This window comes from Rhinolophus hipposideros (genome assembly GCF_964194185.1).
Source record: "Rhinolophus hipposideros genome assembly, chromosome: 2".
In the NCBI taxonomy this organism is placed as follows: Eukaryota; Metazoa; Chordata; class Mammalia; order Chiroptera; family Rhinolophidae; genus Rhinolophus; species Rhinolophus hipposideros.
Window position 1 is genome coordinate 101500387 of NC_138048.1, and position 144179 is coordinate 101644565.

Genomic DNA, 144179 nt, shown 5'->3' on the forward strand with positions numbered 1-144179 from the left:
CCCTGGGATCCTGGCCTTCACCTGCTTGTCTCCTGTAATTCTCCCCACCCTGCCTCTGCTGTATAGCACTTGAGCAATCAGCGATTCGGGGTGGGGCAGGTGGAGGGGGTGCAGGGCACATAGCATCTGCACGTGGGCAATTCCACATCTAGACACATTACTCACTTTGTTTAGCACTGCTTCCCGTGGAAAGCAGGCATTTCCAGTCACCCCTAGTTCCTCTTCCTACATCCTCTGACCTCTTACCCTGGCCCTGGGGAACTTCTGTTGCAGTTTCTTGGGTACTGAGAACATAGGGTCCTTGCTATTTGGGCCTCAGTTTCCCCTAGTTCTAATTCTAATCTGAGGCCTGCTCTATACTGCCGGTGCTCTCTTTGGAAAAATTGTGGCAATGGACCCAAAGATCTGTAAATGATTCCGGAAATTCTCCTTCGGGAGGTCAACTGAAGGAAGCATTCCTAAATGCAGAAAAACCCAATGCACTAAGATGTTTTAGCTTGGAATTAGTTCTAAGAATGAAGAACGAAAAAATGCGAACTGAAATGTCCAACAGCAGGGGAATGATCAAGTAAACAGCACTTCCTTGGGTGGACTGTGACACAACAGCTTGTAATAATAGTTACAAATATTAGTCAAGCACATGGAAGCGCTGCTGATTAGATATCAAGCAAAAAAATAGAATATAAACTGATATGCACAATACGATTAAAACTATGTAAATAAACACACGCACATAGGAAGTCTAGAAAGAAACCTCTAAATGTCAACAGTAGCTGTGTTTGGATGGTGGGATTATGGGGTGTTTTTTTTTCCTGTTTCCCAAATTTTCTGTAATGAGGTTATGTTGATCTTACAATGGAAAATATATATAATAAAAATAAAACCCTGTGAAAATCCTGAAACCTAATTTGATAGCTGCTTTCTCTTCTCTGTTTTCAAGAACCAGGCTGTCTCTGTCCTCTCTCTGACTCCTTCCATCCTGTGTGGCCTGGGGTTTAGCTACTGATCTGGGGAAGTTCACAGAAGTAGGCTAGGACCTTCTGGGCAGGGTCTCCACTGAAAACCCCCTCCCTGGGGTGGGGTGAGCAAGGCTCTGGGTTGTTGGCATTTAAAATGTACACACACACAAAAAACAACCTATTAAATACAAGTTTTAAAGCTTAGCGCACAATGAGCAGGGGAAGCTACCAGAAAGTTCCTTTGGCCGGTACCTTTAGCCTGCCTGCACCGAACACTAGACATGAAGACCCCAGGGTAGGCTCATGGGGTGGGGCACTCACCTCCTGTGGGCCACCTGGCTGAGCATGGCACACCACGAGTGGACTTCCAGGCCACAAAATAATGTCATCATCAAAGACAGGGGCACAGTATCATGGGGGTGTCCCTTGAGGGAAACTCAGGAGTGGTGAGCTGGCAGATGGCTGGCTCAGGGACGCACACCAGCCATGGCAGCGTGACCTTTCTGACAGAGTTCAGGGACCAGTTTCTGCAATACAAGAGGGGTGCCAAGAAGAGCAGAGAGCGGGGAGTGAGGAAGTACTGGATGGCATAGTAAAGTGGGGGCTCGGCTGTAGGAACAGGACAGCCAGCATGGGTTACACGTGACGGGATGGAGTACTGGGGAGGAAAACACACCAGTGGTGTTGCAATGTTGTTCTTTCACACAGCTGTTGACCCAGGAAAGGAAGATATCACCTTCGTCCACGCAACACCAGCATGCAGAGGCTAGCATTTATCTGACAGTTTGAGCTGTCTTCCCCTTCCCCCAGAATGTTTGTATTTCAGGCCCCTGGAGGTAAACAATGCTGAAGGGACCTCTAGGTGGAGGGTATGTGGGGGCAGACACGGCAGGGACCTGTGTCCCAAATGGAACCCAAGGCCCCAAGTTTGAGGCTCCTCAAGTCTCCAGCTTAGGCCCCTTTTCCTTCTATTCTCTCTCCCTAGGGACTTAGCGTAGCCAAAGTCTTCAGATGCCACCCAGGCAGGGACAGGTTGATATTATTGACCACCCTCTAGACAAAATCCCTACTTTGTCCTGCCAACAAGTGTGTATTGAGCACCCTCTACGTGTCAGGTGTTGTATTAGAGGCTAGGATTCAACAGGGATTAGACCAAGCCCCTTCCCTGGGGAGCTTGCATTCTGCTGCTGCCAAAGGCGTCTCAATTCCTTTATGTGGTGAAGACTGACACTTACGGAGCCAGGCACTGTTTTACATGCTTTACGGGTATAAACGTGTTTCATTTCACAACAGCTCTGTGACCTAGGGTTATTACTTCCCTCCTTCTCCGTTAAAACAACTGATACATAGGTTAAAGGACTTGCCTGACATTGCAGAGTGGGCTGGAACCCAGGCTGCCTGATTCTAAATGCCACACTCTCAACCAGCATGCTACCACACATCCTGTTGTTTGCCCCAAACAAAAATTGTGATTTCCTTCTCTCAGTGTCTCCTTGAATGTCACCAGTGTCCATCCAATGACATAGAACAAGAACTCAGGAGTCACTGTTGATCTCTTCCTCTTTCTTACCCTCCTCGTCCATCCAATCACCAAGCCTTGCTGATTTTACCTTCTAAGCTTTTCCTCAAGAGGCAGAAAGGTGTACGGTTTTGGTCACCATTGAGTCCCCAGCCCCCAGCACATGTGATGACCACTCTATACTGAGTGAATCAATGAACCCCATACTCCTCCTTGGCTTGGAGGGGTGGAATCCCCTACCTTTGGATGCATGATTTCAGTCTGGAGGGAGAATGACAGTCCAGGAGTAAGTCATGACTGAAATGGAATCACTTGTCAGATTGGGTAGGTGGAGCCAAACTAGATGATCTGATTTAGATAGATAGATAGATAGATAGATAGATAGATAGATAGATAGATAGATAGATAGATAGACACATACATACATACATACATGATTTCAGCACCTGACGTGGGGAGCAAATTCATGCAACCTACACCTGTTTACTTGCCCATTTCTCCAATCAGAATACACAGCAAACAGTTATTAAACACTTCCCACATAACAGGCAGGTTTCCCCTTGCTTCCCACGTACTATCACGTAATACTCGCTTATGGCGAGTATACTTATGCTTAAGGCATATCTATGCCTTAGGTATGGTTATGTTACAGGTAGGGAAACTGAAGCCCAGAGAATTCAGTTACTTGGTCAAGTTCACATAGCCATTAAGCTGTGGGACCTGGCTTTGGATCCAGGCAGTCTGGCTTTGGCATGTCCTTAACCACCAAGATCTACTATCCCTAAAGTGCCACCTGTAGTGAGATCTGCCCTGTCTGCAGCTCCCCAGGACAGCTCTTCCCTGAGAACCAAGCATTTGTACTTCATGGTCAGACTCTCTTGGATTCAGTGGGGGATGTCCTTCCCAGGATGGATCTCAAGTGAGATTCCTTCTCTGGACCAGAGATGATGGTCCCAGCATGTGTGTCCTCAGGACACTCAGGTTATGGGTTAGCAGGTTCCACAGTGGGCATGGAGAAGCAGAGAGCACTTGTCTCCAGAGAGACAAGATGGGTGTGGGGACAGAGCCAGGAGTGCAGTTTCCAGGCTCTCGGCCTCATGTGGAAAGGTGCTGGCTGGCTCAGGTAGTAAATGGCCATCAACTGTGATTGGATGGCCATCAGCTGTGGCTAGTTGGCCGTCAGCTGTAACCCTTGAGCCATTGGCCACTAATATAACTGCTGTGGCTACACTAGCAAAAAATGGGGGCTAGCAAGAAGATGGTGGCTGGCAAGTGCAGATTGCAGTTAGCACGGCGGAGTGAAGATTGCGGATTCTGTGGCTCCTGCTTCCTGTGTCTACAACCCAGCCACCAGGGAGACTATAGTGGTATGACTCCCCTACTTATGGCCCCGTGGGTGTTCCTTTTTGGCCTCACCATGTCCTGCGTTCTTATGTGGGGAGCAGGAGCTGAGACCCCGCATGACACCCTGCATGACAGACTTTGTAAATCCCGGAAAATGTAGAGCTCAGAATAGATGAGCTGACTCAAAATAAGAGTATTACTATATTTTGTTGATTTTAACATCTTGGAAATTGGAATGCATTCTACAATCAGTGCACCATACAATTATAAATGGTGGTATTTCTTCCTCCTTGATGACAGTGAAATAACGTCGTATCTTATAATTGAAGAAATCTTAGATCCCGTGAAATTTAGCATTCCTTTTGTTGTAAGGTTAGGGTTAAGTTTTTAATCATCATGATAATATGTGTGTTAAAGAAACTGAAACATTGAAGGAAACCTAACATATTAGAGAACTTAGCATATTAGACTCATGATTTTAATTTGAGATGCTTGAGGATAAAATTAATTAAGTTTGTAGATAATCTCTGAAAGATTATTTACTGGGATACGGTCTAACCCCAAAGTACAGTGGCTCAAAGATTATAGAAGTTTATTTCAGTCTCATGTAACAGTCAAGTATTGAGTGGTTTAGAGCTGCGGGCCAAACAGCTTTGCTATATGAGGTCTCCTAGGTGCTTGGCTCCTTGGGATCTGCTGTGGTCTAGAGTGTCTTCTTCACAGCATGGTAGATGTTGGCTTACCACAACATCCAAGTGGAGTGGGAAGGAAGTGAGTCCAGGACAAGTGTCTTAAGGAGATGATCTGGTTTTGGCACACATCACATGTGTTCATGTCCCATTGGCCAAAGCTGAGTCACATGGCCTCAGCTAGCTGCAAAATATAATCTATTATTGGGTGGACATGAGTCTAGCTGAAACTCAGGAGTCTTACCTAAAGGAAAAAGGGGGAGAACATTTAGCCGCCATCTATCATAAATCTTCGGAAACTTCATTCATTAGATTTATTAAATTTCAATAATTGCTAAAAGTCCTAGAAAAATTTTACTTGTGTTGCACATTTGCCATGTCAGGTGTTTGAAGTGTTCTAAAGAAACAGATGTATTTTAATTTTAAATGCATTTAAAATGTTTTAGAAAATTAAATGTTTATAAATACGATTTATTACTTAGGAGGACTTACTATGTTAAACTTAAGAGTCAATTCAGGGCGGCCAGATGGCTCAGTTGGATGGGGTGCGAGCTCTGGACAACAGGATTGCCGGTTTGATTCCCACATGGGCCAGCCAGTAAGCTGCGCCCTCCACAACTGGATTGAAGGACAACTACTTGGAGCTGATAGGCTCTGGATAAACACACAGTTCCCCAATATTCCACAATAACATTTATTTTTAAAAGAGAGTCAATTCAATATTAATAAGAGAAAAAGTGAAAGTGATTAATATTATTTTTATATAAAGATTGCTAGACATAAGAATAAGCCTTGTGAGTTTAAAACATAAAAGTCTTATGAAAAACCTAGGTTTTAAAATATTACAACTTTTCAGATTGGCTTCTTTTACTAAATAATATACATTTAAATTTCCTCCATGTCTTTTCATGGCTTGATAGGTCATTTCTTTTTAGTGCTGAATATTCCACTGTCTGGATGGACCACCGTTCATTTATCCATTCCCCTACTGAAGGACATCTTGATTGCTTCCTCGGTCTGGCAATTATGAATAAAGCTGCTATAAATATCCTGTGCGGGTTTTTGTGTGGACATATGTTTTCAACTTCTTTGTTTAATAGCAAAGAGCATGGTTGCTGGATCATATGGTTTCAGAGTATTTTTAGTTTTGTAAGAAATCATCAAACTGTCTTTTAAAGGGGCTGTACCATTGTGCATTCCCACCAGCAATGACTGAGAGTTCCTGTTGCTCCACATCCTCACCAGCATTTAGTGTTGTCAGTGTTCTGGATTTTGACCATGCTAATAGGTGTGCAGTGGTGTTTCATTGTTGTTTTAATTTGCATTTCCTTGATGACATATGATGTAGAGCATCTTTTCATGTTTTTTTGCCATGTGTATATCTTCTTTGGTGAGGTGTCTGTGAAGGTCTTTGGCCCATTGTTTCAATCTTTCTTTATTTTTTTTTCTTTCGTGGATGGTGCCTTCGGTGTTGTATCTAAATAGGCTATACACTGTTCCAATTATATGACGTTCTAGAAAAGATAAAGTTATGGAGTAGGTAAATAGATCAGTGCTTGCCAAGGGTTAGGGAGGAGGAAAAGATAAAAAGGTGGAGCACAGAAGATTTTTAGGAAAGTGAAAATACTCTGTATAATACTGTAGCAGTGGATACAGGTCATTATACTTTTGTCCAAACCCATAGAATGTACATACACCACCAGAAATGAACTCTAATGTAAGCTATAGACTCGGAGTGATGATGTATTAATGTAGGTTCATTCATTGTAACAAATGCACCACTGTGGTGGAGATATTGGTAATGATGGAAGCAAACCTGTGTGGGGGCAGAGGGCATATAGGAAATCTCTGTACCCTCTGCTCCATTTTGCTGTGAGCTTAAAACTTCTTTAAAAAAATAAAATCTTTAAAAAATATTGCAACACTCATGCCTTGAGTACTAATTAAAACAAGTAACTGTAGGTGATCCTTTACATATAAAAACCTTTTTTACAGATATTTAAAAAAAAAACCTCAAGTGACATGCTTAAGAGACTTTGGATGGGTTTCTGTTACTTACAACCATGAAGATCTTGAGGAAGAAGGTTTCTTCCCAACCCCACTATATCACGTTTGTAGTCTGTCTCAGTGCCTTAGATCTCACAACTACATTTCTAAATTCCATTCCTCTTATGACAATCCTCCACACATGCATGGGTGGAGGAGACACCTACTAGGATGCCTGTCTAGACTCCCTTTGGCTACAAACAACTTCTCTTCACCCATAACCTCCCAAATCTACAACATGCAGAGGTAGCTACTGCTACCTATGAAGTCATAATAATATGACTTCACTCACCCTTTAGATTTGGCTGATTGGTCCAAGGGTAGAACACTAACCCAAGCAAGGCTAATGAGAATGCTAATTGAAGGAGAGCCTCAGACTATCTCCAGGTGGCTAAAAGGGTTATATGCAGACCAAGGAGCTGGGAATAGCCATTGTCCACTGGATCAGAAAAAAGGGTCCTTTCAGAGAGAGAAGAATTAAGCTGATGAGCAAAGAAACAGAAATAAAAGATGGATAGTATCCTGGTTCTAGGCTGTTCCAGAGGCCAGTCAGCAGCACATTGCCTTGAATCTGGAGAGACATCTGGTCCACTTATAATAATTCATCCCTCCCTTCTATTAATTAAACTAGTCCATTTCTATTATTTGTAACCGAAAGAATGCTATCTAAAATATGTGAAAGTACATGAAACACATTGTGTGAAGCAAACCTGTGGGTTTTGTTTTCAAAAGAAATAGCTGCTTGGTTGTCTCAATTAGAGGAAATTTCCACTGTAGATCTAACCTTTGGGTTATAAGTACAGGGACTGGTCCAAGGTGTGTGTCCTAGTAAGTCTATGAAATTGAATTTACCTAAAACTCAAATCTTAGAGTAACTTTGGCCTGATAGTAGTCATTTGCTAAATATCAAACTTAGAGTATAAGAGAGATACTGCCAATTAACCACTTGTGACTTGTGTAGCCTCTCATTATACTTAGAGTAGTTTATCAGGAGATAATGAAATTGCATTACATGGTCTATGGTAGAAACTGCTGGTTTACCATCCTCTCCCAGTTACACCTACATTTTCTGGGCCCTCAGAAAGGCAATACCCCCATATTCCTTTGGGCACTTCTCATCTCAAGGACACAAGACTAACAAGACTAAGTTCTGACCCATGGAAAATGAGTGGAGGTGATGGGTGCAACTTCCAGAACACTCCTTAAAAGGAATGCGCTAAGACTTTTCTTCCCTTTTCCTTTCCTGCTCCTGGTATGTGAACATGGCGCTGGAAGCAGGAACAGCCACGCGAAAGCAGAAGGTAGAAGCCATGTGCCATAAATGGAAAGCAGCTACCTGGAAAGAGGCTGGGTCCCTAGTCCCACTTACGTTTAGAACTTTTCATGTGAGAGGAGTAAATCATCTTATTTAAGTCGCTGTTAGTTTGTCTTTTGTTTCAGTAGCTGAACGTGAATTCTAATTATAACATAGTCTTTCCATGGAAAAACAAAAACGAATGCCTGTTTCCTACAAAAGGTATTGTAGCCCAAAGCAAAACTTTAAATTGGTGAGATTCACTCATTCAACAAATATCTCCTGAGTCACAAAGGTCTGACTGAACAGCTCTGCACCCTTAGAACTAGTGTTCTCGTGGGTGCAGCAATCCATCTTGGGTAAGATGAGAAGTGCCCAAAGGAACATGAGGGCATTTAGCCTAGGGAAGGAAAGGGATAGGCCAGAGAGCTGTCTTCAGACAAGGGAAGAGCTCACGTAGAAGAGGGGATAGACTTCTTCCATGTGGTCCCAGGGGGCTGAGCTAAGGCCAATAGATCAATGCAGGGAACTACTGCATTAAGAATTCTACTGACCGAAGAATTCTATGTCAGTCAGCGTTCTTGGCTTCAAGCAACCGAAACAGACTTTAGTGTCTTAGGCAAATATGAAATGTATTAGACAGATATTGGGGGAATCACAGAATTGACCAGTGAGCAGAGTACTAGCCAGGAACCACAAGTACTCCAGAGGACTGGTTAGCACGAAGCATAGCCACAGCCAAAAAGCAGGAAGGATCTGGTGAATGTGATAAATTAATGACCTCTAACTATTCCTCTTGTCATGGAGTCATTTACTCTGGATTCAGAATCATGGGAGAGAGTCTGACAGTTGTACCTGCATCGTCTTCTATTCCCTGGCTGAACATGGAGTGGAGTAGGGGAAAATCTATCCATGTTGGCTCTGGAGTGGGAGTCAGGCACCACCTCCAAGAGGAACCAATCTTCTATCAGACAAATATCCAGTGCTACTTCTAATGTTGCTTTCAAAACCCATGAATCTGTGACCAGCATCTTAGGATTTGAAGGGATTTGTCCATACAGGGGTTATCTACTTTGCACATTCCTCTTGCATATGCTCATACACTCTTTGCTGAATGATTACAACGATGAAAGACTCACTGCCTCAAAAGTTCTTCTTTGTGTTAAGGAGGAAATAAAGGCTGGGAGTTTCAACTCTCTACTTGGTACTCAATACCCTCCAATTCTGGTGCCACTTTTGAAAAGTCCTGTGATTCTTTTACGGAAATATTTCTTCCTGTCAAACTTATTTCCTCAATGTTACCATTCTCTGACCTCACCAAAACATCTTGTGTTTATTCTCTTTCCTCCTCCCATTTATCCAAATGTTATCCAGGGTTCACATTCCAGCTCAAATCCCACATTTTACATGAAACCTTCCCAAACCATGCTAGCCCAAAGTAATCTCACTTTGGAAATTTATTTCTGTACTCTTCATTAGGCAGTGCATCACTCTCTTTTTATATATTTTCCATTTTTTACAATTGAACTTAAATCCTATTAGACATTTTAATTTTAAACATATTTACATCTTCTCTCTCTACCTAGATTATAACTTCTTGAAGACTATTTCTTATCCACATTCTTATCCACATCCAAAATTCTTTTCACATAGACTTTTTTTTTTTCCAGCTTAATTGATATGAATACCAGAGGTGGGTATGGGCTCAACCTTCCATCCATGAATTTGAGGAAGGGGAAATAGGGGAAGAAGAGGTTAGAGATACATCAGAACAATGACCTAAAATGACTTTCCTCAGAGCATAATAATGATGTAAATGACATATTTTTACAGCTTTTTTGAGGTATAATTGACACACAATAAATTGTACATATTTGAAGTATACAATTTAAATTTTGACATGTTTACATCTGTGAGACTATTACCTTAACCAAGATAATAAATACATCCATCACTCCTCTCCCAAATTTCCTCATGCCCCATTGTAACCTCTTTCCTTCACTTCTACCTCATACAACCACTGACCTGTTTTCTACCACTATAGTTTAAATTTTCTAGAATTTTATATAAATGGAATCATTCAGTATGTACTTCTTTCCCTTCTTTCACTGAACATAATTGAGATTTATTTATGTTGCTGAATATATCACTAGTTCACTCCTTTTCATTGCTGAGTTGTATTCTAGTATATGGGCATATCACAGTTGTTTATCTGTTGATAGTCATTTGAGTTGTTTTCAGTTTTTGCCTACTACAAATAAAGCTGCTTTGAACATTGTGTACAAGTCTTTGTATGGACACATGTCTTCATTTATCTTAGGTAAATACTTACCTTCTTTCCCCAAAAATAAGACTAGCCAATCAGCTCTAATGTGTCTTTTGAAGCAAAAATTAACATATGTATTATATTATATTGTATTGTATTGTATTGTATTGTATTGTATTATATAAGATCCGGTCTTATTTTGCTATCATATAAGACCCAGTCTTATTTTACTATTATATAAGACCCGGTCTTATTTTACTATGTTATTTTACTATAAGACCGGGTCTTATATAATAGTAAAATAAGACCGGATCTTATATAGTATAATATAATATGATATGATATGATATGATATGATATGATATGATATGATATGATATGACATGATATGATATTATATAATACAATGTAATGTAATATAACACCGGGTCTTATATTAATTTTTTGCTCCAAAAGATGCATTAGACTTGATTGTCCAGCTAGGTCTTATTTTTGGGGAAACACAGTAGGAGTAGAATGGCGGATCATATGGTAGGTCTATCTACAGCATTTTAAGAAATTGTCAAAATGATTGCACCACTTTGCCTTCCCATCTGCAGTGTATGAGAGATTCAGTTGCTCCATCTCCTTACTAATATTTGGTCTTGTCTTTTTGTTGTTGTTTTTTATTTTATTTTATTTATTTATTTATTTATTTATTTATTTATTTTTAAAGATTTTATTGGGGAAGGGGAACAGGACTTTATTGGGGAACAGTATGTACTTCTGGGACTTTTTCCAAGTCAAATTGTTGTCCTTTCAATCTTACTTGTGGAGGGCGCAGTCCAGCTCCAGGTCCAGTTGCCATTGTCAGTTGTGGGGGGCGGAGCCCATCATCCCTTGCGGTAGTTGAGGAGTTCAACTGGCAACCTTGTGATTGAGAGCCCACGCTCCAACCATCCCGACTCCTGGGAGCTGAGCGGCAGTTCATCGACTTCACTATAGATGTGGAGGGTGCAACTTGCAGACCCATGTGGGAATCGAACCGGCAGCCCCATTACCCAGAGCCAGCGCTCCAACCAACTGAACCACCCCTCTGCCCTGGGCTTGTCTTTTTAATTTTAGCCATTCCAGTAGGTATGGCTACCATGTAGTGGTATCTCATTGTGGTTTTTTTTCCACTGTGGTTTTTTTTTATTAGTTTCAGATGTACAAACAACATAGTAATTAGACATTTATATACCTCACAGAGTGATAACACTAATAAATCTATTACCCATCTGACACCATACATAGTTATTACAATATCATTGTTAATATTTCCTATGTTGTACTTTATATCCCCATGACTATATACTTTTTAAATTATAGTTGACATTCAATATTATCTTATATTAGTTTCAGGTGTACAGTGTAGTGGTTAGACATTTATATAATTCAGGAAGTGACCCCTCGATAAGTCTAGGACCCATCTGACAGTATCCATAGTTTTTACAATATTAACTTGCATTATCTTAATAACTAATGATGTTGCACAACTTTTCACGTGCTTATTAGTCATCTTCTTTGATGGAGTGTCTGTTCAGGTACCTGAGCAGCATCTTTTCACTTTTGTCATGTGCATGTAAGAAGGTAGGATTCATGCAATGATGGAGCAAGCACAAGTGCTAAAGGAATACAAAGGAGGTGCATCTGATCCAGACTTCCAAGGTTAAGGTAGGCTTTCTGTGGAGTGGTGGTTACAACTGAGACCTGAACAGAGCATTAGCAAATTCACAGATACGACTGATGGGAGGGCAAACCAGGACCATCACTTTGGAAAACGGTCTGTCATTATGTAGAAAAGTTGAAGTTTTGTGTACTCTGGGAGATAGTTTTGTCCACTCCTAGGTACAGCCCTTAGTGGAACTCTTTGCATGTGTACATATATATGCACTGTACATATATGCACATGTATAAGAATGTTCCCAGTAGTATTATTTATAATAGTCACTCACAGATGAAACAACCCACCTTCAACGGCAGAATAGATAACAATGGTTTAGTTGTACAATGGAATGTTATCAGCAATGAAAATAAACGAACTAGAGCTACACTCAATAACTTGGATGAATCTCAGACAAAATATAGGGAAGGGAAAAAAAGGAAGACACTCATACTACATTCAAAAAGCAGACAGAAATAAGCTACTGCTTAGGGAGTAGATGGTACGACCATGAAGGAAAGTGGGGAGGAGTGGGGTTGTGTTTCTAGAGAGGCATGAAGAGAATTCTGGGATATGAGATTCTGGGATGCTTGTTAAATAATTATTCTTTAAATTCTCCATATGTGTTTCATGCAATCTTTGTCTGTATATCTCATAATTTAAAAATAAGGGGAGAGGGAATAAAAATAGGCTAGGTGAAGGAAGTAGAGTGTTTTCGAGAAAGAGGGCAAAGGGCAGGAGGGAAAGTGCGTGCAGAGCTCAGGGGACTTGCAAACAGAATGGTGTGGCATGCTGAGGAGTGGCTAGAGGGGTGGAGGCAGATAGACGCCCCTACGGGCTCATAAAACCCTGTTGAGGAGGTTGGACTTGACCTTGAGGGCAGTGGGAAGCCCCAGAAGTATTTAGGCTGTGGAGAGACTGAATCCGATTTGCATTTTCAGAAAGATCCTTCAGCCACAGTGGAAGGATGTGAATCACAGTATCTAGGTGAGTGGCGGTGAGGTGGTGAAAAGAAGGGTTCCTGGTCTTAGCATGCTACCTGTGGCTCTTAACCAGGGGCTCCCAGCTGGACTTAAGTTTAGTAGCTCTGCCTTCAAGGTCAGAAGCTGGTCTTCCTCACCATCAGACAAACTGCTTTGCTATGCTGCATCTAGGGACTTTTCTTTCTTTTTTTTTTTTAATGAAAGTTTATTGGGGTGACAATTGTTAGTCAAGTTACATAGATTTCAGGTGTACAATTCTGTATTACATCGTCTATAAATCCCATTGTGTGTTCACCACCCAGAGTCAGTTCTCCTTCCATCACCATATATTTGTTACCCTTTACCCTCATCTACTACCCCCCTCCTGACTTGTCTTTTCTTAATCACTGAATCATTAAAAATAGGAAGAGATACTTCTATCTAGTTGCTCTCTAATGTCAACCAGACATATTATTGATTGACGGGAAAGTGTCATTCTTGGTCCCAAAAGCAGTCTCATTGAGATTCTGAACGTTTTGGAGCAAAAGGGAAAAGAAAAAAACAAAACGATTTTTAAATAATTGATCATTGCAAAAGTTAGTCCTTTGTAGGAATCACTTAATAATAGCATTGTATGTAATAATTCGTTATCACAAAAATGACTTTTTCCATTTGCAATAATATTAGAGAGGAGCATTGGTCAACATAGTTATTTAAAGTTTTCTTAGTGGTTAGGTATTTAATATTAAGGTCAATTGTGGACTTCTTTATTCAAGTTGGGAGCTAAATTCCCAAGATATTTCCTGCATATTCACCTAAGGTCTCAGTAAACAGGCTGAAAGTTCAAGATGGTTTATTGTGGGAGGTATCACTTCCCAAGATAGCTCCCAGTTATCTTGTAATTTTAATTGCATGTGAGGAATGTTCTTTTTTTTCTCTTTTGCAGCACAGATAGCTGCTACTATTATTGCCATTATGTTTATTTTTTAAAATAGGGGCAATTTGAAAAAATAGATACTATCTAATGGTAAAATATTATATCCTGATTTGATGCATTCCAAAGTATAAAATCTTCCTCACAGCTACTTTTGAGAATTTGGCTTCCTACCAGATACCTTCTCTATTGCAAACGATTATTTACTTCCTAAACATGTTCTCTGCTGGAATCCCCTTTGCCTCCCTGTCACCTTCTTCCTTAGTGAAAGGAAGTCCAATGAAGTTCAGATCAAGGGCACAACTCTGTTGTCAAGGCAAACTTATTGCTGAGTCAGTGGGGGCTGCAGAACTGTGGAGTGTAATCTAGCATCTCTGGGCTTTGCTCCTTTTACTAAATGTCTGTTCAACCCTGTCTGATTACAATGAGGGCATTCTTCCCGTGTGGATCAACAGAGCCCTGGGATGATCCTCACAGAGGACTGCACTTGGAGATGATACTTGTATGATGACCTTTCCAACAAGTGTTGACTGGCGGTGTCATGATACCCACTTTTCAACATTCTTTGGGGTGACCTGATCATTTAGATGGTTTAGGACTAAATGTCCGCTTTAGGACTATCACCTTCCGTCTTTCGGTTAAAGCCCTGAATAGGGAGACTATTCAGAGCAATCTTCTTCAGAAGATTATAATCTTGCTGTAAAAATATATGAAGGTAAGACATGTGGAGAAAAAAAATACTAACACATTGAGTGGTAATACAAGCTTTATGAATTAGGAGCTAAGGAAATACCACCTATGGGTGTGACCAGAACAAAGGAAAGTCAGTCCAGAATGTTTCTTGAGAAGAAACCCAGGAGCCACTGCTGACACTTGCCTCACTAGCTGCTCCTCACACATCCAAACAATGGCCAAATCCTACAGACTCTATCCCCTAACACCCCCTCCTTCAAGCCCCACTAGCTTCCACCCCCTCTTTGGCCTTTGCAATGCCCTCCGAGCTTGTCCGGGCTTGCACACTGGCCCCCACTGAATCCATGCGAACCAGACGCTCCCACGGCTCAGGCCTCACCCTGAGTATTTGCCCTTTAGTTTACTTTGCAGGGTGCTCCCCCTGCCTTTATTGAGTGCCTCTGCCCAGGAAGCCTTGGCCCCTGGAGCCTCCTGAGGTGCTGTTTCATCTTCCTGCAACCCCTCTCCAGCTCACGGTCTTTGTACCTTTTACTAAATCTAAAATCCTGCCACATGTGTTCTTCTGGATTTTGCACTTGTGGAGAAAGAACATAAAGCTGTTTAATATTTCCAACACTACTGAGGTTTAACATGAAGAACACTCGTGGTCCTGCAATAGGCCGTGGAGGACACTTTATATTAAGTTTAAAAGAAAACAAAACAAAACAAAAAAAATTTTAATAAGTGAAGATGCAGGAAGTATTTTGTCTTTTTAAAGTTAGAAAGTGATACAACATAGTAAGCATTTCTTTCCTAAAGAAGATATTGTGGTAAGAAGAACATCTCTCACAAACATCCCATCCTTGTTTTTCTTTTGCAGGGGAGAGAAGGCAGAAGTGAAGGTAAGAGAACATCCCATTAAGGCAATGTTTGCTTTACCTTTTATTTTTCTTGTAAGTGGGGCCCAAATATGATCTCCCTCTTCCCCCATTCCCCCAAAACTTACTTATCGACCAAAATTAGAAAAATCATTTGTAAATTGGTGGATTAAAAGAAAAGAAAATGTTTAAAGAGCTCCCAAAATATCTGACCTAGGAATACATGGTACATGCGGTATTTCGTTCTGCAAGACGCAGCCAACAGCACATAGGGACGGACCGAGTGAGGTGGGTCAACACCAGCTCACGTGGTACCTAAGGCTCACTGAGAAGACAAAAAGAACCCAAGGCAAGTTAATATGGCTGACACAGCCTAAAAGGGTAGGTGAGGGTTTTGTAGGGGGGTTAGGAAATACCAGTGGGTTCACTAATAAATCATTTAAAAACAAAATACATTTGAAATGTTGTGACATGGGCCTGGCCCATCGGCTGAGGAACAGAGATACAGCCAAGCAGCGGGAGAATCTTACCCATCCAGCTCCTGGGAGCAGTTAGCTATGGCCCAACCCCAGGTCTCCGTGCAAGGAGGGGGCGTGTATGTTCCCAGCAATGGGGACTCACTCTTACTGGGGAGCAGATGACAGGCTGATAGAACGAGGACTGACAGCTTAAATTATGACTTGGTTTGACAATGAGATTATTTTCTCCATTAATTGGAAATGTTCACATTTCTTCACTTTCTGAAGGTTTGTATTTAGAGACACAAAGTTACATAAGCAGAAATGATGATCTGGGTTTATCTCACCTCTTCCCAATGATATTTAGAACTCAGCTTTTAGAATACTGGAGGATCGCCCTCCCAATGGGTTTATTCATTAGCAACAATAAAACGGGCATCATAGCACAGACCGTGTTTCCCCGAAAATAAGACCTAGCCGGACCATCAGCTTGAATGTGTCTTTTGGAGCAAAAATTAATATAAGACCCTTCCAGTATTATATTATATTATTATATTATATTAAATACTATATCGTATTATAATATAATAATTTAATACCGGGTCTTATGTAAGACTGGGTCTTATATTAATTTTTGCTCCAAAAGACGCATTAGAGCTGATGGTCGGGCTAGGTCTTATTTTAGGACAAACACGGTAGCACATGGCTAGGTCAAAGAATCTGGTAAACAAAGTTGTTTTTTTTCTCTGAGTTGTGCCAGCCCAGGGGTGTATGGCCTGGGATAAATAATTTACCTTGTTTCCTTATCAGATTCCTTATCTACATACTGGGAGATCACTTATTTTACACACTTTCCATTTCCCACCTGTACTCTTACAGTAGACTGGGATCCTGGTAGGAAAGATTAATTCAAAGTTCTTGAGAGCCAAACTCCAATGCACTTTGAAGACAGGAGCTCAGGTGATGTGAAGGTTCCACCTTAAATCCTGCCGCTAGGATCTTTCTTGGCTTTGAAGAACAGCCATGTAAAAGGAAACCCAGGAGACAAAGGAGAACTTCAAGAATGCAGGGTCATGGATGTCAAAGAAGAGTGCAGAGGAGTCCCTGACAACGCTACCTGGGAAACAGCCACCCGATGGGTGAATAGGAGACCAGTGGTGAGGGCATGGGTGAACACAGGTGGCAAAGGCTGGGAGGGGATGCAGTTGGATTGGACACTTGGAGAAATGTGGCTGTAAAAGAAAGAAGAATGACAAGTTGAGAGGGCAACAGCGTTAAGATAAGGTCTTTTCTAGCTAGAAGAGACCCAGGTATGCTTCAAGGCAGTAGGAAGAAGCCTGTGCAAAGGGAGAGTTTGGTTGCTCAAGAGAGGACCACGTATTTGGGTGTTGGGAGTAGGACCTCAATAAAAGTTTGCTGATGAACTGATAGGTACTCAGTTTGCACTGGCTAGTAAACATTGAGGTGCTGTGTGGTATTAGGGTTAAGTGTGAAGGTTCTGAGTTCTGTATGATTTGGGACAATGCATATTTCTTTGAATATATGATTATGAATATTTCTTGTCTCATTTTCCTCATCTGTAAAATGGGGGAAGTGACAATACCTAGCTCTGTGTGAGAATTAAATGTTAATACATGCAAAGCACTTAGAACAGTTCCTGGCTCGTGGTGAGTGCTCAAAACATTGGATTCAGTAAGGAAAAATGACAGCTGTCTTTGAAAATTAATGATTTGCATGAGCCTGAGATCAAGTCTCATTATATAGCAATATAAAATAAGAAGGTAAAGATGATTAAACTGACCCAGGGCATACACACTGAGGTTACTGTTTTGAAATAGGCCTGGGTTTTGACTTCTGTTCTTATCCTTTCCTGTTCCCTGTCCTGAAAACGTACTTGAAAATAAATCAAGATTTCTGGTTAATCAAATCTTAAACATAATCATACTAAACGTTTTGGAGACCCGGTTACAATTATTTTTCTTGTATAACTGAAATTTTGTACTCTTTGACTAATACCTCCCAATCTGCCTTCCCCGCAGCTCTTGACAACCAGCATTCTACCCTCTGCTCCTCTGAGTTTGACTATATTAGATGCCACATCAAAGTGGTTTTATATGTTATATATGTGTCTTTCTGTGTCTGGCTTATTTCACTTACACAGTGTCCTCCAGGTTTATCCATGTTGTCACAAATGGCAATATTTCCTTCTTTTTTAAGGCTGAATAATATTCCATTGTGCCACTTTTAAAAAAATCAATTATCTTTATTCAGTCATGGACAATAACATTCTTCTACGTCTTGGCCATTGTGAATAATGCTGCAATGAACATGGGAGTGCAGATACTTCTTCAAGATCTTGATTTCAATTCTTTCAGATATATAACCAGAAGAGGGATTGCTGGATCATAGTTTCTCTTTTTCTTTTTTTTTTCCGGAGCCTCCACACTGTTTTCCATAATGGCTGCACCAATTTATATTCTCAGCAACAGTGTACAAGATTCCTTTTCTCCACATTTTCTCCAATACTTGTTATCTCCTGACTTTTTGATAATGGCTCCCCAACAGGTGTGAGGTGATATCTCATTGTGGTTTTGATTTTCACTTCTCAGATGATTAGTGATGTTGAGCATCTTTTCATGTACATGTTGGTCATTTATATACTCTTTGGGGAAATTCAGTTCCTTTGCCCATTTTTCAGCCAGGTTATTATTTATTTGCTATTGAGTTGAATTCCTTACATATTTTGGATATTAATCCCTTATCAGATATATGGTTTGCAAATATCTTCTTCCATTCTGTAGGTTGCCTTTTCACTTTGTTGATTGTTTCCTTTGCTGTGCAGAAGTTTTTTAGTTTGATGCAATCCCACTTTTCCATTTTGCTTTTGTTGCCTGTGCTTTTGGTGTCATATCCAAAAAATCATTATCAAGGCCAATGTCGCAAAGATTTTTCCCCTAATTTTTTCTAGGAGTTTTATGGTTTCAGGTCTTATGTATACATCTGCAATTCAATTTGAGTTGATTTTTGTCTGTGGTATAAGGTAGGGGTTCAATGTCACTCCTTTGCATGTGGATATTCAGTTTTCCCAACACCATTTATTGAACAGGTTATCTTTTTCCCATTGTGTATTTGTGGCACCCTTGTCAAAGATCAATTGCCTGTATATGTGTGAGTTTATTTCTGGGCTCTTTATTCTGTTCCATTGGTCTGTATATCTGTTTTTATGCCAGTACTATACTCTTTTGATTACTATAGGTTTGTAATTTGAAATTGGGAAGTGTGCTATCTCCAGCTTTGTTCTTCTTGCTCAAAATTGCTTTGGCTGTTCAGGGTCTTTGCGGTTCCATATGAATTTTATGATTTTTTTCCATTTCTGTAAAAAATATCATTGGGATTTTGATAGGGATTGCATTGAATCTGTAGATGGCTTTGAGTAGTATGGGCATGTTAATAATATTAATTCTTCTAATCCACCAACATGGGATATCTTTCCATTTATTTATGTCTGCTTTAATTTATTTCACCAATGTTTTATAGTTTTCAGTGCACAGATCTTTTACCACCTTGGTTAAATTTATTCCTAAGTATCAGAATAATTTTTTTAAGTAATGCATTATTGCAGTAATGTTTCATATTTTTAAATGCTGACCATATCTAGTATAACATCTTTTTGGTGAAGTTTGTAGTTACAGTAGGAAGATACTAAATTTGGAGTGTTCCTTGTGATTTTATTTTATTACTAATTTTTAATGAATCCACCAGTATTCTGATACTGTGCTTTAAAAAAAAAGGTTGAGGGGGGAAAATCAGGGTAGCTGCCCTCTCTCTCCCTTTCAGAAGAAATGGAATGAGCCAGTGGGTAGCCACCAGATTGGGTGGGTTGTGGGGTGCGATGGTGAGGCATTATGCAATTAGACTAATTTCCTTCTGACACTTGTCAGGTTAGAGGGTGGAGTGGAGGAAGAAGCCAGATCCTCACTCATTACAGGGCATTAGGGAAAAACTGTGGAGCTTCAAGAGGAAATGCTAAAAGTTGAGTCAGCTCATGGTACAGTCCTGCCCTTTGGCTTGGCATATTTCTTCTGGGTCCCTATTGTCTCATTCCCAAACTGGGACATGTGGTTGATAAGTTGAAGTCAGACCATCCAGGAAAACCTGTAACTCACTTATGAAAGTCCAGAAATTCCTTGCTTCCTTCCCTTATACATAGAGGAAAAGCTTCTTGACATTGGCCTTGATAATGATATATATATATATATATATATATATATATATATATGATATATATATATGATAACGAAATATATATATATATATATATATATATATATATATATATATATGACACCAAGGTGCAGGCAACAAAAGCAAAATAGAAAAGTGGGATTGCATCAAACTAAGCTTCTGCATAGCAAAGGATATGATCAACAAAATGAAAAGGCAACGGACAAAATGGGGAAAAAATAGTTGCAAACCATGTATCCAATAAGGGGTAAAGGTATTTATAGTATTCTACTCTTTTAAACTAGGAGTGAAATTAGCCTACACTAACTAGGCAATTTGTATTAATACCTGTATAGTTTTCTTAGGAAGAACACGAGTTAGAGAGACGTCCAAGACTAGAAAATATTAAAAGCCAGATAATACAGAAAAGGTTGTGTTCAAACCATCCTTACCTTTTGCGGGGAATGAAAGATTGGAAATGAGAAATAGTGAAGTCTCTGGATAAGGTGACAAACGGACTCTATTTTTGGAATACATGGTAAATCCACTGAATAACACCAGCACCTTAATCTGTGTGGTAGGAGAACCCCGGGCTGGACTAAGAATATGGGCTCAGCCTTCATGCAGTCTGGATCCAAAGTTTGTTTCTATTAGGATGTTTGGCCTGGGGCTAGTTATAGAACCTTTGCGTGCCTACATTTCTGAATCCCTAAAGTGGGGTTAATATTAGTTACTGGCCTCACACCGCTCTTGAAAATTTTATGAGCTACATATAAAAGCCTCAGCGTATTGCCTGACACACAGTAAGTGCTCAGTAAGTTTTACCTATTATCAATAAGTCACTTTAAAGTTGACAAACATCTCACAGACCCTTTTAATGGGGAAAGCAAAGGGCAGGGGCGATAGTGGCAGGGGCCTCAATCTCTAACGGGTGGAGCTGTTAAGAAGTGTATGGAGCACATTTCCTGACATTGGTGGTGCAGCCCCCGGCTGGAGGAAGAGTCGAGCCCTGTGTGCACATCTGGGGGCTAAGGCGAGTGCAGGCACGCTCAGATCCCAGACGGTGATGGCGGGTCCTCTAAATAAACGCCTCGCATTTAAAGAATATTCGTTTGAGCCGAAGTATTAGCCTGCCTTTGGCAACAACACGCGGGTCAGGCCGGGCTCGCACAAATTGCTGTGTCGCTGTGTCGCTTCTCAGCGGTTCACGTGCATCAACTCACTGCCCTGGGAGTGGGTGCCTTCCACGTCCCCTTTCTGCAGGAGCCTGCCCAAGGTCAGGGAGCCGGCGAGGCGTGGGGCCCGACCCTAACCCGCGGGGGCCCCCAGCCCGCGCTCGGAGCCCACCGCGCCAGGGAGGCGGCCCCGGAAAGCCGCGACTGCGGCCGCGCGACGACGAAGAGCTGTGGGCAGTGGGCGTGAGCGGCCTTGGGGGTCCAGGGCCTTGGGGGTCCAGGGCGGCCTTGGGGGCCCAGGCCTTGGAGGGTCCAGGGCGGACCGGGCGCAGTCCGAAGCAGGAACGTTTCGGAACCTCGCAACGCCGCCGGGGGCCACGAGAGCCCGGGGTCTGGCCGCAGCCCCCCCGGAGGAGCGCAGCCACCGAGAAGGTTCCTCGCGGCCGGGAGTCGGGAGCGAGAAGCGCGCGCACGGACAAGACCGCACAGCGGCGCACGCGCACACGGGAGCGTACGGTTGCCCGCCGCCCTGGAGGAGAGCGAAGGCGTGGAAAGTTCCAGCTGATTCGAGAACCGTAGGTAGCAGGCGCGGCGGCTGCGGCAACATCGGAGGGGGCGTGGGGCCTCCGTGGGCCGTTATTCGGCCGAGCCCACGGCGCTGTTCCAGCGCAACCGGTGCCGGACCCGGGTGGGGGTTCTGGCGAAGGGGGGGCCCGGCTCGCCGCAGGCAGCACGGCTGTCGAGGGGGCGCGGCCGCCTTAAGGAGGGGGCGTGGCCTTGCGCGCAGGGGGCGTGGCGCGCCGGAGGGGCGTGGCGGCCCGTCTGCGCAGCTGCCAGAGCCTTTAAGCCCGGGCTCGCGGGGCCGGATCGTGCTTTCGCCGCCTGGGAGCCTTCCGGCTGAGCAGCTCGTCGGCTCCCCGTTGTCCCCGCCTCTCAGCGTTTCGGGAGCCGGTTCGGTCCAGAGTCGCGCGCCTAGCGTTTGGGCATGCCCCGCTACGAGCTGGCTTTAATCCTGAAAGCCATGCAGCGGGTAAGTGACCTTCCCTTCAGAACCTGCCTTCCCGCGCGGGCGCCCCCACTGCCGCTAGGCCACCGCCCCTCGTCCTCCCCGCATGGCCGGGAGGAGGCCAGGGCCGCGGGCGGCGGGCGGGCGGCGGGCGTCCGCACTGAGGGGGCGCGCTTGGGCTGGCCGGCTCGGCGAGGCCGCGTGCGCGCGGGGGGTGGGGGTGTGCCCGCGCGGGAGCGCGGTCGCGGGTGGGTGTGCCTCGCAAGCCGCCGGCCAGGTGGGCGGGGGTGCAGGGCCGGCAGCGGGAGTCCTGTGGAAGGTCCGCGGGAGGACACGCGCGAGCGCCCGGCCCCGCTCCCGTCGTCGCGAAGCTGCCTTGTCTCCGGCCCCGCCGTCGCCCGCTCCGCCTCCGCCCGCTCCGCCTCCGCCGTCCGCCACCACTCTAGCGCCTGCTGGCCGCCCCGGAACCGTCCGCGTTCAATAAAACGTTCTCCAAAGCGTGTTTGTGCACTTATCTGGACCACGGTCGCATGCAACCGCTCTCACGTTAAAAAAAAAAAAAAAATCTTTGACTTCTCTTTTTCTGACTTCAGCGAAAATCCTGCTCCGGGTGCTCTTAGCCCAGTTTCATTCATCCAAGTTGTGACCTTTTTTGCGCCTCCGGAAGAAACTTTTTCTCCCCCTGCTTTTGATTGATCTTGAGGTAGGGTATTTCAGGTTTGGAGGGATGATAAGCGAACCTGCAGCCCGTTCACTTCAGATGCTGGTGTGGCCGAGGACGGGCCCGCGCGGCCTGGAGGCAGCTCTTCGTCCTCTGTTCTGGGTCGGGTACTCCTCAAGCCGGCGCTGAAATCCCTGTTCTTCCTTGAAGTCGGTAACGTAGAGTGTGGTGTATGCACCCCCTCCCCCCAGGAATTAATAAAAAGTGAAATATACTGTGTCTGAACTTGGAAAGCATAGCTTCCTCCAGCACTAGAGGCCTGTGCACAGTTCTCTGTGTGAATCAATTTCGTGGAACAGCAGTTACAAAGTTTGGTTGAACTTAATTAAGCCTGGATCACGGTCCGGGCTGTACAGAAAAAGTAACAATCACCGAGATAGTTCCATTCTTTGCACCTTATCCAGTGGGAAAGGACACCCGTGCCTCCTGAGCAGGCAGGCTATTGTGTCCCCAAGCTTGTTATCCCAGAATTGGGGAGAAAACAAGATTGTGTTGTCTAGCCCCTGGGGTAGTCCTCCTTTCTTGGCCCTCCGTCCTCCACGGTAAGACACATTGCTTAAAGAGAAGAGGAACAATGAAAAACACATTTTTTAAAAGGAAACATTTTTAATTGTTTGAAATTGTGTAAGCCCTCCTTTAAACTTGTGCTTTTTAGGAGATACCACAGAACCGGGGGAAATGCGGTTATTGAAATTTCTTTTGTTTCACCTTGTTTTAGGGAGGAAATGGGTGATCACTGAGGAGTCAAAAGTCAGTGTATAGGCATAATTGTTTGAAATGAAAACTTTGAACTCTTTGTCTTTAGCATAGCTGCAAAGTACATTGGTTAACATGGCTGCAAGTACATGAAATGTATTTTATTGAGTTACTGTGTTTTGTTTTTGTTTTTGTATCCAGTTTTTTATTTGTATGCTCCTGGATTGTGGAGCATACATCTTTTACCCTAGTTTAGGTAAGCCGCATAGTACAGTTTGGTTAAAATAGTAATTCAGTACTCTCCTTGAAATCCTCACAGGAGGGGGGGTGGGGTAGAAAACCTCAGCAGATAATCAGGGTGAACTCCTCCTTGGAGGAGGAGGCCCTGATGGCTCCCGATAGGACATTGTAACAGTGAAGTTGTGTTGAGCGTTCCTTGACCTAAATAAAGTTAAGATTCAACAACAACAACAAAACTTCTCAATTTTTTTGGTTCACAAAAAATATTTTTAAAGTAGGTTGTAAATGTATAACACAAAGACTTCCTGGTTTTGAACAATTTTGTTTTCAGTTTAGGAAAATTATCGGATTCTAAAATAGGATACTTGGGGGAAAAAATGAATGGAAAAAGTTAACGCTAGGTTTATTTAATGCAAAATCCCATCGTGAGCTTGTACACGTTCGAGTCTCAGTTCTAATCGAGAGCAGTTCCTGGTCCTGCGTAGGAAGCCTATTGTACCTCCTCCATTCTAAGTTGCACATTTTTAGATTCTGAAATGTATACCTTTCATAGTATACCCCTTTAATGTGATGGCATAGTCCTCCCCGAATCATTTATGTGTCTTGGAATTGAGGAAATGTGCTTATACATATTAGCCAATCCAGGGCATTGTAGCGGTCACTAGTGGGAGTCCCCATTGAAAGAATTCAGGGTATAGTATATAGAATGAGCCTTTATTGAACTATACATTTGTGTGTTAATCAGTCACTTAGAAGTTCCCATTATATCTTTCTCAGTTTGCAATTGGGAGTTAATTATAATGAGTCTATGCTTTTGTTGCCCTTAAACCTTTGTGCATTTATGAATGTAGATACCAGTTCCTCCCAAGGAGAAACTTATTTGCAGGTGCTATTTAGCTTGAATTTTGTTTTAATGTGTGTATATATAAGTCATGTCTATTTTCCTCAACTTTTATTTTAATTTAGCATAAAAAGTAAGTAAAAGTGTGGTTAAAGTCTGAAATTGGACATAATAAAGTAATGGATGTCGTGAAACCAGGCCTTTAACGGTAATGACTAAAGCCATTTGAAAGGATAGTTGCCTAGACTGGTCTTTGACCATATTTATAGAAGAGTATCCAAATAAAAAGATTTTCAGAGTATTTTATCTGTATCAGAGATCTCCGAAAAGTTTTATTCTCTTTTGGAAAATACAGTATTCAAGGCTGTAGTGTGGAAGGACATAGCTACACAGAAAAGCACAGGCTGCAGGTTTCCAGAAGTCTCAATCCAGCACGTGAAAGACCTTTTCTAACAACTGAAAAAGAAACGAATTGCCTGCGAGATGGAAAATTCTCCACTTCCACCCTGTCCTCTTGCAGCCAGAACATTCAGGTCGATAGAGGGAGGGGTCTTGCATTTGGTGGTTGAGGTCTGACACTAATTCCTGAGGTCCCTTCTCTGGAGAGGTTGAGAAAATGGCCAGCGTCCTTTGATTTCACTTTGAAATGAGGTTTTAACGATTGGTAGTTAATTTCACATAGGTTAAAGATAGACTGAATTGCCAATACGTGAACCTACAGGGTAGCGAAGCCTAGGAAAAGCTCTGTAAACTGTAGACAATTTTTATGCTGGAAATGGGTTCAGGAAGAGGAATTTTGAGCAGAAAAGAAGATCAATGCAGAGCATTTATTTTCTTTGGTTACTTAATTTAGGAACACTTTAATTATCATGTCTTACTACGTTTGCCCAGAGTAGGCATTATTTGGAGTTGTGAAAGCCCTGGGAAAATATTTTTTCCTGAAGTTTTCTCATTGCTACTAAGGAAATTTTACATGAGGAATTAAAGGTTAATGGTTTAAATAATAACCAGCTTAGTTGCTAAGCGAATGCATGTGTGTATAATAAAATAGCATTTGTATACCCCTTTATATAGATTATTCTAGTAGGAATAAAAGAGCAGGTAGGTGCTTTGGAAATCTTAATTTTTTTTTTCTTTAAAACATTTCCTAAGTTATTTTATGTTTAATACTCATTTATTGTCAATTTTATTGAAAAGTAGGTTATATTTTAAATTTTAAGATAACTCATTGAAATAATGTTTTGTAGGCAAAGAGTTTTATGATGTAATCTGAGTTTATTATACCACCTGGGTTTTATAAGTTTAGAAATCGAAGTGTTGTGTTATTCTTGTTCCTAAAATGTGGGAAGCAGTAGGTTTTTTGATTATGTGGTGAAGAGTCGCTTCTATTTCTCTTCACTCAAGCCTTTTTGCTTAGAAAACCTGGCAAAAGTTTTGTATTTGTTCTAGAGTTGTATCCAAGTTAGGATCTTCTGAAAAGTAGTAACTCCAGAATGTTTTAGTGGCATACGGTGCTAATGAACTCAAGTGTGGGACTGGCCAGCCCTAGTCATTGTAGCTTGGTTTGCTTAGCAACATTTGATGACTAGCAAAGGGTGATATTTCTGCTCTCAGGTGGTGGCTGACAAAAATTCAGATAGAAAGGAAACATCTTTGTTCTAGCTGTCATATGGCTGTTAGTCTTTTCCTTCTCATGGGCCCTTCCTGAGTAGCTTAGCTTGTGTCTTTAATAATCACTCTTTTAGTGTTTTGTCTGCTTGATACCAGACAACTTAAAGTAGTTTTCTCGTAATGAAAGACTTGAGCTTTGTGGACAATGTTATACTTTCATTTGGATTAAAGTGTTCTTGGGTTACAGCTTATTGCCGCAGCAAGTGGTTGAAGAAGGAGCCCTGTTCCTGCCCCTGAGCTACAACTAAGGTACAAGGAGAGGCTTGGGGGTAGGGAAGTCCTTCCTCCCCAGACATGGTTTGTAATCATGAAGAATGCCTGTCAGAAGTTGATATTCTGCACTAAAAATTTTTTTTTTTGAAGATTTTATTGGGGAATATTGAGGAACAGTGTGTTTCTCCAGGGCTGTTCAGCTCCAAGTCCAGTCGCCGTTTTCAAACTTAGTTGCAGCAGGCACAGCCCACCATCCCATGAACCGGCAACCTTGTTGTCAAGAGCCTGGGTTCCAACCAACTGAGCCATCCGGCCGCCCCGAAAATTTTTTTTTTCTTAATTGTTATTCATGACTGACATCCAGTACTGATGTTCATAGGCTTTTAAAGTCTAAGCATTTATATGCAGACTGCTGTTGAATCTTCTAACCTTTAGATTTTAAAATCACTAAAGAAATCTAAGAGTTTGAAAGCAATGAGGGACAAATTCAGAAGTAATATTTTTCATTTAGTGAGCCTTGCTGTATCTGTAGTACAGGTATGATTTTTCTGTTCAAGGTAAGGAATACCTCTTTAGTGGAAGGCTAGTGGAAGTGTTCTTAACCAGTAGGACTTAGCATCAACACAACACATGTAATTATCTCGTAGGGGAGTTGGATTTAAGGAATTAGTCAAATTTAAGGAAATCATTCAAATTTGTGAATGTCTGTTAGGTTATCAAATTATCTAAAGGAAAAATACCCTCAGAAGTTTGGAAACGGACAGTTAATCTGGTTCTCTTATCCTTGTTGCTCTAACATAGAGCAGGAGTTGGCAAAGTGGCTTACAGGCCAAATCTAACTTGCCACCAATATTTTTGTATGGTCTATGAGTCAAGAAAGTATTGTACATTTTTAAATCATTGGGGAAAACAAAATTTTATGACATGAGAATTCAGAAATTCAAATTTCAGAGTCCATAAATACAGGTGTATTGGAACATAACCTTGTTCATTTGTTTATATTTGCTATCAGGTCCTTCATAAAAGAAATTTGCTGACCCCTGATTTAGAGTATGCAGGCATAATTTCCCAGTCCAGTATTTCTATTAGTTTCTTATGGTGCTGTTTTTGACATTGCCTCTTTGATTCCATCCTTTTCCTTCTCTTTATATACTATACCTTTGACCTTCATATGAATGACTTGCCATTTTTAGGCAATAAGCCAAGAATTCTGGCATTTCGTACTTTCCTCTGTGCCGGTTATAGCTTGCTGGATGTCCCCTTAGCACTGCAAACTCAGTGTGCTTCAAACTGAATGCTTTGCCTATGCCAAAACCTGTCTTATTTTCTGTTTATGGGTTCTCTGTCTTCTTTTACCTGGGGCTGAACAAATTCCACTCTTTGTGTTCCTGCAGTCTCAATCCCATATAGTTTCTTCTCTGCCTTGGTCTCGTATGTCTTGCTTGAGTCTTGCAGTTTCTTAGCTGGTCTTTAACATACTGCTGAGGAGTTAATACCTGTATATATGCTTCTTGGAGTGCAAAAATACATGTTCTTGAGAGAACATACTTTGAAAGAATTAAATGGCGATGCATTTTGAACAAGAAAATACAAACCCTTCATTGTACAGTGATGCCTTTCTGCTTATTTCATTGCCTTCACATATTAGTTGCTTGTGTCAGTGCTGTTGTCAAATTAGAGCACACCTCTCTTTTGAAAGAGACATACAGATGAAGTTTGGCATCCAAGGCCGCCTCTGATAGGATTCCAACCTATTTTTTTTTAAAAATAAAGAAACCTCTCAATTTCTTTCATTCTCCATTCCATATACCAAGTAAATGAAGCTGCTGCAGATTCCCATAAATAGCATTCCCTTTTATTTTCTTTGGTACACGTGTCACACTGCTTTTCGTGGAATGCCCTTTCTTTTCACATTGCCCCATCTCCATGAAAATGTGTCTGAAGTTCATTTTAATGCTCTTGGTACATTAAACAACTGTTGAAGACTTGCGCTGTTGGAATAGACACTAATCTTTCCTTTGAACTTGCATGATGTTTTTCTGTGTCTTATCATATGGATCCCTTTTTACTTTGTGTTACAGTTAGTTAATTGGTGTTTCTTACCTCCTTTGCTCAATTATAAATGCTAAGGGTCATATCTGTTTCATTTCTGTCTTCTGCTCTGCTTTGCACATACAGTCAATGGTCACTTAGAAGCCTTACAAGGATGACTACTGTCATCTCTAAAACAGTTCTTAGATATGAGATAGCATGCTGACCTTTTGTGCCAGTAAGATGCTTTTAGTTCTGTGTACTTGGCTTGCACTGGGCAAGTTATGTGCTAGCCAGAAGTCGTGTTGATTTCCAACACTATTTTATGGCAGGTAACCTTGTTTTTATAATAATTTAAATACGTCAACTGATAAAATAAGTGCAAACTTTTTTTCCTCCTGAAAACCGAGCTGGATTCTTTGGAAAGATTTGATAAAGGTGAGTCACTAAAATAATGGCTGTAGAATTAGATTTGGCTGTAATCTCTAGAAGTTTGGGAGGAAGAACAATAACAGTCCAGGAGGATTCTGTATATAGACTGCGTTACAGGGATTTCTTAAAGCTGTCCACTTTAATGAAACAACTGGAAATTGTAGATGACGCATTTATAGATGTGGTTTAGATCAAGCAGAAGGAACTTGACTCAGCAAGAACTCCACATCATCGATCCCTTTCTCCAAGTGCTTTTCCCCTGTATTAAAATTGGCAAATGATGTACATGTATGTGTGAAACTTTAAAAAAAAGGTATGTATGTATGATTTTTTGATTCCTATATTAGCTTTAATCCCTTTTTTTCCCTATTTTGGATATGATTGTTTTGGATACAAAGGCTTCTGCTTCAGTAAGTACTTTGATTATTATCTAAATGAATGGAAGAATATAAGCTTCTAAATGAAGATAGTGGTTATGTTATGTTGGAATGAACAAAGATCTGGCACTGGAATCCTAGAAAGCTTTAGAGAGCGATCACCCTGGTTTTGGTTCCTGGCACCTACCTCCTAGGGATCTTAACCTTTTTGGATTCTCATTTCCTCATCTGTAAAGTGGGAGTGTTCCCTAAGTTGGAGAGTTTTTGAGGAGAAAGTTGTAACATGACTTTGGAGTTTGTAGTGTTCAGTGTGTCCTTAAAGTAGCTTTGTGACCTCAGGCAAGTTATTGAACTTAATTGAACTTTCCATTCACACTTTGTTGATGAAGAGACTCCTAAAGGTAAATTTCTTTTATGTAAGTTATTTTATCAGAATCTGAGACTGAGTCAAACCTGAAATAACAGTACTTGCTCAATAAATATTTGAATTAGTGAACATGAGCCATTCTCCATACTGTGTTTCCCAGAAAATAAGACCTAGCCGGATAATCAGCTCTGATGCGTCTTTTGGAGCAAAAATTAATATAAGACCTGGTCTTACATTATAGTAAAATAAGACCTGATCTTATATAAAACCCGGTCTCATATTATATTATATGAGACCGGGTCTTACATTAATTTTTGCTCCAAAAGACGCATTAGAGCTGATTGTCCGGATAGGTCTTATTTTTGGGAAAACATGGTAATAGCTGGCATGCTAATAAAGCAAGGGCAAGCTTTTGCATCTGTGATTTGTAGAGTGTATGAGGGGTCCCATGAACTCTTACCAACGTAGAATCATGCCTTTGTCAAACAGATGTATATGGTTTATTCAACAGCTACTGGCCTTTGCCAAGCACTGTGTGCGTTGGGACTCCTCATCAAGAGCTAAAAACTATTTGTGTTTGGGCTCTGTGTTCATCTCTTCCGTCTGACCTTATATAACTTGTACTTAGTAAGACTTAAATGTGTTTTTTAGGTGAGAAGGTTGGAAAAAGTGAAGACTAGAGAAAATTAAAGACAAGAATTATGCAGTTTAGATAGGCTAAGTGCTAAGGTGATTTGAGGCAGGTGTGGGGGGAAACTTAGTATTTTAACTTACTCAGTAAATGTTTGATTGCTAATTGCCTGATGGCTAAAGCTATAAGGATGACCACTTTTCAGTAGAATCAGCAGATGGAGCATGAAATAGTAGCCCAATCGATTTCCACTGCTATGTAGTATTTTCGATTAGTATTTTACTTTTAAGTTTTGATGCAGCAATGTATTATAAAACTATGTTTTTCCTTGTAATTGGTGATTTTAAGAGATTTGGTTCATTCCTATTGGCATAGACTTCTTTTAAATAAAGGAATTAAAACTATTTTATATTTAGCACATGTTATAATATAGCACATATTTCATTAACATGCTTACTTGATTTTTTTAGTAATTGTCTTATAAGCCAGCAGTACCTGCCATCCAACAAGACCAAAATAAGACCTTTTATAAGAGAGAATGCATTTTTTGATATGTGTGTATGTCAGCCTTTTAAATCCCACTTTATTTCAGACTTAATTTGTAACTTTTTCTGTACCTGATTATTTTATTTTACTCCGAAGCTGCATAATGGGATATTGGATGGTATAGGGTATTGGGCAACGGATGAAGCAGACTTGAGAAATGTGTGTGTGTGAGTGTATAATGGATGAAGAAACAAGAATGTGACAAAGAAGAATAGTAATGCTGGTAACTTTTAAATTTCATTCTCTTTGGGAGATGGCAACATGAAATATAAATGTATTCATTAATTAATAAATGCTATTTAACAAAGTTGTCTAAGGAATAGACAGGGTGTGTTGTAAATTCTAACTATTGTGTTTTAAAACTGGGTAAGTATGAATGATTGTCATCATCCCTAAATTATTTTGTCATAGTTGGGAGTTTTAATTCAAGATGGAAAGGGTTGGGTGGGCCCGTGGCAAAATGAAGAGCTGCTGGGGGGCGGGCATGGGTGTGTGTGCTCCTGCGCTGGTGCTTATTCTGCTCCAGTCTATTACTGCCATGCGGAGTATGGGCCTGGTTTCTCCGGCTCCTCCTTTCCTATCCTGTTTCTAATCAGAAATCCAGATTTTACAGGAAATCTGATTTTTAAGATGTTGGCAACTAACTCAAAAATATTTATGCACCACGGACCAAAGGAAATGTACTTGTTGGTTAGGTATAGCTACCATCTTATAATTTATGATTTTGATAATTGGCTTTAGATGTTCTTTAAAGATGTCCTTAATTGCCTTTAAATTTCTCTCTTTTAGCATTTATGATTCAGAAATTGCTGCTCACATGTTGACAAAACTCACCTTGTTATTTTTGGTCATTGATTTACAATATGACTAACAGTAAAAGGCAAACATGTTCAGTTCTTAAAAGTAGTATCAGTTTCTAGTTTTGGACTACTAGATTATGCATGCCCATCAAGGCTAATGTGTACATGTAGACTGCAGGGAGTGGCACAGGAATCAAGTATGACTTAGTATAAACTGTCAGAAATTGGTATTCATAGTCCTCTTTTTCTTTAGATGTCTGGGTGATTGTATTAACCTCTTAGGGCTTTGAAATACTGTTTCTGGGCAAAGAAAATGACATTTCAGGGTATGTCTGAGGTCCACATATGACCTATGATCCTTGGAATATAGTGTTACCATGGAAAAAAGCTAGGTACTCCTCTAGTCGGAGTATAGAACAAGGGAATGACGAAATATTATTTTTGACCAGGCTTCATGTTTCTATAGAATGGAAGCCAAATTATTATCTTGACTGACTTTCCCTTTTTGTCTTTCTCACTTTCCCACTCTCACTCCAGATCCATAACAGCAAATCGCAGATAAAAAGTTCAGGTGCAGTTTGTTCTTCCCCTATCTTTCAAGTCCAGGATATAATTGATTTGTTCTGCCCCCAGCCCTTCAATCATTTGTACTATGATTACAGTGCCCTAGGTGAGGAACCCCTACCTACTTTGAGACTACTTCAGTAGAGGCTGGTGTGGATGAGAGCTTAAACATTGAATTCCAAATGAAAGAATGGACCAAAAACCAATGACCTGGACCTGGACCCCCTCAGTGCTCATAAGCTGTCATTTGCTTGCTTCTGCTCCAGAATGAAGATTTTCCACTTTTGTCTTTGTTTAGTCTTAGGTTTTTAAAGCATTTCCCTTGACCCTCTACCCTGGCTGTTAAAATGCTTTAATTTTGTCAGGTGAAGAATCCCAAGTGCATCTGTAACAGCCAGATTGCTGTGGCTGTGGTCCAGTATGAGAAAATTCTCTTTGTGGTGATCAGACCTTAGCTACACTTGGATTTCAGGTGCTGGGCAGATCCTTGTGTGGGAACCCATGTGCAGTCTTAGCTTCTCTTAGAAGGTGGAGAACTAGTTAAAGTCCCAGACATCTGCCCTGTTTTCAGTTTTTGTTCAGATGTCCTTGTGCAAATTATAAATATAAAACATCATTCAGTACTGGTTAGATTCAAATTTAAGGTGAGTTTCTGTTGTTGAACGAAAAGCTAGATTTGGGGATACCATCTTTGTTGGGTATATGTTATTACAGGAGAGATGTCTTTAAGTATCCTTTTTTAAAATCATTTGAACCTGGTAAGTGAATGTGTGACTCAGTAGTAGGTTGTTTTGATTGTCATTCTTTTGCTGGTGTACTACTTGCCTTCTGTTTGCATTTATGTGAGAAAGCAACTGTGTGTAATATACTGTCTTGAAAACCTTAGACCCCAGGTTTCCATGAGGGACAGTCTTAAGTGTGGCAGACTCTGGTAGCACTGTTGGTCTCAGGAATGCCATTCTCAACGTGTGGATTGAGTACCAGAAGTTTTTGCAAATTCAGTTTAAGAGTCAAGTGAAGAAAAGAAATTCTTCCTAATATTTTCTTTATTAAATATTTTATCTGATTAAGATGAAATAATTGGAAGCTATCATTTCAAGATCTCTTACCTTCTGACATCCAGTGAAAGCAATTCTGACACTATTTCTCTGTATTTTTATACCAGTCTATCTACTTGTGCTATCTTTGAAATATAAGAGAAAAATGTAGCTGCATTCGTAATCTATGATGCCATGCCAGTTTTTTATGTTCACTTCTCAGGTTCAATACCAATCTTTCCAAATACTTTTAAAGTTATCCTGTTAATGTGTTATGTTTTACTTCTTGAAAATATATTCCCCAATCCTTGGGGAAAATTAGAAACTTTTAAAATTTTCCAACCAAAGTTATCTGCCTTAGGGGAAACATCCCAATGTCAGGATCTTCTATTCATGACTTGGCCTGCTTGGAGAATTAGAATCTGGTGTACTAGGAAGACTTTTGTGTTTACATTTTCTGGCCTCAGTCACATGGAAAAATGAGAAACTTTGGTATCTGTTCTTCTAGGAACTGTTTTTCTAGGAACATAAAGTTGGAACTAAGTAGGATGAGAACAGAAAACGTGAGGGTGAACCACGAAGTTGACCTGGTTGGGCCATGGGTTATAATCCCTAACTCTTAGTGACTGGTGTAAGCAGGGCTTTTTATATGGAGTATGACATGTTTTTCTTTTGAATACTCAGCCATTTTTAGGGTTGGATAATGTGATCTCCATTTTACAAATGAAAAAACAGAAGCAGAAAGAAGGTGCCCGGGGTCACACTGCAATTCAGTAAGTGGCGGAGCCAGTATTCTAAAGGCAGTCTCAAACTCGAAGCTATACTTTTAATCACTGAATCTGTAAAAGGGGTGTACACTACAGTAGTAGTACAGTTCAAGTCTCGTTAGATTGAAGGAAATACTTCACATCTTTTGAGTGCCTACTAGGTGCCAGCACTACTATGTGTTTGGGGAAGATAGTGGTAAACTATAGGACAAAAGTTCCAGCTTTCATAAGGGAGACAACCTAGCAAATGCTGTTGAGAAACAACGCAGGATAAAGGGACAAAATGTGACAAGTTCCAGTTTCATTAGAGGCCTCAGGCAAGGCAGAGACTTAAACATGAAGCAGGGGAGTGAGCTGTGGCCATTTCCTGGGGACAGGAGAGCAGGCAGGTGCAGAGACCTTGCTTGGAGTCATATTAACTTGCGCTCAGTTCAGCACGCTTGATTGGTTTATATGTTGTCTGCAAGCCTTTCCTGAAAGAAGTGACAGTGCATGACAGTTGTTTAATGTTTAATTTTTTTCCACAGGACTTTATTATCTAGTAATTGGTCTTGATGACGTCGCTTTCAGGTACATGTTTTTCCCATTTTATACAAGTGAGAGTTAAGACACAGACCCAGGCATACATACAAGTAACTTGTATAATGAATCTCTATATTGTACCTACCCATCACCCAGCTTCAAAGGTTAATCAACATTTACCAATGTTGCTTCATCTCCACTCCCTCTCCCCCTTTTTTTCCTGATTATATTTTAACTTTATCTTAAAATTTGAAACCTTTAAAAGAGTTACAAGAACAATTCAATTAATACCTGTAAACTTTTTGCCTGATCACCAATTATTAGAATTATCCATATTTGCTCTTTATTTTTTTTCAGCACCATTTGAAAGTTGCAGGCGCCTTGACATGCCTTTCTTAGGAATGAGGGCCTTCTTCTAGCCGCAACATAAACCTTACGGTCAAATTCGACATTGATAGAATACTGTTATAAAATGTTCAATTCGTGTTCAAATTTACTGTGATTCCAGTGATATTCTTTAGTGTTTTAACCCAGTATTCAGTCAAAGATCATGCAGGTAGTTGTTTAGCCTCCTTGATCTAGAACAGTTCTCAAGCCTTGTCATTAATGACAGTGGCACTTGGAGGACTCCATGCCTGCTAGCCTGCAGACTATCTCAGTGTTTGGAAATGTCTCACTGCTTTCTTACAAGTCAAACAGTGTTGGCAGGAATGCTACATAGGGATGTCGGTGTATCATATAAGGAGGCATGTCAGTTTATCCCGCTTTGATTTTAGGCAGTGATTTGATTTAGGTGATATCCACTAGATTGCTCCATTGTAAATGTATCTTTTTTCTTTTGTAATTATTAAGTGATTTATGGAGTGACAAACTTGAGACTGAATATTCTCCAACAGTCTCCTACTGGTTTTAGCAACTGTTGATGATTCTGAATCAGTTACTACTGGATTACTTTAAAGCAAATGCAGATATAAAATTTGAACTGTAAATATTTAGTATATATTTAAAAGGTAAGGGCTTTTAAAAAGACAACTATGGTGCCTTTGTACATTTCCTTAACATCTAATCCACATTCAGATTCCCTGAGTTGTCTCCATTGTTTATCCACATTTGGTTTGCTTGAATCTGAACCCAAACAAGGTCAACAGGTTACATTTACCTGCTGACCTCTAGTCTTTGGTGCTGTACAGTCATGTGCCACATAGTGAGGCTTTGGTCAGCGACAGGCTGCGTGGACAACAGTGGTAGACCACACAGCCTAGGTGTGTAGTAGGCTGTGCCATCTAGGTTTGTGTCAGTGCTCTCTGTGATGATTGCAAAATGACCAAGTCTTCTAATGATGCATTTCTCCGAAAGTGCTCTCGTCCTTAAGTAGTGCATGACTGTAATAGCTTCCCCACCCTTCCTCCTTTTCTGAGTTTGGTTGATGATTTCCTGGTGTTTTATGTGTTCTGTTCTAGGAATTTTCTGTAACCTGGTAGATGGAAATTTGATTAAATTCAAGTTGTTTTGCAAGAGTACGTAAGTGTTTCCTGGGTCTAGAATCCTCATCAGGAGCTATCTACGTCTGCCTATTAGAGATAAGATTCATTCTTGGTGGGTGCAAGTATTGTCAGCCTCATCCGTCCGTTCTAAAGTACTCCATCAACCTTGCACCTGAGGGTTCTATTACAGCTTCCCTTGTAATCATTGCCTAGATTCATCATTTCATTAGGGGGTGCAAAGAGTGATTTTTCTAACTGCATCATTCCTTCCGTATTGGTTAGCTAGAATTTTTCTGACTTGTGTTTATTTTTACTTTTTTTAATGTGTATCTTCCTGGACAGTGTTGTAAAAGGATACATTCTTTGTCTTTACAGAGGATATTTCTGGGTTCCCTTAATGATCCTTTAATGTGTCCTCGATTTTCTCATCTGTAAATTGGGGATAATTATGCATGCGTCCTTACCTCCAGGGGTTTTTGTATTAGATGAGCTGGTACATGCAGCGTAAAAATGGTGCCTGGCATTAGTGTTGGTAAATTGTAGTTATTAAAGCAACTATTTCCAGTTTGTGGGAACATTTAACTCTAAATATAATGAAGAAGTAAAGAAGGAAGAGGTTCTTCGTGAGTTGACAGGAGTAGAACGCTTCGACTTGGCTAGACTTGGCTAGAGTGAGCTGAAAGGAAGTTCTGCTTGCCCTCACTAACCTGTCCTGACTGCATGGAAATGACCGTGATGCAGAAAGCACTCCTGTGAGGAAGGTCTGTGCACGTCACTGCACACTCTCACGTGGATGTTCACAATTGGAAGGGTGAAATTGGGGTACAGTGACGGGAAGTGGGCCACTCTTATGAGCACTCTTATGGTGGGTAGGTAGGATGAGGTGGTGGCTCCACGTATGGCTGGTTGAGGTTTTTATCTGAATAGGGCATTCTTGCCCAGGTTGATTTGCCTTGTCATTACACACACCCTTGGTTAGAGCTGTTTGAGATCGCTGAGCACTGTGGGGCCGGGGGAGGAAAGCTCTATTCCATCTTGGCCTTTTAATCAGCCATCTCTTATTAGTTAGGAAAAAAAAAAAAAGAAAACACTATTGATTATGTAGGATATTGGAAATTGAACACTCTCGATCAAGTATTTCGTTGTTAATATTTGATTCATTTATTTAACAAACATTTGAGCACCTGCAGTATATAAGACAGTGTTCTAGATACAGACCACACATCAGTGAACAACACAGACAAGAATCTCTACGCTATGGAGTTTCCATTCTAGTAGTGAGGAGACAAACATGTTTCATATTATAGTATGTTAGAAGGTATTGAGAGTTACGGGGAAAAGCAAAGCGGGATAAGGAGAGATTGAGATGGTTAAGGAAGTTACTACTGAGCAAAGACATAAAAGAGAGGAGAGCAAGTCTTGTGAAAATCTGGGAATGTACTTGCATAGGAAACAGCCAGTGTCGAGGCCCTGAGGCGTGTTTGGTTCAGTGAGCGTTGTGAATTGGGCAGTGACTGTGTGCTGTATTAATTAATGCCCTGCAGTGGGCCAAGGGCCAGAGCTCGGAGACAGGCTAAGAGGCTGGGGCAGGTAGTTAATTGGATGAGGTGGGATGGTGATTTGGAGCAGGGTGCCGGCAGTTGAGATGATAAGTGGTCTGATGCTGGACATATTTTTGAGGTAGAACCAATAGGCTAATGGACTGATTGTGTGGGGGGTGAGAGCAAGTGAGCAAGGCGTTCAAGGATGATTGATAATTTTGGCTTGAGCAGTAGTGAGGATGGGGTTGCCGTTCTCTGAGACAAGGAAGACTAAAAGTAGAGCAGGTTTAGGGGTACAAGCCAAATTACTGATACTCGCAGACAAAAGGTTAGGTGGTCGCAATCACTTCGTTCAGTAAGAACATGGTCCATAGATCTTATTATGCGAACTCTTAGACCTGTGGGTCATGTAGCCAGTTCTTTTCATCTAAAGACTTAAAGATGTGGCAGTTAGTAGTGAAGGAAGATTGGCTTGGATAGATTCATATAGCCTGTGGTAACAGTCTATACGGTGTAGGAGAGACTTTGAGACTGAATTTTTTATTCTCTTAGAAGGACTAATTAACACTGAAAAAGAGAATGAAGGCCAAAGCCTTAGATTTGGACGGTGAGAACCTAAATAATAGATGAGCCCTGCTCTTAGAGTTAACTCATCAAGGTCCTTCTGCCCTCTGTGTGTACTTACCTAAGAAGCCTGTATCTGGGACTTCTTTTTGTTCTGAATCTCATTTTCTCCATACATGTATCCATTTATGTATGAATGCTTCAGTTGAATTTTATCCCATGTGCTGTTTGCAGTCTATTTTGTTAATATTTGTATCCATCTCAGGTATTTTCTGTAAGCACAAAGAATTTTCTCTGCAAGCATGGATAATGTTTGCTCTTTTATTTATTTTATGTTTCAATCAATAAAAAAAATTCTTTTTGTTAAAGGTAGTATTATCTAGTGATAATAAGGGCAGCTGTTATTTAGACTGGTGCAAGTGCAAATGCTGTCAGAAACACAGATAACACGTTCAGTTTTCTCATCTGTAAAGTGATCATAATAATTGTACTTATTGCCCCAGGATTGTTTTGAGGACTAAAGTCACGCACACGACTTACTATGCACGGTACCTACGGTGTTAGAACTTAGGTCAGTAAGTGTCAGGTGTTAATTTTTTATGTCCATTATTTATAACTTTAACCAGTCTTTTACAAGCTGATATTGCTGAGCCTCTTGCATTCTTCCATTAAGAGTTAACACAGTGTTTAGACATTGTGATTATATGATACGGTATCATAGGTGCCATTGCTGTTACTTCTTCTCTTAAAAAGCCAGCTCCTTGGAGTTTGCTCCATACACATGACCTAGTGTCATCCACGGAAGAGTTGAAACCAGTGGTAGTTTCAAAGTGGGTCCCATCCCAAAAAGATCTTCATTCTCTGAGACTTTTTTTTTTTTAAAAAGCAAACACTGTAAGCCAGACTTCTAATTGATGGAAGCAAGTTAAACTGAGTATATCTTGGGGAATTTGTATGAGATGATAAATCTGGTGGCTTACGAACTTTTCTAGGTAAATTTTATTTGAAGAAAAGGTTTACTTGTATGGGAGACCATCCCTCCTAGCCCTCCCCTCATATGTGAGGCTTCTGAAAAGACTCTTCTGTTTGGTAGAGGGTTGCTGGACGGGGACCTCATTCCTGCTCAGTCTGCCTTACCTCCCACCCTGGTGGTGGTACACGGGGACTAGAAATCCTCAGAATATGGTCGGACCGTCTTGAGTTCAAGCAGGCCTTCATGCATTTCTTAGGTACTCTTGAAAACTTGAATGACCAAGGTTGTAGGTATAATAGAAATGTTTTGTCAAAGAGATTTAAGGGCAAACGCTTTAAATGTTTGAGAGACAGTTACATCATACGATTACAAATAGTATTGTCTTCAGTTCCACTTGTATTTAAAGTTGGCTGGAATTCATACAGTTGTATTAGGAACACTTGTTTCGCTTGAAAACGTCAGTGGTAAACCACTACCATGTCCGTGCTCTAGTTTTTAAAGTAAGCAAAGGCTGAGGAGGGTCCTGTATGAGCAAATACATACTCTGTACCGGGTGCCATTAACGTGTTCCACTAGTGGGCTTTGCTTCACTGGACCTTCACTCAAGATGACAAAAGTGAAAACGTATATGAAACGTATGTAAGTAGAATTTTATATCAGTTTAATTTTTTTGTATTTTACTTGAATTAAGTGATGTAAATAGGCACTAATAGTTTATGAAGTGGTTGAGAACCTCTTTGAAATATTTGTGAGAGAACTGTATATTTAATACATTTTATCTAGTTCTTTTTTCAACAATGAGGATTCTAATATGCTTGGCATGTAGTTGACAGTTTAATTAGAAGCTGATATCACTTCCAGTCTCTACAAGTTATGAAAGGTAAAGTGACATTTATTGAGCACCTGCGTCTTGCACTGGGCAATGTTACATGCTTTCTATATGTTAGTTACTCCTTATTAAAGCATTAGGAGCTAGGTGGTAGTTTCATTTTTACAAGTGATAGAGTTGAGGCTCAGAGATTCTTTGTCTAAAATCCTGCATTTAGGAAATGACAGAGCTTGGAACCCAGCTCTTCAGAGCTTGTCTGCTTTCTTGACCATGCCACCTGCTCATGTAACTTTTCCGAAGTATCTCTGTGTTCTGTACACCTTAAGTTAACGAGCTTTTACCAGCTAGTTAATATTTTTCATTGGATCAGAATAGGACCAAGACTGGGCAAGCCTATTATTGATAGTGCTGGACGGGGCCTGTTCATATTTGAGAGTGTGGCGCATAAATCAACTCCAAAGCCAAAAATGCTGTTTGGGCACTTTTAGGGTCACTGTGTTTTACCCTTCTTAAGCCCTGTGCCTCAATGCATTTATGATGACTTGGAGCCCTGATGGGGATTGTTTTTCTTGTTCTCTCGTTTCTATGACAAGTGACTTTCTTTGTGGATAGAGTGGCCATATGTCCTGGATTTTACAGATTGTCCCAGAATAATGTCTTAGTTTGGAAGAGAAATTATATGGTTGCCCTAGATATTAGAAGAAAAGCATTGGATTTGGTCATTATAACTAATTGCATTTTGATTATATTACCTGAAGGAGTTTCACTGCAGATTTAAATTTGGTCTTATTTTCCTATTTCTAGTTCAAACACAGCAAATAACTCATGTATACTTCTGTTTGGATTAATTCTTCAGTTGTAATTTAATTCATCCAAGTACCTGAAACAGTATCAAAATTGTATTCTAATTTTGTGGAACACTATCAATAAAACATTACTTTCTGAGAATTGAAGCCCGTTTTGGGGGGAAAGGGGAGTCTGTTTTGTTTCAAAACATTCTTGTGTTTGAGATTTGTCTAAATCTATTCTACTCATTGCCACTAGGGGACCATTTCTTTGTACATTCTACAAATATTACTCTCATTATAGAAACAACTGTTTTCTTAAAAATGTACCAACCCACACACTTAACATTACTGTATCGATTTTATTACTTTTCCCACATTTCTCACTTAAAGAGATTTACCGGAACTGTGAACCAGCTTAGTCCTAGAAATAGAAAAACATAAAAAAGATTCATTATAACTGAAGAAAAACATTTTCCATGTATATTCTTCATAAAAATAAAGGAAATTTGGGTAATATTCATAGCGTAGTCAGCCCTTCTTCCACAGGTTTCTCATGTGCTGATTCAACATGGATCGAAATTATTTTGGGGAAAAAGAATCCCGGAAAGTTCCATAAAGCAAAACTTGAATTTGCCACATGCTGAGTAGTACGCTGAATCCACACAAATGAAGTGATGTGTACGTAGGCGTGCCCTGATATAGCCTGGGTGCCGATACAGGTCCTATGCAGCTTCTATGTCATTGTATGTAAGACACTTGAGCGTCGAGGGATTTTGGTATCTGGGGGGTCCTGGAACCATTTCCCCTGGGGGCACAGAGGGACGACTATTTTTGTTGCAGAAATGTTTGCTGCTTTAAAAGAAAGAGAAAAATATGTAAAACTTAAACGTTGCATATCTTACTTGGGATCATCTTTAAGGAATGCACAGTTCATCTCCTAAAAGACTGAATGAAGTTCAAGGCTGTGACAATCTGTTCTTGATTAGAATGTGTAATGTAGCCACATTGTATTATAGTATTTTATATTTTTTTACAAATTAAATTGACCTCTTTTTGGTTTTATTTTGTTTTTCTTTTTTCAGTGTATACTAGGTGCTGGTCTCTGGATGTTTTTTTGTTTAAACTGGAAAAATCTTAAACCTGCCCACAGACTGGTATGGTATCCAGTGAGATGGGACTGCCGGCAGTGGCTTTTGAGGAGTCTGAGGAGGCGTAGGCAGGAGGACTTACCTCCGTCTTTAGCTAGTGTGTGGCCACTCACTCCTGCTGCTCTCTGTGGGTAGAACATCTTTTCTCTCTAGCTCACCTGCTTTCTAGAGAAGTTAGAGGTTAGACCTAGCATGGGAATTTCAGTTAGTCTGAGCATTCATAGGAGAGCGGGATGTTGACAGTGAAAAACTATTCTTGATACGAGCAGTGCTTCATAGTGATGGAAAAAGGAAGTGCTTGTTTTGTTTCTAAGCATTTTGTTCTCTGAACAGATAAGCTGCTGCAGTGGCTGCTACAACACACACCTCACTCCACCTCGCCTCCAAAAAAAACCCAACTCGGGGTGTTTGTCCCTTCTTGGGGAAACACATGGTCCACTACTGCCATTGAGAAGAGCGACACCTGAAAGGGTCCTCTGACCAGTGGAGCTAGGCTCCTCTGTGAAGTGGAAACAAGTGGCGAGGGTATGGCTTGGATGTTGGATAGCAGGGAGCTTTGCTGAAGGCAGGGCTTCGTAACTGCCAGCAGTTGTTTTCAGTGTAATTAAGGACCTGACCCTTACACTGAAACACTAAAGGTACCCTGTTAAATAATTAATGTTTATTAGACATCTGATTAGATTTTGTTAAAAATGTGGGTGATTCTTCCTAAATAATGTCCACGTTTTGTGTTTTTTTTAAACTAGAAAGCTTTTAGGGTGGGAAAAGTGGTCATAGAACACTGACCACTTTTAGGATTTGGCAAATACGAAGTGATACAAATCTCAACTTTTGGTGTATTTTAGGCTTTTGTCTGGCAGTTTTACTTATGTCAGTCATTATTGACACCGGCTTTTAGGAAGAAGGATGTTGGTCAGTTTTCTTATTATAATTAATTGTAGTACTTTATGCTTAAAAAAGGCATAGAGATGGGATTAAGATGTTTCTATCTAGGAAGCTTTATGAATTAGACCTAATAACCTAATTTGGCAGGGCATTTAACTTTAGGCAGTATTTCCGACTCTTTTCTTAGCCACTAAAAGGTGTGTTTTTTAGTTTTTAATACTATGGTCTATGAATAGTTTTGAAAAGAGTGGCTTTACTGTTATTTATAGAACTTAAGTTTGCTACTGATGTTTAAAGAAAATGCCTAGATTCATCAAAAGCATCTGCTTTGTCAAGCATAGAAAAACATTTCACTGTAAGGTTGCCTTATTACAAAAGTAGAAATCACTGTAGAAGTCAATGTGTGGAAGGCATTAGGTTCAATAGCAAAATGTTTTTCATATTGACCTGTCAGTTACAACTATAATTAACTTTGAAGATTCAGAATTTGTCTCTTTCCCGGGAGAAAAACCATCAAATTCATAAACTCAATTTTGGATAAGTTTAAATGTGTTTTTCAGAGTGATTTTCTTAACCCTGGACTGAAAAATACCTGATTGACTTCTTGAAGATGATTTATTATCTAATGGTTGACAGATGTCTGTTTCGTTGAGGTGTGGAAGATACAATAAAAATCAAATTACTTTTCAGTCTTCCAGGAAACTTTTTCCTTCTCCCTCCTCTCTTTGCTTCCTATACCCTTCAATAAGAAAGCATTAAAAGGAAAAAATATTCAACAAAATCAAACATTGAGTCAGTGCTTTTGTCCTCTCACAGATTCTCTTGGAACTAGTTGCCTGATGAAAAAGGAAGGGAAGGAAATTACCTTTTTGAACTTTTTTTTTTTTTTTTAAATCATCCAATGTCTTATAAGTAGCAGAAAGAATAAAACTTCAGGGTTGTTTTATAAATTTCATGTTCCTAGGTTTTTGTGTGTGGAATGTCTTTTTTTTTCCTTTAGGGCAGGAGTCATCGCACAATTTCTAGGTTCCTGTATGATAACTAGTACAGATGTACATTTTTAGTAGGAATCTAGAAAATTTTATAACAGATTTGCACAGACTAAGCAATACTTGGTTTTCTGTTTGGGGGTTAATGGTAACACATAGTAAACAGCACCTGCCATTTCCATCCAGGAACCTAACTGGCTATAAAGTATGTTACTCTTTAGATTCATAATATTTGAAGATTCATTTTGGTGCTCTTGTGAATAATTAGTGTTTTTCCTCCCCGTTTAAGGTGCTTCTAATCTGAGACTACCACGTTAGGGCAAGAAAGGGCAATGTCAGGGTAGGCAGTTTAGTTGCTAGAGAAGTTAGGCCACTTAGTTATGGGGTCGATGAATTTTTGTTCTTAGTTCAAAATGATAAATATTCTCACTGACTTGTGATAGTATAGATTTGTCTTTTCTGTGGAACTGAAGTATATTTTGAAAGTTTTTTTTCTTTTTATAAATAATGTCTTGTTGCGCCGTTTTGCTAGACTGAAAAGTTTCCTCATCACTTGGTGAGACACTCCTCTAATTCAATCTTTGTCTTTTGTCTTTGCTGCCTTGCAGGGTTGGTTCAGTAGGCTTCACTAGACTTAGCTGCAACTCAGAATTTCTCCTCCAGCACCTGAGTAAATGCTGATGGTCTTGTGGAGAGTGGATTAAGAGTACGAGCTAAGTTCTCAATCCCAATTAAGAAGCGGAGGAAAATTTAAACTGTCTCCTTCAAAGTTTATCACAACCACCACCATCAAGACAGCAAACCAAAGGACAAAGACTTTGACCTGCTCTGTTGCTCTGTGTAGTCCGGTTCACGTATGGTTTACAGACTTGGCTGGGGTACTAATGAGTAAATAAAAAGTCGGACACTCCTGTCATTGGACACTTTTATTCACAAAGTTTCCAAAATGAGGGCTGTACTGGAGACAGCAGACATTGCCATAGTGGCCCTGTATTTTGTCCTGGTCCTGTGCATTGGTTTTTTTGCCATGTGGAAATCTAATAGAAGCACCGTGAGTGGATACTTCCTGGCCGGGCGCTCTATGACCTGGGTAGCGATTGGTGCCTCTCTGTTTGTGAGCAATATTGGGAGTGAGCACTTCATTGGGCTGGCAGGATCTGGAGCTGCAAGTGGATTTGCAGTAGGCGCATGGGAATTCAATGCCTTACTGCTTTTGCAACTTCTGGGATGGGTTTTCATCCCGATTTACATCCGGTCAGGGGTATACACCATGCCTGAATACTTGTCCAAGCGGTTTGGTGGCCATAGGATTCAGGTCTATTTTGCAGCCTTGTCTCTAATTCTCTATATATTCACCAAGCTCTCAGTGGACCTGTATTCGGGCGCCCTTTTTATCCAGGAGTCTTTGGGTTGGAATCTCTATGTGTCTGTCATCCTGCTCATTAGCATGACTGCTTTGCTGACCGTCACCGGAGGCCTCGTGGCGGTGATCTACACAGACACTCTGCAGGCTCTGCTCATGATCATTGGGGCCCTCACGCTTATGGTCATTAGCATGATGGAGGTTGGCGGGTTTGAGGAAGTTAAGAGAAGGTACATGCTGGCCTCACCCAATGTCACTTCCATCTTGTTGACATACAACCTTTCCAACACGAATTCTTGTAATGTCGACCCTAAGAAAGATGCCCTGAAAATGTTGCGGAATCCAACAGATGAAGATGTTCCTTGGCCTGGATTCATTCTTGGGCAGACCCCAGCTTCAGTGTGGTACTGGTGTGCTGACCAAGTCATCGTGCAGAGGGTCCTAGCAGCTAAAAACATTGCACATGCCAAAGGCTCTACTCTAATGGCTGGCTTCTTGAAGCTTCTGCCAATGTTTATCATAGTTGTCCCAGGAATGATTTCTAGGATACTGTTTGCTGATGACATAGCTTGCATCAACCCGGAGCACTGCATGCAAGTGTGTGGCAGCAGAGCTGGCTGCTCGAACATTGCTTACCCGCGCCTGGTGATGAAGCTGGTGCCCGTGGGCCTCCGGGGCCTGATGATGGCCGTGATGATTGCAGCTCTGATGAGTGACTTGGACTCGATCTTTAACAGTGCCAGTACCATATTCACCCTCGATGTGTACAAACTCATCCGCAAGAGTGCAAGCTCCCGGGAGCTGATGATCGTGGGGAGGATTTTCGTGGCTTTCATGGTGGTGATCAGCATTGCCTGGGTGCCAATCATCGTAGAGATGCAAGGAGGCCAGATGTACCTTTACATTCAGGAGGTAGCAGACTACCTGACGCCTCCAGTTGCGGCCCTGTTCCTTCTGGCCATTTTCTGGAAGCGCTGCAACGAACAAGGGGCTTTCTATGGTGGAATGGCTGGCTTTGTTCTTGGAGCAGTTCGTTTGACACTGGCCTTTGCCTACCGTGCCCCAGAATGTGACCAACCTGATAACAGGCCAGAATTCATCAAAGACATTCATTATATGTATGTGGCCACAGCCTTGTTTTGGGTCACAGGATTCATTACTGTAATTGTTAGCCTTCTCACATCACCTCCCACGAAGGAACAGATTCGTACCACCACTTTTTGGTCGAAGAAGAGCCTGGTGGTGAAGGAAAGCTGCTCCCCGAAAGACGAACCGTACAAAATGCAAGAGAAGAGCATCCTGAGATGCAGTGAGAACAGTGAGGCCATCAACCACATCATTCCCAACGGGAAATCTGAGGATAGCATTAAGGGCCTTCAGCCCGAGGATATTAATCTCTTGGTGACCTGCAGAGAAGAGGGCAACCCAGTGGCTTCCTTAGGTCATTCAGAGGCAGAAACACCAGTAGATGCGTATTCCAATGGGCAAGCAGCGCTCATGGGCGAGAAAGAGAGGAAGAAAGAAACAGAGGATGGAAGCCGGTATTGGAAGTTCATAGATTGGTTCTGTGGCTTTAAGAGTAAGAGCCTCAGTAAGAGGAGCCTGAGAGACCTGATGGAAGAGGAGGCTGTCTGCTTACAAATGTTGGAGGAGCCTCCGCAGGTCAAACTCGTACTGAACATTGGACTTGTTGCTGTGTGTTCTCTTGGAATTTTCATGTTTGTTTATTTCTCCTTATGAACTTTTAAGGATGTGATGAGACACTAACTTAAGAAAATACTGGTCTTTGAAAAAACACTTAACTGTTGCATCTCTCAGGCATTGTTTACGCTGTAGGTTTTAGCCAAATTTTACTTAGCAGAAAATCATCTGTTTGCAAGACTTTATTTTCCCAGAGATGGATGAAAGTAAAATTTCAGCCTAAATGAAGCAAAACTTGTTTAACAGACTGAATTGTGCAAATGTGGTTTAAAATTTTTCATACCAAAGTCAGGAGAGACCAATTATTCTCATAGAGCACTTAGAGCAGAATATATGCTAGGATATCATGAATAAGGTAAACTGTCTGCGCTGCCAAATCTTGGTAGACCTTAACCTGAAGTAGAAGACTTGCTCATTTCCAAATTTTTTTGTCTCTGTAATCTCTACTACCATTTAAAAAACCAAACAAACTGAATTTGTAGACATTGTGTAATCAATTATGTACTGAAAATGTAAATGTGCTAGTGGGGTACTTGTTTCAGGAGACGTTAGTTACTTGCCAGGTTCATGTTGTTAGCATGGGCCTATGGATTCCGACTGCCAAAAGAAAGGAAGAAGAATGTCTTCCTGGAGCTGTTCTTGTACCACCAGTATATGGAATGTTGGAAACAAGTTTGTTCCAGTTCCTTTTTTCCCCCTATTTTAACTGACATTTAGTGAATCATACTCAAATGACTACCAAGTCTGTCTTTATAAAGTTAGATGTCGTGATTGTATTGTCAAATGACTGTGGGGGAGAAGATGAAGTAAACATTGCTGATGATCCCCTTTTATTGACCAAATCAAGGTTGTTTATAGAGTTTGGGAATCAGCAGCCCGTAAGCAGTGTTTGATCAATTTACTCTAAACAGGTGGTTGATTACTCATACTCCACTGACTCTCTAGATATGTTCTTATCATTTGGTAACATTTTTTATTAGCCAGATGTCTTCCCAAGTAGATCCAGTTGGAAGATGTATCCAGAAATTTGAAGAAAAATTGACACTGCCTTTGCGTGGGGTTGCCCTTCCTGGGTAGATCACGATATATTGAGGTTGAGTTTTTAGATGGAAAATTTAATTCTGAGATCATATTGTATTCTTGATAAGTTCTTTTTCTTGCTATCCCTTTTTTGTTTTTTTTCAGCAGACTTGCCATCTGTACCCGGCCTCTATATTTTCGCTTAAAAAGTTCCAGTGACTTCGAGCATGAGGATGTTTCAGTGCAAACTAGTCATCAGTAACTGAAGACTCAGAGTGCATGCTTTGCCATGGGTAGATTGTCAGTATAGTCTTTCTATAGAATGGGTAGCATGTTCAAGAGGTGCCACAAATAAGAACTTCTGGGTTTAGTGGGGTGTCTTGTGGAGGATATTACAGGACTTGTGTAATTATAGGACCCTTTATCTTGACATGGCTTTGTACACAGTTGCAACCTTCGTAGATGGGAATCTCTTTTTCACAGGCTAATTCCCCTTCAGAGGACAGGGTACAAAAGCTGTTAGAGCGCAGTGCTCCAGATGATGTAGTTCTGTGTCTGTGTGTACACAACACTGTCCTTTTTCAAAACACCATGACAGATGAAGGAAACTAATTGTGTATCTACTTTCTTTGACTTTTCTGTAATCTGATACTTTTTAAATTGCATGATTTTATTAAGCTTACATTTAGGGAAATTACTACTTTTTTAGGTACTTTTGTAGATTTTGAATCAAAACTCAGTCCCAATGACTTTAAATTTTTTGTATTCTATGAACAAATTTCATTGTGATGGATATGATGAGTCCAAAGTTGATTTTAGAAATTATCAGGTAGCATAATGTCTTCCCATCTCCAGGAGGCTTTCTGATGGACTGAGTCTGTAGATGAAAAAACAATTAATGTATGAATAGCATGATTTCTGAGAGTTTAGAGTGCCTTGTAGAATTTTTTTCTCAATTTCATTCTTAAAGTTTATAAGTTGGGGGCCAAATAAATAGGGACCATTCTTTTCTTGTATGGAGGCTGAGGCTGTGACATTCCGAGGTTACCGAGTCCACTGGGAACAGAGCAGACAGCCAGGCGTCCAATCTGGATTCGTGGTGTGTCTATGGATTGTCCTTTTCTTTTCTCAAAGAACTGTTCTTCCTTTGTGACAACATTTCAGTATTTGGGAAAATAATAGGATCTTAGATTTTCAAATTGGCATTCAAATTGGAATTAATATTTTCTTTGACTGTGAACATTGCTGTGTAACTCAGTAGTGAGGATTTACATATTGGCTGGGAAGCCTTCTTACTCTTTTTATTTACAGCATAATAGGTGGTGTTTATGTAGATTTCCCCCCCTTATTTAATGTTGATTCCTACTACTTTGGATTGTTAGGGTCCCCTTACCTTCTCTCTGCTGTTGTCTTAATATGATCCATAAAATACATCATCGTGTGTCTCTTTGTGTGTATATAGAAGTAAGTCAAGTTTAGAGTACTAATGCCTGTAAATAAGGAATGACTATTAGCATATCCATTAGGATTGTTTATTCTTGCCAGTATAAACATCACTTTATTTAGACTGAAGTCCCTCAAACTTGTCCTTACTGCTTCCCAGTAATAGATAATGTGCTTGAAAGTATGTGAATTCTGATTGCAACTTCATTTCAGGGGACCATTCTTCAGTCTATATTTCATTAGAATGACTGTTCATGGAATGATACATGGTCTATCTTAAGCTAGCAAAATGTTCATATTTTAACTAAATGGGTCCTAAATGATGTCATGGATCTCTAGACATTAACATGTATATATTTTTATATTGGCTTAAGCTAAGGTTCAGAATTGACTAAGTGGTAGTGACTAAAATAGTTAGCTAAGAGTCAAAAATGAAGACCTTTTGGTCTTAAAAGGTGGAGAAAAATAATGTCTTATCTGCTGTTAATGGTATCCCCAGTTCTTAGATTTTTGTCCTCTCAAGCAATCTTAGTCTCAAGATCTAATGAGAAGAGCTTATTACTCTGGTATGCAGAATGATTATATTGATTCCTTCATGGGACCTCTAATTTCTCTGTTCATCTAAGAATTTTTTGTCCTGCAACCCCAAGATAGTAAGTAGCTTTTGAAATCGCTGAGCCAGTCATTTTCCCTGGCTGTTTTTTTCCTGGTGAGGTTAGCACTAGGTTAGAGAAGCATCAAGCAATAGCAGTGGTGCTGAATTTAAGCCTAAATTCAGCAGTTCTGATCGCTCTCCCAAAGCTTCCTTTTCTCTTGGCTCAAAGGAGCCAGTGTCTTTTTGGGTCACGTAGCCATAGCTCTTAGGGATGGCACCTCAAGTAATTAGCAGGGACTCATCACTTTGTGAAACTTCACATTTTAAGAATTGAGTGGAAAGGTTGTTAACTCAGTTCTCTAACCTGAGTCTAAGTGGGGGTGAGGGAAGCTGAAAAATCTCGTCCAGGGCTGTTCGCCTTTAAGTTTCTATATTTCTCAGTCCATCGCTTTCTTCCCTATACTGGGTGCATGGATTTTCCCCTCTCTCTGATTATCATTTAATATGGCCTATGGGTTCTTATTCTCATTCCTTATTACCCTGAAGACTGGCTATATTATTAGCTATTAAAAGGTTAGACCTTCCAGTGATCCCACTTGGCAGTATTCGGCTTACTTGCTTTCCTTATACTTCACTTTCACCTGTCATCACTGTCATTTTCATCTGAGGTATGGTGGCTGGAAAGGACCACTTGGGTATCTAGTAGTGAGACGTCACCATTCCCCAGGTGTGGGTTGAGAGATGTATAAAGACCATTCCTGTTAAATTATGTGACTACAGAGACTTGCCAGGACAAAATTTGCCTAAGAAATACAACTAGTGAGTGAGATGCTGAGAAGCACCTGGGTGATACAGACTGAACAAGTTCGTTAAACGATAAGCATTAGCTTAAAAGTGTGCAGACATAGACTTATATTCATTGAATTCTAGAACTTGAAGCATCTTGGCTATCAGCTAGTTTAAACCCCTCCCCATATAGATTAGGGTACCAGTGAGTAACAGCCAGCCTATTAAACCCTGGTTTGATGTTAAACATTGTAAAGTATGAGTTTATTAACATATTTGAGGTTAAAATGACTGATATTTGAGGTGATACTTTAGAAAAAAAATGCTTTTAGGCTTCAGTATTTGTAAGATTTCTCATTAGCCAGGTGTTAAATTGCTTAAGTCATTTCAATGTTGACATATATATACCCATATATATACCCAAATGGGGTATATTTCTATTTTTGTGTATACCCACCTACCATTCAGAGAGACTGGTCTTTCCCCTTTTTTCTCATTTTCACTTTAATTCTTCACCTATTCTTCCTTTTCAACACTTAACAAATTCTCGTTTTGATCTTTTGTCAGTTTAATGCACTTGCAGGCTTATTGCCATGGTTTGCAAAAGTGCTGCTTTGCCCCAGTTTTGAAAACTCGATCCAAATAATGATTCATTAAATATAGTTGTGTTTAAATAATACCAAATTTCTATTAGCTTAAACTGTTAATTCTCAAGAAATGATTTTCTCAGTTTTATGTTTATTACTAGTAAAAGCCCTATGAATTCATCAGTATTTTATTCTCAAAACTCCTTTTTCGAAAATTAGGGAGGCAGCAATAGTTAAAATTCATGAGTCCCTTTGAAATGATGGTATCACAGTGCTGAGAGGAACAGAGTTTGTTTTGATGCCAAAAAGCTTTGTTGTTGCTGTAATTAAAGGTAAAAAGTTGGAACTAGTCAGTTGGCATATATAGAACCCCCTTTGTACTAGTTAGGTATGAAGATGGATTCTATGAGAAGTAATCTTTTGATTACTCCATCCACTTACTCACTTAGGCTTGGATGACTTAACTCAGGGCTGCAAACTCCTTCTCTTGCAGTAAGGTCATTTCTCCTAAGTTGGTGTGCTTTTTGTCAAACTCGCCCCTCTGTTGGAAGACGAGGTGTTCAGCTACTTTGATTTCCTAGAACAGAATTTAGCTAAGGCTCGAAATAGTTAATAGGCTTTGCCAGTGCTGAATCCCACACCATTATTCACTTAGTCACAGAAGTGTTTTTGTTTCAACTTCCCTTTCCAGTGCTGGGAATAAGGCTTTAAACTACTGATTCACCTTTAAAGGAATGTTGTGAGAATTAATGGAATTTATATTTCTGTTTCCATCTCAAATCCTTTATAAGATAGGATTTAGGTTTTTGTTTTGGGTTGTAAGCACCCCATTTATCTGATAACTAACCACCTTAACCATTGGCATACAGTCTGTTACTCAGAAATAAAAAACATTTGATGTATCTGTATCATTACTCATCTCATGAACTTTCTTTCTAGGGCAGTACTATACATAATCTGAAGCTGTTAACTTAAACTGTTAACCTTATTTTATGTATAACAACTTTTTAAGTTTGGTTTGGTTACCTGGATGCTTCTAGCATGTTTGAAGAGAGGGGTGCTAGAATAAATAAAGCCCCTGAGTGCAAGTCAAGACACAGCACAGTGGTCTCAGACTCCTCTTAGTGGGGGAGCAGTGGCGTTGCTCTCCTCAGTGAAGCTCCATCGTAGTTGTTGCCCAGGATGATAATACCCCCAGCCCTGCCAGTTGAAGACAGTTTGCAGAGAACTCCATCAGTAGGGGAAGTATAGATTTCATTGTTCTGGGCAACAGCACAAGTTGACAACTAGTAGATAACCAGAGCCGTACTGGAGACTTACGTTTATATCTTGGTAAATTCACCTTGCATCCTAGAGCTGTTGGATAAGGGAGTGTTTATTCTTTGTTATGGCCACTGGACTAAACCAGTCTGGATAATTTTCCAATATACCAGTGTAACCTAGACTTAAACTTCAAGTGAAATGTTCTTAATAACTCACTTTTCACTTTTTTTTGTTATAATAGTTGGAAACTGAAATTAAGCTCATCGCTGTTACTGAAATCCCAGATTGGCAAAGGCCAATATATAGGGTATTCCATAATATATAATAAGCTTCTGAAATTTGTGTGTTTTGGTTAGTGCCTTCTGGTTGCCAGTATTGACTCTGCTATTTCATACCTTTCCCTTTCTTGATTGAAAATTCTTGTTACAATTTCTCTTTTTAAATTTTGTTATAATTAGTGAAGGAAGTAAAAAATATATATATATTTACATACTTTATATGCAGCCTGTATTTAGGTTCAAAGAAACCAGGAAGCTCTAATTCATGTTGCCGCTTAAATGTTATTTATTTATCTGTATTTGTTTCTTTTATTTCCTTAATTAAAAAGTACAAGGTTACTTATATTAGTTCTGTGAATATATTTTAACTTTATCGTTTTCCAGTGTAGGTTTGATAGGTATCTGAGAACTTGTGACCACAGTTTCACATTCTGTGATAGGGAAAAAGCTTCAAGTAAAGGTCCATAGAAAGCACAAAATCATGTTCACACGTGTGTGTATCTCCACATGTAGAAAGCACAAGACTAACAGTATTCTCGTACCCACAAGTGCCAGTCGCAAAGCCCACCAGGTGTGTGTGTGTGGGGAGTTGTTAGGATGGCAGACCACAGTATTGAAAGCCCGGGACTGAGGTATCTGCGCTATGGGTCCTACAGGATAAGTAATTCAATGTAGTATTTTGAGTAAGTTGTGTTTCATTGGTGGAGGGAGAGAATCCAAATGTCAAGAATGCTGCAGTTATATTTGGGGGTTACTAGCTAAAATGGGGTCGGTGGGCTCTTTCCTACAATTTGGAAGTAAGGAAACAGGACAGACTTGTAGGTTTTTGGTGGGGGGGGGGGACAGTTTGACACACAGATTCTACTTTAAGCTGTAGAACCACTGGAGTTTTTTTTATCTTAAATCTTTAGGAAATTTAACCTTCCATCAATCAATCGTACACTAAAAACATGGAGAAAGTTCGCATTTTAACAGGGCAAACACTACTTGTCTTTAATGTTTGTATAGGTTTGTATGTAAAAGATGAAGTTACCTGTAGTTTTTCATATGCTTGACTGGCACTTCATATTAGAGCAGAATTTGATCCAGGTGTTCTGAGCACCTAGTTAATTGTGAGACAGATGTGCCAAATGAACCCTTGCGCTTTTCACAGCGCTTGTAAGAGTCCAAAGGATTCTTTGGCCTGTCCCAATACCCGTTTCAGGACTAGAGTAGATGAAAGCTGTGAATGTGTGTGCAAAAGAAAAGGATGTGTCTTGACTCCACTTGGCATTGCCCCATCTCACCCGTCTTCGACTGAATTGACCCTTTTGATCAAGAATGAATAAATATGTCTATGTTTTGCGTTTTGACCATATATCTAATAATATAACACTCAGAATGGGAGAGAACTGACTACCTTTGTTCCCACTCTCCTCTCTTTTGTATATTTCTCTTCTAGGGAAAGACTTGGTCAACTAATATATGGAATTAAGATTAAAGCTGGTGTACACTAATGTGACATGTTTTAGAAGAGTTAATCTGAACACTTTGAGGGAAAGATTCTCCCCTGCAGCAAAAAGTAGGCAGGTGTGTACCTACAGCGTTATTTTAGACTGTAAAACTTCAGGCTTTGGGGGATGAGGGGAGAGGAGACCCAGAAATGCAGGAGAAAGGAGACGTTTGAGGAACATCTTTGGCTTAGCAACATGTGAGAAGGCAAAGTGGTTATAACCTGTTAGTCCTATGTCGTACGTGTTCTGTACCTTTAAATGTTGTTTTTAAAATTTAAAATAGTTTGTAAAAACTTAATGCTTTTCAAGAGTCCTTTGTCAGAATATCTTTTGTTTATAATTCCATGGAAAATTGCTTTAATTAGTTAGGTGAAAGTAGTCCTAGCAGTGTAAATATGTATAATTAGAATTTTCTAATTTCACTGTGAGATCTCTAACTTTTGAGTGGCAAACAGATCAATAAGTCTTTTGCTCATGGATTTTTCTGTGGGGTTGTTAAAATGCAAAAGCTTTATTTTTTTTAATAAGGTCATATTACATTAGTGTCAGATGATGGTATGGAATCTGTTCCCCTGCTCTCCCCACCACGATTGCTTCAGTTTATAGATTGCCAGCAGAGTTGAGGACTAGAGCGGGGACTTACCCATGCTTCGCTTGGACGTTCCTTTTTCTGTTGCCCAGACCTACGCTGGCAGTCACATATGAACTGTGTTACGCTTCTCAGTGCTGTTTTTGTTTGTTTGATAAGGTGGATATCAAAAATAGTTGCTGTGCAAAAGTTAGTAGTCTTCTTCAAGAAGAAAACCAATTCCTTTTCTAATATCCTGTGAAATCCCTTCATTCATTTCTTTATTTTTAAGCCAAATGTCAGCAGAGTATTGCTGCTTTTATCTAGTAATTTTGATATGTAAGTATTAATGCATTTTTAAAAGATGTCTCCATTGAAAAATGTTTTTCAGTGTCCTGCCTGTTATACTTCGTTCACATTTCCTGTAAGAGACCAGTCTGTGCACTGGGGGTGTGTAGTGTGCATTGTGTACATGTAGCATTTCATCAAGTATGCATTGTAAACCAAATGTGATTATAAATGAAGTTGTTGAGTTATTGGTGAGTTTTTTTAATTGAATTGTAAACTGATTTCCAGTGTACCCTTCATTGTCTACAGCTTTTTTTTTTTTTTTTTTTTTAAGGTTTGACTAGTTGGGTCCATGTCATGCAGTGTTTTAGTTGCAAGCAGAAAGTAGAATTCGATATAAACCAGGTTATTTCCATATTGAAAAGAATACAATTGAAATTGTAGATTTAGGATTGTTAACCATACATGACAGTTCTAACTTGACTATTCTAACCTACTGTATACAATCTGATTTTTAAAATTGTAGACATGTATGATCTTGGTTTAATGTGTTTTAAAAGTGTTATTGTTTAAAAAATGAAAAAAAATGAAGCAGATCTGCTAAAGAGCTGTCAGTTTTCATTACTGACTCTGTAAAATACACTGTTCTTTGTGTACTGTGTGTTATTTTGCCAGCTGCTGCATTAGCCTTCAGAAGTATTTGGAAACTTAAGATGAACTACATTTCTTGCAAAGTATATTCCTTTCTGTGGTATTTTGTCCTGTAACTGAAGTATAGTAATTATTTTATGGAAATGTTAGCATTTATGTACCAACTTTGAATAAAATTTAAAATTTACATTTTCTGTGGCTGAGTATTTTCAGTATGAACACATCTGCTGTCAGTTTTCAATGTTCTGTGTCCGAATCGAAAAGGTGGTACTTCAGTTCCTTTTCTCTGGCTCATGAATGGTTCCAGTGGGTTTCCCCCACCAGTTACTGCTGCTGTTTACCTTTGTAAACACGGACTCACAGGTATTGACTGAGAATTGAACATGTAACTCATTGAGTAAAAATACTCTGTTTTTACACTTCTAATTTTGAAATAATTTCAAATTATAGGAAAGTTGTAAGAATAGTATGAAGGACCTAAGAATCATCTTCATCCAGGTTCATCAGTAGTTAGTTAACATCTTGCCACATTAGCTTTGTCATTCTCTCTGATCATACATACTTTTCTGAACTGTATGAGCATAAGTTGCAGACATCATTCCCCTCTACTCCTAAGTACGTGGGGCTATATTTCTTAAGACACGGACAGTCAGTCGTCTGATCACAATATTATCAAAATCTGGAAAGTGACAGTGATACATTTTTTAAAAGTACTCAAATGTTGCTTCTCCATTAATGCCCTTTTATAGCAACTTTTTTTTTTTTTTTAAGTTCAGAAGCCAGTCTAGTTCCTTTAGCTTTTACATGTTTCTCCTTTAATCTGGAACAACAGTTCTTCAGCTTTTCTTTGTCTTTTGTGGTATTGACATTTTTGAAGTTTAGGGATCAGTCATTTTGTGAGTGCCCCTCCTCAATCTGGGTTTATCTGTTTCCTCATGATTAGAGTCACACTATGCATTTTTGGCAGGAATACAACACAAGCACTATGTGCTCAAAGCTTCCCGCTGGGAGGCATGTGATGTTGTGTTGTCATTATTGTTGACATTAACTTTGATACTTGCTTTAGGTGGTATCTACCAGGTTTCTCCACTGTTAAGTTACTCTTTCCTTCTGATAGTAAGTCATTTGTGGGGAGATCATTGGAGACTGTGGAAATAACTCATCCCTCATTAAACTTGAACCCCTACTTTTCGCATCCATAGATAATCCTTGTTTGAGAAAGCTATTACTGTGATGGTGCAAAACTGATTTTTCTAAGGTTTTGGCAGGGGGTGCTGTGCTGAAATCAAGAACCTCCTCTCTCCCATTTATCAGTATGAACTCATGGATTTTATTTAGTGAGCTGTCATTTTGCTCAGATGTTTCCAGGTTTAGCTAGTGGGACCTTCTCAGGCTACTTTCTCTCATTTGTGACACATTTCCATCATTTCTTGAATAAATAGTTTATTTTCCAGCACAATAAGGTGTTCCAGGTTCATCTGATACTGTCCCCGCCCCAGTGGGAATCAGGCCTGATTCAGAGGAATGGTGTTTAGAAACCGAGGTCTGGGTGCTCATTCTTACAGGGCTGGGCATGCTTGTTACGTCCACTGATGCTCCCAGTTCTAAGTCAGTGCCAGGTTTCTCTTCAGCTTTCTGCCAATCTATGCTCGCTTCCTCCCCAACAGCAAGGAATGTAGTAATATTGACACATTGACTCACTTTTTTCTTTCCTACAATTCCTTAGAATTAAAAATTTTGCATGTCTAAAGATGTCTTTACTCATTTGTTTGAAAGTTTGGCTGAATATAGAATTCTGGATTGGAAAGTATTTTACCTCAGAAATTTGTAAGCATAAGATTGTGTGTGTGTATGTGTGTGTGTTCTCAAGTTTCACAATTATGGGCCTTGATGAAAGCTTTTCTTTCTTTGTACTGTCTCTTAGTGGGCTTTTTCAGTTTGGCAACCCAGTGACCTCTTGTTCTGGGATAATTTTTCTCCTATTTACTCTTTTTTAGTTCTTGGACCTCTGAACTAGTCCAGTTAGTTTCATATAGTTGTTTGTATATTAATTTTCATCTCTATTTTTTTGCTCTTTCTAGGGATGTTTCTAAACTTTATCGTCCAACCCTTCTGTTAAAAAAAGAATTTATTTTAAATTTCTATCAGATTTTTAAGTTTTAAAGAGTCTTTGTTTCCCAAATCTTTTTCTTTTATAGCTTCTTGTTGTTTCATGGATGCTGTATCTTCTCATCTCTGAAGATACTGAGGTTTTCTATTCCTGTGTTGTTGTTAGTTTACTCTAGTTTTTTCTGTTTCTGTCGGTCTCTCATGTTAAAGCCTTTTCTCAAATGCTGCCGGATCTCTGTCTGCTTATATTTATTAGGGTGGACTGAAAATGTTCTGAATGTGTGGGTGGAGCTTGTTGGCTTCATTGTTGGACCATTAACCACCTGGCTGTTGCTTGGATGATTCCCTGCAGTGTCTTTAGAACAGGTCAGATTACCCAAAGAAGATTCTTCCAGTTTTTGATTGAAGGATAAATGTCCTCGGGCCAATATTCTGGGAGCTAAGCATGGAAAGAGCCCCGGGGTCTCAGCATTCAGTATGCATTTTTTTGGTCTTAATCCCATTTTGGTATGATAGTCCAACTCAGCTGGCTTTGTCCTCCAGTCTAGAGAATAAACCTCCAAATATTCATCTAGGGATCGAATTACTCCTTAAACTTGCAACTAAAATTTAAACTTTTAAATTTTAGTCTCCCACTTCACTCCCACTTTCGGAGGTACCCAGTATTACCAATTCCCAGATCTTTTGAGGAATTCTATAACTGTGGTTGACTCTTGGTTTTTCCCATTACTGCTTTTCACCATTTACTTCCTTCCATATTTTTATTGCTGTTGTCCCCTTTTCTCTCCCTCATTCTTTAGGCTTGTACCTTAAAAAACAAACAAAAAACCTTTACAGTAGTTGTAGTAGTTTTCAGGAGGGAGCATAATTAGATGTATGTGTTGAATCCTCCAACTTACTGGGAAGTCCTGGTATTCACTGTTGACTTACGTTTGAAGGTTGAAATTGCAGGGTCTCTTGCCCATTTCTGCCCTCCCCTAAAGAACATGTGACCATCAGAAGCACAGTGGGAGTTTTACAATTCTGCTTATTTCTGTAAGTGCAGAACTGATGGTTGTTCACATTTGAATGGGCATCAGAGGGTGTATATTTGATTCTTCTGTACAGGGCAGGAATACTGCCCATCCAGACACTTTCATTGTGAAATTGAACGTACATACTCAAGCCATGAAACATGAACACATGTACAGTGCAGGGAATATGGTTGATTATTGCTATTTGGGGTAGTCATACTCTGTAACGTCATCGTGAACACTGAATTAGTGAATAGCCAGTCCTGGACCCTTGGGGAAATACGTGATTTGGTTCCTGTAAGCCTCTGGCTGGTCACCACATTTTTGTCAATTGATGAGTGCAGAACCTTGTTTGATGTTTCTTTCTTGTAGACGTACATGTTGTTCATTGGTAAACATTGACTTCAAGGCCCGTAACTCGCTCACTCATGCCTGAGTGAAGCTTGTGTAACGCGAGGCGCATCACAGGCTCCTCGCACTCAGAACATTCGCCGGCACATCAGCACTACACTCGGCGGCCATTTCAAACAACGAAGTCACCAATAAAAATACTCACATGCGAAAACTGTGCCACTAAATAGACCACGAAATAAGAAGGCAGAACACCGTTTTCTTGGACCTCAGCTGGGAATTGTGTATTGGGTGACTGAAATTTTCTACAACTCTGCATGCGCATGTTTGCAAACGACTGCAGAGGTGGTGGGAGTATTGATTTTGGATTTACAAACAACTTTTAGTAGGCTACTTGGCCTATGGATTCCACAAGTAAAGAGAATTCACTGAAATTGTGAAGCAAATACTCGTGCAACCACCATCCACAAGAAATTGAACTTTTATCAGCCCCCTCTCCCAGAAAGTTCATTCCACTTTAAGAAAGTTCTGATTTTAAAGGGGTTTCTTCTATTTACCCCAAATCTGCCTCTGACTTTCATTTGACAGTCCGAAGTTCTGCCTCCCAAGTATCTTTTCTTCCCTTTGAGTATTTGAAGATAATTATTCAAGATAAATATATTAAGTCTCAAAATTAGGCTTAACCTTCTCCATTCTCTGGGGTTTCAGACCCTTTGCCATTTGGGTCTTTTGAGTTTTCCTGGACAACTTTGAGGTAATCAGTGTCCCCTTTCATTTGTGGCCTCCAAGTTGAATCCCGTACTGCAGGGTAGACATTGTGGATGTTAGACCGTAGGAATGAGAGGGAGAATGAGGACTGCCGTTTCCTTGGGTTTTACTGGCCTCATTCTAATTTGAAGTTTCACTGCGGTAGCCGATGGCAGAGTCTCTGTAAAGTCCTATTGTCTCTGCATGGGGCTTGCTGACTTTGTTTCCAGAAGTTTTTGTAGCTTTTCAGAGTCTGGGTTTTGTTGTAGTATTCTCTGTACACTCAAGGAGTTGAACGTCCATTGTTTTTTTGATTATAGCCCAAGGATCTTTAGAAGTTTGGAGGTACCTTTATGAGTCTCCCACTGTATCTTTGTTTTTGTTTCTATCTTTCACCTGTTTATTCCTGGTTCCTTGACTGTATATCTCTGTTTTTAAAGCTTTAGCTTTATTATGCATCTCTGCCTGTTCAAAAAAAAAAGTTGCTGTTTTCCTCATTGCAATGAAGATCTTATTTCTCCTTGAATTTTATGCCTTGGTTTAATCCTGTGTTCCTTACTAGCTAAGTACAGTTAGCAGGCTTTCGTCTTTTCATTTATTCTTTGTTCATCAAATATTTATTGAACACACTGCATGCCAGGTTCTTTGCATCTCCAGCATCTAGTAAAGATGAGTCAGATACAACCTTGGAGAGGCTTAGTTAGGGAAAGAGGTGTACTCCTAAATAATTACACTTGCAAGATGTATGTGGAAGGAGGAGAGATACACGTGGGATTCCAGAGGAAAGGCACACTTCCAGGACGTAGCGGAATCTTAAGGGATGGTTTGCTTCCTTTCATTCCTCTGTCTGCATCTTTCTCCTCCGGGCACTTCAGATTAGTGCAGTCCCTTAAGTGCTTTCCTCCACCACTTGAATTAAGAACCACTGCTATGGCCTGGTTGGTGGACCCACTTTTGGTCTGTTGTTCAGCAAGGTATGCAAATCTGACTCTCCAGAGCCCAATTTTCTGATTCTATCAGTGCATATTTAAAAAACTTCTCAATCCAGTCAACTAAGTGATATTTTTGCTAAACTTATACACTTGATGTCTAGAAAATTTCACTGGATCTCAATAGAATTTTCGTACAACCCTTTTGTCTCTACTATCAAAATGCTTTGCTGATTCTTACCTCCTCTGGCCTCCCTGCCGTTCCAGTGCTATCCCCCTTGCATTTTCTGAGGAGGTTGAAATACAAGGCGAAGGCAGGGAACTGAATTGTGCATGAAGGAGCGCAATCAACAAGACTGGTAGCTCCATGACGTCTACCTGATTCCTGCTCTCCCTATCAGTTTCTGGAGCTTTGGCATTTCATTTACTTGCTGCCATAGTAACCAGGACTCCTGCCAATCTTTCTGTTTCCCATCTTCTTTTATTCATCTGGAAGTGCATCTGGAGGGGGGAAGGGAGGACAGAAATGGAAATTTCCCAGTAAAAGGATTGTGTATTTTGGAATGTCCTAAGAATAGCAAGCATGGGTACCGTAATTTTGGCATTGTTTCCAGCTTTTGAAGTGATATTAGCCACAAGTAGTCACCTATTGTGATTGTTGATTCTTCATTTCATATTCAGGGAGGGTTCCATTATTTCTGTGAGCAGAGTGGAGCTTTTCTGATCCTTAAATTAGAGTTGGAGGAGATCATTGCTGAAAATCCTTTATAAACTACAGTTCAGTCAGAATCATTTATCTCTGAAGTGAGGAGAAGCCCAGCAAGTAGGAATATCTGAGGGTGAGACATGGGCATTTCGTTTTTGTCACCTCATTTTTAAAGCTTCCAGATGATTCCAGGGTGCCCTCGAGGAATGCCTTAATGGTTCTGCCTTTTTTCTTTGACTTACGCAAATCATGAATGGAATGGTTGGTTACATGCAACTGAGCCCCCATATTTGACCTCAAATGACATCTGAATGATATTCTTTGACTTGAGACCTCAGAAATAAGTGGTTTAATTAAGGAGCAAAACTGTATTATGGCTGAACTACACAGATTGACTGTTAACCGAGGCGCATAGTAACTGACAACTAGTAAACTCATATAAAGTTGAATCTCATATAATCAAGACTTCCTTCTTGCTCTGTGGGTTAGTTCTTTGCATTTACTTATGGCCTTTTGATACCAATACTGATACTGATTTCTGAGCATACACTGTCTGCAGGGGTCCCTTGGATGCCCTCGCATTTAAGGCAAGTCCAGCTTGTGACTTAAAGGCATTCTGACTCTGTGCAGCTCAAGTTCCTTTACTGGTCATCCATCGCCTTTACGTTTGCAAAATCAGCCATGCTATGAACTTGACTCTATTTTATTGTTTGTACTGTATTATTGCCATGGCATTAGTCTGCTGAACTCAGCGGTCATTGTACTCGTGCTCCTCTGAATTCTTTTTTCTCATTCTTCGCTGGGTTCTTTTTATTTTCATCACTAACCCCAAAGAATATGTTTTCGTGTTAAGATTCTCCGGGTCTCAATCTCTGCCTTGGTCTCGTGGCCTTAGAATGGGCAAGCTCCTCTTATTTTTATGATCCCCTTGTTTCATTGGCCACTGCTTTCTGAGGGCCAGATTTGGCCTTGACCCGTCACATTTCTTTTGTCTGTCCTGCGTCTAGGACAAGTGATTTCTGGGCTCCTGACTCCTAGATTCCGGTTTTCCCTCTGATTCCCAGGAGGCAGGCAGCCAGTTGTAATAGCTCATGGTGCTGGAAGTACAGCTTGCAAGGCCCTTTCAGTGACCACTGACAACCGTCCATCTGCCCCGCTGTGGTCATTATATTATTAAAAATTTACATGGACGTGGAGTCAGTGAGTTCTAAATGTTGAGGCATAGATTCAGGGCTGTAATACAGAATTCACAAATTATGGCATCTATTATAAGATAGCATTTCGCATAAACTAAGGGGAGGAAATTCTTAAAACAAAAATGAATTTGCCCAAAAAGAAGTATTTCTAAAACACCTTTTCATTGCTCATTGTAAATCAGATAACAACAAAGTATTAAAAGAAAAATGGACTACTCCTGTCATCTTATTACCTAGGGAAAACTGAGTAACATTTTGCTGTATGTTCATCCATACTTTTTTTCATGTATGAGTACAGAATTAACATTTTTTCTTTTGGAAAAAACTGTGGATTGACCCTGCATGCTGATTTCTTTCTTTATTATTAAAATATTTCCATGTCAGTATATAAGGATCAACATCCTGTTTTTAATGGCTGCATAGTACTTGTTCAATCAGTGAAAGTAATTTATTGAACCAGTCTTCTGTTAATGAACAACTAACTGTATTTCCATTTGTTCACTTTCCTTATAACTTTGCAGTGTTTTCATAGCTAAATCCCTGTGCCAGGGTTTGGCAGTTTTCTTAGAGTAAATTCCTAGAAGTGACGGGATTGAAGGTGTGCATATTTTAAATCAATATATATTTATATATTTCCCTCCAGAAAGCTGACATTTTTATCATCAATGTAGATGAGTGAAGAAACTGAAATCCTAATGTTCTAGGCAAAAAGTTGCCTTGAGTGGAAGGAAAAAAGCACTGGCTTCTACCTATACCAGACACAGTGTCCACGTTGATTTTGCCCCAAATATAAATTGCATCAAAATCTTCCTGTCCTTCTGTCATAGTGTTAGTCCAGACCCGCTCTGAGATCAGCCTCGCTGACCCTCTCTCCACCTCTCCAAGAGGTGAGGTGTTCAGCGCAGGGTCTGGCTGACGTCGGCCATCTCTAATCCACTAGTCAGAAGCAGTTGCTCTTTCTAAGTTCTTGTAGCATCGTTGCCTTTCGTTTCAATCTTACCTGTGTTTCAGTTTGCTTTTTATTAGTTACTTGCACGTGTCTGTCTTCTATTCTATATCACGAATCTTTAAAGAGTAGGCTTTGTGTTTTACATCCCTGTAGCTACCCTTTTGAAGGTAGATTTGCAGTGAGCAACTTGGAATTACTTGTCTTGAGGAAGACACTTTGAGAGAAATGTTTCCAGGTAAATATTAGGTTGAGCCTTAAGAAATGGTTAATATATGACTTCTTGATTCCCTCAAATGTCAGTTTCATAAGGTTCAACCTATACTTTTGACGTCCACAGAATTTGGTCTTAAGCGATCATTTAATTGTCACTTTCACTCCATAGACCTCCTTGTTTACAACCAATTTGTGCTGTTAAAATTATTTTAGAATCATTCCCTAATAAAGATTTCTATATGTCCCTCCCTAACTTTCTTATAAAGATTATTGTGTAAATTAAATGTTGTGTTCATGAGTACTTTTCACTTAATACATAACATTAGCAACTCTTAAAGCTCTATAGCTTTGACAGTTAAACAACCACTTGGTATGTCTGAACTGCACTTAATATATAACATTTTTAAAATTTGAGGTATTTTTGTTTTTGCAGAGTATACAACAGTTTTCCACTGCATTGCAATGTTCATTACTTTTCTAGTACACTTCATGTATGTTGGTGCCAGTCTCCTCCCATCCTCTACCACACTTTTTAAGCCTGTTAAGTCTTTGTGCAATAGTTCTTCCGTATTTTTGATAAATGGTTTATTAAATGTGATTCGTGGGCAAAGTAATAGAGCGGTTAATTTCTCAAGAGTTTTCTGTCTTTGACCTTCAAAAAAAAAACCTATAAAAGTTAACTTTCCTAGTCACCCACAAATTATGCAGTATATAATAGTACATATAGGGAAGTAATCATGTTTGAGCATGTATTTATGTATCATTACCTTTTTGTAGTGTCCTTACTGAATTTTATTCCAATTTTTAACACAGCTTCTGTGCTTAGTAATTTTTAATCCTTAATTACCTGGAGAACTGTATCTCTTCATTCAACAAATTGTGGGGGCAAAAGGGGTTCTTTTGAATCATTAAAATATTTGGTGAAACACTTCCGTGGAACCATTTTTAGATTTGGGCATTGAGATGTCATTAGCCAGGGCTGGCACTTGCACGTTTTGAGGTAGATGTTCATTCCATTTTTCCAAGGTCTGCTAGTGACAGCTGCCCTTGAAGCCTGTTCCATTGAAAGGTACTCACAGATTTTCTTTTTTCAAGTTGTTTTGAGAATCCCAAGGAAGAATTTCCAGGGACTTTGTCTATTTGGAAATGTATATTTCAAGGAAATGTTTTTAAGGAGATAAATCTTGGAATTAAGATTTAGCAAAGAACGGAAAAGGTTTTACATTTACATTTTTATAGGTCTTGATGGTTTTCTGACCTGGCTCCATTTTCCCTAAATCCTTCTTGTTCCTGGGAGTTGCACAACTCTTTATAAAGTAAGAAAGTTGGGGTGTAGAGAGATGCTGCATGCCATTAATTGGTGTGGATTCTCTGTGAGTTTTATTTCCTGCTGAAATGTGAGGGTGCTGTAGTGATAATTGGGTGCACCGAGAGCCACTGGTTCAAAACTCTTTGCCAGAGAGTCTTATTTACAAGATAATTTGTTGGCAAGTTAATCTTCTGGGGTGAAAATATGTTTAATTAGTTTAAACATTGGTCATTGACCACTGGTGTTTATGATACTTGCATGAATCCGTAGCTTAAATAACCTTACTGAATGGGGATTTTATTTTGGGACAAGTAGAGACGTTCTTTCTTTTTTCCCATCTCTTTGCTCTTATGTTTATTAACTTTGCCAGTTAGAATCTCTAGAACTGTGGTTTTCAAAATGCGGTCTGAGGAGCCTGGGCTTCCCAGGGACCCTCTCAGGACATCATCACAAAAGCGATAGTGAGTAAAACGCTGGAGTCTTAGTATAAATGTAGGCAACAGCACCAGACTTCACTTGTCAGTGTATGCAGTGTGATCGACAAATATGGTGAATGCTTAAAAAAATTTATTACAGTAAAAGACACATTGCCATTAATCCTCCTCAAAATACTCCCATTCGTTTCGAACACACTTATCCCATCGTTCTTGCCACTTTCTGAAGCAGTTCTGGAAGTCCTCTTCTGTGAGTGTCTTTAGTTGCGCTGTGGTGGCTGCCCCGATGCCCTGAACCATTTTGACTTTGGGGAAGAGCCAGAAGTCGCACGGTGCCGGATCCGGTGAATGAGGTGGATGAGGACACACCGTAATGTTTTTATTGGACAGAAATTGCCTTATACCAGAGTGATGTGTGACATGGAACCTTTTCGTTGTGATCACAAAATACAGTGAATGCTGCTACTGAGTGCCATCCAGCGGAAAGGCGGGGACCTTCAATGTGAGAAGCGGCACTTCGAACCTTAGTAACAGTGTGTGACAAGTTTCAACTTGTCCGGTATAGTCAATCGGGTGTGAGCTATGGTTGAGAGAAGGTGTGTTTTAAAATGTGTTGTAAATCATGGATCACGAACAATGCTTTAACATAAAATGGGCAAACGGTTTCATCATCCATCATGACAACACCCTGTGTCACACATAGCTTCTGGTATGAGGCAATTTCTGTCAAATAAAAGCATTATGGTGTGTCCTCATCCACCTTATTCACCGGATCTGGCACCGTGCAACTCCTGGCTCTTCCCCAAAATCAAAATGTTTCAGGAAAGTTCAGCTAAAGACAATCATGAAAGAGGCCTTCCAGAACTGCTTCAGAAGATGGCAAGAATGATGGAATAAGTGTATTCGAAGCAAGGGGGAGTATTTTGAGGGGGGTTAATGGAAATGTGTCTTTTACTGTAATTTTTGTATTTAAACATCACCACGTTTTCTTTTTCTTTATCACACCTCATATTCCTCGCTACCAGGCAATTGAAGTTTTTTTCTTTAATAGCCAATTTCAGTTCCGAATGTCCTTCAGAGTGATGATAGTACCAGAATAGTACTGGAATCTCTTTTTGGCACAGGGGCTTAGAAGTGAGCAAGTCTAACCTTTCACCCAGTACAAAGGTTGACCCACTGGTCATCCTGTATCTGTACTTCTAGTGATGGGAAGGTCAGTGCTTCGCAAAGCAGCCCATGTCACTTTTATATAGCTGGAGCTTGCAGAAATGTGTTTTTGTTTATACATGAAGGCTCCATTTCTCTGTTGTACCCTTTGATTCCAGTCTAATCCTTGGGTTCTAATCTAAATAAAACCTAAGTGTTTTTGCACAGTTACCCTGCAAATAGTTGAACTTAGCTGTTGGGTTTTCCCTAAGTCTTCTTTTATAGCCTGCACACCAGTAGTTTCAGTAATTAATAATAAGATCAAAAGTTGATTTAAATTTTGTCCAGGAGGAGTTTTCATTTTTTAAGTGTTAGTGTAAATTTTTTGGTTAGTACTATATCTTATTAGCAAATAATTAGAACAATCTAAGTTCAACATTTGTATTTATATATTTGAACTTGGCATTTTTGAAATCCATACAATATTTAGTTTCTTCTATTAGATGAACTCTGGGTTCTTTACATCTAAGTATTAGTACTAACAGCATTTTTGGCACTACATGAAATAAGTAGAAAAACATCAGTATTGTAATTTAGCTTCATCATTAACAGTCACGACCCTGATAGTGAGCTGTGTTGGATACGAAAAGTGTCTCCAACTTGTATTAGAGATTCAAGAAAACTTAAGAGTTCCTCGAAGAAGAATGGAAGTAAGTAAGCAAGAGACCCGCTTAGGGAGGTACAAGTGATACCTCATTTATTTAACAACTATTTCCTGTGCCTGCTCCATGTTATGGACTTCATAGACTTGGGGAATATAGCTGTGTCCAAGATAGACAAACGTCCTTGCTCTTCTGAAGCTTATGTTCTCGTGATGAAAGGATATTTATAGATGCCGTAAATGCTGTGGAGAAGTAAAGGGGAGCGGCATAGAGTACCTGTGGCTGGGGGGCGGGCACTTTGGGTGATGAGGGTGTCAAGACGAGGAACATACAAAGAAAGAGACTCAAGCTTTGTACGCCCCCTGGGATATTGAGAACGGTGATATGAATGTGTATGTGAATTTTGTAGAGACAGAAAACCCATTGAGAACCTCTAATTTAGCACGTGAGAAAACGGAGGCATAAATTTAACACTGATAAATTTTAAAAATGTATCCAGGGTTGTATAACTCATTAGTGAATGAGCTGGGACTGGAATCCAGTTTTCCTAGTTCTCATTCACATTCATTTTAGTGTTTCTTTTCCATAGTTTTCAAGTGAATGTTTTCAATCCCCCAGTCTGTGCCTTGCCAAAAGTGTTTCATTGACAATGGTGGATTGGAAGAAAGAGCTGCTTTCAGACGAGGAGGGAGAAGCCTCTCAGAAGCATGCATGCACATGTCTTTTAGAATGAAATAGTTTAATTAAATGGCAATTGTGGCAGCAAGATACTTGCTTTTTGTAGACCATGTGTTTTTACACATTGAACATTATGCTGGATTATTTTTTGGGAAGCCTAAAAATTTTATTTTAATCTGTAGGTTATACTAAATGAGGAAAGTGACAACTTGACAAATGAAGTTGGCAACTTGGGTTGATTAGAATCGGTGATTGGTGGATGGACTGGTGATTTAGTAGAATCTCTTCTGAATCCTGTGGTGATTTGAACAGTCAGTGATGTTCATTAGTTGGTGACCTGTGAGTGTGTCTACTTGATGACCCATCCCACTGTCTGGCCCAGGCTCGCGGTTGTCTTCGGGCATAGTTCAGAATGAGTGGATTGAGGCCTTGCCAGCTTCCCTGAACCCATTACAATATGGAGCAGATGTTGGCCAGATAGTAAATAGTTTAGGCTTTGCGGGCTGTGGAGTCCCTGCTGTAATTTCAGATCTGCCTTTAGCACGAAGGCAACCAGAGACACTGTGTAATTGCCTGAGCTGGCTGTGTTCCTATAAAACTTCATTTACAAAACCAGGTACCCTGTTTCCTCGAAAATAAGACCTAGCCAGACATTCAGCTTTAATGTGTCTTTTGGAGCAAAAATTAATATAAGACCCAGTCTTATTTTACTATAAGACTAGGTATAATATGTAATACAATACAATACAATACAATACAATACAATACAATACAATACAATACAATAAATACAATACAATAAATACAATACAATAAATACAATACAATACAACCAGCTCTTACATTAATTTTTGCTCCAGAAGACACACTAGAGCTGATTGTCCAACTAGGTCTTATTTTGGGAAAAGCATGGTAGTGAGCCAGATTTGGCCCATTTGCTGACTCCTGATTTATAGTGATGAGGTCAGTTATATGGGACAAGTGAAGAAACAAGAAATATTTTTACCCCATCTTCATCTTTCTTTTTAAACTTAGGTAATTTGAAATTACAGTGAAATGAATGTGTCTAGTCAAACAGTATACAATTTGACCTTGACATACTAAAGTCAAACAAGATGTGTTTTGATATTTTCCTAAGTTACATTCTTGTTAGGTAGCTTTACCCTTTTTGAACAGAAGAAAGTCTTTTATTTCACAAGCTGTTATTTCAGAAGAGGGTACTCCAAGTTTCATACTGTAAACACTTGAGTTGGAATTTAAATAAGGCCAGAGGTGTTGAGATATATCCTTTTTAATCAGGCAAAACTGAGATTAAAATGTATGATTTGGGGAGTAATCAGAAGACTAATCAAAGTTTTGCTTTGTTTTGTTTTTTAAATCTTACCCATTCTTTATTTGGATAGATTGTTCACCCTCATTATCATAAGTTAATTGATGTAATACCAGGTCAAGAAATAGTATTTTAATGGAATGAAACACTGCTGCTGTTACCATTATCCTGCTGTTAGTACTGAAGCTTCTGCAAAAATATGGAAGCGTCTGTGAACTAATGAAGTGTGAGAAGAATTTAGTCTCCATGTTGATGAAAACTATATGAAAATGTGTTTGTATAAAGTCGTAAGGAGAAGTTGCCATAGACTTTTTCCTAGTTAGTGTTAATGCAAAGAGATCTTGGCCCCTATTTTTATTGTTTTCAGGAAATTTGTTTTATTATAAGGTTAGTTAAATATATAAACAAACATAATTTTCAGTAGGCATTTTTAAAATCCCTTGTGGGCTACAATATGAAATGAAAATAAAAATTTTATTTCTAAACCTTAAACTAATACTTAGTACATTCATAGCACTTTATCAGTATTCTTCAGAAAGAAAATCTATAGGAATAGTGGTTTTCTTTGGTTACCAGAATACACACTTAAAAATTGTTCTGCAGTTTTCATTTGATCCAAAATGAGCCACTGGAAGGGAGCCGTTCTTTAGTTCCTGCCTGCACCGCAGTCTTTCTTTGCTTGCACCCTCTTCACTTATGTCTCTTAGGAGACATGTCCCTTCTCCTTTGCAAGGTGTCCTCTGAGCTCCTCTCCCTGTCTTTGCTTTGTCACTGTTCCTTTTTCTTGCTCTTTTACATATTAGCTTCCATGTAATCTGAAAGTCATGGCATCACTCAAGAGGCCCAATTTTCAAATGTGTAAACCTTCTTTGCACTTTTTTTTTTGTTTTCTTTTGGTGAAGATTAAATATGTAACGATAAAACTGTAGACCAGCGTTGGGCATATAGCAGTTACACAATAAGTCATAACTGCCATGTTGTTGTTTAAAATATCTTACATTTTATCCTCTTGATTGGTTCATTCCCCTTTACTAACTTGCTCGTGTTTTCTCTCCGCTAAAATACTTTGTTCAAACTTATGTGCCCTTCAAGTCCTGGCACTTTCTCTTTGCCTTCATTGCTGTCCAATCTCTATCATGGAAACCTTTGCAGTCCAGCTTCTGGCTCCATTTTGCTATGACCATGCAGCCACCGTACTGTGGCTTTGCCTTCATCTCCATCCTCTACCCTGTCACTGTGGGGGCTGCCCCTTTTCCTAGTTTCTGTGGCAGGGCAGCCTGATTTTCCTTGTACTGTTTGTGCCTTTCCTATTTGCTTCTCTGACTTTGAGTCCTCCTGTCAGGCCCCAAATGTTTGTGTTTCCCCAAGGTTCTGTTGTTGGTCTCTTCTTGTCACCCTACCCCTTCCTGCAATGGTCTCCTCCTGGGGCTTCAGATAGCCCTTCCATGTGCATTCTAACCCACCCTGTTTAAGCTTAAGGGTTACACCTTGAGAAGTACACCTAGAGGAGTTGTGGGCAGCTCAGGCTCAGCATGTGCTAAGCCAAACTCATCTTTTGTTGTCCTCGACCAGCTTCTTCAGATTTCCCTTCAGCTGTTAATAACAGTACCATTCCCTTGGCCGCCTGTTTGGTGCCCTTGTGTGCCACGCCTCTGCCTCATTCTCCACAGACATTAGTTGCATTTTGCCAGGTTTACCCTTGTAAAGCATCTTCCAAACTTTCTTTTATGTGTACATATGTAAAGAGGTATCTGGAAAGAAATTCACCAAAATGTTGAAAGTCCTTTGTCTCTGGATGATGGGATTTTATGTTTTTGAATTTTGTTTTATGTAACAGGAATTTATTATTTCTCTACTTATACCCCACCTGTGATCTCCCGTCTCAGCCCTCCCTGGTCCTGAGCTTCATCCGGTGGGACTCCTAGCCGTTTCCTCAGTTCACTCACCCTTTCTTGCCTTTGCTCCTTAACTCAGTGCCTGGTTCACTTTTCTTTGCATCTCCCATTGTCATTTTTCAGGGCTTCTCTCAAGGAAGCTTTCATTAATGAAACCAGCTGAGTGTGCTTTCCCCTTTCATGAGCGCTCTGATCTCAGTCACCATCTGTGTTCTGCCTTCTGGTCTTCTTACAGGGGATTTTGTGTTCATTCTGTTATTAGATTGTAAGCTCCCTGAGGGCAGAAATTGGGTCTTACTCATCCCCTCCCCCTTTGGTTACCATCTCCCAGTTTTTGTTTGGGGGATAACCCCTTTTCCTACTGGCTTTGATTTTGGTGGGATGGTCAAAGTGTCCTACGAAGCGGATGCTCTTTCTCTGGAGTTTGAATTTTGAGTCATGGGATTCATGGACTGACAGTGATTGGCGCTGACACATCCTGGCCAAGGAGCTCGAAGAAGCCACTCCTTAGTTCCTGCTTCCCAGATCCCTGGAGCTGCTCTGGTCCCTGAACTCTCTGCAGCCTGGTCTTCAGATTTTCCTTCATATCTGTGAGCTATCTCATATCCTTACAATCAATGTCCATTTCTCTCTCTGTCTCTCCTCTCTCCTTCTCTCTCTTTTTAATTTTAAAATAGCCAAAGACAGTTTCTGTTGCTTTTACTCAAAGATTTCTACCAGTAGAGCTGTAATGATTAGAACTGACCAGACTTAATCATTCTAGTTCTTACATTGATTCTAATGTGTCTTTTTCCTTCTTTTTAAAAACGAAAACAAAAAAACAGCCAGAGACCGCTGCTGCTTTGAAACGGACGATCGAAGCCCTGATGGACAGAGGGGCGGTCGTGAGGAACTTGGAAAACCTGGGTGAACGAGCGCTTCCTTACAAGATGTCCGCGCACAGTCAGCGGCACAACAGAGGAGGGTACGTTTCTTATCACATGAAAAATGTCTTTGATCCGCTCATAAAGAATACTGTTTAATTCATCTTAGAAAGTATTACAATTTCACAGTCAGATCCCTGTTGGGCTGGGTGGTGTCCAGGTACATGCCCTAGCAATGGCGGAGCTGCACCTGGGAGGCGGTTATGCTGGCCCGTAACAAGCTGGAGTCAGTACAAGACCAGGTCACTCTAGGAGCAACAGGTTTATACGCTTTTGATCGTTGGAAACTTTTTTTGTCTAAGCATTGTTTTTCCCGGCATTTCTTTAAAATGCCTTGAGGACACCTCAGTGAGCAATGTGTTGTTCACATACTCAGTGCAGCCTTTGCAGATATGTTGGTTGCAGACAACAAGCAAACTGTGCTTCTTAGGACTAATGTATATAACCGGAGCCTAGCCCACAATAGGAAAATGCCTCTCCCTACTCAACCAATAATCACAATTTTCTGTAATGGAATTTTTTCTCTCATACTATATATAGCAACTTCCTCAAACATATGTCAAGTATTTGATTCTGTTGTAATAACTGTCTTTTGTACAGATTCTTTGACACCAATTTGTTGAATTGATACAAAGCTCCTCTAAGCCCTGGTGGTGTCTTTTGTATGCCCATGGTTTCTGGTTTGGAGGAAGAATCATCTCATAGTGTTGGGTTTCTTGGCAGTAGGCGTAGAGAAGATGGGAGTCAGTTTTTAGCATAGTGGAAAGAGTCCAGGAGTGGAATACTCTATTCCCCCTCTGGTACACACCAGCTGTGTGGCCTCGAGCAAGTAAGTCATTTAGCTTCTCTGGTTCCTGCTTCCTTGGATACTGAACACAGGTGGTGGTTTTCCCGTCTACTGTCACGGCGATCAGACGAGAGAATCTCTGCAGTCAGTCCTGGGTGCTGCTTTTATCACAGGGAGCCAGCGGGCTTGTGCAGGTGCAGTACCTGTGACAGGCCCAGGTGGAGCCTCACAGCAAGGCTTTCTTACGGCGTTTAAACCTTCTGCCAAGATGTGGCACATACTGCAAATTTCATCTTTTGATTGCTTCACCTTGTTTTGTGCTAATGTTCAGCTTCTTGAGAACACCTCTGAAAGAGAGTGCCTGAAGCGTTGCTAGGCAACATGAAATGCACAGTGGCTATTCCTCTTCCGCAATCATAGTAACAGTGAAGGATGAAGATTGTGTGGATAACAAACATTAAAAAAAAACTTAACCACAAAGGGGTTTGGTTTTAACAGCAGGGCTATGAATCCTTTTGTCATTGTGTTTAAAGAGGAGCATATAAAATTTGGCCAAGAATTATTGGCCAGGTTCTCTGATGGAAGGCGCTGAATCAGGGGAGAAGTCAGCTTGCTCACAGATGTGCTTTCAGGGGTGTACAGTGGGAGTCCTTTCTTCTGCCATTTTTCCAAGTAGGGGATCTGACTCGCTTGAGAGTTGGTATGACCAGCATTCTAGAATTTGCACTTTTCACAGGTGCCTGGGTAGTGCTGATGCTTCTGTCTGAGGACCACACTTTGAGAACCACCATACTGACTCATTTAGTTTCTGGGCCTCTGTGTACTACTGGGTTTGGGTGGTGCTGGTTCTCTTTTATGAAGGGAACAAATTCAGATGCTGGAAAAACTCACCTGGAACTAAGCCAGAGCTGCTGACAACACCAGCTTTACATTCCGGGTTCCTGACAGGGTGCCTGTGCCCACCGCCGATTGGGTTGCAATCACTTATTCCATTGATATTCAAGGACTTTTTTTCTGTTCTCCTTTACAGCGACACTCTTAAGGTGTATTGTATATGTGTGTGACGTAGAGACAGAAGGGTGGTGACCAGCGCCAGTGGGGAAGTCCCTGTGTTGAGCTTGTTTTTCATGGACAAATGAATGTCTTGTGTTTATCAGTTTAAGGTAATGTTTTCCAAAGTGTGGTTCTGAAACACTAGGTATACAGGTATGCTCCACCAAAATATGGGGAGTGAGGGGTAATCAGTGAATTGTGGGAAGCCTTGTGTGATCTAGTCCCTTCTAGAGTCACAGCACATTAGCAACATGGTGAGAAGCCCTTCAGTCAGATGCCTTCGTTAATCAGTTGTATTTCACCATGTTACCTTTTATTTCTTTACATTCATTAGTATTCTTCACAGTGACTTTTGGTAAATGAGGAGGAGATGAGGCTAGTGTAGTTTGGAATTACCTGGATGAAGGTTTGCATTTACTTCCATGTCAGGTGTCTGTGGTGTGGGGCTTAAGTCAGTCTGATGTTTTCTTGGCTTCATCCAGTCCTCCCGTGGTCACTCATCTCAGTGACATTTGTCCCAGGCGTTTTGTTCATTTGGCAAGTTCTTTACGTGCACGACACATAGCCACAGAGGAGTTGCGGATGTATATGAAGCAGATTATGTGCCAGGGTGTGTGGGGTGCTGAGATGGTTCGCTTCTATGAAATGATTAAGAAGAAATAGAGTAGACTTGTCTATTTCATGTTTGTTAGCATTCAAAAGTTGTTAGCTCTTTCTGAACAGCCCTGGAGGCCGTGACTCGTTACCTGTACTTTTGGTGCGGCCCTGATTTGAATCCTGAGGCTGGTGTGCGAGAGCCAGTTTTTCAGCTGGCTGATGAGTGAGCCGAGCTGCCCTCTGAGAACCCACATCGCATTGTGGTGCTGCCTGTATTCTATGTTGCCTTTAGGCTTATGGGAAGAATGTCCTAGTGATATTCCAGGTCTCAGGATGGTTCTTGTGATTGTTGTGGTTGCTAATCCCAAGGAGTTTCCAGCTGAATGAGGGACTTGCCTGCCTATGGCTAACCGAGGTACCAGCCAAGGGGGGGAAGGGCAGGGGCCCCGGCGCACAGCAAGCCTCACCTGGCCCAGCCTGACAAGCAGGCGTCTCTGTTGCCATTACGTCTGTCAAGTTGAGTGATTACCTCTACCGTTTTCCCATTCTCACCTCCTTCCCCCAAAGCCATACCTCCGCTCCCCACATGCCTAGTAGTCCTGAGAGAAACGAGGGGAAAAGTGCTTAGGTAGGAGAAATCCTACTTTAGGGTGAATGGAGTCGAAGGAAGAAGACGCGGTACCTTGAAAGTGGTGTCTGTTGTTTATTATTATATTGTCTACTTACGTAGTTCACGCCAAAAAAACACACAAACCAGAAACGTTATAGTACAAACATTACAGTCCAAATATTAATTTGGTCAGTCCCCACTTCAGAAACGGGTTCCATGCCAGAAACTTGTCTGTAGGTCTGTTGTCTGTGACTGGGAACCTGTTTTCCCTTTGGAACAACTCGATGCTTAAGTTCTTAGGCTGCTCCAGAGACTTATTTCGCTCATCATCTCTGAGGCAGAATTGGGCGAGTCACTTATGTATGGCTGCGCGCCCTTTTCAGACTTTAAAAATGCTGCTCTGCGTTCCACCTGGCAACGGAGAGGAGCCTGGCTCAGGTCACCTGTGTCAGGGCTGGGGACAGTATCAGACCCCTGGAATTGATGACTGTTTTTCCAGGGGAAGTCACTTCCCGTGTCACTGTCCCCCCAGGGGATCGGAACTTAGGACCAGGAGGAGCTGACCAGATGCGCCTGTGCTGTGTGGGCCCAGTTGGGGTGGGTGGGAAGTGGGTCTTCTGGACCAGCTTTCCAGATGGACGCTTCTGTCTGCCGTCTCCAGGCGTTGTCTGGAAACTACTGGAGCGTAACTCAGCGCTGGGGGCCTCGTAGGGCCTGGGAGTCATTCTTGGCTCTGGATTTGCTTTGGTCTCTTGGAAGCCCCTAGATTTTTTCTCCTTTGTCCCTTCACATGTCACCTTGATACCTTCATCCAATCTGGGAAAGGAAAGGTTGGTGTGGTGGAACATTCTTACTGTATTCCTCGGAGTCGTAAAGGGACGACGTCACATGCAGAAGGGAGCAGTGAGAGTAGACGCGCAGGGAGACGCTTGCTGAAGAGGCAGGTGTTGTACTGACCTGTAGCCGTCCCCCCTGCCAGAACCGCTGCAGCGTCTTTCTCGGAGCTGCACACACTCGCGTAGGGCTCTTTCCACTAGGTGGGGCTGGACCGAGCCTGCGTGCTGTTTGGTGCAGGAGGGGGAGCTGTGGAAGAAACCCGTCTGTATTTCAGTGTGGGGCGTGCGCTTGTTTGTAAAAGGCACCTCCGGTCTGCTCGGACTGTTTGTACCGGGTCTGACTTGACTGCAGTGAGATGGGGCGGCGGGCTTGGGACGCGTGTGCTGTGTCACCGGCGAAGGAGGTTTCTCCCGCCTGTTGTGTCCTCCTTTGTCCATTCTCATCCACTTTAAAATGTGCATAGGTGCTCCTAGCAAGGACCTGCTGGCCTACATATAAGATGCCCTTCTATTTACGGGTAAGCAGAATGATAAAAATAACTGGTTCTGTGGTGAAACAGTGGAATTTTACTGACTCGTTCCCCAAATGTGTCTGCAGCTTACTCCAAGAGAGCTGGCACCCTCTCTAGAGGAGATTGATTCTCCTCTGTAGTTTTCCCGTTAGCTAACATTTCCATGTTCTCGTGCTTTGCTGCCAGCGTCGCGTCCAGCCAGCATCCTGACTCTGTCTGGTGTGTAGGTACTCCACAATGGACTTTCAGGGCAGGGCTGCAGCGGCCGGGGAGGTTTCTTTTTAGTGGCAGCGTCCCAAGATTTGTAAAGATTCTGCAGCAGCTTTAGTGGCTTTTAAAGTGTATGAGACCCAACGGATACAAAAAGGAATGGGACTTTTCTGTGCAGAGGGTGTCTTGGTTTTAAGATGAGTACTTCACTGCCTCAGTGAAGCCTGAATTCAGCAAGGTTTAACCGATAACAGTCTAGGAACTGGCATTCGAACGGATCTGTTTCCTAGCTTCAAAAAGGCTCCAAGATGCTGCATGGCTTCAAATCCCTCTCGTCCCCATCCCCCACCCCCACCCACTGTGAGCCACTGAGCGCTTCAGTGGAAATTTCCACTTGTCTGCTAAGGGGAAGGGGAGGCTAAGTGAGTGTGTGACTGAAAGAGACAACGAATTTAACTCAAATTCAAGCAAGCGCTTTCTGTGGAAAACTGGTAAATACAGGAATAAGACAAGTGAAATACAACCTTTGCATTTAGGAGCACTGGAAGAAAACATATTTCCTCCCCCAACAACTCCCGGGTGGGGAGCTTGAAGGGGGTGGGGGCTGGCAGTCCCGGGCTGTCTGCAGAGCTTGTGTCAGAAGCTGACTGAGTGGGGAGGGGGAGCGGAAAGGACCCTGAGAGCTGCTGACTCCCTCGTGACACGGGGGAACCGCTGCTGTGAGTGGAGCGACCTTGGTGGCATCCTTTTATGTCCTGGGGAGGCCATTTCTCCGGGTCTTCTCAGATCTCTGGGCTTTCAGTCATGGTGGCGGAGAGTTTGGGATTGTGAGAGTGTCTGAAGAACTAGAAAAGAGGGTAATTAACAGCTTGAAGACGACGTGGGCAGGTTCTACCCGTGACATAGTTCACTGTTTCTCCAGCTGTTGAACATGGGAACGTGTGCTAGAAAGGCATCACCGCAGTGAAGCTTCTGTTGTCCTTTCTCTCCTTGCCTCGGGCACCAGTCATCTCCTTACTTGCACTTCTGCAGAGCTGGTGCTGCATAAAAGTGAAGTGATTTTCTTTAGAAAAGAGAGGTGCTTGGGTAAATCTAATTCCTACGTCATAGATGAAGGGATTCCGTAATGAAAAGCACACGGGGGAAACACACCTGCGCGTGTACACACTGCTGGGCCTTGTGTTGGCGCAGTGGTCATGCTGCCACGGCCCGCCGCCTGCTGTACAGAACCAGCTGAGCACATGGCGGAAGGTGCTGGCATCCATAGCTCCATTTTGGAGCACTGAGCTGGGCATTTCCAAAAATGATCTGTCCATTGATTGATCCCTCATCGATTGTAGTCTAAAGTAGAGAATAGAAAACTGGCCATTTGGAGAACTTGATTATCTTTCTTCTCATCGGGATGTCAGCTTTTGGGTATATGTCAGCAGTTGCAGTTAGAGTCATAATTCTAAACATTTCCCTTGAGGAAGGAGCTTACTGTGAGGATGGAGAAAAGGAGGAGTGCACGTGTGTTACGACCTTTGGTCTTGTGTCGTGATTCTGCCCAGCTTGGTGAGGGGAAGCAGCAGACATTGATATTTCACTGCGGTTATCGTTTCCTCTGGATCCTTCCCCATCTTAGGAGAAGGAAGGCAGGGTGAAAGGGCCCTCAGATTCCTCGGGAGGCACTGAGCCCCTTTTGTGGCCCCTTCCCTTGAACAGCAACCAGCTCATCAGAGTTTCAGAATGGTTTCTCCATGGCAGCCTTCAGCAGGATGTAGGGAGTGGGTATCAAGGAGGTTTCAGGGTCCGTTTTTCACCCTGACTCCCACGTTTACAGGTCTGCGAAGGGTCTGTGCTGTTGTGGGGAAGGGCTCCTTGCAGGCCTCCGAAGCTGCTCACACCCACAACTGCACGTGGGTTGTTTTCAGGCCTCACTTTCTTCATGGGTGAAAATGGAAATGCAAGGCTGCACTCACTGCTCTCTCGTGTCTATAAAAAGTCCCAGCATCGCTGCTCGGGTCCTCTAGTTAGAAAAGCCCCGCAGCCCGGGCTTGGGTTCCGTGACCGCCACGGCATTTCCAGTCTTCTGCAGAGCGGGGCGCTTGGGGAGGGTGTCTGCCTGCACAGCAGCCCTGTGCTTTCTCTGCCCAGCGTCTCCATGTTCCAGGGGGCCAAGGCCACGTGCGCCTCCTGCCGTTTGCCCACAGTAGGTGTTCCCTGACCAGTTACGCTTCCCCGAGATAAATAGGTGAGAAGAAAGAATGTATAGTGGCAGCAACTAGGGAGTGGTCATGGTCCTTTCTGTGTGGGAAGGCCATGGCGGACTGTTGGCCTGTGTGCTTGGACCGCCAAGGCGGGTGGAAGTTGACTTTGTTCTGGACTTCAGCGTGGTTCTCCCGTGGTAGGAAAGACATCTTGGTTCCCTGGGAGGGAAACGGGGAGGTAGGAAGGTCAGCTGTCAACTGGGAGTGTGAACACAGTAAGCTCTGCCCATCTCTGAGCCACTTCTCCCGTCTGTGTTTTGGGGGTGGTTCCTTTTTGTGGAAATTTCCATGGTGTAATAAGGAGCGTGGGAGTAGAAGCAGTCTTTGCCCACATGAGCCCCAGTCACAGATCAGCAGGGTGATAAGCATGAAATGACTGTCACAGCTGTGGTTGTGGGCACAGACTCATTTGCATTTTGGCCATTGCTCTATTTGGGCTTAGAGGAGTGTTGTGACTGCTGGAGGGAAGGCGGCGGAGTAGATAAAAGAGAGTAAAAGCTAGAGGGACTTGGGGTGTAGCAGGAGCCTCCAGAAGCCAAGCTTAGGATTTCCAGGCCTTTTTCTAGGACTTCTCTTTATCTTTGAGAAACCTCCAGAGTGCTGGCTGCTTGGTAGCTGGTAGCAAGAGATGTGGTTGACAGAGTCGGGAGCCGTGGGGTCTGGGGTCGGGCGCCTCGCGCTTTGTGACCTGGAGCAGACCGGTTCCCTCCTCGCTGCATAAGGGGCGGACTGTGTTGGCGTCACGGTCCTGCCAGCATTTCTTCTTTTCAATTAAAGTGTATTGGGGTGACAGTTGTGAGTCAAGTTACATAGATTTCAGGTGTACAGTTCTGTACTATGTCACGTATAAATCCCATTGTGTGCTCACCACCCAGAGTCAGTTCTCCTGCCACCACCATATATTTAATCCTGCCCCATTTCCATTCTAGGATTCTGTAACCCATGGGGCCCAGCGTCATCTGTAGCTTCTTATGCCCTGGAGTCAAAAGACCTGCTCTGTTGGGGTCCTGGCTGTGGCCACTGAGGAGCTGAGTGACCCTGAGCTCATGACGTAACCGTGACAGAATTCAGAGGCAATATGGAGGAAACACTTTGAAAACTACTATTGTGGTTGTTGCCGGGGAGAAGGCTGCCGGACCCACACCAACACCCAGCACCACTTCCTCTTGGGTTTCCTGAATTGCTACATGGAGTGGAGCTTCCGCTTCTTACATGCCATTTTGAAATCAACAGCTTTATAGAAATATAATTGACACACAAACTGCACGTATTAAAGTGTACATTTAATAAAGTTTTTTCACACACACACACACACACACACACACACACACACACACCACGAAATCACCATAATCAAGGAAGGAGCTGGTTACCCTCGAGGTTTCCTCCTGCCTCTTGGGATTCTTCCCTCCACTTTCCCCAGTCTCTAGCAACCACTGATCTGCTTTCTTTCACTATAGGTTCGTTTATATTTTCTAGAATCTCAGACACTATGTACTCTTCGTAGTTTCTTTTACTCTGTAAAATTATTATGAGATTTATCAATAGTATGTATCAGTGTTTCTCTTTATTGCTTAGTATACCAGCTTGCTTATCAGTTTCTGTGTTGATAGATATTTATGTTTCCAGTTTGGAGTCGTTAGAAGTAAAGCTGTTGGGAACATTCAAGAACAAGTTGTCCTATGGACACATGCTTTCGTTCTCTCAGGGGCGATCCCTAGGAGTGGAATGGCTTGATCACAATGGCAGGAGTGTGTTTGATTTTAAAATGCCCGACTGCTTTCCAAAGTGGCTGTAGCATGTTGCATTCCCACCAGTACCGTAGGAGAGCCAGTGAGTTCTCTCCATTCTCACCCACACTGGGCAGGTTAGGCGTGTTAATTTAACCATTCTAATAGGTATCTTTTTGTGGTTTTAATCTGCATTTCTCTCATGACTAGTGGTAGTAAGCATCTTTTCATGTTCTCCTTCACCATTCTATATCTTGGGTGAAATGCTTGTTCAAATCTTATACCCATTCTTTTTTTAATTGGTTTTCTTTAAATTAAAATTTGAGAGTTTTTATATTCTAGAAACAAGTCCTTTATCAGACATGTGATTTACAGATCCTGGTTTGTGGCTTGTCTTTTGATTATATCTTAACAGTATCTTTCAAAGATCAGTGTTTCATTTTGATGAAGTGTAGTGTATGAATTTTTTCTTTTGTGTGTTGTTCTTTTGGTGTCATGTCTAAGGAATCTGCTTAACCCAACATCACAGAAGGTTTCTCTTGTGTTTCTTCTAGTTTTATAGCCTTGTGTTTTATGTTTAGATGCGTGTTCCATTTTGAATTAACTTTGGTATATGGTACAAGTGTGGCTCATAGTTTATTTTTTTGCATGTGGATGCGGAATTTTTCCAGCACCATTTGTTCAGAGGATTGTCCTGTCTCCACTGTACTGCCTTTGCAGCTCCATCTAAAACCAGTTGTGCTTATATGTATGCGTCTGTGAGGTTGCGGCAAAAGCAATTGTGGTGTTTGCAATTATTTTTAACCTTTTAAACTGCAGTTACATTCGCACCAACCTAATATTTATGGACTCTTCCTTCTATCCTATTGATCTTTATATGAACAATATTATATCTTTATATGGACACCATGCTGTCTTGATTACCAGCTTTATAAAAAGTCTTGAAATCAGGTAGTGTTAGTTCTTCCAGCCATATTCTTTATTATTTTGTCTGCTCAGGTCCTTTGAATTTCCATGTGAGCTTTAGAATCAGTTTGTCAATTTCTAACACAAAAGTGTGCTGTGATTTTGATTGGGATTCTTTGAATCTGTAAATCAGTTTGGGAGAATTGACATCTAAATAAATTTGAATGTTCCTACCCATGAATAAGATATACCTCTCCGTTTGTACAGACTTCCTTCAATTTCATTTCAGCAGAAATGAAACTACAAAAACTCTGTAGTTTTTAGTGTACAGGTCTTGCACATCTTTTTTCAGATTTATCCCTCAGTGTTTCATATTTAATTTCAAGGTCTATTTGTTGCTAGTATGTAGAAATATAGTTGATTTTTTTGTATATTAATTATGTATCTTATAATATTGCTAAAGTCACTTACTAGTTGTAGTATCTTTTTTATAAATTTCTTCAGATTCTTTTATATACCCAATCATGACATCTGCAAATAAAGACTTGTTTCTTCCTTACCAGTCTGGATGCTGTTTATTTATTTATTTACTTATTTTTTCTTGCCGTATTGCACTGGCAAGAACCTCCACTAAAATGTTGAAATGGTGACGGCAGACATCCTTGTTTGTACCCAGTCTTAGGGGGAAAGCATTCAGACTTTCACCGGTTAGTGTGATGTTGGTTGTAGGTGTTTCAGAGATACTCTTCATAAGGCTGAAGAAGGCCCCTTCTGTCCCTAGTTTGCTGAGAGTTTTTATCAGGAATGGATATGGGATTTTGTTAAATGCCTTTTTTTTTTAATGTATCTTGGAATGATCACATGGCTTTCTTTTTAGTTTGTTAATATAGTGATTTACGTTAATTGATTTTCAAATGTTAAGCCTATCTTGTGCTTTTTGGGGTAAACGCTACTTGGTCATGATGTATTGTCCTTTTTATATATTATAGTAGTCATTTGCTAAAATTTTGTTTAGGATTTTTTTGTTATTTTCATGAGGATATTGATCTTTTTTTTTTTTTCCTTTCTTTTCCTGCGATATCTTGGGTCTTGGTATCAGGATAACATGGCGTCATAGAACAAGTTGAGAAGTGTTTTCCTATTATCTGAAACAGTTTGTATCAGAATTGGTATTTTTCTCCTTAAATGTTTGGTAGAACTCACCAGTGAAGCCATTTGGGTCTGTAGTTTTTGTGTGGAAATGGTTTTAATTACAAATATAATTGCTTTAATAGATACAGGGTTGTTCAGATTGTTTTTTCTTGAGTGAGGTTTGGTAGTTTGTATTTTTCAAGGAATTTCAACAAAGTTGTCCAACTTATTGCAAAAATTGTTTATGGTCTTCCCTTACCATCGTTTTAATATCTGTAAAATTTGTAGTCATTTTACCTCTCTCATTCCTGAATACTTTGTTTCTTACCTCTTTTTACTGATCAGTATTGACTAGAGGTATATCAATTCTATTTATCTTCTCAGTGAACTAGTATTTGGTTTCATTGATGTTCTTACTGTTTTCTGTTTCCTTGTTCAGGAATTTCTGCTCCGATCTCTCTCCCCCCCTCTCCCCCCCCCTTTCTTTCCCTCCCTCCTTCCTTCCCTTTTCCAGTTTTATAGGTGGGAGCTGAGATCATTGAGGGGAATTCTTTCCTTTTCTCTTACATGGGTGTTTTGTGCTATAAATTTCCTGCTAAGTGCTGCTTTAGTGGATCCCCCAAATTCTGATATGTTGTTTTCATTTTTATTCAATTCAGAGTACTTTGTAATTTCCCTTTTGATTTCTTCTTTGACCCATAGGTTATTTATACATATGTTTTGTTTCCAACTGTTTGGGGATTTTCCCAAGACTTTTATTTCTTTCTTACCTTCTTTTTATTAATTTCAGGTGTACAAAGCAATGTAATAGTTAGACATTTAAACCCCTCATAAAGTGATAACTCACCCCTCAAGTGACTACCCCTATGACATCTTACCATGTTCCCCCGAAAATAAGACCTAGCCGGACAATCAGCTCTAATGCGTCTTTTGGAGCAAAAATTAATATAAGACCTGGTCTTATTTTACTATAAGACCGTGTCTATAATAATATAATATAATATAAAATTATATAATATAATAATATAATTAATATAATATAATATGTACTTAATATAATATGTAATTAATATAATATAATATGTAATTAATATAATATGTATAGTATAATATGCATTAATTTTTGCTCTAAAGGCGCATTAGAGCTGATTGTCTGGCTAGGTCTTATTTTGGGGGAAACAGGGTACCAGTCGGGAGGTGGCTTCTTCTGCACGTCGTTAGGTGAAAGGCTTCAATTCAGCTTGATTTTAGGCAATTCTCAATACTGGTTTTGTAGATCAGTTGTGATTTTGGTGTGGTTGTGAGAGAAGGTAAGCACAGTGTTTACGTACTGCGCCATCTTGGTTGTCTCTCCCAGACTTGCTGTATGGCTCAGCTCTCTTTAGATTTATTGAGACTTGTTTTATGGCCCAGAATATGGTCAATCTTGGTAAAAGTTCTCTGTGCATTTGAGACCAGTGTGTACCCTGCTGTAGTTGGGTGGAGGGTTCTAGAAATGTTAGATCCAGATGGTTGATGGCGATAATTCACTTTTTCTGTGTTTTTGCTGATTTTCTGTGTACTAATTTTATTAATTACTTAGAGAAATGTTAAAAGTCTCCAACTGTAAATTGTGGATTTGTCTTTTTTTAGTTCTGTTAGTTTTTATTTACTGTATGTTTAAGCTCTGTTATCTGCTACATACACATTTAGGACTGTTACGTCCTCTTGATGAATCCATTGTTACATATTCTTTTTTTTTCTCCTGGTAATTTTCTTTGCTCTGAAGTCTACTTTGTCTCATATTACTATGGCCACTTGAGCTTTCTTTTGATTAGGTTTTGACATGATATATGTTTTTCTTTCCTTTTAATTATTGTTTACTTGAATGACTTTCCCATTAGGCTTGGCTAAGAGTGAATGGCCACTCAGGAAGCTTTCTGACGAGTTTTGAACCCTCTTTATAGGGAATTACAAAACATGCCATCCTTTTTCTCATAGCTTCCTTCCTTCCCTCATCTGCCCATTTTCAGTTCAATCTCTGGTGGTTTCTATGAGGATTCTACCTGTCATGTTAACGTCACCACTCTCCAGTGTTTGCTGTGGGGCTGCTGTATGTTACACTCTGTTCAGGGTGCTGGGAGTATAGCAACAAAGTCCTTCTTAAGGCAGTTATGTTTTAGTGGCGTGGGATAGACTGTAAACAAATATATACCACCATGTTTCCCCGAAAATAAGCCCTAACCTAGCACGATGTTGGAGGAGGACATCCCTCAACATAATCCCTAATGCGTCTTTTGGAGCAAAAGTGAACATAAGACCCGGTCTCATTTTCAGGGAAACACAGTATGTCAGTGGTGATCAAGTGCTACGGGGACAATAAAGCATTGGGTAAGGGACTTGGAGGAAGGAGGCTTCGTGGGGGGCAAGGAGGATGTTGCCTTAGGGGAAGTGGTCAATGAAAGCCTCTGTGACGATGTGACACTGGGCAGAGGCAGGTGGAAGGGAGGGGTGAGTAACTGGGAATGTGCTGGGGAGGAGAGTGTGGCTGGGACGAAGTGAGTGAGGTCCGAAGGTCACTGCGGGGTCGTCGGATTCTGACTACTGCGCTGAACGCCGCCGTGGAACAGCGCTGTGCTCCTCTGCGAACAGGAGCCGCGAGGAGGGCAGGTAGGGAGGAAGGACACGTCCTCCTTTGTACTGTTGTCTAGCCGAGCTGAAGATATTGTTGGGGTTTTTGTTTTTTGTGTTTTTTTAAGGAGGGCGCAGCTCCCAGTGGCCCGTGCGGGGATGGAACAGGCAACCCTGGTGTTATAAGCACCCCGCTCTAACCAACCGAGCCAAGCGGCCGCCCCGAAAGTGTTGATCTTTTTGAGCTACAGGAAATGCCCGTCTGTAGTAGTCGGGTCTGAATAGATGAATGTTCAGTTCCTTCTCTCACCCGAGATTCAGAGCATTTCCTTTCCACCCCACCCCCACCCCCCAGTGCACATGGAAGTTCAGGACCCCAGACAGAAATCAGAGGAGAGAGACTCGGGGTATTATTGACTGATAGAGACAGGGACCCCACTGACCTCCCCCGCAGGACTCCCCTTTTCTGCGGAAGGCACAGGTGACTCAATGGCTGCAACTTCAGAAAGGGGCCCTGTTGCTCTGCCAGGGCCTCCCCCTGTAATACTACCCACTCTGCACCCCCACTGCAAGCTCAAATCCCAAAGATTTTGGCGGTTCCAGGGACTGGGATTTTGTCAGCATGGATAAAAGTGTTCATGCATAAAAACAACCAGTAGCTTCATCATGAGAGGTACTTGGCTGTACCTCAATGTACTTTTCCTAAGCGTGGCTGTTCCGAGGCCAGGTTCCCTTTCTCCCTGAGGTTGGCTTTTCCAGGACAGCCTTGGTCTATTGCAGCTGGGTCTGACCTGGGGCATTCTGGGGCATTTCTGCTCAGAGACGAGGTCTCACCAGGAGTAGCTTCAAGGGCTTGCCTTGTCTCAGGCTTGGTCTTGGAGAAAAATAGTTCATTCTCAGCTGCAAATGCACAAAACATAAATTGTTAACATGAAAAATGGCATTCCTTAAAATATGGTTTGTATTCAATGTAAGTTTTCTTGTTATATGGTTAAAGAGGAAAATAATTTGAACTAGAATTGATGATTTGGTTATCTTCCATTCTGCTTTTAGGTTTGTGCATCCAGAAAACAATTGCTTCTCTTTGGTTGTTGTCGGTGCTCAGCAATGTACCATATTTACTTATGTATTTTTCTTTTTACCACTGGACACCCTTCACCCATTTCTCTCACCCTCACCCCAACCTCTGCCCCCTGGCAACCACCAATCTGTTCTTTGTATCTACGAGCTTGTTCTTTTTAGATTCCATGTATAAGAGAGATCATACAGCATTTGTCTTTCTCTGTCTGACTTATTTCACTCAGTATTAGGTTGGTGCAAAAGTAATTGCGGGTTTTGCAATTTTAGCCTTTTAAACCACAATTACTTTTGCACCAGCCTAATATATAGTGCCCTTGAGGTCCATCCATGTTGATGACAACGGCAAGATTTTATTCTTTTTTATGGTTGAATAACATTTGTTCGTGAGTGTGTGTGTGTGTGTGTGTGTGCACCACAATTTCTTTATGCATTCATCCATCGATGGACACTTAGATTACTTTCATATTTTGCTGTTGTAAATAATGCTGCAGTGAACGTGGGGGTGCATATATCTTTTTGAGCTAGTGTTTTCATTTTCTTTGGATAAGTACCCAGAGTAGTTCCATTTTTAATTTTTTGTGAACCCTCCATACTATTTTCCATAGCGGCTGCACCAGTTTACATTCCCACCAACAGTGCACAAGGGTCCCTCCTTCTCCACATTCTCAACACCTCTTGTTATTTCTTCTTCTCCTTTTGATAATAACCATTCTAAGAGGTGTGAGGTGGTATCTCATTGTGTTTTTGCTTTGCTTTCCTTGATGATTAATGATGTTGAGCATCTTTTCATTCACCTCTTGGCCATCTGTTCGTCTTTTGGGGAAATGTCTACTCAGATCTTCTGCCCATTTTTTAATCGGATTATTTTATTACTATTGAGTTGTGTGAGTTCTTTATATATTTTTTAATATTAACCCTTTATCAGATAGGTAATTGGCAAATATTTTCTCCCATTCAGTAGGTTGCCTTTTCATTTTGTTGATGGTTTTCTTTGCTGTGCAGGAGCTTTTTAGTATGATGTAGTCTCACATATTTATTTTTGCTTTTGTTGCTTTTGGTCAGATTCCAAAAATCATCTCTAAGACCTATGTCAAGTCGCTTACTGCCTATGTTTTCTTCTAGGAGTTTTATGGTTTCAGGTCTTATATTCAAATCTTTAATCTATTTTGAGTTAATTTTTGTGTATAGTGTAAGGTAGTGATAGAGTTTTATTCTTTTGCATGTGGCTGTCCTGTTTTCCCATCACCATTTATTGAAAGGACTGTCCTTTCTCCATTGGATATTCTTGGCTCCTTTGGTGTAAATTAATGGACCATATTTGTGTGGGTTTATTTCGGTGCTCTAAATTCTGTTGCATTGATGTATGTGTCTGTTTTTATGCCAATACCATGCTGTTTTAATTGCTATAGCTTTGTAATGTAGTTTGAAATCAGGGAGTGTGATGCTGTCAGCTTTGTTCTTTTTGTAGATTGTTTTAGCTATTAGGGGTCTTTTTGTGTGTGGTTCTGTACAAATTTTAGGATTATTCTATTTCTGTGAAAAATGCCATTGGAATTTTGATAGGTATCGCATTGAATCCAGATTGTTTGGGGTAGTATGGACGTTTTAACAATACTGATTCTTCTAATCCATGAGTATGGAATATCTTTCCATTTATTTGTGTCTTCACCAGTTTCTTTCATTAAAGTGTTACAGTTTTCAATGTATAGGTGTTTTATCTCCTTGGTTAAATTTAGTTTTAGGTATTGTATTTTTTTTGATTCAGTGGTAAATGGGATTAAATCTTTATTTCTCTTTCTGATAATTCATTATTGCTGTATAGAAATGCAACAGATTTTTGTGTATTGATTTTATATTCTGTAACTTGACTGAATTTATTAGTTCTAACAGTTTTTTTGATGGAGTCTTTAGGGTGTTTTATATGTAATATGTCATCTGCAAATAGTGACAGTTTTACTTCTCTCTTTCCGTTTAGATGCCTTTTATTTCTTTTTCTTGCATAATTGTTCTGGTTAGGACTTACAATACCATGCTGAATAAAAGTGTCAACAGTGAGCATACTTGTCTTTTCCTGATCTTAGAGAAAATGCTTTCAGCTTTTCATTGTTATGATGTTAGCTGTGGGCTTGTCATCTATGGCCTTTATTATGTTGAGGTACATTCCTTCTATAACCACTCTGTTGAGTTTTTATCATAAATGTGTGCTGAATTTTGTCATGCTTTTTCTGTATTTATTGAGATGATCCTACAATTTTTATCCTTTATTTTGGTAATGCAGGGTATCTCACTGACTGATTTGGAGATGGTTAACCAATCCTGGCATCACTGAAATAAGTCACTCTTGGTCGTGGTGTCTGATGCTTTTAATGTGCTATAGAATTCAGTTTGCTAACGTTTTGTTGAGGATTTTTGCATCTATGCTAATCAAGGATATTGGCCTATAATTTTTTTTCATGAGACATCCTTGTCGAGTTTTGGTATCAGAAGGCAGGAATTCACAAATTTTTATTTTATTGCAGGTACTTCTTGGTGGATTTTTATGCACCAACAACAACTGTTGAAAGCATGATGGATTACTTGTCTCGAGACATTGATGTGATTAGACCGAATATCATAAAACACCCTCTGACCCAGGAAGTAAAGGAATGTGAAGGAATTGTCCCAGTCCCACTGGAAGAAAAACTATATTCCGCAAAGAAGAGGAAGTGAGAAGATTCACCAGAGTTTAGACTTATACTTAATTCTCTCACTTTCAAGCACCATGGATTAATAACTCACAAGCTTGACTTTATATGAGTGTGTGTTGTGGGTGCCATTGGATTTTCCTAAGGAATTTTTAGCTCCTGGTCCCTTTGCTGTGAGAGGTGGGGGAATGGCTCGCTGAGAGCCACCTTAACCTGTGGTACCAGCACATCATTCTGTATTTTGTCATATTAATGTAGTTTCTTTGTCAATGAGGTCTTTTTGCCCTATAACAATACTAACACCGTTTTGAACAACAGAACTTATAAAATGGCGCTGGATTGTGAGCTAGTCACTCAGACTGTATAACCATGTGAAATAAAATATCATTCATACTGTAAAACCATGCGGTACTATATATCTTGCGATCAGAGCAATAAACATGATTTTAAAAATCTCGGAAGTGTTTTGTCTCATCACCTACCCAGCACAGAGCACTGCCCCAGGCCTTGCAGCTCCAGTCTGCCCAGAACGCTATCCGTGTGGGGGCTGGGCTACCTGGTTACCAGCTCAAGTTCAGAGACTGGAAGAAGGGGTGAGGGAATGTCTCTGCCTCTTGGCTATGCGCATTCTATAAAATCAGTAACTTCTTTTATTTCCCAGTAACTTGTCATTGTGGTGGGTCCTGCTCTTTGTAGAGGGACATGTGTTCTGTGGCAGTTGAGCTCCGGCAGTGCTTCTAGTCATTCCTTTGCCGTTAGCATCTGCCTCCTCTCCTCCACTGTCCCTTAGTCTAGCAGGCCTCTTTGAGGGAGTAAGCCACCTTGGAATTCTGTTTCTCCTGTCTTCTCCCTGCTACCTGATGAGTTAGAAGCCAATTGCTTTTGAGTTGGGGATGCCCAAAGAACTGGCTGGCGTCTGCCTGTGGCCTGCAGCCAATGGCACGCTGAGCTCTTAATTTAGGGGGACTTGTAGGAAAATCTCTCTCTCTCTCTCTCTCTCTCTCTCTCTCTCTCTCTCTCCCTCTCTCTCCCTCTCTCCCTCTCTCCCTCTCCCCTCTCCCCTCTCCCCTCTCCCCTCTCCCCTCTCCCCTCTCCCCTCTCCCCTCTCCCCTCTCCCTCCTCGTAAATTTGAAGCTCATAGGTCTATTTTTAAAAAATATGTCCTGGAAATAAAAAGACAAGTTTTGTTTTGAGAGTTTGTTGTTTTGGCAGGGAAGAGGTTAGGTTTGGGATGTTGTTATATTTTTGAGACTAAGAACCAGCCAGTCTTTGCTTGAAATGGATGTAATTAGGGTTACCATATTTAGCAAATAGACATGCAGGATGCCCAGTTAAATTTGAATTTCAGATAAACAGCGACTCATTTTTTTCACATAAGTAGGCTCCAAATATTGCATGGAACATACTTAGCCAAAAAATGTACATTCTTTGAAATTCAAGTTTTCCTGGGTGTCCTGTATTTTATGTGGTAACCTGAGTGTAACACGTAAAGGCATAAGTAGTGCCAGAGACAGGGTCTGCTCTGCTCAGCCAAGCCCCTTACGAAGGAAATGAAGTCTGCATCCCGTATCCTGCCTTTTCTACTATCATCATCAACAAGGTGAGTTTGAAGAGTGTCGGGAGTTACAGACAAGAACACAGCTGGCGTGCTCCAATTTGCCTCAATCCACGAGAAACCGGATCTAGAAATGAACTGGAATTTACAACACGGTCTTAGAATCAATAAGGGCTACCTGCCTTTAAAAAAAATTTTTTTTAAAGTTCTGTATGTGGTTTCTGCCCCAGTCCTAGGAAGCTAAGGAGCCAGGGTGATGGCGTCCATAGTGGGTGAGGATAAGGCTTTTTCCTGGAACAGCCCTCGGCTACTCCTCAGTCTCCACAAAGCTGGTGAGTGGGAATAAATTGACCAACCCTTTCCACCCAACGATCCCTGCACAGGGTGTCTGTTAGCAGACCAGATGACAAAACTGCATAAAATGTCGGGGGGGGGGGGCAGCCAGTTACAAAGTGGAATGTCTGCTTATATGAATTGATACAATCAGATCATGTTAAAGCAGGAGGGGTGCCGGAGATGTGGCCTCTGCCTCTTTTAAACCAAGGTGAGACAAACGTGCAACACCGAGGCCTCAATGCCGGGAAGAGCCCAGTTCCTCTAATGAGCCAGGGCTTCCTCCCCCGGCGAAGCTGCTGGTCTCTCCGCTGTGATCAGCTTTTGTCACTTTGCTTATTCTCAGAGCCCAGACAGTAGCCAGCTTCAACTTCCTCCAGAGGCAAAACGCTATAAAAAAAAGTCTTTGAAGAGCAATAGCTCAGTCAAGAGGGCCAAAAAGAACTGTAGACAGGAAATAAAAGGGATAATGTGGAGATTATCTGGGAAAATATGCTACTTCCTGTTTTGTTCGGAATTTCCTGAAAGCGCAGCCTCTCGGCCAGGGTTTGCGAGAGCACACTCTTCCACCAAACGGTTTCCATCTTGCACTTGTGCTCGTGCTGCCTGAGGTACGTTTTCCATTTTCCTTCAAGTTTATTACATGCATGCTACGTGCCATATGCTGTGCTGTTACTTCATTTTGTCTGTTTTGTCTGTTGCATTATTTAGTCCTTTCAGCAGTTCTGAGGGACTATTGTCCCTGTTTTTTGGATGAGGAAACAAAGACTCGAAGAGATTTGACCTTAACCCCCCCCCCCCCCCCCGCCCCCTACTACCAAGTGACAGCTGGGATCTTGAACTGGAGACCCCGACGCCATGTGGTCGTTACCATCCAGTAGCAGGGAGCTTGTTTTTGTCCTCTTAGGTTAAACAAGGCACCTGGGTGTCTGGGGTGAGTTACTGTCACGCAGGTAGTAGCATTTGTCCTCCCACCCTGAGTGGTGGTGCTGGCACTTCCCTGGTGCTTGCTAGTTACCCTGCGAAGACGACTGACATCATTGGGCATTCCAGGTCACGAAGTGTTCAGAACCCTGTGGCACAGTTTAGAGTGTGAGGAAGGAGGCTGGCTAAGTAGGACAGCCGTGCGGTGTGCCAGTTCCTCTCATTGGAAGCTCCAGAATGAAGCCACTGTCCCTTCCCCTGAGGCACTGATTCACAAATGGACCCTCAGCCACTGAAGGGGCCCTCGCCCCCTTGCCTCCTATCAGAATGCTGGGCGTTAGAGCAGGGCATGTGCGGGGTCTGACAATTGAGTTCACAAACTTGTTGCAGCGATGTTGTTAACCTTTTTTGATATCACAGGGATTATTCATTATGAACTTGTACCAACTGGACAAACAGTTAACCAAGTTTACTATTTGGAAGTGTTGAAAAGGCTGCGTGAAAAAGTTAGATGAAAATGACCTGAACTTTTCGCCAACAATGCATGGCTCTTGCATCACGACAAGGCACCAGCTCACACGGCACTGTCTGTGAGGGAGTGTTTAGCCAGTAAACAAATAACTGTACTGGAACACCCTTCCTGCTCACCTGATCTGGCCCCAGTGACTTCTTTCTTTACCTGAAGATAAAGGAAATATTGAAAGACATTAGGATGACATTCAGGACATCAAGTGTAATGCAACGACAGCTCTGATGGCCATTCCAGAAAGACGAGTTCCAAAATTGCTTTGCAGGGTGGACTAGGCACTGGCGTCAGTGCATAGCTTCCCAAGGGGCGTCCTTCGGAGGTGACCATAGTGCTACTCAGCAATGATGTGTGTAGCGCTTTTTCTAGCATGAGTTTGCGAACTTAATTGTCCAGCCTTGTATGCAGGTCATTCCCTGTGTATTTGCTGTCAGCGCTGAGAGGACGGGGGCCCTCCTGCCCAGGCTGGGAGTGGTCAGAGGTGCTGTTGGGGGTTCCACTCCTTCAGTGGACGATGAAGAGCAAAGTGCTGAAAGTGGAGCAGTGAACGAAGCCAGTCCCTGTCCTCGTGGGCTGATAGCGGGGAAGGCAGAGAAGTGCGTGGTGCCATATGGGGGACGCTGCAAAGGGGAACAGCAGAGGATGTGGTTGGGAAGTGACAATGAAGCTGAGCCCCCGAGCCTGATGAGCCAGTCATGTGATGTGATATGACAGGGCACAGCACTTGCAGATGCTTTGAGACCCTGAGCTGGAGCACAGAATGGGGGGGGGGGGGTGGGGAGGGGACATGACAAGGACCCAAGGAGCCAGGTCTGGGAGGCGGGAGACCCTCAGGGAATAAATGCAAAGGGATAGGAGTCTGCTGAAGTGAAATGAGCCACAGAAGCACAAGAGGCCGGGTGACAAGGGGAAGAGGCAGTTCCAGAGCGCCCCCCTTTGGGCTCACGCCTCGGATTTGCTGCCTTGACTATTTGTGGTCCCCTTTGGACAGGATCGAGCTTCCAGAAGTGCTTTGTTAGCATGAGGTGGGCTCAGGGAGGTGGACACCGAGATGGAGGCTGTGGGCCCAAGAAGCTAATGTCCGGTGCCCGAGAAGCTGCTTTCTGGAGACATTTACACGTCACAGAAGCGTTTGGCAAGCATCTGAATCAGCGATGATCGAGTCCTGTAACCGTGGAATGTCCACAAGGAAGGATCACGAAGCCAAGTGAGCCTTTTAGATTTTTGCTGAAAGACCAAATTTGTGTTGACTGAGATGAAATATTTGATTTAAGGATTAGAGGGGTATGGGAAGCATGAGCTGTGCTAACATACTTCTGGTTGAGTCTAGAAGACTACTGGTCTACCCCAACAGGCCTGAGGGATACAGCACATGCTTTCAGGAAAAACCCAGTGGGCACGTTATTCCTTTACACTCCTCACAACTCCATGAGGCAAGTTTTATACCCAATTTACAGATGGGGCAGCCGAGGCTCCGAAAATAAGTGACTTGTCCAAGGCTACAAAGGGAGGAGCTGGGATTAGTGATTGGAAAGCTGACTTTTGGAAATTAGTGATTGGAAAGCCCCTGCACCCTTCTGGAGGTGGCCACTGCCATTCTCTGCAGTTCCGGTAGTGCTGAGGGGCCGGCTCTCAGCATCCTACACCCGGCCCTTCCTGTCCCGTTCCCAGACCGAAGCCCGGGCTTCGTTGCTGTTGGAGGGGAGAGAGAAGATCTGGGATTCCTTGGGAGTGTTTTTTTTTTTCTTTTTTTAGTTTCAGGTGTACAAAACAATGTACTAGTTAGACATTTCACCCCTCACAAAGTGATAACTCCCTCCTCAATCTACTACCTCTCTAACATCGTATGTAGCTGTCACAATTCCACTGACTCTATTCCCTGTGCTGTACGTCCCGTGACTGTATATATACATTAAATTACAGTTGACATTTAGTATTATTCTGCTTCAGCTCCAGGTGTACAGTGCAGTGGTCAGGCATCTACACCGTTCATGAAGTGGTCTCCCTAATAAGACAAGTGTCCATCAGATACCCTACAAAATCTTTACAACATTATTGATTGTTGTAAACAATCCCCAAACTGTCTTTCATATCCCATGGCCATCTTGTAGTTACCAACTTGTGCTTTCTAATCCCCTCACCTCCTTCCTCATCCCACCCCCCTCCCATCTAGCAACCCTCAGTTTTTCCTCTGTATCTCTGAAACTGTTTCTGATTAGTTTGCTCATTTATTCTATTCTTTAGATTCCACATATAAGTGAGATCATATGGTATTTGTCTTTCTCTGTCTGACTTATTTCACTCAGCATAATGTTCTCTAGGTATATCCATATTGTTGCAAATGGTAAGATTTCCTTCTTCTTTCTGGCCGAGTAATACTGTTCCTTGGGAGTGTTTTTAATCTCCAGTCTTCAAAGGGGTGTCCTGAGAACAACAGAAGAAAACGTGGAGACCAGGCCTACTTTGGGTACATTTTCCCCTGCCCCATCTTCCCACAGAGCTTTTTCTCTCTACATTACTCCAGGGGTGTATTTGTAGAGCACACACATGGCAGCTGCTGCCCTAGACAGGATACAAAGATGGAATGGGCAGTGTCCTTGCCCTCAAGGCTCTCACAGGTAGGGGAGGAAGAAGTATTCAGCCATCTGAAACAGACCCTAATAAAAATAATTGAGATTCAAATTAAGTGCTATGGAAATGGAGAAGGACTCATTAGGACTTTGATTGGGGGTGGGGCAGTTTCCAGCAGAGATGGTGTTAAAGCAGGCTTGGGAACAGCTAGTGTGGACCATGGGATGGGGGGGGGCGGGGGGATGGGAGGTGGCACAAGCGTGGTGGGATGGTGTGAGGGAGCTTGGAGTGCAGGACAGACTGGGGGTTCAGGGAGGGTCCAAGTTGCCATCAGCTGGTGAGGAGACTTTTCACGGCTGCTCAGGGTTTCTTGAAAGGATCATTTCAAGGAGCCAAGAATGAGCACTGTGCATATTAACTTGCTATGAAATGTGCCTCCTAATTGACCAACCCCCCATGCTGCCCACAGATTTGTGAGGAAGAAAGGATTATAGAAATACACCAAGAAGAAGCATAAAGAGGGCTGAGGCAAAGTTTTCAGATGTCCAGCAGCAGTAGACAGGCCTGAACCTTGTAAGTTCTTGCCCAGTGACCCCTCGCTGAACTGTGTGTGCTCCGAAATGCTGGGGCGGGGGTGGGGGCCATTTGAAAGTGTACCTGTTTCCTCCTTGTCTGGGCTGTTGCTGCTTGCATTGATTGGATGGGCTCAGTGAGGTGACTGCGCCTGGAATCACCTGCAATACCACCTGCCGGTCCCTGCTCTGTCCTCTGCACCTGGGAACAGGCCAGTACGGTGTGGATGGTGGCAGGTTTCCAGGACAATCTTTGGGATTCTTGGTCACCTTGAAAATAATGGAGTAGTAGAATGAGCTGAGAACTTCAGGTCGGAGACCTTCTCCATGGCCCTGCTTTGCCGCCCACCAGCCCCTTGATCTTGGCCAATTTCTTCCCTTCCCTTGGCCTCAGGCCTCAGTGTCTTCATATGGAAAATGGATCTGGTGAACCAGTTGGTCTCAAAGAGCCCTTCCATGTCTCTGAGGCCCTGACTGAGTCCCACTGCCCACCCTTACTGAGGGGTTATCCCCTGAGTGACCTGAGAACTGGTAGTTGGTGGGGTGGGGCAGTGGGGAAGGGTTAAAGGAATTTCACAGAGGCTTATTCGTTGCACACTTCTTTTCATCTGATACGCATGGCTGTTGTTTTCATAGCCCGCCAGTGGGTACTATGGGGCTATTACTCTAATTCTAAACAGAGTAAGTTCTGTGTTTAATCAGAAGAAAACAGCAAAGGGAGTGCCAGAGGCCAGCAGTCATTTGCTGGACTCGCATTGCCAGCACTCTTTTTGCTCCAAGAATGAAGTTTTAAGGGGCATAGACTTAGAGCCACAGTGGGAAAACAGTGTAGCGAATAAGAAGTCCCTAGGAGGTGGCTGGTGTGGAGACAGCCGCCCCACAACCCCCAACACAACCCTCAGGTTTGTAGTAACAGCAGCCATACCTATGAGATGAGCTCATAGATAACCTTGCACACTCTGAGCTCCCCCTAACTCAATGGGGAGATCAGCAAAATGTCAGATTCCTGAAGCCAGACCGTGGCTCCAAAGTGCTCAAGACTTTTGGGTCACTGCAAGGGAGCAGAATTGGTGTCAGTGTATTGCGCAATGAACCCTTTCCCCAGAACACTGGCACTGGCTCTGCCTCTGGAAGGAAATGTGACTTGTCTTACGTCCCAGAGACCTGCGCCCAGATGATTCCATTGTAAGTGGAAAAGACAAGGACGCATTGTCCAGTGGACAGTGCCAGCAGTAAGGATTATACAAAATGCACTCTTGACCTCTCCGTTCCAAATAAGTGGGAGACTCCACTGTTGCCATGAAGCTCGTATCGAGCCAAAGGACTTGGATGGAGCACTGTTGGTACAAATAGATCCCCAAATGGAAGAACCTCTTTGGAAAGACTGGATTTGCTTTTTCTGACAGAGACATCCAACTCTGCTCACTGGTATAGTCAACGCTTATTATTTGAAGATTCTGCAGTTGTGAATTTGCCTGCTTGCCAAAATTGATTTGTGAGCCCCAAATCAATACACATGGTCTTTTCGCCGTCGTTCATGGATAGAGAGGCAAAAATTTGAGTCTGTGGACGAGTCTGTTCCCAGCCAAGGCTGAACAAGGTGACACTGTACCTTCTTGTTTGTTTTTCCCATGCTGTAAATAAGTGTCTTTTTCATGGCCTATTTAATGTCTTTTTCTTTTTTTCGTTTTTTGCATCTGTGTGATTTTTGCTGGTGATTTTGCTGTTTAAAATGACCCCCGAGTGTCGTGCTGACGTGCTGTGTAGTGTCCCTAAGCATGGGAAGGCTGCCATGTGCCTTACGTAGAAAACAGATTAGGTTAGCTTGAACAGGCTTGAGCAATAGTGCTGCTGCCTTTGTTCACGGTTAATAATCAACGCTACACGTACATTAAATAAGGTGTCTTTTAAAAGAAACACATAAAACACATATGTCAACCCACCAATACCAACACATACGTATTGGTGGATTGCCATAAACATTGTGATCAGAGGCTTTTAGGAACCTAACCCTGTATTTCCCCTAGGAGCGATGGTTTAGTATTCTCCAAATCAGGGTTCACAGCGACTTTATATGACATAACTACCGTGGATAATGAGAACGGACTGCATTTGACTCTGCGTCTTTTGCTTTGTTTTTGTGCTGAGGACCTCTTCAACATCTTTCTATTGTTCTCCAGCCTTTTTCTGCAGTAAAGGAGATTTTTATTCCCACCATTGATGTTACTCTGCCTGTCCAGTGTGTCTTCCACCGTCTGGCCTCCCCTTCTCATCCACGCTTACTTTCATTCTCCTCCGCCAGCTCCCATCCTCTAGGGTGCTGTAGTTTACATGACCCAGGGCCTTCTCTTTGAAAGGAACACTTAAAAAGTACTTGGGTGGAAGGGCTTGGTGATGCCACCAGAAAGAGCCAGAATGTAAGAGAAGAGTCAGGACACAGTGCTCCATTTATCTCCCAGCCCTAGGAGCAGGCAGATTCAATGGGGTTTAGCTAAGGGCATGGAAAGGGATAATTAGATAAGTAGCAGAGCAGCCCCACTCTCAAGACTGCATGATATCTCAAGGGTTTTCATAACACCCTCCAAATCAAATACATTTTAATTACCTTTAAAACAGCAGTGAGTTCTCTGTGTTCTTCATTTCCTCTCCTTAGTCTCTTCAATGAAAACAAATGTGAAAGGAATGAAAAGAAGCCCTTCCTTTTGGATCAAAGTGCATTTCCCTCTCCTCCCTGAACTCACATCAGGCTTTTACCCCGACTCCACTCATGTCAGAGTCCCTGAATCCACCACTCCTCTCGGCCCTCATTTTAATTTAGCAGTACTAACACAGTTGCTCACTGCCCCCAACCCCAGTGTCTTCTTCACTGAGTTTTTCTGGCATCATAGACTGTCCTTCCTATCTCTGGTCTCCATGGGCTCCTGTGCTGGCTGCTCCTCATTTCCCCGACTCTCAGTGTTGGGGGGTCCCAGGCTTAGCCCTAGACCTCTTCTCTGTCTACTCTCACTCCCTGGGTGATCTTATCACCTCTTACAGTTTTAACTATCTATGAGGTCTGGCAATAAGATTTGCGAACTTGTTGCTATGATGTTGCTAACCGTTTTTTGACATCAGAGGGATTATTCATTATGAATTTGTACCAACTGGACAAACAGTTAACCAAGTTTACTATTTGGAAGTGCTGAAAAGGCTGCGTGAAAAAGTTAGACGAAAATGACCTGAACTTTTCGCCAACAATTCATGGCTCTTGCATCACGACAATGCACCAGCTCACATGGCACTGTCTGTAAGGGAGTGTTTAGCCAGTAAACAAATAACTGTTGGAACACCCTCCCTACTCACCTGATCTGGCCCCCAATGACTTCTTTTTTTACGGGAAGATAAAGGAAACATTGAAAGGAAGACATTTTGATGACATTCAGGACATCAAGGGTAATACGACGACAGCTCTGGTGGCCATTCCAGAAAGACAGTTCCAAAATTGAAGGGTGGACTAGGCACTGGTGTTGGTGCATAGCTTCCCAAGGGGTGTACTTCGAAGGTGACTGTGGGGACAGAGCCCCAGAAAGCAGTTTCCAGGCTCTCGGCTTCATGTGGAGAGGTGCTGGCTCAGATAGTGGATGGCCGTCAGCTGTGGCTGGTTGGCCATCAGCTGTAGCCATTAAGCCATTGGTCACTGATAAAACTGCCTTGGCTATGGAGGGGAGCCGAGGAGAGTGAAGGAGGAGACTGAAGGAGAGTGAAGGAGAGTCGAGGACAGTTGGTCGGTTGGCAGCAAAGTGGACAGCAGGTCGCACGTCGTGTAAACCCAGCCTCCAGTGAGACCATAGTGGTATGACTTCCCTACCTATGACTCCGTGGGTGTTCCTTTTTGGCTTCACCGTGTCCTGCATTCTTATGTGGGGAGCGGGAGCAGAGACCCCGCCGGATGCCCCGCACGACAGTGACCATAGTGATATTCAGCAATGAGGGGTGTAGCACTTTTTCTGAGTTCGCAAATTTAATTGACCTCGTAGACATTTATACACATACATACGCATATATACACATATATGAAGACCCCCAGTTTTCTTTCTCTGGCGTGCGTTTTCTCTCTTGGGCTCCCCATGGGTGTCTCCAATGGCCCACAGCACATCTTGCTTTGAAAGCCGAACAGGCCTCTCAGACTTCACACATCTAACGTGAGCTCCTGCTTCCCTTCCAAGCCTACTCTTCTGAAAGTCTTCCCTTGCCTCCCACTGGCTCAAGCCAAAAATCTTGGAATCATCCTAGACTCCTTACTTTCCTTCATGTCCCTCATCCAGTCCCCTCTGCAAATCCTATTTTCTTACCTTCAAACCTACCTGGATTCAACCGGTTCTCATCTCCTTCACCACCACCATCAGAGTCCAAACTGCTGTAACAAAGGACCACAAGAAAGGTGACTTAAAATGACAGTAATGTATTCTCTCACAGTGCTGGAGGCCAGAGGTCTGAAGTCAGGTGTCAGCAGGGCCGTGCTCCCTCTGAAGGCTCCAGGAGAGGGTCCTTTGTCACCTCTTCCAGCTTCTTGCGGCTCCTGACATTCCTAGGCTTATGGCTGCATCACTCCAATCTCTGCCTCTGTCGTCACATGGCCTCCTTCCCTGTGTGTGTCTTGTGTCTCCCCTCCTCTTCTTAGGGTGTCAGATTTTGATTTAGAGCCCACCATAGGTGCAGATGATTTCACTTTGAGATCCTTAACTAATTACAGCTGCAAAGGCTTTATCTCCAAAAGATTCTATTTGCCTCCTAAACTGATCTGAACTACTGCTAGGACCGGTTGGTTCTGAGACGAGGAGCTGCCTCTGTGTTGTAGCAAGCGGTGGTGATGGTCTAATGCTGTGACCCAACAACTGGGGAAGGCAAGACAGCTCCGAGCAGGGGTAAAGTGTGGGACCCCCAGCTGTTATTGGGTGAAAAAAAGTAGCTTAAGGGCAGTCCAGCCCAGTCTGATCTCTTCTTTAAAAAAAAAAAAATCAGAAAAAAAGACCAAAAATCTAAGTACCAACATTTGAGTATGAGCAGTAGTTGTCTCTGAGAAGTGTGATGATGGGTATTTTTTATTTTCTCCTTTTTGTTAACGATAATTGCTAATTTTTAAAAAACAATGACCATGGACTGAAGAACACAGTGGAACTATTTCCAATCACGATAAAGAAAGACTGAGCAAGCCAAACAACATAAGAAACACTCTAAAGGCTATTCCTCCACCATAAATGTGTGAGCAAGGCTGGGTTTTTGCTTAGAGAAAGGTCATATGGTGCAGAAGACACGAGATCTGCTTTGTGAAGTCGTCCCTGGGGGTTGCGTACAGTTTTCCTAGTGTAAGAGAGACCCAGAGGGCTCAGCGAAGCACAACTAACAGTAGATTTAAGAAGGTGGTAACAGTTTGGATGATTTAGTCTAAAAGAAAGTACATCTTAAAAATTGTCTTAAGTAAAGAGGTTTATACGAAGACAATGATCCATTGTGAACCATTTTCACAAAGGAAAGAAGAAGAGAAGGAGAAGGAGGAGGAGAAGAAGAAGAAGGAGAAGGAGAAGAAGAAAGAGAAGAAATGGCCTTAAATTGATTAATAGAGTTTGAAGAAAAGGCCTTGCCTGGGAGCCAGATGAGAGCCTGGCACGGGCTGACAGTGGGCTCGCTCTGTCCTGAGAGGACTGAATACAGGAAACACCATCTGTCTGAGGAAATCCAGGGAGACTTTCCAGAAGGTTCCTTGACGTTCCTATCTTATGATGTCTTGATGAAGGTGTAAACCCACCTAATCCATTCCTGAATGACCTCCTGGAACTCGAAGTGTCTGCATTCTTGGCCAGGACTGGTCTTGGGAGGGCTGGTGGCCATCTGTGTGATGGGAGAGCTGCCAAAGGACCATTCCTACTGCTGAGTCATGCCAGGTGACAGTCATTCTTCGGTCATCAAGAGCCTAATGGAGTGTGAGTGATGTACTTAATGGTTTTCTTCTTTTCTTAAATTCAGGAAGGAATGAGTGTGGAGATTTTCAGATAACTAGTTTAGAATCTCTCTCTTTAGGGATTGTTAAGAAACATTTTCCAAAACTTAGAAATAAGTCAAGGGACATGTCCTCTCAATGTCACACTGGGGCATTTTCAACAGGCTCACCCAAGCATTATTTAATTCTTCAGGAGAATATAGCTGTGTTTGAATTTACTATTTATTACTTGATAAGTCCAGATACAGTAAAGTTACATGTTAACTTGTTGGTTTCATACCCTTAGAAAAGATAACCACAACAGTTGAGGTTTTATTCCCAGGTGGGGCATTAATCAGTTTTGTATCTAACAAATGATCCAGGAGTCTTTCTCATATTCTGTTTTGTTTTTAAATACCAGTAAATTCCACAAATGCTCTTTGAACCATCTTTCCTGTCCTACTGGTTTGCTCATTAATGAGTTAAATAAATTTTGGGTACATGTTGATTTTCTATTTGTATGCGAGTCATGGGTTTAACTTTCTGAATGAATACTTTGACAGGAAGGAGGAGAGGTAAAAGTAGGACAATAGCTTTAAGATCATAGGAGTTTACATGGAGGTTCTTTGAAGAAGGAGGATTCGTCAGTTCTCATGTAATCCATGATTAGTCAACCCCTTGGTCAGCAAGACGTAATTGGATTTTTTCCAACCTTAACAGTTAGCTAAGCAAGGTCAGTGGCATTGGCTGTGCGTGAAGCCAGTGCCACCAGAATGGAAAGGAAGGAATCCTGAAATGAGATCCCTGATGCATGCCAATGTCAAACTGGAGAATCGCAGAAGGATTCAGGAGAAGTCAAGTCCTGGCAGGCTGTGGGAGACGGTGGCTGTGGTGGGGCTGAAATTTACTGGAGCAGAGGAGTTCAGGAAGAGAGTGTCCGGGAGGCAAAGGAGCCAGCTGTGGGGTGTTGAATTCCTTCCTGATGGTGACAGACCCTAGTGGTGGCAAGAGGAGCCCTGCCCTGGGATACCTGAGGGAAGTAGGTGCGTGAGGGAGAACCAGGCCTCAGCCATGCCTGGAGATGGAGGACTCAAGAGGGCGAGCATGACAAAGGCTCCTTTAAAATGGAGTAGGGGTGGGGATCCACGGAGCTATAGGGAGATCGAGGGCGTAGGAGAGAACTCGCTCCCAGAGGAGCCAACATGCCCCAAAAGCCCCGAGATGAGAGGCACAAATGGAGGAAGTCGGCCATGACAGGCCAGACTATCATAAAAATTATTTGGGTGACACAATGGGCAGTATCTGAGTGATGTCACAGCCTGCCCTGCCCCAAGGCACAGAGAGAGACACAGGTAAACCGCAGACGCCAACTATATGGTGTGAACATCTCATTCTAGGCCTATCTCAGAAAACAGGCTCTTCCATCTCACAAGGGTCCAGAGATGGGAAACACGGAGAAGGCACTGAGCCACATTTCCAAGCCCTCGATAGCCAGCAACCACAGCGCCTGAAGCCTTTGGGCCTGCAGGGCTGTGTCCCTCTCGGATGGCAGTCTGCAGAGTATTAAGCTCCCCTCCTTCCCTCCCTCCTGCCCTGGGGCTGCTTATCTGACCCCTGTCCAAGCTCAGCTGCCTCATCGCATTGCAGCCCTGGCTGCTGATCTCAACTGCGGAGTGATTGGGGCCCCCTCTCAAGGGGTCTGAGCCCCTCGTAGGCTTCTCCCGAATGAAACAAAACACCACACTTCTATGCTGTCATTGTGTGGAGCTTTTTCATTCCACAGGTCTCTCCATCACAGCTACAAATGCCAGTTCTATCTCTGTTGTATTTTTGAGCCTTTTGCTTTTGATTATGGTTTGGGTTTGAAAGGGAAGAGGCACATACTATCCAGATCCCTGTTTTCTTTCTCAGATGGAGTAATAAAGCTTATTTATAGTGGAATTGTTGTTTTTTTTCCATTGTTGCCTATTTACATTTTTCACTCTACCACCTTGCAGTTTGAATTGCGTGGGGAAAGCAACACCTGAAATACTCGTGTGTACGTGTGAGTGTGTTTCCTGTTGTTGACTGTGGGAAAAAAAGACAGACCATCCTATTCGTCATTCTGTACCATGATGATTTTTTGCCTGTGACCAGCAGAATTACTTTTATACCAAAAAGAACTCTTTGTATGAATCCTTCCAATTCAGCATAGGTGGACATAAGATTCAAAGTATGGTCACCCCCATGTATCGCACCCCAAATCCATTTCTTGCATTGTTGATGATTCTCTCCAAGGCTACAATAAGCCGCAGAGCATGACGGCCTGACTTCTGAAGAGAGGTTTGAACATGCTTTTCGTTTTGCTCTTCTGCCTGGCTAGTCAGACCAGCAGAAAACTTGACTTACCTCCAGGCATTCCGGCAGAGCCTTGGGTTGCCGCCACCTTGACTGGCTCCCCAGGTTACTTCTCATCACCCTGCTCTTTGCTTTCTTAGGCCTGAGAGAAGGATGAGGAAAACCTCTCTCCTTGGAGCCAAGGAGGTTCCTGAATTGCTCGAGCAGTCTTGCAAAGATCTGGTTGTATTTCACGTGGAGCTTTGTTCCATGTTCTAAATTCTTAGCTTTAAATCCACATTTCTTAGCATTTTTCTCCTGTACCTGTTTTCTACCGTGTTGGACTAAGTGGGTACTTGTTTTACTTTTTTTTTTTAATGATGGGCCTGGATCCTGCAGACTGCATATTTTCTTCTTTTTTAAAATTTTATTGGGGAACAGTGTGTTTCTCCAGGGCCCATCAGCTCCAAGTCATTGTCCTTTAATCCAGTTGTGGAGGGCGCAGCTCAGCTGCAAGTCCAGTCGCCGTTTTTCAATCTTTAGTTGCAGGGGGTGTAGCCCTCCATCCCATGTGGGAATTGAACCGGCAACCTTGTTGTTGAAAGCTCACGCTCTAACCAACTGCCCCTCCGGCTGCCCCTCCAGCAGCTCAGCGGCAGCTCCTTATCTTCAATCTAGTTGTGGAGGGCGTGGCTCACTGGCCCATATGGGAATCGAACTGGCAACCCTGCTGTTCAAAGCCTAAGTGGGTACTTTAAGGAGATGCTTCTGCCTCTGTCCTCATTTCTAGGAGAGAAAATGGAATCACAGCGGAGGGCACTTGCTGGGCCTGAAATCTCCACAATTTAGGAGAAGGACTTCGATCAAAGCCTGTTGCTTCTGCTTCACTTTGTACAAATAAAAGGGCAGCAGATCTTTCCCGACTTCTGATGCTCTCCAGGAAAGAGGTGGGGATGCTGAATAGCCCCCCCCCTTTTTTTTTGTAATTCAGCTGCTTTTAAAAGCACCCTACCCATGCGGGATGCTTCCTACCAGCTACATTGGGAAACAGTCTGTCATTCCTCAAGAAGTTAGACGCAGAGTTACCGTCCAACCCAACAATCCCTCTCCTGGGGAGAATCAAGAAATAAAAGACCTTCCTGGGTACCCCCAAGAACTGAAAAGCCTGTGTCCACACAAAAAACTTGTATACAAATGTTCGCAGCAGCGTTATTCATAAGAGCCAAATGTAGAAACAACCGAAATGTTCACCGACTGATGGAGAAATAACATGCGGATATATTCCTACAGTGGAATGTTATTTGGCAGTAAAGAAAAGCATAGTACTGACATGTGCTCATATGACAAGGGTAAACCTTGAAAACATGCTCAGTGAAGGAAACGAGTCACAAAAGGTCACTTATTGTCGGATTCCATTTATATGAAATTCCAGAAGAGGCAAATGCATAGCAACAGAAAGTAAATTAGCGAGGGAACTGGGGGGAAATGAGGAGGGGCAGCTAATGAGGATGGGTTTCTTCTTGGGGGGATGAAAATGTTCTAAAATTGATGGTAGTGAGGGCTGCATAACCCTGTTGAATACACTGAAAGCCATTGAATCATACGCTTTAAATGGGCATATTCATGGTATGTGAATTATGTCTCAATAAAACTGTTATAAAAGAAGAGAAGGGGGTCATAATTTCATTGTGGTAGGTGACAGAGGGTGTGGTGGCACTGTGGGGACAAAGCCCCAAAAGGCAGTTTCCAGGCTCTCGGCCTCACATAGAAAGGTGCTGGCTCGGGTAATAAATGGCCATCAACTGTGATTGGATGGCCATCAGCTGTGGCTAGTTGGCCGTCAGCTGTAACCAGTGAGCCATTAGCCACTAATATAACTGCTGTGGCTGCGCTAGGAGAAAAAATGGGAGCTAGCAAGAAGATGGTGGCTGGCAAGCGTGGACTGCTGTTAGGACGGCGGGTTGCAGATTACGTAGATCCTGCTTCCTGTGTCTCCAGCCCAGCCGCCAGGGAGAATATATTGGTTTGACTCCCCTACCTATGGCTCCATGGGTGTTCCTTTTTGGCCTCACCGTGTCCTGCGTTCTTATGTGGGGAGCGAGAGCTAAGACCCCGCAGGCCGCCCGGCACGACAGGCACCCTCAGCTTGCTGTCCAGACTTCTGAATTTAGCTTTTCTACAGAGTACAGATTATGTGGACACTGAGGCAAGTTGGGACCTCTGCCTGCGGTAGGGATATTGGGGGGGACACATGGGCCTTCAGGTGTCATGTCTTATACACTTCCGCGCACAGACTTACTGGCCCCATAGGGCATCTGTCCAGATCTGTGAGAACTAAATGTTTGTTGGAGAGCCTCCCAGTATATGGCATTCTATTATAGTAGCCTAAAGTAAGACACTAATCACGGTCAGTTTTGTAAAATCGTTTATGAGCATTTGCAGAGAATTTGTTTTCTAAGTTTAGTTGGTACAGGTTTGCACATCCAGGCCGGGTGGAGTGGGTCTATACATTTTCAGCTCATGGAAACTTCCACTCATGTAGCCACATGTCCATAGCGTTAAAAGCCACCAGAGACATTTCTTCCATTTGGCAGGCATACCTGCTGATCACACTCTTTATTCCAAGGCACTGAACTTCTGTCTATAAATGCCAAGTCTTGTCAGGCATTCTAGCAAGATATTGAAACCAAAGATAAAAATACATCATAGGGGCAATTTTTTAACATCAAATCAAGGAACCCATTGATATCTAAGCATATCATCATAATCATAGTCACTTGTTTATTATTGTTACTAGTCTACATATCTCACTTGATTCTCATGGTAACCTTCAAAAATGATTGTTATTCCCATTTTCACATGAGGAAACTGAGGTTCGAAGAAGCGTGATGCCTTCTGCAGTGCCCTGGTCTCCTAAGCCTTGCCTTTTTCACTATACTACAGGCTGACTTCTTACAATTTCTGAAATACGCGATGCTTGCCATGGAGTGGCACCGCGGTGGCATTTCACAAACATGCCATCTCCCTCAGGATGCACTTGACCTCAAGCTGGCAGAGCAGGGTGGGGGTGACGGGGAAAAGACCCAGCTGCAGTGTAGTCTCATGTTTTTCAACAACTATTTCTTCGGATAGGAAGCAGGCACACAGACTTGGGCAGCTGTCTGTAGTTCTTACGGATGCTGTTCTAGTTGGTAATTAGGTAAAAGATTCAGGCACCAGGAAGTAGTTTTGCACCTGCAGCCCAGTAATGAACATAGGGGGCAGTTCTGGAGTCATGGACAGGAGGAAACCTTGGATTCTATTCATTCATTCACTCATGCCAATCACTCATGGGTAATTCTTTTCCCATCCTTGGCTTGGTCTGGGTTTGAGGCTCTGGGCCCATAGATTGAGTTCTTCTAGTTTGCTTTCATGCCAGTGGCTCCTTCCAGCTCCCAGCCTCCCCTGGCCCAGCATCCTAGCAACTCTTCCAGTGTGGACCCCAAATTCCAGGCCAGATGTTTGACTCTGAGGCTGGGGGCTGTTTTTGATACATTAGCTACTGCTCACTGCTTTGTGTCATCCCCCTTTTTTTCTGGGCATTCTCTGTTTGGTTTTGAGCTCAGCTAAATAACAAAATTCTGTTGTTGTATTTTACTCAATATTTTCATTGATTTGGGGCAAGACATCCTTCCTCATCATTTCAGCCTTCTGCATTGACCAGAACGTCTGTATTTTTACTATTTTCTTTGTGGTCTAATTGAATGTTTGTGTCCCCCGTGCCCCAAATTTATGTGATGAAATCCTAACTCCCAAGGTGATAGTACTAGGAAGTGAGGCCTCTGGGAGGTGATTAGGTCATGAGGGTGGAGCCCTCACCAGTGGGATTAGTGCCCTTTTAAGGGACACGAGAGCTTGCTTCCTGTCTTTCTCTCTCCACCAGATGAGGATAAAATGAGAAGATGGCTATCTGTAAACCAGGAAGAGGACCCTCACCAGGAACCCGACTATTCTGTTACTCTGACCTTGGACTCCCAGCCTCCAGATATGTGAGAAATAAATGTTTGTTGGAGAGTCTCCCAGTGTATGGCATTCTGTTATAGTAGCCTGAACTACAACACTAATCGTGGTCAATTTTGTAAAATCATTTATGAGTGTTTGAAGAGAATTTGTTTTCTAAGTTTAGTCTAAATATCTACACAGATCTATGTCATTCAGTTTATTTGTTACTCGGTTTCTCCAGATCTTCACTATGTGTTTGACAAATTGACCTGTCCATTTCAAAGAGAGCTGTTGAAGTATCCTAGGATGACTGTGGATTCATCATTTTTTTAATTTTGATAAGTTTTGCCCTATTTAGTTAGAAATAATATCATTAGGGACTATATAATGATTCATGACTCATGTTCTCATTCTCCAGTACCTGGAGTATTGGGAATTTCACCAGATTATGTCCAACTATGATTATTTTTTGCTTGCTAAATTATTATTATTATTCATCTTTCTTGGTACTTAGCGTTTGCATTCTGATCCAAAAATTGGTCTTTATTCAGTTAAGGAACATTTTCATCTATTTGTTTTTCAGGTTTGTTCCTCCATCTAGTTTTTTGCTGGAACTCTAATGTTTAATATTCAATAGCCAATATCCTCCTAGTAAGCACCATTCTTGAGTCTGTACTCCCTAGCGCTCATATTTTCATTCATTATGTTCATGTTATTGAATTTTTGCTTGGTGCTCTGATATCAGTCAGATCTTTGACCATGCAGACCAGCTCAGTACTGGTACCATCATGAGAAAGTCCAGGCTTGAAAGACGGATAGGAACTGTTAGTACATTGCATTTTTATGCTAATTGCTTGGGGATGGTTTACACCTGAAGGCAACAGGCTCCCAAACCCCTTGATGGGAGACTACCTCCCAAACAGGGTAGCTTCTGACTCCGAGGTTGACCGCAGATGGCATTTCCAGTCTAACTGATCCCAGAATAAAACCAATTTCTAGAGAAAGTAGCCATATTGACAGATTTAAAGTTGAGTTTATCCTTTGACCCTCTTGGTTATTTCCCAGAATCACTTTGTTTCTTCCCTTTTGCTCTGTTTACAGGTCTGCACACTTGTTTGTCACTCTGCCACACATTCTGGGTGTTGTTACCATGTGTCCTGGGTCGGCTTCTTCCTGAGCCTGTGAGCGCCATTCACCTTCCCACCTGTATTAGTCAGCCCAGGCTGCTATAACAGAGTACCAGAGGGGGCAGCTTAAACAACAGAAATTCATTTCTCACAGTTCTGGAGGCTGGAAGTCTAAGGCCAAAGTGTCAACAGGTTTGATTTCTTCTGAGGCCTGTCTCCTTGGCTTGCAGATGGCTGACTTCTCACTATCTCCTCACATGGTCTTCCCTCTGTTTGCACAGACTGCTGGTGTCTCTATGTATCTAAATTTCCTCTTTTAAGGACACCAGTCAGATTGGATCAGGGCCCACCCTAATGACCTCATTTAACCTTACTCACCACTTTAAAGGCTCTGTCTCCAAATACAGTCACATTCTGAGGTGCTGAAGTTTAGAGCTTCAACATATGAATTTGAGGGACACAATTCAGTGCATAACACACTCGAGAGCTTAGTGCTGGCCTGGTTTATAGTAGATGCTCATAAAGGTTAGTTGCAAGCCTGAATGAAAGTCTCCCAGTTTGTTCTCTTTCCCCAATTTGATTTTCAAGCAAGTTGTGTTACATTGGATGGCACCAAATGTTTTCTTCAGATAAATGAACTCTCTCTTTATTGTCTATTTTATTCTTAACCAGTCATATTTTGTGCAAAAACTCTGTAGTGGTGTGAATGCATCATCCTTTTCTTTTTTTCTTTCTTTCTTTTTTCCTCCCCTCTCCCCACCCTCAAATATCCTTTTATTGCATGATAAGGAAATGAGTTCTATGCCTGAGGTCAGATCCAGTCCATAGTTTCTGTGGCAAAGTGACTAGATTTTTCACAACAGGCTTATGTTTGTCCACAGGGATTTGAATCTGTGTTATTGCATGCGGGTTTTACCTGCCTTGGGAATTTAGTTCTTTTTGTATTTCTTAGCACACTTTCTCTGTTTCATCATATTTATTTCCATGTTCTGCCGCAAGCTCTGACAAATTTGAATTTTTCAAAAAGCACAAAGAAATATATTATACTGATTATGTCAGTTCTTTGTGGCTATTCTTCAAGTTCATAATAATGAAAAGATGGAATTAAAATTTTTTCCTTTGGCTATTTTATTCTTTTGCATCCTTCATTTTTGTATTTTCTTTCAGCCTCCCCATTGAATTTTTGATCTCTGAAATAGCAATTTAAGATAGCTGTGCAATGGTATATGTATCCACAACAGAGTTTGTTGCCAAGCATACAAAATGAATAGGTTCCTTATGCGAATGTTAAATGCCTACATCACAGAGTCTATGTATAGAATGGAGAAGGAGATCTGGAATTGGATTCTATGATGGATATCATCAGCATGACAGCTTCCGGTGGACCTAGAATGTCATTGAATTTTGATAGTCCACAAATGCTATTTAATAAAACCATGTGATTCTCCTCTGTGCATGGTCTCAAGGGCCAAGAGAAGTTCACATCCTGGCCATTCTGAACTATTTGCTGTGACCCACACTTTCCATGCTCTAGTTCTTTTCTGGCCCATGAGCATGACTTTCCATCTGCTGAGACACTGTTCCTCCCCTGGTCCCTGGGAAGCCTTCCCTGATTCCAGGTTAGCCTAGGTGCTCTCCAAGCTCTCCAAGGGCTTCCGAAGATCCTAGCTTCTCCTCCTTCGCATGTATAATGCTGATCTGCAAGTGACTAATGATATGTCTGTCTCTCCCTTTTGTCTAAGGGTCCTTTCTATGCCATGGACTTCTTCAGAAGCTGATGAAGCCTGTGGATTTTATTTTAGAATCATGTTTTTAAATGCATAAAATAAAACACATTTGGGTTCTGGTTCAGGGCAAGATGGACTAAGCACATTCAACTCTGTCTTCCAGTGAATATTGTTATAAAATTGGGACAGAATGTGTGGAAGAGTTACTTGAAGACTCCCAAAAGAAAATGGTAGCTGGCAGACTGGAGAAGATGACAGAAGCTGAGGACTCCTGAACTGGTGGTGAGTTACTATTCTTCCCCCCTCCAGAACAAATCAGCCTGGATTCAGCACAGCCTGAAACCCAGAAGGGAACACTGCTGCCCATACTGACAGCCCCAGGAGAAGTCCTATAGAGAGCAGGAGGGAGGTTTCCTAACACTTAGAAGGAGTAGAGAAATCCCTGTTTTGTTTTGTTTCTTTTTCTCGTCTCCATTTTCTCATGCTTCGGGACCCAAGCCATCCTGTGGTGTCAGGGTTGTGAGAACTCATAGGAGCCTAAAACTGAGAGAGGAGAATCTTCTGTCTGATTGGAGCAGCTGTGGTCTCAAGAGTGTGGGACAAACTCCTAAAGCTTTTTCTCTCCCTGTTCTCTCACCACTTTTCGCTGGACGCAGATGTAGTTGTGGGAAGTTCATAGAAGAGAAGACTGAGTAAAGCCCCAGCTTTCTGCCCAGAGGACCAAAAAGTTGAGCCCCTGAGAACTGGAAAATACCAGAGAGAGGGAAGAGCTAGGGCAAGCAACTCCATAATGTTGTTTATGAACTTCTGGGCTCATCCTTGAGATACACAAGATTAGACCTGATCCTAAATAGCATACCATAGACTTTCAGAACTGAATTACAAAGTAGACCATTGCCCAGGGTTTCAGACTGGCCACTGGATAGTACACATAGGGGCAGATCTGAAATGTTGGAAAACAGAACTTGTATTAGAACCACAACCCATAGAAAACTGCTTGAAACCACTGATTGGAACTCAGCCTGGTAGATTCTCTGTTAAAAACAACCACCACATTCTCCATAGGAATTAGATAAAATTTAGAGTCTTGTAAAATAATCATCAAAATTTCCAGGATGCAGTTAAACCAGATCCTGGGTCATAAGACAGATTTTTAACAGATTTAAAGAGATGAAGTCATACAAAGTATATGTTCTCACTATAATGGAATTAGACTAGAAATCAATAACAGGATGATTGGAAAAATTCTAAAACTTTAGAAATTAAACAACGCAATTCTAAATAATCCATGAGTCAAAGAGGAAGTCTCAGGGAAATTAGAAAATATTTTGAACTGACTGAATATCAAAATATAATTTATCAAAAGAGTAAAACTAGACTGCTATCTGTCACCATATACCAAAATGAACTCAAATGGATCAAAGACCTAAACGTAAGACATCAAACAATAAATTGTATAGAAGAAAACATAGGTATTAAACTTATGGGCCTTGGGTTCAGAGAGGATTTTATGAATTTGACCTCAAAGGCAACAGAAGTAAAAGCAAGAATAAATGAATGGGATTTTATCAAACTAAAAGGCTTCTGCACAGCAAAAGAAACCATCAACAAAACGAAGAAGCAACCAATCGAATGGGAGAAGATATTTGTAAACAACATCTCTGATAAGGGGCAAATATCCAAAATATATAAAAAACTGTACAATGCAACAAGAAAACAAACAATCCAATTAAAAGTGGGTGGAAGACTTCTCCCAAGAAGACATACAAACAGCCAACAGATGCATGAAAAAATTCTCAACTTCACTAAGCTATTAGGGAAATGCAAATCAAAACCACAATGAGATACCACCTCACACCTGTTAGAATGGCTATTATCAACAAGACAAGTAATAACAAGTGTTGGAGAGGTTGTGGAGAAAAAGGAAACTTTATATACTGCTGATGGAAATGTAAATTGGTACAGCCACTATAAAAAGTAGTATAGAGGTTTCTCAAAAAATTAAGAATAGAATTACCATATGTCCCAAAAATCCCTCTTCTGGGTATCTACCCAAAATATATATATAAACATTTATTTGTAAAGATATATGTTCATTGCAGCATTATTCATGGTGGCCAAGACATGGAAACAACCAAAGTGTCCTTTGATAGATGATTGAATAAAGAAGATGTGGTACATATACACAATGGAGTATTACTCAGCCATAAGGAAAAATGAAAAACACTGCCACTTGCGATAACATGGATGGATCCTGAGATTATCATGCTAAGTGAAATAAGTCAGACAGAAAAAAGTCAAGAACCATATGAATTCAGTCCTATGTGGGAGATAAAACTGAAAGCAACAAACCAACAAGACAAACAAAAACTCATAGACACAGAAGATAGTGTAGTGGTTACCAGAGGGTAAGGGGGGGTGATGGTGGAAGAGGGTAAAGGGGGTCAAATATATGGTGATGGAAGGAGAACTGATTCTGGGTAGTGAACACACAACACAATATATAGATGATGTATTATAGAATTGTACACTTGAAACATCAATAATTTCATCATATATATATTATTACAGAATTATACACCTGAAATCTATGTAACTTTGCTAACAATTGTCACCCCAATAATCTTTAATATTAAAAAAAGAAACATCTATAATTTTACTAACCAATGTCACCCCAATAAACTTAATAAATATTAAAAAAATTGTAGACTGCAGGTAGAGTAGTACTTCGAGGGAAATTTATAAAATTAAAATGCTTATATTAGAGAAAAAGGTATCAAATCAACAGTCTAAGCTGCTACCTTAAGAAATTAGAAAAAGAAGAGCAAAATAAACCCAAAACAAGCAAAAGAAAGGGAATAACAAAAGAGCATAAATCAGTGAAATTGAAAACAATTTCAAAGATAATAGAGCAACATCAATGAAACCAACACTTGGTTCTTTGAGAAGTTCAATAAAATTGATAAATCCCTAGTGAAACTCACAGAGAAATAGAAGACAAATCACCAATATCAGTAATGAAGAAGGGTTATCACTGCAGACTGTGCTCATAAACTCAACAATTTAGATACAATGGACAAATTCTGCAAAAAAAAAAACAACACGAAAAACCACAAACTAACCAGACTCACTCAAGATGAAATACGGATTAGGTGAGTAACCCTATAACTATTTTAAAAATTAAATTTGAAGTTAGAAACCTTTGTAAAAGAAATCTCCAGACCCAGATGGTTTCGCTAGCAAATTCTACCAAATATTTACAGAAGAAATACAATGAATACTACACAGTCTTTTCTATGAGGCAACACTTCCCAATTCATTTTATGCAGCCAGCATTACCCTAATGTCAAAACCCAACAAGGACGGTACAATAAAACTCTAGTACAATATCCTTCATGAACAGATTCAAAAATCCTCAATGAAATATTGGCAAATATCCAGTAATAAATAAACACATGAAGAGATATTCACATCATTGACCATTAGAGAAATGCAAATTAAACCCTGATGAGATATAACTACATATCTAGAATGGCGAAATAGAATGATAAAAAAAAATACCGACAAAAACAAGCTCCCATGACAAAGCAAATGGAACTCGCATACATTGCCACCCTGGGAAACCACATAGCAGTTTCTTATAAAGGTGAACATACACGTAGCATAGGATCCAGCAACTCCACTCCTAGGTATTTACCCAATTGGGTGGCAAACTTAAGCTCACAAAAAAACCTGTCCCTGAATGTTTATAGCAGCTCTTTTCCTAATCGTCAATAACTGGAAACAATGTAAATGTCCTTCAGTGGGTGAATGGGTAAATAAACTGTGGTATATCCCTATGCAATACTGCTCAATTTAGCAATAAAAAGGAATGAACTACCAACACACACGATAACTTGGATGAATCTTGACGGTATTAAGCTGAGTGAAAGAAGCCAGTCTCAAAAGTTCTACTTACTGTATGATTCTGTTTATATAGAAAAGATAAAACTATAGTGATAGAGACAAATCAATGATTTCCAAGGGTGAGAGGTTAGTGAAGACACTTGTAATTTTTTTCCCACCCAAGTTCATGAACCACTTTGAGAGAAAGTCTCTGGGCTCCAGGTTAAAAACCCATCCTATGCTATATACTGTGTAGAAATTGTGTCTTCCTGTTTATCCTTTTATGCCCTAAGCCTAGGAGAGTGGACTGGCATATAGTAGGCACTCAATTATTTGATGAATAAAAGAATAAATGAGTGAACAAACTATGAAATGACTTGGAGCATGTAACAATACTTTGAGAGACTCTAAGAAAAATGGACACATTTTGTTTAACACAATATGTGATCGCTGTTGATAATGATGAACTGGACTCATTCTAATGACTTTCCTCACCATACTTCTGTGGCTGGGCCACTGACCAAGTTTTGCCTCCTGTTGTGGTACCTGTTCCTGAGCATCTCCTGCTTCCATCCTGTAGTGGGGACACAATGAAATACACACATCCTTTCTCCAGAATTGTGCAGCAAGCGAAGTGATGCTCTTGACCCCATGGAGCTCACACTGCGTAGTGAGATCAGACAGTAAGTGAATAACAATGAGAATAATCACATTATTTTAAGTGTAATGAAGGAAATAGACAGGGGGCTTAGATGGGCAGGTACAAGGTGTATCACGCGTTTGTGATGAGCCCTCTTAAATCTTGCCAATGTCCAACTAAGTTGACATTTGGATTTTGGTCTCGAGAGTCACTGGTAGCCTGTAGAGTGACCAACAAGTGTCTCAAGGCTTTCCCAGGACTGAGGGGTTTCCTGGGATGTGGGGGTTTCCATCCTAAAACGGGCCACCACTAGCATAGGTGGTCACCTGACAGGGCTTCTAACTCCGTTTCCTTTTAGTTTAGTATTTGTATTACTATTTCCGTGTCTAATGAAGTTTGATACTCTGACTTTTATTTTCTTCCACTTCCATCTCTCCTATTTTCATAAAAGAGGTTAATTTGATAGGTAGTACTAAAATCTTATACTGAGTGCATTCAGTCATTCAACAACACTGATCAAGGTCAAGGTAGCTCCAGGGGTTAGAAGACGGGCTCATGAACTGCTGGAGGAAGACGAAGTGGTGACATAAGAGTGTGTCCACCAAAGTCTCCAGGGGTTCAGAGAAGGTGGGTGGCTGATAACGCAGAGGTGAGGAGGGCAGGGGAAAGCTGCTTTCTTTTTGTAATTTATTTTACTTTGGATAAGCAATATGTACCAAAGGCTCTGAAGAAGGACAATTTTCTTTGTCTTTGAAGTGAATGAAGGGCTAAAACAACTCCATTCTTTCATGTTGGGAATCATTTTAGGAAAATGGTGTGGTTTTCTTTTGTTAACTAAAAGACACGCCGAACTCTGGATTGCAGATGCTTTCATGATTATTAGAAATATGTATGTATTTTTTTCTCTGAGACAATAGAATGCTTTCCCTTCAAGCAAGGGGCCCCCACGTGGAGAAATTTTCCAGTCTGTATGCAAATGTGGTGATTAAGTTGTCAGTGACATTACAATCTTTATTAGTTTTCATGAGCCTGCAGTGAACTTCATGTTTGATTTCTGCCTTCAGTTCAGGGTTGATGGGTAATGGCTCACAAACCACTGTAATATTCCAAGACTACCGTGTAATTCCTTTCCTTTTCCTGTGCCCCTTAGCATTTCATTACCCCCTCATATCTCATCAGCCCATAGTTCCTTCTTTAATGACTAATTGTTCTGAATGCCGTGGCCAGTCTTAGAAGCATTGTAATCCGAATGAAGCCATCAAATTCTTCACTTGATCACTCCTGTTTATTATTTTAAAAACTATGGAGTTGTCAAATGAAAATGGGGCCATGAATTCCTTAAGCTATGCCAAAACTTCGGCTCACATATGCCAAGGAAATAGAATATGAGTGTGAGTGTGAGTGTGAGTGTGTGTGTGTGCTTGGAGCAGTAGAATAGGAGGAGACCCAAAAAGCCTTAAAATTAAGTAAAATTTGGAATCAACATTTAAATTAGGTATGCTTTCTGGGCTGATGTTATTTGAAAGCTGAATAGCTGATGTCAAAAATAGACTTCCCTTTCTTTCCAAAGTGTGGCAAAAATAACCACATGCCTTTCTTGGACTCCTGATTCTCATCCCAAAGGGTTTTCTTGTATAGGAACCAACAATTCCTTGGATGGAAACACTGGATGGGCTAGTCATTATTTTGAGATTTAGGAGATTGCCGATTCTTGGCAGACCTTGGTTGTTTTTCTAGAGTAGCAGGCAAGTAGTTGGACAAAAAGCAAGAAAGCTGATCCATGTGGCTGGCTTTGGGTTCTCCGTGAACAAATGAGACAAGGTGAGTAGCTGCCCTGCTCATCCCTCTGTTTGTTTCTGAGAAAAGGTCGTAGTAACTGCAATCCTGTTGTGGGATCTTGGTCTCCTGAAAAACAATAGGTCCTTTCCCCTTTGCCTTTCGGGTTGCCAGCCACTTGAGGAAGACTTAAGTGAAGCCTGCCTTTTGCCAGCATAGCCCATTGAGGGGTTAGAAATAGTAGGATTGCTTGTGGAGGGAGAACAATCACTCCATTGTCAGATTCTTTTTTTTTCCATCCAAACGCTGGGCTGCTTTGTAGCACACTTGGAGATACTGTGTTGAGGAGCCTGTGCTCTAGCAACGTTTCCTCTGTTCGTTGTCTGCTGCTTCTTGCATTGGAAAATTCCATCCTTTAACACTGGGATTATATGTCACTATTGCTGAAATCATAGACAGAGTCCACTTAATTTGCTGCGAGCATGAGAGATAGCCAGAGAGAATGGGAGAAGCACAGCATTCCCTTGTATAAAGAGAGGATTGAACGAGGTCAGTGAACCAAAGAACCAGCAGGTCATAAACCCTCAGGGGGTCATGAAAATCTTCCAGGGTTTCCTGTTTTTAGGAGCAAAAGTGATGCCTGTTTAAATTTTAAAAAGAGAAAAAAAAAAACACACGGATTTAAGAGCGACCATCACAGTTGAGCTGGGTGAGGTATTTGAGGGCTCATTCTATTTTTCTGTATTTTTGCATATTTTTTGAAATTTCAATGATATAAAATTTTTAGAGCGTATTTCAAATACTTCCATCTTTCATCTCAGAATGATTCGCGAGCCCCAGAGAGGGTATCATGTCCGCATGCGCGGCAGGATGGGCTGCTCAACTGAGCATGCTCATGGGTTTGACCTTAGTCAATTTAACTGTGAGCTGAAAGCCCAATGCTTGTAACCCGTTGTACGGTTTCAAATGGCCTTTATTCTTAGCCATATGTTCTTCAGTCCATATCCTGAATGGATCATTTGTTGAAGACTAGAAGCATTAGCAACACAGATGCCGGAATTCATGTTAATAATAAATTGCCTGATAATCTTCACTTTATCTTATAAAAGATATAAAATATAAATAAATATAAGACATAAAAGAAGATAGTCTTTTTGTCATTGAAATCTATCCCTCCAAAGATGCCTTTGGACCTCAGAAACTTAGTGTTACAGAAAGAAAAGAAAGTGACAATTATATCTAATTTTGGTTTTCAGTTATAAAGAACACATAATTGTATAGAAGTGATTATAAGCAGCAGCTAGTTGATTTTTAAGCACAAAATATAAGAATTTCAGATATGAGGTCATGAAAGCAATTTTGGTGCCTCAATTCCTAATTAATTTCAACCTGTATTTTAATGTGAGCATCAAGCAGCCAACAGAAAACAACACTTATTGATTTCCCCCCTGCATCTGATGGCCTTGAAATGGTTACCATGAGATTTCTTATTTAGTCACTGTTTCCCTGGGGCTTTTGGGCACTGACATGGTAGAAGTTTCCAGAAATAGGGCACATTGTAAGGTTTATGGGTTTTAGACATGCACTCCTGCAATTCTATGTTAATCCTCACCTATGATTAAATTTTTAAATATATTGAATATTAAAGATTATACTAACATAAGGTTTATAATATATTGGGTAAAATATACAATATTTTTTACTCCGTTTCTTTTCTTTTCTTTCTTCCCCGCCATAATACACCATATTGGAATCATCTGTGCATGTCTCTCACCTTCTGGCCGATTTTTGATGCCAGCCGTTGCTGGGGCAACCAACTTTGTAGAGGTGTACTAGACAGTGCCTCCTTTCAGCTGCCCCAGGTATCTCTCTTTCTACCCTGAGCTTCTTTGAGACGGTATCCTGGTGTTTATGCCTGTGCAACTGGAAGTTGTCAACACCCCATGAGAAAACCCTCCCAAAGGGAGTGAGAGTCTGTGGGATCATGCTTCCCTTTTTCTTCCCTCATGCTGAAAATTCTAATGTGCATTCTATACAGCTTCTTAGAGTGTCCTCATAGGACATGACATGGACCCTGTGGCCACGTTTTCTCCCTTCTTTCCTGCTTCACTCGCACCTGCCCTTGATTCTTGTCTGCTGGGATCATTCTCCAAAACAACCTTCCTTTCCAAAAGCCCTTGTCACAGGCTCTGCTTTCTGTGAAGAACCTAGGCTAAGAAAGTAAAATGATACACTAGAATGAAGACATGAATGCAAATTGCTAAGGGATTTGGTTGCATTGTACATCTCTGTGAACGGGGTTCAAGGGCAAGTTTGGGAAATCCTGGGCCAGCTGACCACTGGAATCACAGTATGGAGAGTTAGAATTGTCAGGTCCCCATCTAGGTCTCACAGGTGTAGGAGTGTCTTCCACGAAGAATGGTAGGAGAAGATCCCCAAAGCTTGGCCAACCTGTTGAACATCTGAGAATATGTGTGACATCTAGAAGAAGCAGAGAACAAAACAGACATTTTCACAAACATTCAGAAATCTCACAGTCTCAGGAGTCTTCCTGCGCTATTTCTATATCTAATTCTAAAATTGCAGGTGATGCTGGCTTAGTCCCAGGAAATTGTTGCTGTTACTCTAGGGCATGGTCTCTGCCTATAGGTCAAGGTGGAGACCCAGGCAAGGCTTCTTTGCTTCTGTCATGATTCATCCGCAGCAGGATTGCCTTTGCATCAGCCAGGTGATTGGCTGGATTCTCAGGATTCTGAAAATCTAGTTACCTCCCTGTACCTGTCTGTACCTGTACCATCTAGGCCAGAGGTTCTCAAAGTGTGACCCCTGGATGAGACCATTTTTTTCTGAAGGAAAATTTCCCACAGGAAAGGAGGTTATAAATGCAAGGTCTTGGGTCCCATCCCAGATCTTCAGTAATCTGTTCAGACAAGCCTTCCAGGTGATTCTGGTCCTGGCTCAAGTTTGAGAACCACTGCCCTGGGCCCTTTCCTTTTCACTTTGGCTTTGGAGCTTTGGTGGCCTTCAATGTCAATTTCACACTCCTGCCCAGAGAATGGGCTCAGGAGACAAAAGATTACTTGACTAACCAAGAGGTGAGAATAGGGGCTAGAATTGTGTAGGAAACCAGCTTACAAACAGATTATGTTCCGAATTTTGGAAGTCAGCTATTTGGAATGCATGTTGTTTTCCCAGATATGGTAGATAGATTCCCACGCAAGCACATGGGGCATATTTAATCCTGAATCCAGCTGGAATATTGCTGCGTCACAGTGAAAAGAGCAGATCACTGAGTACGGTAAAGCCATAAGTGAAATACAGAGATAGTATTTTATTTATACTAATAATGGTGGTGGAAGGACATGTTGATTTGGAGGTGGGTAAAGAAGGAAAGGGGGATATGTCAAGGCTATGAAAAAGTGGTTGGCCTTTCTCTTTAGAATGTCATGACACTAATTTTTTTACATATCAGGTTTTTCTTAAATGTGGTTCTGGACTGTTACCCTCTCTTGTTCTGAAGGCAAATTTCTCACTAGGAGGGAGGTAAAGAATTCTGAGACAAGTTGGCAAGAGTTGAAAAGGAGCAAGGAAACAGAAAGGGAATTAAAGGAAATGTCGGTTTGTTTTTTATTAACACCAGCATCAGTGGAGACAGAATTAACTTGAATTGTGAGCAGTGAGAGACGGATGGGCAGAGAGGGGGTCAGGATTCCCCGCTGACAAAAGAAAGGAAAGAAAGGAGACAAAATCTGGCCATCCGTGTGGGAGCTGCTGTTCTGGAAGCCTTCCTCCCATTTGTTGCCCTTAGATTTGGACTTTTGTCGGTCCCATTTCATGTCACCTTGTCTCTTTTTGGGCTCCAGATAGGCAGCTGACCAGAGACCTTGACAATGACCACTGATATGGCAGAAGAAGGTGAACTAGACCAATCCGATATCCCCCTTTTCCCTCCTAGGTATATGAGCTGAGGAACCCAGAGCATTTGTTCAATCTGTGATGGGAAGAGGTATGTAGCTGGTCATGATCACTTTACATGTTTTCAAATCAAATGCTTCTAGCTAGGCTTCCTGTGGTGGTTAAAATACTTTCTCTTTGGGTTCACTATGCCTTTATTAGCTACTCTATTTTTGTACCATACAAATTATTGCCACTGGTGGTCACATAGCTGGATTTGGAGAAATGTGGTAGCCCTAACAGACTGGATTAATTGAATAATATTGCCTGACAAATGGCTCCATATACCAAAGAGAGCTTGAGACTTAATTACCGATGTCATTTATCTCTCTATTTGTACCACAACCATAAGTGACTCGTTCCTCATTAACGTTGGGTCATCTTCCAAAAGGAAGAAAAGAGGCCAAAATATCAGGAAGGGGAGAAAAAAAACCCTCCACGTCTTTGTTCCCCATCTCATTATCCTGATAAGTCATAACAGACTCTGTTAATTAGATGGGCAGCTTTCACTGGCTGACTCCTGTCCAACAATTACCTCAGAAAGAAGCACCACTGGGAACATTTCCTTCCCTTCGGAGGAGATGAAAGGAAGTTTGTAACAAAAAGAGGGATCGTCTCCCTGGCCATGCTGGGGGGAATCACAGTTGTCAAGGCAAATTTCTAGACTGAGGGCTGGGACTGTTTCAGGGGTATCGCTTGTGCATTATGGCGAAGACGGAGTGTCTGACGCTGCCCTCCTAATCTAAGGCTTAGGTAATCATTCCGGTGCCTCCAAATCCCCTGGGAAGATTAGAGCCTAAATAAATAGGGGAACAGGTGTAAGAGGGCCTGATTTGATCTGGCCAAATTAATTGCTGAGATTGGGCTTGCATTCGGTAACGGGAAACAGTGAATTAACTACAGCCGGAATACAGCTAATCCTTTGGTTTCGCTGTGACTGTGTGTGTATAAAACAGACTGGACTTGCTGGGAACACAAACAAAGAGGGATCTGAAGTGAAGGTACGCCACATCCTTGCAAGGGGAAGGCTGGGCAGTGAGCCTGGCCCCAGGAGGTGGTCATATACATGTCCCAGACGGATGGCCTGGGACAGTCTTGGGACAGTTTATCTATTGTCCCTGCAAAAGTATTAAGTGTGCCCCCTTTCATTCTCAAAAAAAGTCCCAGTTTGGACTGTAAATTAAATGGTTACTGTATTTCAATGTCAATTTTAAGCTCTTATTATTTTTTTTCTTTACCGGAAGCGTGAGTGGTGTCATAGGTTGAATTGTGACCCCCAAAATATGTGGAAGTCCTAACCCCCATTACCTATGAAAGTGACCTTATTTGGAAATAGAGTCATTGCAGATGATCAAGTTAAGATGAGGTCATCAGGGTAGTCCCCAATCCAGTATGACTGCTGTCCTGATAAATGGGGCATATTTGGACACAGAGACAGACATGCACACAAGGAGAGTGTCGTGTGATGATGGAGGCAGAGATTAGGGTGATGCTTGTACAAGCAAAGGGTGCCAAAGAGGGCCTGCAGCCACCAGAAGCCAAGGGAGAGGCCTGGAGCAGACCGTCCCTCATAGCCGCGGGAGGAGCCCACCCCGCTGGCACCTCGACCTCCAACCCCCGGCCTCCAGAACTGCCGGACGACACATTTCTGCTGTTTTAAGCCATCCATTTGTGGTATGGTTTAAACTGATTCAAGTGGGTACTGCTGTCAAAGTGTCTGAAAACACTCATTGCTCTTAGTTTGTACATTTCCCAGAAAGGAGCTGTCATGATGGCAAAGGCTGGCTTCTGGGCTAGAGTGAGAAGTCGGTCAGTGAACCCATACAGTTTCTGAGTGCCAGGAGCCGGGGAGAGGGTGAAGCAGGCAGACGTGGTTCCTGGCCTCTAGAAGCCAGCAGGCTGATGGAAAGGGAGGCAGTGCAGCGGACCTTGTACTTAGCTGAACATGAATATATATCAAGTGTGAAGAGGACAGAGGGAAGCTCATCCCCGGGGGACATACCCCACACTGGACTGGAAAGCAAAGGGTCCCCAAGAAAGTGACATCTAAGCTGACCTGATAAGCAACGGTTACCTGGATTGAAAAAATGGAGAGTGGGAGGAGCTGGTGAAGACTCTAGGGCAAGCGGGAGTAAGGAGTGTACACATGCCCAGAGAAACCCAACAGGAGGAGCCCAGTGGGAAGGGCTGACTTGTTTCCGGTTCTTCATCTCAGCCTTCTTACCTCATTCTTCGAACGTTTAAAGCGTACTTACCATGTACCTGACCCTGAACTAGACGCTGGGGGATTCCAGTGGTGGAGACCACCACATAAAGTGCCAATTAAGCAGTTGATAGGCCGGGGCTGGGGGAAGTGGTGCGAGCAGCGGGAGAGAACAAAGCTACCACTTCTGTCTGAAGAATTCAGAGCAGTGGAGGAGGCCACCTCTGAGGTGAATCGGAGGAAAAGCTATAGCAATGGCTAGAGCTAGGGGAGATGGGAGAAACTGAAAATGTTAATCCCTTGCTCAGAAGAGGGGACCCTTTGGTCCCTGATCTCTTTGGCCAACAGTTTTCATGTGACTGGACTTGGAGTGGTCACATGTGACATCCAGAAGCACTGATTTTTTTTCCCCAAGTATATAATTCTATTTCCCTGAAGCAGAATTTGGGTTGACGCTTGTCTAGGTTTCATTCAGGGACATGGCAGAACATTCCAGAACATTCTTCGAACACCTTTGTGATGGTCTCTTGCCCTTAAGGTTCCATGCTCCACATCCTTGTACCCAGGTTCCCAGGACCTACCGTAGACGCCATCTTGAATTTGGGCTTTCGTCCCCTTGGCCAGAATCTGAGGAAATAATGAAATCGATAGACTTAATCTATACGGTGCATAGATTTTTGAACTCTAGCTTTGATAGTTCTCAGGTGCAGCCTAATCAAAAGGAGCCATTAACAGTGCCATTTTCAAGATGGATTTCCAGGCTGGACGTGAAAGTCACTGTCTTCTGTAGTTGATTTCAATTCTCTGTCTCTGGTGGGACCCAGGACGAAACCTTTTCATCAGGCAAAACTGGGCTCTGATTTTGCAGGCATGGCATTTATTATGCAAGCGTACAGGTCTGCATTTCAAAATGAAAAATAGCAATAATAATTAAACTTTCTCTAGGCTTCTCGGGTCCAAACCACTCTTGCAAAACTACCTTTGGATGAGCTTTAAGTGCCAGCAAATCAGAAACATGTGGATTTAATTTCCTTTGAAATACACCAGGGGAACAAGGAGGCAACAGGGCTTGGCAGCCAGCTTCTTAGGGTTTGCCAAACCCCAAATATCTCACACTCTGTGAGAGCCATCGTGCTGGCCCCCAGCAGTCTCAGCTGGCCAGCCCAGCCACTGAATTTCTTGCTGTGCCATCTAGGTTTTCTCTAACCATTAGGCTGATCTCTTGGTTCATGCACGCTAGCTGCCAAAAAGACGTCGTTAACACCACCCACATGCTTAGCAGGGCTTTGGAAGAGGGACCAATACTGCAATGAGGTGTCAGGTTGGCTCCAGTCTTATCTGGACGAGCAGGCCATCTTTGCAGCCATTACTGTGCTTTTAAAACCTAAACCAACTGTGAGAGAGGTTTTCCAACTTGATTTCTAGACGGGAAAATATTTTGCTTTTATGGTGGATGATGGTATCAGGTCCCAAATGCATTACGTTTCGTGATCATCCAACACTCAAGCTTATAATGTGAAACATGTCCATGCACTGCCACCCTACCATTAGGTTCCAAGGTAAATATGGGCCCACCGACCCCCTGGGAAAATAAAGGAGCAATTTCGTTAAAGGAGAGAAGCCACACAGTCCAGCAGCTCTGATATGGCCCCCAAACCCCCAGACCCTGCCATTCTAATTTAAGAGTAAGGATGTACCAACAACAAATCCTCTGGTCCGTTCCTTTTCTTTCTTGATATTAATGCTTCCCTTTTTTTTCCTATAGTTTCTATGCCAAACAGCCTCTTTTGCCTAAATAATATCAATGTACATTAAATTCAAAGGGCAAGTTGAACCTTAAAAACAGTAGTTTCTGCGTCCAGAACAACTACTGCGTGTGTGTCTGCTATGTGTCACATATGTACACATGCTGGCTCTCTTCTTATCCTCATCTCACCGGAGAGGCAACTGAGGCAGCCCCAGAGAAGCAGAGCAACCTACAAATCACACAACTAGTAAAGAACAGCTGGAACTTGACCTTGTACCATCGGGCTCCAGAGCTGATGTTCTTTCGATGCTGCCTCTTACTCCATCGTGATGGCTCATTTTATGTGTCAACTTGACTGGCCCAGGGGGTCCCCAGATATTTGGTCAAACATTATTCTGAATGTTTCTGCAAGAGTGTTTTTTGGATGAGTAAGTTCCAGCTGCAGGAAACAACGCTGCAAGGAAGGAATGACACCTCGCAAGTTCCCACCTGGAGAAAACGAACACAGGGAAAGGATCCTTAAGAGTAAAATTATCCTCCAAAGAATTGGATGCTGAATGGGACAAGGATTTCTGTGTGAGGAGGGAAAATACCTTATTATCTTTGTTGGCTGATGTACATAAACTCCAAGGCCATTGGCCTTGGAGTCAAGACTATTGGCACTTACCCTAGGTGAGTACCCAGTCCATTTCTGTCTGTTTTATAAAGCCATCGCCTCAGGGTTAAGAACAAATTGCATCTCCCTGATCTCCTCTTGCCTTTACAATGTCCCCTCTGGCAGTCCGGGGCATGGGGATGTCAAACATTGACGGTGTGTCCTGACTGTTCATTGAAATCCAAGGGAAAACTGGTGAAGGAATGCTTGTCCATCTTCTGCTGCTCTTATCATGTGGTCAGCATTCCAGGAGGAGGAGGCTGTGGCCTTCTACTGCTCTTTCTAAGTAGCACACAGGAATTATATTCATCTGGCCTTCAGCAGCCACAAGATCCCTGCATATGCCTCCAACCCCCCTCCCCCGTTCTTCAACCTCCCACCCCAAGCATTTGTGTGTTGAAACCTCTGCAGAAAATAAATGGAGGGGTAAGGGTGGCATCTCCACGGATTCTGCAGGAGCCGAGAAGCTGATGGCAGAGAAGGATGACCAGGAAGGAAGGGCTGGGACTGCTGCTGCAAAGATGGGGCAGCAGGTGGAACATGATGATTGCAAGCAGGGAGCTTTGGTTTTAATTAATGACATCTAGCAAGTTGCCACCTGGGGACAGTCCCCCTGTATCCGCGGTTTTGCTTTCTGCTGTTTCGGTTATCCGCCGTCAAACTCAGTCAGAAACTATTATTAATAAATGGAAAATTCCAGAAACAATTCATAAGTTTTACATTGCACGCCATTGAGTAGCATGATGAAAACTTGTGCATCTTGCTCTGACCCACCCAGAACATGAATCATCCTTTTGTCCACACTGTAGATGCTTGGCACCAATTAGTCACGTAGTAGCTGTCCTGTTATCAGAGTGACTGCCCTGGTGTCCCAGTGCTTATGTTCAAGTGACCATTATTTTACTTAATGGCCAGAAACAGCAAGATTAGCAATGCTGGCAATTCAGACATGCCAAAGAAAAGCTGTAAAATTCTTTCTTGAAGGGAAAAGGTATGTATGAACATATAGGGAAAAACATATTACACAGAAGATGCCAAAAAAAATGTATACACATTTTAAGAAAGGAAAAAACTATTAAAATTGTAATACTCAATATATACCAATAACAAAAGATGAATACAATCACGTTTAACTTCTGTAATTACAAGAGGTGCTCCGTGGTTACCATCAGCACACAGACACTTCTGATTACGGGGAACTACTGCTTGAGCAACATTGACCAAAGCGTGCACTTGTGTACATTTTTTTGGTACCCCTGGTATATAGGTATATAGGGTTCGATACTATCTGTGATTTCAGGCATACACTGGGGGTGTTGGAACACATCCTCTATGGATAAGGGAAGGCGTAAGAGTGACACTTAAGAAATCACTTAGCCCATAGCTTGATTCACCTCCCAGTTTGCTATTCAGCTGTTTTCTTTGTTTCTCTCCCTCACTATCCGATTTAATGGCTCTGCTTTCCCGAGGCTACTTGCATACCTTGCTAATCTAGCTAATCAGCAGAACACTAACTTGCAAGAAACTGAGTCAGCCCTCCGGACACCCCGCAATCAGGCTGCAATTCTTAACTGCGATTCTCTGTCAGATGACATATGACTCACCCGTAAGACTAGGTTCTGGATGAACAAACCAGACCCCAGGAGATGTTCTCCCGGATGAGTCACATGACTAACCCCCCTTTCCTTTGTTCTGCTTTTTCTTGTGTACCGATAAAAACTTCTGACCTTTCTAGGAATGAGGAGATGGCCTTCGGACAGGAGTCTGCCATCTTCTCAGAATCCCCACATTCTGAATAAACCTGCTTTTCTTTGCACCAAACTTGTCTCTCAATTTTTAACTTTTTCAAGCAGTGGGCAGCCGGACCTTAGCTCGGTAACAAAGGGATCCTTGGACTGGATAACTGGGTAGCATTTGCTTTGGTCAAGGTGACAGAAGAAGTTCTCATCCTTCCATTGAAACCCTTCTGTGTCTCTCCCAAACCCCAAGTCCTAGAACAATATCATTTTCAAATGGTCTGGTTTGGGCTTCACACTGTGAGCTAGCTGCTGTGAGCAGCAGAGAAGAAAGAGCATTTTCCATTGAAAAATGAGCCTCAAACTCACTAGTTCTGCCTGCAGCCAAACACTCTGGACTTCCAGGGGCTTCTCTGTAAGGGATCATGGGTCAGTTTTCATTCTTTGCAAAACACAGCTATTTTTTTTTCTTCTGCCGGTCAATTGAGTTAATTTCTTCCAAGCGGGGTTGAACACGAAATGCCATTTTTCATGGAAATGGTTTAATTTCCATTATGTCCACATACAGGCTTGCTTTCAGAATGGCTCGAACGTGCTGGCCAATGTACTCTGAATTGAGGAGGAAAACAGAGACGATTGAAACATTTGCTTTAAGAAAAGAAACCAAAGAAGTCTATTCATTCGTATTGACCTTGGAGATAGGTATCAAGTAATGCTGAAGTTCAAGCCTGATTATTTGCCGGGGAGCAAGCATGGCTCCTGTCCTGCGTTTTGTGGCCGTGATTCTCTCCCTTAGGGAGCTTCAGTATCAGGTACCATTTCCAAGCGGTTAGGTGCGTTGGATGGGTCCTGGCACCGCCTGGTCTCATTCCATCTCAGCAGAGTTGTCCTTGCAAGCCAGCCAGGTCTGGTGTCATTGGTAATGCCACAGATAACATGTTCCTGACTGTAAAAACTAGTGGCTTTCTAAGTGGTTCCCTTCTGGAATATCTCCAGCCTGTAAAGGGGTCTGGTTGTCCATTTGATTGTCTTAGTCTTTAAAAATATTGATTCAAATAGAAAGTTCCTTTAAAAGGCACAGATGCCTAGCCCTACCGCAGATTAATGAAATAGAGTTACCTGGGGATGGGGTTTGGACATTAGCATTTAAAATATCTTCTCTGGTGGGTGCTTCTAAGCAGCCAGGGCTGAAAGAGAGAAATTAAAGCTATCTCTTGGCTGTGTCTTCTGCAATTGCTGGATCTCTCTCTCTCTCTGTCTCTCTCCAGGTGGTGCTATGACATTTGTAGGTGTAGGTAGGAGAGTGTTTATGTGTGTGTGGGGAGTGGGGCGGGGGTCACTGTAGCAGGCTCTGTTGTTAGGGAAACAGGCATTGCATGAGCTAAGCCCACCTGGCAGGTGAACACACACTCACACACTCAGATTCTCTTCCCAGGTTGAGAGCTCCTCGCACTGGTCACCTAGCTGGGCGTGCAGGGTATCCAGCAACCACGGGTGCTGCAGTTCCCTGAGTTTAACTTCTAATCTGTGGGATTTTTTTCACTTATGTTCTGGTTCCCCTTTGATGAAAAAGATACTTAATTTATGTCAGTGGTACCACAGACTCTTTCATCTTATGACCCTTCGGGATTTTCTAAGGCCTATAAGCCCCACAGCCCCTTGTTGTTTGTAGGCCATGGTGCAGTCCAATTACGGCGAAAAGGTTTACAAGAGACACACTTTGGATATAAGGACACAGACACGCTAAAAGTACAAGGATGGGAAAAGAGGTGCTATGCAGACTCAAAGCATAGAAAGCTGGTGTGGCGATCTTAAGATCAAAGCAGGCTTCAAGGTAAGGAGCACAAACAAAGGTAATCCGCCCAAACACTCCGTCCCATCCCTGTCTCCCTACCCCCACTGCCTTGGCACTGGGTCCGTCCCAGCCTGCAGGTCAGCCGTGTCCTTAGGGAAAGAAAGCTTGGGGCTCAGCTCTAGAACTCTTCAGGCCCTTGGAGGTCTTATGGCTGCCCCATGTCCCCACAGCTCCTCCTTCCACCGCCCTGCTCTGGAATCCTCCTCTCCCTTCTTCTCCCTTCTCCTCCTACTTTCCAGGCCCTTGGATGTCACCCAGGATTTTAGTGTTTGCAAAAGCAGGGCAGAATCTTTTCAGCTGGCCCAAATCCCCGAGGCAAGGCCATGTGAAGCTGGGCTACCAGCTGTAAATGGGTGCCAGAGAGAAACAAAGGGAACCAAACCCGAATTAGTATTTTAACAATTGATCCTGCCCGCTTTCCCCAGGTGCCCACGAGCGGTACTCATTTTCTACCATTCCAGTCTCTTGGTCTTCGTTTGAAAGACAGCTGCAGAGGTGCTTACCTTTCTTATCTGTCCCCCACTGCTGACTTGAACCTGATTAAAGCAGCCCTCACTTTTTGCAGGAGTCACCCAGCTTACTCAGAAATCCTGTGTTGAGCTGAGCAGAATTGTTATTCCCTCTGCAGCAACACAGAAGTAGAGATTGGGGTGCTGGATAGTCCACACTTGGGGGTGTTTGTTAGCCTGACCCTCCTCTGTGTGGAGGTTGCTGTGTTCAGGGGAGAGAGCGGTTCTCACATAAGCACACGGACTTATGCTATTTTATAACGAGATCACACTGGTGGGGCGTGTAGCAACTTGCTCCCCAAAGTGAGGTCTGGGGACCAGTAGCACCTGTGTCATGTGGGTGGTTCTTAGAAATGCATTTTCAGCTGACCCCAGACCTGTGGCATCAGAACCTGCATTTTAATAAGATTCTAGGTTATCTGTGCACATATGAAAATTTAAGAAGTACTGGTCTACAGCCTTCGTGTCACGCTGATATGCAGTGAGGCAAGACCAGTACTTATTTTAAATATATTTTTAAACAATTAAGGGAAAAAAGGCACGAAAAATTGTTCTTATTAAAGTAGCAAAGAGTACAAATAAAAAGAGATTACAGCAATATTTCTGTTAAAGGGATACTTTTTCTTTTTGTCAGACACTGCTGGTGGGAGTACAAGTTCGTACCATGTTTCTAAAGGGCAACGTATTGGAGAAGTCTTAGAACTCTCCACAGCTCTTTAAAGGAACAATTTTACTGCCGTGGCTTGATCTCAAGGAAAAATTTAGGTCAGGATGTAGCTTCAATGCTATGGTGAAAAGGCTTTTCTGACATTGTTTTTCTGATCTTCCTTTCTAAGAGAACCCCAGTTTTGCTGGGGATTTTAAACACATGGTGGGGAGCAATATGTCTAAAATCGTTTTCTGGACCCTTTTGCCAGAAGGGGTGGAGTGACATGTAAGCAGAAGTCCTGGGGCAGCACCTTCAGGAAAATGCTTTGTGAGGGAAATCAACTGAGTTACCAGCACTGTCCTGACCTCTGACCTCTGGCCCCCTCTTCTTCTTTATCCTGCTTGGAACTTTGTTGGGATGTTGGAGACCATTACCCATTCACCCAAGGTCAATCAGCACTGTCTCCTTCCAGACTTTTCATTAGATGAGAAAAATACAATCCTAATTTAAGTCATGGTGTCTCAGGGGTGTGATATTTTGCATCTGAACACAAGTCCTAACGTACATGCCGCTTAAATGTCCAAAATTAGAGGGTTAATTCATAAATCATCACTTATCCACAGAACAAAATGCAATGTGGCATAAAATTATGTAGAATAGTCTCCCCAGTTGTCTGTGAGAGAACTTATGGGTGTTTCCCACCTGTTAGGACCACCATACCTCAGATTCTCTCTCTGGCCTTTGGTTTCTATCCCACCTGCAGAAGTGCTTGAGGACTGTCCCAGACCCTGCTCCTGCTGCTGGTCCCTTGGGGAGGTCAGCCCCAGATGTCTACCTCATGCTCACCTGGCTGCCAACACCTGCCTTGGTTCTGTGCTGGGTGGGGTTGTGGTGCTTTCTGCAAAGGATGAGGAAGATGAAAGGGTTGCTCCAAGCACTGAGCTATGGCTCGGGGCAGGCTGGGGACCTGAGGCTTCGCCAGCAGTCTTGCTGTTCTCATTCCCACCTGACCCCATGCTTCAGTGCACCTCACATCAAAGCTCTGCTTACCCAAAAATGAGTTCTTGCCTCCCCATTCATTAGTCACAGCTGCTCCCCCGTGTGTGTACACACACACACACACACACACACACACACACACACACGTGCATGCATGTATTTAAAGCGACACAAACCGGAATTTAAAGTTTAATGTAGTAATTCCTGATGGCGAGATTGGGGTGCTTAAAAGTTTTGAAACATTTTTTTCTTGCTTAATTGTGTTTTAAACTTTCTACAACAAACATATTTTACTTGTATTAAAAAAGATGCAACTGAAATCAGTCAGGATTCAAATCACTGAATACACCTAACTAATTGCTTAGAACATTTAACTGAGCTTCCTGCCATCTTAGGCAAAGTATTTCACCTGTGTTGATGTAGGGGCATGGGCATAGGGAGGAGACAGTGTGTGTTGGTGTCGGGGGGTATATACCATAGGCATAAAAAACCTTGTAGAACTGTGGTTTCAAATTATTTCTAGTAGGAGACACTTCCCAGTCCTGTAGAACAACAGTTAATAGTATGTGTGTGTGTCTATGTCTCTCTCTTATTTTTCCAGCTTTATTGAGATACAGTTGATATAAAATGTGTAAGTTTAAAGTGCACAATGAACGTGTTGATTTGATACGCTTGTTATCTCTATCTTTACCTGTGTCTCTGAAAGACTGAAGACAATACATTCCAACAAAGTCCAAAGGTCTGGTCCTCTGGGGCTCCCTGACCTGTTCTCTCTGGAACACCAGTTCATTGGGCTCCCTGCCCTGCAGCTAGTGGGAACTGGGCTTCAGGGAGCAGAGAAGCTATAGGGAGCTGTAGCTTAGATCAGGGATTCCTCTGGAGCTCCCCTGGGTTTTCAAATTGGCACGTCCCTGGGGAGTGGATGGGGTCTCCAGTTACAGTGAGGAATAGGATGGTTAGTTTGATGGTTGATATTACAGAAGTTGAGTCAGGGTCACCATAGAAAATTAGAAAATGTCCTAATTCCCATTATATCCTGCACCCATGCAACCCTCCCTTTTGCTGTTAAAGGCTGTTGGCTTCAGGCTGATTTGCAGAAAGATTGATTGTCATGATGGGACTTTCAATTCAGGTGGGAAACAGGAGGAGGGGTTCAGGGATGCCCGCGTGATGGGTCTCTACTGAGTTTAGTTCATTAGTGGTTTTTCTCTGAGGGAGCCTGCTTGGCACCTCGGATTTTGCTTTGAGAGTTGGATTTTTCGAGTGCCTTGTTGCAGGGGACAAAATTTCAGTCTCCCTTTCACTGTTATAACAAAAGAAGTCTCTTTTGTGCCCTGTGGAGATTCCTGAATTTCTGTGACTCCTAGTATCTGACAGCCCCTCCTTGCTTTATTTTCAGAATATCCCCATTGATGGGTAGACCTCTCTCCCTTCTGTCATTATCCTCTACCCCCCAATTCCCCTCCCTCTGTCATCCTGCAGTGCTGCACAGTGCTTAAAGCAACTTCAAAAACTGACTTCCAAGCGCCCCCCCTTTTAATTTAAATGCTGTCTCCCTCACTCCACCAGCCCCCAACAGAACACAAACCACCCAATGTTTCTTATTCATCGTTTACCTTTTCCTTAATCACACCAGCTAACATTCACTGAGCATATACTCTATTTCCAGCTCATGCATTCGGTTAGCTTGATTTTGTGGTACGCTCTGGCTCTGGGGCTTACTTAGATCAACATCTGGAAACCACCCTGTTCTTAAGGGTCCATACCGCCCAGGGAATAGGTAGCGGGAATCAAAGACCTAGGGTGTTTAACTTGCTCAAACATTTCTACATAGATGTCACATTTAATCCTTAGTCAGGTATTTTTATTATTAGCCCCATTACAATTTTTGTGTTGAGGTGAAATTCATATAATATAAAATCAAGCATTTGGAAGTGAACATTTCAGTGGCATTTAGCATTTTCACAGTGTTGTGTAACCACCATCTCTATCTAGTTCCAAGACATTTTCATTGCTCCCAAAAGAAAACCTGTACTCATTAAGTAGTTATTCCTTATCCCTCCCTCCCCGGATCCCTGGCAACCATCAACTGCTTTGTCTCTGTGGATTGATCTATTCTGGATATGTCATATAAATGGAATCATACAATTTATGGCCTTGTGTGTCTGCCTTTTTTCACTTAGCATAATGTTTTCAAGGCTCATCCATGTTGTAGCATGTGTTAGTACTTCACTCGTTTTTATGGCAGAGTAATATCTCATTGTATGGATATGCCACATTTTGTTTATCCATTCATCCACTGATGGACACTTAGGTTGTTCCTACCTTTTGATTACTGCAAACATTCTTATCCAAGTATGTATTGAGTACCTGTTTTCAATTCTTTTGGGTGTATATATACCTAGGAGGTCCTATTATGATAATTCTCTATTTAACTTTTTGAGGAATCTATTGGCACCATGTTAAAAGCAGGGAATCTGAGCCCCAACGAAAGCATTACTAGTCAAGGTCACATAGGTAACTGTGACAGCGCCGGCACTAGGACCCGGGAGCTGTCACTCCTGCCATTTTAAGGACCTGGACCGCAGGGGACGACTTTCATTCCATCAACCAAACAACCACGTAGGACCAGAGCTGGCCCTGTGGCAGATTTAACAATAACCCTCTAAAAGGAGCTTCCCAGTGCCAGAAACTTCAGGAGAAAACAAAACAAGGGGAGCATTTTTAATCCTAAATCAACAGGAGGCGCTCCCACGTAAATTCCATCAAGCCAGCCATCTATTTGAGCAGTAATGTTCGCCGTGCCCTGCTGCTCTTCCCTATCAGTGTGGGGAGTTCATGACGATCCTCCAACAGACAGAAAAGGTCCACTCTCCCCATTTCTAATTGTCTTTCACTGTCTGCATTTCTCGATTGACCCTGGGGGGCAAAAGCCGATTTGGTTCTGAAGTTCTGATTGGATTGGGGAGTCTGGGAGAGTCACTGTCCGAAGACAATCTGCTGATGGCATTGCATGGTCAAAGGGTTACATGTCAGGGTCAGGAAGAGAGTGGTGGCCTGGCTACAGCTCTCACCTAAGGGGAGGGGGGGTAGGGTGTGAGAGATGGGGGAGGGTCCAGGGCATTAGCATGGGGAATCTTATTTTCCAGGGACATTTTTACTATTTAGTGGCAAATTCGATTGTCCACCCTCGACTTTTCCCGGCTCACTGGAGCATGTTCCGTGTAGAAAGGTGACAGACAAAGGCTTGAGCCACCTAGGTTTGAAAACAGACGTGGGCCCGTCCCGGCCCCCACCCTCCCACGATTCCCCTGCCTGGCCCCGCTGACCTGATTAATCAGAACCCTGCCAAGCCCACTGAGGAGGGCTCCCGGGCTAATCTAATCTCCGTCCCCACGAGGGGACAGACACCCCCGCTCGGCCAATGAGACGCAACAGTGCAAGCGCCGCCGAGCTGTGGAAAATTCCACACGCCAGGCGGCTCCGGCGGCCCCTGGCGGCGTCGCGCGCAGCGCATCCCGCAGCCCCCGGCCGCCGAGCGGGGTCGCTCGCGGAGCCCATCGAAACCACGGGTTTCCGGGAGCTGCTGCGCGAGTCATCGCGCAAGACGCTAGGATTTTTTTTTTGTTTGTTTTTTGGTTTTTGCCTGTTCTCCCCACCTCTACGAGGAAAGCTTTCAGCAAATCAACGGAAAGCTGGCGATGCCTGTGTTATTATGGAGGGGAGGGGGACAACGATGGTGGCATTTCCCTCCCTTGTGACTTTATTGTGTGTGTCATAAACCACCGTCTCCAGCCCCCGCCTCGCCCACCCGTGCTCTGGTCTGGGATTGTCCCCCAAGTTCCTCCGCCGGCGTTTGCAACTCAGTACCTGTTGGGAGAATGAATGAAAGGGCACCTTTCTCGATCCATCCACCTGGGAACTACCGGACCCTTTCAGAAGTGGCGGGTGGGTCCTAGAGAGCGAAGGGTTAGGGGTTAGGAAAAGTATCTGTGTCGCGGAGGTGCGGGGGAGACCCAGCAACCAATCCCGACACTACAGGATCAACGCCTTGGGCCAGAGGCTCACAGAAAATTCCAGGGCCACAAAGGAGGGTCCGTTTGCTCAGTGCGGGGAGGAGGGGATGCAGACCCGAGATGGAAGAAGCAGAGGAGCTGGCCCGACAGAGGAGGGGGAGGCGCCGGGGAGCCTGTGTTCCAGCCCGGAACGAGGCTGCTGGGCAGGCGCTGCGTTTCCACGAAGCTGGGCTGTGTGACCAGATCCCTATCTTTCTGAACGCCACGTGAATTACTGCCATAAATCCCCAATTATTTCAGGGGATCCAGGCCCGTTTCTGCTTCTCGCAATGTGAAAGAACCTAGTGAACACAGTCCAAAAAGGAGAGTACAACCTTGCCCAGAGTGCTTCTGCCAAAAGACAATCACAATGGCTTCTTCTGGGATTGGAAGGGGGAGGGGGAAAGAGAAGGAAAGGGAAAAATACAGGTTTTTCTTTTTAAAGGAGAGTATGAGGCTTCCAGGAGGAACCCACGGAACTGAAAGGGAGGAAGGGGCCATCCCCAGTCCAAAAGCTTGAGCTAAGTGAACCAACCTGAATTTAGGGAGACGGGAAAGCAGGATGCCTGGGTTCTGCTAGTGACCAGTTCAGGGTCCTGGAAAAATCTAAATTCTCTGAGTCTTAGGAAAATCTCCTAACTTTTCTGAGTCTTAGTTTTCACTTCTGTAAAAGCACAATAATAACATTTCCTGAGATTAAAATAAAATGAAACTGTTTGTAAAGAAATATGTGAAAGTGTTTTTTACCCAGATGCATAAACTATGTATAATCTGTCTTTTTAGTTGAATTAACTTTGACAAAGAGCCATGGCTAAATTAATCAATCAATACATACGTTAATGTATTAGGTAAATATTTACTGAGCACCTACTATGTGCCAGGCACTGATATATGCCTGGGGATACCGCACTGAACAAAACACAACAATCTGGGCTCTTGGGAAGCTGTCATTGTCTTGTGGAGACAGGTGATAAACAAATAAGAAAACTACAGACTATTTGAGGTGGTGATAAGTGACCTGGAGAAAACCAAAGTAGGAAAAGGGGAAGGGGCTTGTGAGGTGGGAGGTGGTTTTTGAACAGAGTGATGAGGAAAGGCCTCACTGAGAAGGTGGTCTTTGAGCAGAGACCTGACAAGGAAGTGAGGGGCTGAGCCCCATTTCTGGAGGATTTCTGGTTTCTGGATTGGATCACAGGTCCATTCTGGGTGGGGAGCTCCACCAAGTGCAATGGCCTGAGATGGGACTGTGGCCCTCCCTATTGGAGGACAAGATGTGATGGGGGGAGGAAGGGCGTAAGTGATGAGGATGAGGTCAAGGTTTGGTGGAGTGGAGATGGGGTGGGAGTGGGGGGAGGGGTCAGGCAGGGCTAATCTAAGGGCCTTGAAGGTGGCTGTGAGGACTGGCGTTTAGGGTGGCATTGGGCAGCACGGCTGAGGATGCATGTTGGGTCTTAACTGACTATGATGAAACTCTCTTTCTAGCTGGGACGCTGGCAAGCAACCAGCAAGCATTTATTGAAAGCCTTGCGATGTGTTTGAGTGTTTATTGGGGGCCCCGGAGAATGCAAGGAAATACAAAACAGGTCCATGCTTCCAGGGGCCACAGTCTTGTCTGGCATAAAATTAACTGCAAAAAGCAAGTAGTGACTAATACAAGACAGTCTCTAACACTTGCTGAGTTGTGTAGAGGGGCCTTGCAGGCAGGAGGAAACAGAGCTTTGGGAAACCCAGGGGCACCCTGCAATGTGCCTAATTGTATAATAGCAGGTGCTCCATGAACTTTTGTGACTGGGGGAGTGCCTGAAGTTGAGAAGCAGAGCTTTGTGGCTAATGAAGTCTCCTCCTGTCCTGGTTGGGGTGGCCTGCAGCCCCTGCCGCCACTCACACCAGTCAGTGTTGTGGATAGTCTACTGGCCACAAGGTGATAAAAGGCCTCGTGTAAAAGGGGCTGACCATGCTGGTCACTAGATGGAATGGTTCCCTGGGGATATTACAAAATGGAATCAGGTGTCTAGGCCTCTGCCTCTTTTTTGTTTTTATTTTTCTAATATTGAATATTATTTTATATTAATTTCAGGTGTACAGCATAGTGGTTAGACATTTATATAATTTAAGAAGTGATCCCACTGATTAGTACCCATCTGGCACTATATAGTTATTACGATATTATTGACTATTTTCCCTATAATTTACTTTACATCCCCATGACTACTTTGTAACTACCAATTTGTACTTCTTTTTTTAAAAAATAAATTTTATTGGGGAATATTGGGGAACAGGGTGTTTCTCCAGGGCCCATCAGCTCCAAGTCGTTGTCCTTCAATCCAGTTGTGGAGAGCACGGCTCAGTCACCATTTTCAATCTTTAGTTTCAGGGGGCTCAGCCCACCATCCCATGTGGGAATTGAACCAGCAACTTTGTTGTTCAGAGCTCATGTTCTAACCAACGGAGCCACCTGGATGCCCCAATTTGTACTTCTTAATCCCTTCACCTTTTTCACTGTCCCCCAACCCCCTCCCATCTATCACTCCAACAAATCTAGTACTGCTCTGACACCTTACTAGTTATTACAATATTATTGACTATATTCCTTATGTTATACTGTCATGCGGGGCGGCCTGCGGGGTCTCTGCTCCCGCTCCCCACATAAAACGCAGGACACGGTGAGGCCAAAAAGGAACATCCACGGAGCCATAAGTAAGGGAGTCATATGACTATATTCTCACCGGCGGCATCCGCCTCTCTGCAATCCGCTCTTGCTAGCCCCCATTCTTTTTTTGCTAGCGTAGCCACAGCAGTTATGTTAGTGGCCAATGGCTTACGGGTTACAGCTGACGGCCAACTAGCCACAGCTGATGGCCATCCAATCACAGTTGATGGCCATTTACTAGCTGAGCCAGCACCTTTCTATGTGAGGCCGAGAGCCTGGAAACTGCTTTTTGGGGCTTTGTCCCCACATACACCCTATATCCCCATAAGTACTTTCTAACAACCAATTTGTACTTCTTAATCCCTTCCCCTTTTATCACCCACCCCCAACCTTCCTACCATCTGGCCACCTGTGGGGGTTGGGCTCAACACAGGAAAGATGGCGCCCACCTGCCATCTGCATGGGAGAAGAGCCACACACAGGGAAAATGCTAACTGTCTTCCAGCCCTTACTCTGAGCTACACACCTAAGTCTGCCCCCGCCTTGTCTGCCTCTGACATCCCCAGAGTCATCGTCCCTCTGATGGAGTCCAAGGTGAGTGCCTGCGAGTGAGAGAGTCTGTGCACGGGCCATTTAAGAGGACATCTGGGTTTCCCACAGCCTTGCGTTCCACGCGGATGGTTGGAATCACCACTGTTTTTTCACAGCCACATCTTGTGTGTGCTCCTCTTCCTGGCATGGGTACTTTGACTGGGGAGCCTGGTGTTGGGGGCTGGGGTCCCTTGCTCCTCTGGGGGGAACCTCCGTGCCTGAAATATCCTTCCTGATTCTCAACCGCCACACGGAGGTTTGGGACCAGACTGGTGCACGTCTCCACCTCTCCTACTATGGCTTCTCACATGGCTTCTTTATATCCTTAGTTATAAAACTTCTGTTTAGCCAGACTTCAGATGGTTCTCCAGGTTGACTGTTTCATAATTTAGTTGTAATTTTAATGTGTTTGTGGAAGGAAGCGGGCATGGTGTTTATCTGCTCTGCTGTCTTGGATTGAGATCCATCTCATTTCTTTGCTAGGTCAGTCCAGGGTCCTGGGGCCAGGGCATGGGGGGTGGCTACATTCTGCTGACAGGCCAGTTTCCTTTCCAGGCCTCTGTCCCACCATGCTTTTGTAATCCTGTCTGAGGCCTCTCACCAGGTGAGGAGGGTGAGAAATTTGATAAAGTCAGTTCAGAAAACCCTACAATGCCTTGCTGCTCAGATCCCTGTAGCAAGACCAGAACTGACCATCTGGCCCAAGCAGTGATGGCCCCTCAGAGGCTGTCCAGGCACCTGCCTCCTTGCCTGGGGCCAGGGGTTCCATTCTGAAATCACAGGACTCATCACTGCAGAATCTACCCCCTCTGGGCTTCCAACTCTAAAATTGCCCTTGACCTCCCCTGACAGGCCTGAACAAGTCCTGTAATCTTCAAGGACTCACATATGCCCACCCCAGGCTCTGAAACCAAGACAACCACATGTGCACGTTCCTCAGCTCAGTGGGAGCCTGGGTGCTCTGGGAGCAGGAGGGGGGGCATTGTTCTGTACTTCCTGCTCATAGCCAAATGTTTTATTTATTGAATGTTCTCAGTAAGTTAATATCTCCTATGGTTCAGGAAAGCAGCAATTATAAAATATTGCACAGTGGAAAGTGTCCTTTACCATCTGCTCAGTTCTTATCCTTTATCCCAAAAGATAGCCACTATTATTAATTTGTTGTTTATCTTTCTAGAGATTTTTTCTCTCCCCACCTTTTTTTTTGCACATACGTATAAGCAAATTGAATATATCTGTTTTCCCTACTCCCTACTCTTTTTCTACTTGCTTAGTCGTAACCACACAATGTACTTACTGTTCTTTGTGGTTTTCAGTTAACAGTGTATCTAAGAGACTTTTCTATCATGGTACATAAAGCTCATCATCATTCTCCTTTACTGATATTCACTATACAAAGCGTGCCATAATAATCCTATAGGTGGACATTTAAGTTGTTTGCAATCTTTTGCTTTCAAACAGCGTTGCCATGGGTAACTTTGCAATTCTTCATGTAACACATGATTATGGTTATGCAGAAAGTAAATTCCTAGAAGTGGAATTGCTCAGTCAACGGGTTAATATTAATATATCTCTAATGTGGACAGATGATGCCAAATTATCCTCTGCAGGGGCTAGGCCAGCTTATGCTCCCAGTAGCAATGTAGGAGAGAGTGCTTATGTGTCTAAGGCTTACTCAACACAGTTTGTTTTCAAACTTTTGCCTTTTCTGATACATTTTTTAAAAAATCAGTATGGTTTTAATTTGTGTATTGCTTATTATGACACTGAGCATATCTTCATATACTTAAGAACCAAGTATATTTCCTATAAACTGTCTACATCCATATTCGTTTTGTTATTGGTCTTTTGGTCTTTAGTCTCATAAGTTTTCAGGGGTTCTTTATATACTGGGAAAATGAACACTTTGTTTGTGATATGAGTTACACATACTTCTTATTTTGTCATTTACTTATTGACTTTGCTATTGGGTGTTCAACAAATGTGTTTGGTTTCTGCCATAAAGAAGTGTTTAACTTTCATGCAGTTCAAATGGTCAATCATTTATTTTGTGGCTTCTTGATTGTGAGTCGTTAGCAAGACCTTCCTCATCTCCTATTTTTGTTTTAACATTTTTATATTTTTTATTTTTATATTTAAATTTTTGATACAGTTGGAATTAATTTTACTGTAGATGAGAAGTCTATATACAAAATGTTAATACCGTTTATTGACTCATCCATCTTTTCCCCATGTATTTGAGATGTCACCTTTATCTTAAAATTTCCATGTGTATTTGGATATTTTCAGGATTTTTAACTCTGTATCATGTCAGTGTGATAAATCATATCCCATTATTACAATGTTTTAATTATTCAAGATTTTAAGAATTTTATAGCTATTCCCTCTCATTTATTTTCTTTATCAAAATTACTTGAGTTATTCTTGTTTATTTTTCCATGTGAAAGTAAGAATCACCTTGTACAGATGAAATTTTGTTTTTGTGTTTTTATTGGGATGATATTTATAAATTAACATAAGTTACATTAAGGGAAATTGACATAAGGCTAAGTCTTCCTATCTAGGAACATTATGTCTTTTAATTTATTCAAGTCTTTTCTTTATTTTGTTCTCTTATGAGTCTTTAAAAGGTTATATAGATCTTGCACATATTTTTTAAAGCTTATTTTTAATTGTTTTATTTTTTATTGTAAACAAAGTATTTTCTTCTATGATATTGCCTGATTTGTTCATATAAACAAAAGCTATTGATTTCTGAATATTAATTTTACACATCCTGCTGTGTTCTCTTATTGTTTGTAGTAGTTTTCACTCATTTCTCTTGGGGTTTTGAAATATAAAACAAATCACCTGCAAATAGTGATTGTTTTACCTCTTTTTGCTCAGTTTTCATACCATCAATTCTGTTCTTTTTCTAATTGTGTTGGCTAGTACCTCTAGTACAAAATTTAAAATAGTGTGATTGTGGGCAAACATTTGTCTCATCCTGACTTAAGGTTGAAAGCTTCTAACATTGCTTGATTAAGCTTGCTTTTGTTTTTGATGTTGAGTTACATATTGTAAAGTTATCTATCTATTTCTGTGTAACTGGCTTTGAAATATCAATAATTAATTGTAAAATTTTGTCAAATTCTCTTTGAACATGATTTTCTCCTTAGAATTCTGTGGATTTCCTAATACTAAATCATCCTTGCATTTCTGGAATAAGCTCCATTTGATCATGGTGTACATTATTATTTTCACCTGCTAATGATTTCTGTTGGCTAACATATTTTTTAACATTTTTATTGAGAGTAAAAGTGCACAAAACTTAAGTGTACAGAAAGTGTACAAATCTAAAGTGTAAAGTAGATGAATTTATACATGTATATATGTACATGTGTACATACATTAATATACATATATGTGTATATACGTATATATACAGAAGAATCTACACACAAAAAAGTATAATTAAAAATCTGGTAGATGAGAAAGTGAAATAGAAAATTACATGATTAATCTTCAGAAAGGCAGAAAATGAGGAACAAAGGAATAGAACAGATGGAACAAATAGAAAATAAATAGCAACATGGTAGGATTTAATGCAACTATACCAGTAATTACTTGAAATATAAATACGAAACACGCCAATGAAAAGAACAAAGTAGTCAGACTAAATAAAAAGAATTGAGAACCAAGTGTATACTGTTTATAGTGAGCACACATTAAATATAAGGACAAAGTTAGGATGAAAATAAAAGGATGACAAAAGTTAAATCCTGCAATAGTAGCAAAAACAAATTTGGTTGGCTATCTTAATATCAGACAAACTACACTTTAAGGCAAGAAATATTGCTAGAGAGGAAAGGAGATGTTTTACTCTGATAATAGGGTCAATTCAACAAGAAAAGCCAAGAATCTGAAATTTGTATACACCTGAATAACATCATTTAAAAATAGAAATCAGCAGAATGAAATGAAGTAAATCAACAGTCATAGGAGAATTAATCATGTATTTTCCTACTATATTTTCTCATCTGTTAGCTTTTTGACTATACTCTTTTTGTGTGATTGCCCTAATAATTTCATTAGGAATTCCCAAGAACTTTGACCTTAGATTTGTATTTTTACCAATGTAATAAACCTTACAGCACTTTAAATCCATTTATTTCATCTCACACTTTGGGATATTGTTGTATAATTTTACCTCTACGTATATTATAAAGCTCAGAAGACATTTTTATTATTTGGGCTTCAAACAGAAAACATTCTTTTCTCTTTTCCCACACATTTATTCTTTCCAGTGTAACTTGTTTCTTCCTGAAGTTCTGTGCTTCCGTGTGGGAACATTTTCCTTTACTTGAAAAAAATGTCCTTTAGTGTTTCATGTAGTACTTCTCCAGAGGAGATGAATTAGCTCAGGTTTTTCTTTTCCTGAAAGGTTCTATTTTGCCTTCATAATATCTGAAGGAACTATTGATGGATATAGATCTCTTCTTTGATAGTTGTCGTTTTTTTTCTTTCGGCATTTTAAGTATATCATTCCATTGTCTTGTGGCTTTCACAGTTTCTGTTGAGAAAGTCTCTGACCAGTTTTCCTATTGCTCCACTGAAGGTTACATGCATTGTCTTTCTAGATACCTTTAAGATTTTCTCTTTGTCTTTGATCTTTAACTGTTTAACGCAGATGTGTCTTGATACATTTTTCTTTTTATTATCTTCCTTGAGGTTCCCTGAGACTCTGGGTCAATGAGTTGATGTCTGTCATCAGTATTAGACAATTCTTGGCTATTGTCTCTTCCAATATTGCTTCTGCCGTCATCTCATTATCTTTTCTTTCTTGACTCCAATTATACATATTTTTTATCTTTGACTGTTTCTCATATATTGCTTATGTTTTATTCTGTTCTTTCCATTCATTTTTCTCTTTGTGCTTTATACTGGATATTTCTATTGATCTATTTTTGAGTTTACTAGTCCTGTCTTCTCTATAAAGTCTTCTTTCAAAAACAACAAGTTCTTAATTTCAGCTGTTGTATTTTCAGTTGTACAATGTCCGCTTGATTATCTTCTTGGATTCTAACTATTTTCTTTAACACATTTATCATATTTCTTTAGTCTCATAGAGGCTCCTTATAAGGGTTGCCTTTTCCTTCTGTTAGGTGGATATGGTGGAGAGTTGATTGCTATTGCTTCAGTCTAATGAAGGGACTGAGCTGGGTTGGGGCTTGATTCTAGTCCAGTAAGATGCATTCCACCTCTGGTTTTCCCTGAAGTCCTGCATTATGGAGTGTTGGAGCTAAGCAGCCATCCCAAG

At 41.9% G+C, this 144179-nt stretch overlaps 2 protein-coding genes and 1 long non-coding RNA gene across 3 annotated transcripts; all 3 read left to right on the forward strand.

The window, feature by feature from the left end:
• Positions 1-21994: 21994 nt before the first annotated feature.
• Positions 21995-89841, forward strand: MRPS6 (mitochondrial ribosomal protein S6). The gene is made up of 3 exons (XM_081074496.1): positions 21995-22134; positions 72295-72434; positions 89224-89841. Exons 1-3 carry the CDS (start codon positions 22090-22092, stop codon positions 89411-89413), a joined length of 375 nt encoding a protein of 124 aa, XP_080930622.1. The 5' UTR covers positions 21995-22089; the 3' UTR covers positions 89414-89841.
• Positions 22015-55990, forward strand: SLC5A3 (solute carrier family 5 member 3). Its single transcript, XM_081074479.1, has 2 exons — positions 22015-22134; positions 44376-55990. The coding sequence occupies exon 2, from the start codon at positions 44714-44716 to the stop codon at positions 46868-46870; it is 2157 nt and encodes a 718-aa protein (XP_080930605.1). The 5' UTR covers positions 22015-22134; positions 44376-44713; the 3' UTR covers positions 46871-55990.
• Positions 89842-117189: 27348 nt separating the features above from the next.
• On the forward strand, positions 117190-127654 carry LOC308507041. Its single transcript, XR_013994818.1, has 3 exons — positions 117190-117322; positions 121233-121283; positions 125200-127654. It is a non-coding gene; the product is annotated as an uncharacterized lncRNA (long non-coding RNA).
• The last annotated feature ends 16525 nt before the right edge of the window (positions 127655-144179 follow it).

Excerpts from the sequence above, each read along its gene's own strand:
- MRPS6 (XM_081074496.1), top strand. The coding sequence starts at position 22,090 with ATGCCCCGCTACGAGCTGGCTTTAATCCTGAAAGCCATGCAGCGG. Across the intron at positions 22,135-72,294 it reads TCCTGAAAGCCATGCAGCGG|CCAGAGACCGCTGCTGCTTT; the intron begins GTAAGTGACCTT and ends ACAAAAAAACAG. Across the intron at positions 72,435-89,223 it reads CAGCGGCACAACAGAGGAGG|GTACTTCTTGGTGGATTTTT; the intron begins GTACGTTTCTTA and ends ATTTTATTGCAG.
- SLC5A3 (XM_081074479.1), top strand. The coding sequence starts at position 44,714 with ATGAGGGCTGTACTGGAGACAGCAGACATTGCCATAGTGGCCCTGTAT.